Raw genomic sequence first — 144,179 nt, 5'->3', positions numbered from 1 at the left:
GACGTAAAAGAACACAAAAGAATATAGATAGTCTGGAGAGTTGGGCGGAGAAGTGGCAGATGGAGTTCCACAAAACAAATGTGAGGTGATGCATTTTAGGAATTCTAATTCGAGAGCAAACTATACTACAAACGCAAGAGCCTTGGGAAAAGTTGCTGATCAGAAAGGTCTGGGAGCTAAGGTCCATTGTACACTGGAGATGGCTGTACAGGTGGATAGACTGGTCAAGAATGCACATGGTATGCTTGCCTTCACCGGACGGGGGACTGAGTGTAAGAGCTGGCAGATCATGTTAAAATTGTACAACACATTGGTTCAGCTGCATTTAGATTACTGCATATAGTTTTGGTCTACACGCTTTGGAGAGTGTGCAGAGAAAGTTTACAAGGATCTTATCTGGTCTGGAAGGTACTCGCTTTGAAGAGAGGTTGAGTAGGTAAGATCGTTTTCATGAGAAAAAAGCAGGGAACCCGATTGAGATCTTCAAAATCATGAACGTGAGGACAGGGTAAATAGGGATTCTTTCCCAGGGTGAGGGATTCATGGTGAGAGGTGAACAGTTTTAGGTGGATATATACAGCAAGTACTTTATACAGAGATTAGATTCCCTACAGTGTGGAAACAGACCTTTCTGCCCAACCAGTCCACACCAACCCTCCAAAGAAGAACCCACAAAGACCCATTTCCCTCTGTCTAATGCACCTAACACTACGGGCAATTTAGCATGGCCAATTCACCCGACCTTCAGTCCATATCTTTGGATTGTGGGAGGAAACTGTAGCACCTGGAGGAAACCCACGCAGACACGGGGGCAATGTGCAAACTGCACACAGACAGTCGCCTGAGGCTGCAATCGAACCTACGGCCCTGGTGCTGTGAGGCAGCAGTGGTAACCACTGAGCCACCGTGCCGACCACATGCTTAAGAATTAGGCAATAGATATAGATATATGCAGGATTTGGATTGGGTAAGAGTTGGATGGCTGAAGGGCCTCTTGCTGTGCTGTAAGTTTTCTTTGTTCTTTGTTCCATTTACCTGGGGGGGCACGGGCAGGGTGAGGCATGGTGAGTGTGGTTTTATACCCAGGCGATGTCACGGGAAGTGTGTGGGTATTTACTGACCTTCTCATGGAGTGAGAAGAGTTTCTTGAAGAAGGGCTTATGCCCGAAACGTCGATTCCCCTGTTCGCTGGATGATGCCTGACCTGCTGCGCTTTTCCAGCAACACATTTTCAGCTTCTCAGTGAGTGTGATGGTATTTACAGTGGGATCCCGGCGAATGTGTCAGTACTTACTGGGGCTACTGGGGAGTGTCAGTATTTAAGAGGGGTCTCAGTAAGTGTGTCGTTATTGACAGTGGGGAACTGGGGAGTGTGTCAGTATTTACAGGCAGTATCCAGGAAGTGTGTTGCTATTTACAGAGCTTCACTGGGAGTGTTTTGGTGTTGGTGAGGGGGTGGGGGACGGGGACACTGGCATTGACAGGCTCGGTCCCAGGGAGTGTTTCGGTATTTACAAGGGGCCCTTGGGGAGTGTGTCACCGTTTACGTGGGTTCTCGAGGACTGTGTCGATATTTACAGAGGGTTACAAGGAGTGTCTCGGTAATTACTGGTGGGGTCCCAGGGTGTTGGTGCACAATTACTGGAAGGTTACGGGGAGTATATCAATTTTTACAGTGGGGATCCCTGGGAATGTGTCAGCATTTATAAAAGGATTCCGGGGAGGGTGTCACTATTCCAGGCTGCTCCCACAGAGTGTGTCAGAACTAACAAGGGTTCCCAAGGAGCATGTCAGCATTTGCACGGGAGTTTGGGCTTTGTGTAAGTATGTAGTTGGGGAGGGGGGTGATCTGTGGAGTATGCCAGTATTTACAGTGGGAGTCCCTGGCACTGTGTCGGTATTTACAGTGGGGATCCCGGGAGTGTGTCAGCATATGGAGGGAACCGTCCAGGGAAAGTGTCAGCATGTACAGCGAAGACCAGGGAGTGTATTATTACTTACAATGAGATCCTGGGAAGTTTATCAGCATTTACATGGATGTCAGGGTCAGAATTGACAGTGGGTTCCCGGGGACTGTGTCTGCTTTCACAGAGGGTGTCCCGGAGAGTGTATTTTCAGTTGGGTCACTGAGTGTTTGTTGGTATTTATATGGGGGAACGTGGCAGTGTGTCAGTATTTACATTAGGTCCCCCAGGGTGTATCAGTATTTACAGGAGAGGGCCGGGAGTGTGTTGGTCTTTACAGGGAGGTTCTGGGATCTGTATTGGAGTTTACAGGGGAGTTCTGGGGCACGTGTGTGTACTTACAGAACAGTCGTGCGGAGCGTGTTGGTAACTATAGGGTAGACATGGGGATTGTGTCAATATTTGAAGGGGATGGTCTCAGGGAGTGTTTCGCTATTTACATGGGTGTCCCTGGGATTTACAGGGGAGAAGTCGGCAAGTGTCTGTGTTTTAACTTGGGGCTCCTTGTGAGTGTGTTGTTATTTTCAGGGAGGTCCCGGGGAGTATATCATTATTTAAAGGCATGTTCCCAGGTGTATATCTGTATTTACAAAGGAATGCCAGGGAGTGCATCAGTATTTCCAGGGAGTTCCCAGGGAGTGTGTCGTTATTTACAGGGGGTTCCTGCAGAGTATGTCGTTATTTATTTGGAGGGGAGTGTCCCGGGGCAGGCGTCAGTATTTCCAGGGGTCCTGTGGAGTGCATCAGTATCTATGGGGTAGTCCTGGAGAGTGTGTCTGTATTTACATGGGTGGTCCAGGGGACTGTGTCTGTATTTACATGGGTGGTCCAGGGGACTGTGTCTGCATTTCAGCATTGTCCTGGCAATGGGTCAATATTTGCAGTTGTATGTTGGGGAGTGTACCGTATTTACAGGTGTGTCCTGTTGAGTGTGTTTTTATGTACAGTTGTGATCGCAGGGACTGTGTCAGTATTTACATGTGTGTCCCGGTGATTTATCAGTATTTGCAGATGTGTCTGACGGAGTGAATTGGTATTTTCAGGGGGGGGTCCTGGGAAATGTTTCTGCTTTTCCAAGGGGGCCCCAGTGAGTGTGTCAATATTATCAGGCAGGTCCCAGGAATTGTGTGTATTTAGAGCAAGGTACTGAGGAGTGTGTCAGTGTTTTCAGGGAGTCCAGGCAAGGTGTCAACATTTTCAGTGTGGTCTCGGAAAGTGTGTCAGTATTTACAAGGGGACTCGAGGGAGTGTGTCAGCATTAACTGGGGTGTTCAGGCAGGATGTCAGCATTAACTGTGGTCCCGGAGAGTGTGCCAGTATTTATAGGAATGTCCGGGGGTGTGTGTCAGTAATTACAGGAGGTGCCCTGGTGAGTGAGTTAGTATTTAAAGCTGGGTCCCTGGGAAATGAGGGAGACAAGGGGAATGTATCGGTATTTATAGAATATTCCAGAGATTGTGTTTGTATTTGCAGCAGTGGTCCCAGGGACTGTGTTGGACTTCACAGCGAGCTTGTCAAATTTTGCAGGGCTGTCCTGGGGAGCGTGAAGGTATTTACTGTATGGATCCGTGGATTGTTTTGATTTTAAAGGAGGGTCGCATGAAGTGTGTCAGTACTTACGGGTGGATCCCGTGGATTCTAACAGTTATTACTGGGATGATGTCGGGGAGTTTCACGGTATTTGCGAAGAGTCCTGAGGAATGTGCGGTGTTTGGTGGGCCCATAGGGAGTTTGCTGATATTTACAGCGGGGTCCTGGTGAGTGTGTCAGTTTGATTTGTAGTGTTCTGGGGAGCATGCCATTATTTCCAGAGGAGGCACAAGGATGTATGCCAGTAATTACAGGGAAGTCCCAGAGAGTGTGACACTATTTACAAGGGTCCAGGAAGTGTGTCAATATTTGCAAGAGTCCCGGGGAACATGTCGATATTTCCAGGTGTCATGTGGAGTGTGTCGGTAATCACAAGAGGGGCCCGGGTAGTGTGTCAGTGTTTACAGGGCGATCCTTAACAGTGTGTCTGTATTCACAGGGGTGTTCTGAGGAGTGTGTCATTATTTATTGGGTAGTCCTGATGAAAGTGTCAGTATTAATAGCTGGAATGCGGGGATTGTGTCAGTGTTCACAGGGGTGTTCCGAGGAGTGTGACATTATTTATAGGGCAGTCCTGATGGATGTGTAAATATTCACAAAAGTTAGGTGGGAGATGTGTCGATATTTACCGGGGGTTTCCATGGAGTATGTTGGTATTCACACGGGTGTTCCAGGGCTGCGTTGATAATTTCCCAGCAGTTCAAAAGGTAGAGAATCTGCATTTATGGGGTGTCCCAGGGAGTGTGACTGCATTTAAAGGGGCGGTACTAGGGAATGTGTTGGTAGTTACATTGGTTCCGGGGTGTGTGTCAGTATCTACAGGGGTGTCCAGGTAGGGTGTCATTATTTACATTGGGGTCCTGGGGAGTGTGTCGGTATTTATGGTGTGTCGCAGATACTGTATAAGTATTTACAGCAGAAATCCAGGTATTGTGTTGGGATTTAGAGGGGAGATGCCAGGACTTGACTCAATATTTACCGGGGGTCCCAGGGGCTGTGCCAGTATTAATGCAAGTCATGGGTTTGTGTTTGTATTTACACTGTTGTCCTAGGGAGATTGTTGGTATTTACAGGGGTTGCCAGGGAGTGTGTCAACTTTTATTTGGGTGCCCTGGGAGTTTTTCAGAATTTACCGAGGGGCTCTAAAAAGTGTAAATACATTCACAGGATGACTCCCGGGGACTGTATCTGCATTTTAATAAGACCACTGGGGAATGTGTCAGTATTCACAGGGGAGTCGTGTGTTTTGGCATTTACACAGGTTGTCCCGGGAGTGTGTCTGCATTCACAGAGGGATCCTGTGTCCGTGGTCTGAGGGTAGGTACTAAGGTATGCGTCGGTATTTACAAGACGCCCCGGGGAATGGGTAATATGATACAGGCATGGTCCTGGGCAGTGTGTCAATATTTACAGGGGTGTCCAGGAAGTTTGTTAATATTCACAGTGATGTCCTGGGGACTGTGTGTGTTGTTATTTACAGGATGTGTGTTGGCATTTACAGGGGTGTTCCCGGACAACTGTCTGCATTTATTAGGGGTTTCTGTGGCATGCGTCAGAACTTTCAGGGATGTTCCAGTGAGTGTGTCAGCATTTGAACGGTGGGGAAAGTGTCAAGATTTAAAGGGGACATCCCGTGCATTGTGTCGTAATTCTAAGACAGATGGCAGGAAGTGTGTCAATATTTTCAGGGGTATTTTGGGGATTGTGTCGGGGTCCCGGGGAGCGTGTCAGTATTTACGTTGGGTGTCCAGTGAGTGTGGCATTATTTACTTGGGAGGTGGTGTCGGGTCCCTGGCAATTTGTCGGAAATGATGGGGTTTACGGGGAATGTGTTGCTATTTACAGGGGGAGCCTTGGGGTGTGTGGCGGTATTTAAATGGGGTACCCAGGGAACTCGGTACTTAGATGGCGTCCTGGACAGAATGTCAGTATTCACAGGGAGCGTCACGGGAAGTGTGTCAATATTTACTGGGGTGTCCAGGAAATTGTGTCAGAATTTGCAAGTGTGTTCAGGGAGTGTGTCAGTATTGACAGGAGTTCCACCTGGTGTGTGTCAGTATTTGCAGGAGGTGTCCCGGGGAGTGTGTTAATATTTACTGGTTGTTCCCGCGAAATGTGTCAGTATTTAGAGGGGATCCTGAGGGATGCACCAGTTTTCAAAGTCGGGATGTGAGGAGTGTGTCGGTATTTACATAGATAGTCACAGGGATTCCTGACAGTGTGTCCATACTGTTAACTATGTCAGCATTTATAGGAATACAGGCGACTGTGTTATTACATATTCGGGAGAGGAGTGGGTGCGGGACTGTGTCAGAATTTGCAAGTGGGTCCTGTTGAGTCTGTTGGTATTTAGACGGAGGACCCGGCAACTGTGTCTGTATTCACAGGGAATCCCGGGGAGTGTGTTGGCATTTACAAGGGTTATAGTTGTCATCTACATGGACTTTAGCAAGGCTTTTGATAAGGTTCCCCGTGGTAAGTCAAAGGAGAAAATGAAGTCACATCGTGAGCAGGATTTTCTAGCCCGGTGGATAAAGAACTGGTGGAGCAACAGGAGACAGAGTATGGTCGTTGATGGGAGTTTCTCAAAATGGAGAAAGCTGACCAGTGGTGTTCCACAGGGTTCAGTTCTGAAGCCACAATTGCTTGTAATATATATAAATGATCTGGAAGAGGGCATTTTTGGTCTGATCAGTAAGTTCGCAGTTGACACGAAGATCGGTGGAGTAGCAAAAAGCATAGGGGACGTTACAGAACACAAGAGAATATAGATAGACTAGAGAGTTGGGCGGAGAATAGGCAGATGGTGTTCCACATAACAAATGTGAGGTGATGCATTTTAGGAATTCTAATTCGAGAGCAAACTATACTACAAACGCTAGAGCCTTGGTAAAGTTGCTGATCAGAAAGGTCTGGGAGCTAAGGTCCATTGTACACTGGAAATGGCTGTACAGTTGGATAGACTGGTGAATAATGCACATGGTATGCTTGCCTTCGCCGGACGGGGGATTGAGTGTAAGAGCTGGCAGATCATGTTAAAATTGTACAACACGTTGGTTCGGCTGCATTTAGAGTACTGCATATAGTTTTGGTCGACACATTACCAAAAGGATCTACACGCTTTGGAGAGTGTGCAGAGAAAGTTTACAAGGATCTTATCTGGTCTGGAAGATACCCGCTATGAAGGGAAGTTGAGTAGGTTAGATTGTTTTCATTAGAAAACAGCAGATTTGTGGGGAAGCCGATTGAGAGCTTCAAAATAATGAACCTGAGGACAGGGTAAATATAGATACTTTCCCAGGGTGAGGGATGCAAGGTGAGAGGTGAATAGTTTTAGGTGGATATATACGGCAAATACATTTTACAGAGATTAGATTCCCTACAGTGTGGAAACAGGCCCTTCTGCCCAACCAGTCCACACCGACCCTCCAAAGAATAACCCAAAAGACCCATTTCCCTCTGTCTAATGCACCTAACACTACAGGCAATTTAGCATGGCCAATTCACCTGACCATCAGTCCACATCTTTGGACTGTGGGAGGAAACTGTAGCTCCCAGAGGAAACCCACGCAGACACGGGGGCAATGTGCAAACTGCACACAGACAGTCGCCTGAGGCTGGAATCGAACCTACGGCCCTGGTGCTGTGAGGCAGCAGTGGTAGCCACTTAGCCACCGTGCCGCCCACATGCTTAAGAATTGGGCAATAAATATAGATATATGCAGGATTTGGATTGGGTCAGAGTTGGATGGCTGAAGGGCCTGTTGCTGTGCTGTAAGTTTTCTTTGTTCTTTGTTCCATTTACCTGGGGGGGGCACTGGCAGGGTGAGGCATCGTGAGTGTGGTTTTATATCCAGGGGATGTCACGGGAAGTGTGTGGGTATCTGCTGACCTTCTCAGGGAGTGTGATGGTATTCACAGTGGGATCCTGGAGAATGTGTCAGTACTTACAGGGGGCTACTGGGGAGTATCAGTATTTAGATAGGGGTCTCTGTGTGTCGTTATTGACAGTAGGGCATTGGGGAGTGTGTCAGTATTTACAGGCAGTATCCAGGAAGTGTGTCACTATTTACAGAGCTTCCCTGGGAGTGTTTAGTGTTTGCGGGGACGGGGGGCGGGGACAGTGGCATTGACAGGCTAGGTCCCAGGGAGTGTTTCGGTATTTACAAGGGGCCCTTAGAATGTGTGTCACCGTTTACGTGAGTTCTCGACGACTGTGTCGATATTTACAGTGGGTTACAAGGAGTGTCTCGGTATTTACTGGTGGGGTCCCAGGGAGTTGGTGCATAATTACGGGGAAGGTTTCGGGGAGTATATCAAGTTTTAATGTGGGGGTCCCTGGGAATGTGTCAGCATTTATAAAGGGTTTCCAGGGAGGGTGTCACTCTTCCAGGCTGCTCCCACAGAGTGTGTCAAAACTAACAAGGGTTCCCAAGGAGCATGTCAGCATTTGGACGGGGGTTTGGGCTGTGTGTAAGGATTTAGTTGGGGAGGGGATGTGACCTGGGGAGTATGCCAGTATTTACAGTGGGATTCCCTGTCACTGTGTCAGTAGTTACAGCGGGGATCCCGGGTGTGTGTCAGCATATTTAGGGGGTCCCGGTTGTGTGTCAGGATATAAGTTGGGTGTGGTACTAGGGAATGTGGGCTGAAAATGTGTTGCTGGAACAGCCCTGCAGGTCAGGCAGCACCCAGGGAACAGGAGAATCGACGTTTCGGGCATAAGCCCTTCTTCAGAAATGCTCCTGCCCCACCGAACTCATCTCTACAAGGATGCCTTCCTACTAGGGAGTGTGTTGTTAATTACAGGGGGGTTCCGGGGACTGTATCTGCATTTACAGCAGAGGTTCTACGGATTTGTCTGTATTTACAGGAGAGATCCAAGCGAGTGTGTCAGTATTTGTAGTGGGGTCTCTCGGGGGAGGTGTCAGTACTTACAAGAGGGATCAGGGCAGTGTGTCTCTATTTCCAGGCAGTCCTGGCGAGTGCGTACGTGTGAGCAGGTTGGATCCCGGGAGTGTGTCGGTATTTACCGGGAGTGGTTTCCGGGGTAGTGCTTTAGAATTTCGAGGAGTGTGTTGTTATTTAGAGGGGTTTCCCATGGCGTGTGCCCGCATGTGGAGGCCAAGTCTCTGGATACTTTAAAAAAAAGAGTTGGACAGAGTTCTCAAGGCTAGTGGATTCAAGGGTTATGGGCATAAGGCAGGAACAGGCTACTGATTGAGGATGATCAGCCATGATCATAATGAATGGTGGCGCTGGCTCAAAGTACAGAATGACCTACTCCTGCACCTACTGTCTATCATATTATATATACAGGTTGGATCCCAAGGAGTGTGTCGATATTTACAGGAGGGGGCTTCCAGCAAATGTGTTGGCCTTTAGAAGGGGATACTGGAGAATGTGTCGGAATGTACAAGTGGGTCCCAAGGACTGTGTTGCTATTTACAGGTTGGTGACACAGAGTATATTAATATTTAGAAGGGTGTCCAAGGGATTCTGTCGGTAATTACACAAGGTGTTCTGCAGAGTGCGTTGGTATTTACTGGGGGCTGGGTCCCACGGGGAGCGCCAGTATTGCAGGGGTTTCAAGAGGAATTTGTCAGTATTTTCAACGAGGGAACGGAGCATGTGTTGGTAATTACAGGGGACAGTGTGTGCATTCACAACAGAGATTCCGTGGATTATGTTGGTAGTTACGGGCAAGGGTCACGTGGAGTGTGTCAATAGATACAGGGGGTCCTGGGGAGTGTGTCACCATTTGCAGCGGTCATTTGGGGGAATGAATCAGTATTTGTAGGTGGGTTCTGGGGTATGTGTTGGTATTTAGCGGGAGTCACAGGAAGAGTGTCTGCATTTACAGTATGGTCCCAAGGAGTCTGTTGGTATTTTCTGTGGGTCTCGGGGCATGTGACTGTTTTTACAGGGGAGGTTCCAGGGGAGTGTGACTGTATTTACTGGTGGTGTCCCGGGAGTTTGTCCATATTTGTATGTGGGGGCATGGAGTATGTCGGTTTTTACAGTGGCTGCTCGTGAGTTTGTGTCAGTATTTACAGGGGATCCCAGTGGCGTGACAGTATTTACGAGGTGTCATGGGAGTGTATCGGTATTTAGATGGGCTACGAGGGAGTGTGTTAGTATTTACAGGGTGTCCAGAGGATGTGTCAGCACTGACAGGGTGTCTTGCAGAGTATGCCTCTATTTAAAGTGGGGGCTCCTGGAATGGGTGACAATATTGCAGGGGGAACAAAGGAATTGCGTTGGTAGTTACAAGGGGCTCCAGTGGACTGCGTCTGTATTTGGATACATTCCCTGGGAGTGTGGCTGTATGTACCAGAGGGGTTCCTGGGGATTGCGTCGGTACTTAAATGGAGGTCCTGGGAGTTGTGTCGGTATATACAAAGTGGGTCACAGGGAGTGTGTCAGTATTTACAGACGGTCCCGGAGAGTATGCCGGTATTTACTGGAGAGAGGTGCCAGGGAGAGTGTCAGTATTTACAGGGAGTCCCACAGAATGTGTCATCATTTACAGGGTGTCTCAGGGATTGTGTTGTTATTTAATGGGTGGTCCCACGGGGTGTGTCTGTATTTACAGGCTGTGTCCCAGGGAGATTTTCAGCGGGACTGGCTGAGTGTGTGGATATTTACAAGGTGTTCCCGGGAACTATGTCAGTAGTTACAGGGGCGTCCCAGGGAATGTGTTCGCAATTAAAGGTTGTGTCCTGGGGAGTCTGCCTGTATTTACAGGGAGTCTCAGGGAGTGTTTCAGTATTTAGAGAGGTCTCCTGGGGAGTGTGTCAATACTAACATTGGGATGCAGAAAGCGTGTTAGTATTTACGGTGTGGACCTAGTGAATGTGTCGTTATTTACAAGTGGGTCACGAGGAGTGTGTCAGTAATCAAAGGCGTTTTGCAAGATGTGTGTCAGTATTTACAAACGGCGTCCCGAGGAGTGTATCTGTATTTAAATGGCAGGCGCCAGAGAGTCTATCGGTATTCCATGGAGAATCCATGGAATGCGTCAGTGATTTTTTTCTTCTGGAAAGTGCCAGGAGTGTGTCTGTATTTATAGGGGAGGTACCAAGGAGTGTGTCGGTATTACAGGGGCAACCCAGGGAATATGTCAGCAATTGTTAGGAGGCATTGAGTTTGTCTGTGTTTGCAGGGTTCTGGGGAGTATGTCTGTATTTACAGATGGGTTCCAGTGAGTCTGTCGGCATTTGCAGTGGGCTCTCTGCGAGTGTGTCGTCATTTACAATTGGTTCCCAGGGAGTGTATTGTTATTTACGATGGGCAGTTCCGGGAAGTGTGTTGGTATTTACAGAGTGTGTCGGTATTTACAGAGTGTGTCCTGGAGAGTCTGTCAGTATTGAAAAGGGGGACACAGAGTGTGGGCCCGTACTTGCAGGGAGGGTCCCAGTTGAGTGTCAGTAACTACAAGGTGTCATGGCAAGAGTGACCGTATTTTCAGGTGCTGGGAGCGAGGGTCCCAGGGAGCCTGTCTGTTTAAAAGTGGGGGTCCCGGGGATTATGTTGGTATTTACAGGAGGTTACCAATGTGTGGGTCTATATTCAGAAGGGGGCACCATTGAGTGTGTCAGCATTTATACGGGTCCCAGGGAGTGTGTCGGTACTTACAGTTGCATCCCCAGGGAGTGTGTCCCTAATTAGAGTTGGAGCCCCGGGGACTGTGTCCGTATTTAAATGTGGGGTCCTGGGGACTATGTCAGTGTTCGCAGGAGGTTTCTGGGGAGTGTTTCAGTTCTCACAGGGATTGTCCATGCAGTGTTAATTTTCTTATAACAGGTGTATCCCGGGGTGTTTGGTGGTATTTATGGCGGGTCCCGTGGAGTGTGTCAGCACTTGCAGGTCTCAGGGTGTGTGTCGGTATTTAGAAGGGGTTCCCAGGGAGTGTGTCGTTATTGACAGGGAGTGTACCTCAAAGAATGTCCCTACTTACAGGCTGAGTCACGGGGATGATGTGTTGGTATTTACAAGGGGTTCCCGCTGTTAGAAACAGGAGCGGAGCGGTCACATTGTTGGAGTTTTCAATAGTCCTCCGCAGAGTTCCAAGGAGGTAGAAGAGAGGATTGGCAAAATTATTCTGGGTCGGAGTGAAAGGAAAAAGGTGGTCATTATGGGGGACTTTAACATTGACTGAAAATGCTATACCTCCAGAATAATGGACTGTTCAGTTTTTTGTCCAATGTGTACAGGAGAGTTTCTGACACAGAATGTCATCGAAGGGCCAAAAAGAGGGGAGGCCACATTGAATCTGGTGCTTGGTAATGAACCAGGCCAGATGTTTGATTTAGTTGTCGGTGAACACTTTGGAGAGAGTGACCATAATTCAGTTGCGTTCAGTTTAGCAATGGACAGGGATACGTACATGCCACAGGCTAAGTGTTATCGATGGGGCAAGGGCAATTATAATGCGATAAGGCCAGAATTAGGACGCATAGAATGTGCTAGCAAAATGCATGGGATGCAGACAATAGAAATGTGGAGCTGGTTGAAGGAACGGATATTGCATGTCCTTGATAGTTATGTCCCTGTCAGGCAAGGAGGAAGTGATAAGGTAAGGAAACCATGGTTTCCTGCAGAAATTACATTTATTGTTAAGCAGAAGAAGGAGGTTTATGTGTTGATGAGGCAAGATGGTTCAGATGAGGCGATGGAGAGTTACAGGTCAGCTGGTAAGGATTTAAAGAGAGAGTGAAGAAGAGCTAAGGGAGGACACAAGCAGACTTTAGCAAATAGAATAAATGAGAACACTAAAGTTTTCTACAGGTATGTGAAGAGGAAAAGGATGAGTAGGATATGAATAGGGCCAGTCAGAGACAGAAGTGGGAAGTTGAGAGTAGACACTGTGGAGATCGGAGAGATGCTAAACGAACATTTCTTATCGGGTTTCATTTCGGTAAAGGAGAATATTGCAGAGGAGAAGAAAGAGATACGAGATGTTAGACTAGAAAGGATCGAAGTTAGTTACGAACTTCCATTATCATTTCAAGAAGGAGTGAAAGTAGACAAGTCCCCTGGGCCAGATGGGATTCATCTGAGGATTCTCTAGGAAGCTAGGGACGAGATAACAGAGGCGTTGGCATTGATATTAGAGTCGTCGTTGTCTACAGGTTTAGTACCAGAGGATTGGAGAATTGCAAATGTTGTGCCATTGCTAAAGAAGAGCAGTAGAGATGCCCCAGGCAATTACAGACCAGAAAGCCTTACTTCTGATGTAGGGAAGGTTTTGGAAAAGAGTATAAGAGATAAGATTTATCATAATCTAGCAAGCAATAATTTTATATCGGATTTTTAACATGGTTTTGTCAAGGGCAGGTCGTGTCTCACAACCTCACTGAGATTTTTTTCAGAGAGTAACCAAACATGCAGATGAAGGTAGGGCAGTTGACGTGGTATACATAGACTTCAGTAAGGCCGTTGATAATATTCCACATGTTGAGAATATGCACAAGCATGGGATTGAAAGTGATTTAACAGTTTCGATTAGAATCTGGCTTTCTGAAAACAAGCAGCGAGTGGTGTTTGATGGAAAATATACAGCCTGGAGGCTGTTTACTGGTGGAGTGCCACAAGGATCTGTTTTTGGACCACTGCTGTTTGTCATTTTTATAAATTACTTAGGGGCAGGCGTAAGTGGATGGATCAGTAAATTTGCAGATGACACAAAGATCGTTGGAGTAGTGGACAGTTTGGAAGCACGTTACAGGTTGTGGGGGACTTGGATAAGCTGCAGATTTGGGTGAAAGGTGGAAAATGGCGTTCAATCCAGCTAAATGTGAGGTGATGCTCTTTTGGAAGAACAACACGAAAGCTGACTTCTGGGTATATGGAAACATTATTGGTGATGTGGATGTGCAGAGGGATCTTGGTGTCCATGTACATTGATCCCTGAAAGTTGCCACCCAGGTGTTTAGTGCTGTTAAGAAGACATTCGGTGTGTTTGATTTCATTGGTAGAGAAATTGAGTTCCAGAGCCACAATATCATGCTGCAAATATACAATACACTCGTGCGGCCACACTTGGAATACTGTTCACAGTTCTGGTCCCCATATTTCGGGAAGGATGTGGAAGGATTGGAAAAGATGCAGACCAGGTTTACCAGGATGTTGCCTGGTCTGGAGGGAAGGTCTTATGAGGAAAGCTTGAGTGACTTGGATCTGTTCTCATTGGAAAGACAAAGGCTTAGAGTGGATTTGGTAGCGACATAAAGGATGATCAGAGTATGAGATATCGTAAACAGTGGAAGTCGTTTGCTTAGGATGATGACGTCAGCTTGTATGAGGGACATAAGTACAAATTGAGGGATGATAGATTCAAGACAGATGTCAGAGGCAGGTTCTTTACTGAGAGAGTTGTAAGCTTGGCTTACATGTCAGCCAATGTAATTAACTTAGCCACATCAGGGAGATTGAAACATTCATTGGATAAGCACATGGATGATGATGGGTTAGTGTAGGGGACGAGTTCAGAGTAGTTCAAAGGTCGGCAGAACATCGAGGGCTGAAGGGCCTGTACTGCACTGCATTGTTCTCTGGTCTACGTTCTATCTTGTCAGTATTTGCAGAGAGTGCTGGTGAGTGTGTTGGTAGTTATGGCGTTGCCCCAAAGATGTGTGTCGGTATTTTCGTGTGTGGGGAACGGGGCAGAACGTCGGTATTTCTAGAGGGCCACAGGGAGTATGTCAACATTTGCAAGGTGTCTTGGGGACTGTTTTGGTATTGAGAGGGTGACCCGATGGAATGTGTCTGTATTTTCAGGCTGGGTGTAAAGGAGTGTTTTGGTATTTACAGGGTTGTTCCCAGAGAGCCTGTCCTCATTTACATGTGAGTCCTGGGGTGTGTAATGGAATTTACAGCGGATGCCCTATGCAGTGTGTTCATATTTACATGGGGGTCCCACGGAGAGTGTTAGCATTTGCATGGTAGCCCATGGAGTGTGCCAGCATTTACCGGAAGTTTGGGATATACGTCAGCATTTGATTTGGGGCGTTCCCGAGGAGTGTGTTGGTCGTTACAAGTGCGTCCCGGGAGGTCTCGGTAGTCACTGGGAGAGCCTGGGTAATGTGTCGGCATTTCTGGGTGTCCTGGGGAGACTGTCAGTATTTACATCGGTGTTACAAGAAATGTATTGATGTTCACAGGAGGATCGCATGCATTGATTCGAAATTTACAAGGGACTCCCGGGACTGTTTCCGTATTTATAAGTGGTTCCCTTTGTGTTGGTGAACCCTTTGAATCCGCTCCTACTCTGCTCATTAGCAACTGCATCTCAACACACGCTCAAGCTGTTTCCCTGGGAGCCCAACCCAACTCTCGTCCAGTATCAACGACCTGCTAACCCATCCTCCCTGTTTTCTAGAAACGGCCTCTGAACCAATCACCACACTGTTCCCATGGTAATGTCCTGCAATACCGTTTCCGTTCTGTGCTGCTTCAACGGCCTCGGAACCCTTCACCGCTCCGTTCGCCTGGCAACAGTCTGTGACCCCATCCACCCTGTTTCCCTAGCTACATCCTGTGACCTTATTCCAACTGTTGCTCCCAATCATTGGCCTGTTAGCCTATCCACATTATGTTCACCCAGCAATGACCTGTGACATATCCCTACTCTGTTCTCCTTCCCACAGTCTGTGAGCTCATCCCAACTCTTTTCTCCTAGCAACTGCTTATCAAACCATTCCCAATCTATTCCCCGAGAAATGGTCACTGAAATACTCCCCACTTGTTCCCATAGTAACGCCCTTTGCCCCCATTTCCACACTCTTCTCCTCGCAACGTCCTTTGGACACATGCCCGCTCTGTTCCCTTATCAACAGCATGTGACCCTATCCCAGCGCTGCTTCCCTTGCAGCAAGCCATGACCCCTTACGCACTCTGTTCCCCGATAACGGCCTGTTAGCTCATTTACGCACTGTTCTTTTTTGGAAATCTCTTGTGATCCCATCCCAAATCTGTTCCCCTCGCCACAGCCTACGAACCTATGCCCAAACTTTTCACCAGGTAATGGCGTTTGATATCATCCCCACTCTTTTCTCCCAACAACGTCCCGTGCTCATCCCAACTCTGCTCGCTTAGCAACGTCCTGTGATTCCATAAAGTCCCTGTTCCCCTACCCTGTCACCCCCTCCCTACGCAGTTTTTTTAGAAACGACCTGTAAACCCACATGCACACTATTTCCCTAACTGCTGCTTGGGACCCCATTTCTCTTCTCTTGTCAAAGTAAGGGCCTGTGAACCCATTTCCATTCTCTTCTTCTATCAACTGCCTGTCAACCGATCAATGCAGCATTGTCCTGGCAACGTTCTGTGAATATATCACAATTATGTTCCCTTTGCAACATTCCCTGAAACCATCCTCACGCTGCTCTCCAAGCAAAGGCCTGTGAACCAATCACTGTTCTCTTCCCCACGGAACAGCCTGTGATACAATCCGCACCCTGTTTTCCTGGCAACAGCCTGTGAAACAGTTCCCAATATCTTTCCCTGGCAACGGCCTGAAAAACCATCTGTACTCTGTTCTCCGAGCAATTGCTGTGACCCCATCTAGACTCTGTTCTCCCAGCAAAGTCCTGTGAACCCATCCTTACTGTGCTGGTCTCGTAATGGCTTGTGACACCATCCCCAATCTGTTCACCAAGGAAATACATGTGATCACGTGCCGACTGTGTTCTCTGAGCAACGACCTGCGAACTCATTCCCTCTCTGTTCTCCCAGCAACGGCCTCAGAACTCATTCCTACCCTTTCCCCAAAGCAACACCCTTTAAAACCGTTCACATTACGTTCCGCTGGTGACGTCCTGTCAACGCATCCTCACTCTGTTCTCCCAGCAACGGCCTTTGAACCCATTCCCACTCTATTCTCCTAACGACAGCCAGTGAGCCAATTGCCACTGTTTCCCCAACAACAGGCTGTCAATCCTACTGTGTTTCCCTAGCTACAGCCTGTGAACTAATTCCCACTCTGTACCCATAGAAACTGCCTGTGAACCGATCCCCAATCTGTTCCACTGGCAACGGCCTGTGAACCAATCCCGACACTGTTCTACTATAAAGAAAATCGTGAGCCCATTTACACACTTTTCTCCGAAAAACAGCCTGTGAACGCAAACGGAGCGTGTTTCCCTAGCGACTGCAATTAAATCCATTAACAGTCTACTCACCACGGACTGAGACCCCGTCCCCTCAGTGTTAGGTTAGCAATGGCCTGTGAACTCATGTCATCTCTGTTCTCCAGTTAACGTCCTGAGAAAAAATTCGCAAACTGTACTCCCAACAATTGCCTGTGAACCCAATGCTACTCAGTTCAGCTCGCAACGGCTGTGAACTCATCCACACTCCATTATCCAGCACCAGTCTCTGAGACCATCTTCAATCTGTTCTGCGAACAGATGCCTGTGAACCCTTTACTATAATGTTCATCTTGTAGCGGACATTAAGTTCATCTATACTCTGATACCCTAGCAACGGTAATAAAACCCCTCCCCACTTTTTTTTTAACCAAACGTCCATTGAAACCATTCCCCTCTGTGCTCCACACAAATGCCTGCGAACCCATTGCACTTCTGCTACCCAAGCAACATCCGGTGAATCCATCTCCAGTCTGTTTCCCCAGCAATAGCCGTTGAACCAATCTCCAGTATTGTTCCATAGCATAATCTTTGAACCCATTCGCATTCTCTTCTCTTAGCAACGGCCTGTAAACACATTGCCACATAGTTCCTATGGCAGTGGCCGCTGATTTCACTCATAGAGTCATAGAGTCATAGAAATGCACAGCATGGAAACAGACCTTTCGCTCCAACCTGTCCAGCCGACCAGATATCCCTACCCAATTTCGTCCCACCTGCCAGCACCCGGCCCATACCGTTCCAAACCCTTCCTATTCATATATCCATCCAAATGCCTCTTAAATGTCGCAATTGCATCAGCCTCCACACACTTCCTCTGGCAGCTCATTTCATACATGTACCACTCTTTGGTCTCTTTTATATCTTTCCCCTCTCAACCTAAACCTATGCCCTCTAGTTCTGGACTCCCCGATACCAGGGAGAAGACTTTGTGTATTTATCCTATCCATGCCCCTCATAATTTTGTAAACCTCTATAAGGTCACCTCACAGCCTCCGACGCTCCAGGGAAAACAGCCCCAGCCAATTCAACATCTCCCTATAGCTCAAATCCTCCAACCCTGGCAACATCCTTGTAAATCTTTTCTGAACCCTTTCAAGTTTCACGGCATCTTTCCAATACGAAGGAGACTATAATTGCACGCAATACTCCAACCGTGGCCTAACTATTGTCCTTTACAGCCGCAACATGACCTCCCAACACTTGTACTCAATACTCTGACCAACAAAGGAAAGCAAATCAAACGTCTTCTTCACTATCCTATCTATCTGCGACTCCACTTACAAGGAAATATGAACCTGCACTCCAAGGTCTCTTTGTTCAGCAACACTCCCTAGGACCTTATCATTAAGCGTATAAGTCCTGCTAAGATTTGCTTTCCCAAAATGCAGCACCTTGCATTTATCTGAATTAACCTCCATCTGCCACTTCTCAGCCCATTGGCCCATCTGGTCCAGATCCTGTTGTAATCTGAGGTAACCCTTTTCGCTGTCCACTACACCTCCAATTTTGGTGTCATCTGCAAACTTACTAACTGTACCTCAAATGCTCGGATCCAAATCATTTGTGTAAATGACAATAAGTATAGGATCCATCACCGATCCTTGTGGCACTCCACTGGTCACAGGCTTCCAGTCTGAAAAACAACCCTCCACCACCACCCTCTGTGTTTTACCTTTGAGCCAGTTCTGTATCCAAATGGCGAGTTCTCCTTTTATTCCATGAGATCTAACCTTGAGAATCAGTCTCCCATAGGGAACCTTGTCGAACGCCTCATTGATGTCCATATAGATCACATCTACTGCTCTGCCCTCATCAATCTTCTTTGTTACTTCTTCGAATAACACAATTACGTTTGTGAGACATGATTTCCCACGTACAAAGCCATGTTGATTATCGCTAATCAGTCCTTGCCTTTCCAAATACTTGTACATCCTGTCCCTCAGGATTCCCTCCGACAACTTGCCCACCAACCTCCAGTCCTCCGGCACCTCACTTGTGATTATCAATGATACAAATATCTCAGCAAGAGGCCCAGCAATCACTTCTCTAGCTTCCCACAGAGTTCTCGGTTACACCTGATCAGGTCATGGGGATTTATCCCCCTTTAACGGTTTCAAGATACCCAGCACTTCCTCCTCTGTAATCCGGACGTTTTGCAAGATGTAACCATCTATTTCCCTACAGTTTATGTCTTCCATATCCTTTGCCACATTAAATACTGATGCAAAATATTCATTTAGTATCTCCCCCATTTTCTGTGGCTCCACACAAAGGCCCCCTTGCTGGTCTTTGAGGGGCCCTATTCTCTCCCTCATTACCCTTTTGTCCTTAATATATTTGTAAAAACCCTTTGGATTTTCCTTAATTCTATTTGCCTACGATATCTCATGCCCCCTTTTTGCCCTTCTGATTTCCCTCTTAAGTATACTCCTACTTCCTTTATACTCTTCTAAGGATTCACTCGATCTATCCTGTCTATACTTGACATAAGCTTCCTTCTTTTTCTTAACCACACCCTCAGTTTCAATTCGTCATCCATCATTCCCTATACCTACCAGCCTTTCCTTTCACCATGACAGGAATATACTTTATCTGAATTCTTGTTATCTCATTTCTGAAGGCTTCCCATTTTCCAGCCATCACTTTATCTGCAAACATCTGACTCCGATCAGCTTTCGAAAGTTCTTGCCTAAAACCGTCAAAATTGGCCTTTCTCCAATTTAGAACTTCAACTTTTAGAACTTGTCTATCCTTTTCCATCGCGATTTTATAAGGAATAGAATTATGGTCGGTGGTCCCAATGTGTTCGTCCACTGACACCTCAGGCACTTACCCTGCCTTCTTTCCCAAGTGTCGGTCAAGATTTGCACCTTCTCTAGTTGGTACATCCACACACTAAAGCAGAAAAATGTCTTGTACGCACTTACAACTTCCTCTCCAACTAAACCTTTAACACTATGGCAGTCCCAGTCGATGTTTGGAAAGTTAAAATCCCCTACCATAACTACCCTATTATTCTTACAGATGGCTGAGACCTCCTTACAATTTTGTTTCTCAATTTCCCTCTGACTATTAGGGGGTCTATATACAACCCCTATAAGGTGATCATCCTTTCTTATTTCTCAGTTCCACCCAAATAACTTCCCTGGATGTATTTCCGGGAATATCCTCACTAAACACAGCTGTAATGCTATCCCTTATCAAAAATGCCACTCTCCTTCCTCTCTTGCCTCCCTTTCTATCCTTCCTGTAGCATTTGTATCCTGGATCATTAAGCTGCCAGTCCTGCCCTTCCCTGAGCCATGCTTCCGTAATTCCTATGATATCCCAGTTCCATGTCCCTAACCATGCCCTGAGTTCATCTGCCTTCCCTGTTAGACACCTTGCATCGAAATAAATGCAGTTTAACTTATTAGTCCTACCTTGTCCCTGCCTACCCTGACTGTTTGATTCAATGTCTGTTCTCAACTGTACCAGTCTCAGATTGATCTCTTTCCTCACGATCTCCCTGGGTCCCACAACCCCCACGCACCCCCATCCCCTCCCCCAACAGTTTAAATCCTGCTAGGCAGTTCTAGAAAATTTCCCTATCAGTATATTAGTGGGCGGCACGGTGGCACAGTGGTTAGCACTGCTGTCTCACAGCGCCTGAGACCCGGGTTCAATTCCCGCCTCAGGCGACTGACTGTGTGGAGTTTGCACGTTCTCCCCGTGTCTGCGTGGGTTTCCTCCGGGTGCTCCGGTTTCCTCCCACAGTCCAAAAGATGTGCAGGGTCAGGTGAATTGGCCATGCTAAATTGCCCGTAGTGTTAGGTAAGGGGTAAATGTAGGGGTATGGGTGGGTTTCGCTTCGGCGGGTCGGTGCGGACTTGTTGGGCCGAAGGGCCTGTTTCCACACTGTAATCTAATCTAATCTAATCTAATTAATCCCCTTCCAATTTAGGTGCAATCCGTCCTTCTTGTCCAGGTCACTTCTAACCCAAAAGAGGTTCCAATGTTCCAAAAACGTGAATCTTTCTCCTTTAGACCAGTTCCTCAGCCATGCATTCATCTGCTCTATCCTCCTATTCCTGCCCTCGCTAGCTCGTAGCGCTGGGAGTAATCCAGATATTACTGCCCTTGCAGACCTCCTTTTTAATTTTCTGCCTAGCTTCTGTAATCTCCCAGCTATGCTGTTGTCCGTCCAACAGCCTGTGTCCCATCACCACACTGTCATGCTAGAAACGTCCTGTGAAACTGTCCATTCGATGTTCTCCGAGCAACGTATTTTTAAACCATTCCTGCTCTCTGCCCCAAACTGCACCATGTGACCCAATCTCTACACTGTTTCAAAGAATAAAGAATACGGCAAATTACACGACAGGAGCAGGCCCTTCGACCCTCCAGGCCTCCGATGATCCAAATCCTCTATAGAAGCTGTCAGCTGTTTTCCAAGGATTTGTATGCTCTGCTCCCAACCCATTCATCTATCTGTCGAGATATATCTTAAATGACGCCACCGTGCCCGTTTCTATGACCTCCACTGGCAACGCATTCCGGGTTCCCACCACGTTCTGCACAAAGAACGTTCCACGCATATTTCCTAAAAACATTTCCCCTCTCACTTTGAACTCGTGAACACGATTAATGGAGTTCCCCATTCTGTGTAAAATCATTTTACTATCCACCCTGTCTATACCTCTCAAGATATCGTTGACTTCAATCTCGACTCCACTCAACTTTCGTCTTTCTAATAAAAATAATCGCAATCTACTCAACCCGTCTTCCTCGCTCGTGCTCTCCATACCAACAATATCCTGGTGGAACTCCTCAGCCCCTTGCCAAAGCGTCCGTAACGTTTGATAATGCGGCGTCTAGAACTCTATGCAGTATTCAAAACGTGGCCGAAATAAAGTCCAAAGAACTGAAATATGATCCACCAACTTTTGTACTCAATACCCCGATAAGGTATGCCATATATCTCCATGGCCACTTCATCAACCTGCATTGCCAACTTCAGGGTACAAGGGACCTGAAAGCCCAGATCTCTCCGAACAACAAATTGTCTCAGGGCTTTTCCATTTATCATGCATTTCGCTTTCGAATTAGATTTTCCAGAAGGCAACACCTCGCATTGGCCTATATTGAACTCCTTCTCAAACCTCTCTGGCCAAATCTCCAATCTATCTATATTCTGCTGCGTTCTCTGACAGTCCACTTCACTCTCTGCTGATTATTTTAGTGTCATCTGCAAACGTGCTAATCATATCACCTATACCTTTCTCCAGATCATTTATGCATATCACAAACAACAATGGTCTCAGAATGGATCCCAGTGGAACAACACTGGCCACAGTTATCCATTTTGAAAAACTGCCTTCCACGACTACTCTGACTACTGCTGTCCAGGAAGACAGTAGACCATGGACTCCATGCAACTTCAATTTCTCCATCGTCCTACTACAGAGACCCGTATCAAACGCCTTACTGAAGTGCATGCATATGACGTCTACAACCCTTCCCTCTTCAATTAACTTCGTTACCTCCTCAAAGTATACTGTTAATTTGGAAAGACATGACCTTCCCTGCAAAAAACCATGCTGCCTGTCACTGATAATCCGATCTTCTTCCCAATGATAGCACATTCTATCCCTCACTATCTTCTCCAGCAGCATCCCTACCACTGACACCAGGCTCACCACTCTATACTTACCTGAATTATCCTTGCAACACTTCTTAAGCAAGGGGAAATGTTAACAACTCTCCAGCCCTCTGGTATATCACCTGTGTTGAAGGGTGCTGGAAAGACAACTGTGAAGGCCCCAGATATTTTTGCTCTAGCCTCCCTCAGTAGCCTGGGCTGGATCCCAGCAGGACTGGGGAATCATCCACCTTAATGTCTTTTAAAATACCCAATACCTCTCCTCCCCACTCATGCCAACTTGCGCGAAAGGAATCAAACAGAGATTCCTTTCAGAGAATCAAACTCAACAACCATCCTGTCCCTCTCCTCGGTGAATACCGTGGCAAAGCACTCAATAAGAATCTCACCGATTTTCTCTCATTCCATTCAGAACATCGCTCCTTTGTCCTTCAGTGTGCCAAACCTTTCTCTAGTTTCCCTCTTGCTCCTTATACACGAATAAAAGGTTTTGGGATTTTTCGTAACCCTGGTTTCTAAAGATATTGAATGACCCCTTTTTAGCCGTCTTCAGTCCTCGTTGCAGATTAGTCCTAATTCCCGATATGCTTCCAAAGCGTCGTCTGTTTTCCTTCACCTGGACCTCATATATGCTTCATTTTGCCTCTTAGCTGCTGTCACAATTTCACCTGTCATCGACGACCTGTCATCTTGCAATTTCAATCCCTCACTTTCATAGCGAAGTGCCTGTCCTGGACTCCAATCAATGTCTCTTTTAAAGTCTTCCAAATATTAAATGTGGATTTACCTTCAAACAACTGCACCCAATCCATTATTTCTAGCTCCTGCCGAATTTTGCTATAGATGGTCTTCCCACAATTTAGCACTCTTCCTTTCGGACCACTCTCGTCTTTGTCCGTAAGTATTCTAAAACCTAGGGGAAATTATTCATAATGCCCAAAGTAATCCCCTACCGAAACTTCAAACAACTGGCTGGGCTCATTCTACAGACCATGTCCAATATGACCCTTCCCGTGTTGGACTATTTACATACTGTTTGATAAAATCTTCCTGGATGCTCCTTACGAATTCTCCTAAGTCTAAACTTCTAACTCTAAGTGAATCCCAGTTGGGAAAATCAAACTCTCCCATTACGACCATCTTGTTGCTCCTATATCTTTCCTTAATCTGTTTACATATTTGTACCTCTATCTCATGCTCACTGTTGGGAGGCCTGTCGTAAAACCCCAGCATTGTTACTGTACCCTTCCTATTTCTCTGTTCTGCTCATACTGCCTCACTGCTCGAGTTCTCGCTGATGCTCTCCTTCAGCTCAGTTGTGATATCCATTCTGAATAGTAAAGGAACTCCTCAAACCTTCTTACGTCTCTCTCTATCACATCTGAGACAGCTATATCGTGTGCTACGTCGTTGCCAATCTTGCCCATTCCTCAATCATGACGCATTAACAACAATAACATCATACTCCCAGGTTCTAATCCAAGACTTACCGACTACACTGCTCGTATGAAAGCAAAATCACCTCAGATCACCTGTCACATCACATTAGTCATCTGCTCCCGACCTACTCTTCCCCTCCGTCACATGGACTTTATTACCTAGTTCCTTACAGGCTTTCCTTACAACCTCCTTACTGTCAACAAACCTCCTGATTTTGTTCTCATTCCGCTGAAACATTAGGTTAAATCATTCCCAACAGTGTTAACAAAAGCGCCCCCAAAGGAACTGCTCCAGTCCGGCCTGGGCGTACACCATCCAATTTGTAATTGTTTCACCTCCCCAAAACAAGTACCAATATCCCAAAAATCTGAACCCCTTCCTAATTTATCTTTTCACAAGCCACGCATTCATCCTGACTATTTTCGCATTTCTTACGGCTTGGAACGACTTACCAGGGGAAAGCAGTGGGGCACAGAGCTCTGGCAGAGAGTCTGTCCCTGATGCCCAGAAGGGAAGGGGAAAGAGGAACAGAGCAGTAGTCATTGGGGACTCCATAGTTACGGGGAACAGATAGGAGGTGCTGTGGGGACGAGAGAAACTCACGGTTGGTGTATTGCCTCCCAAGGTGCCAGGTTTCGTGATGTATCTGATCGTGTTTTTGAGATCCTTAAGGGGGAATGGGAGCAGCCCCAAGTCGTGATCTACATAAGCACCAACGACATAGGTAGGAAGAGAGATGGGAATTTAAGGTAGAAATTCAGGGAGCTAGGATGGAAGCTCAGAGCCAGGACGAACAGAGTTTTTGTCTCTGGTTTGTTGCTAATGCCACGTGCTAGTGAGGTGAGGAATAGGGAGAGAGAGGAGTTGAACACGTGGCTACAGGGATGGTGCAGGAGAGAGGGTTTTGGACTCTTGGATAATTCGGGTTCTTTCTGGGGTAGGTGAGGCTTCTACAAGCAGGATGGTCTTCATCTGAACCAGAGGTGTACCAATATCCTGGGGTGGGGAGGGGAATTCGCTAAGGCTATTGGGGTGGGTTTAAACTTACCCAGCAGAGGGATGGGAACCAAACGTGTAGTTCGAGTATAGAAAAGGTTGAGAGTAGGGAGGTCCGACATCAAGGTTCAGGGACAAAAAATGGCACCAGCAAGCAAGACGTTGGTTTGAAGGGTGTCTACGGCAACGCCAGGAGCATCCGGAATAAGCTGGGTGAACTTGAAGCATGGGTTGGTACTTGGGACTTCGATGCTGTTGCCATTTTGGAGATATGGATGGAGCAGGGACAGTAATGGTTGTTGCAGGTTCCAGGATTTGGATGTTTCAGTAAGAACAGTGAAGATGATAAAACAGGGGGAGGTGTGACATTGTTGGTCAAGGAAAATGTTACAGTTGCAGAAAGGATGTTTGGGGACTCGTCAACTGAGGTAGTATAGGCTGAAGTTCGAAACAGCAAAGGAGCGGAGACCTAGTTGGGAGTTTTACATAGGCCTCCGAATAGCCCCAGAGTTGTAGAGGAAAGGATAGTAGAGATGATTCTCAATAGGAGTAAGAGAGACAGGGTAGTTGTCATGGGGGACATCAACTTTCCAAATATTGACTGGAAGCACTATAGTACGAGTATTATAGATGGGTCAGTTTTTGTCCAGTGTGTGCAGGAGGGCTTCCTGACACAGTATGTAGACAGGTCAACAAGGGGCGAAGCCACATTAGATTTGGTACTGGGTAATGAGCCCGGCCAGGTGTTAGACTACGAAGTAGGTGAGCACTTTGGTGATAGCGATCACAAATCTGTTATGTTTACTTTAGTAATAGAAAGGGATAGGTGTCTACCACTATGCAAGAGTAACAACTGGGGCGAAGGCTGTTGGTTAAGTGTTGGAAAAAGTGATAAGAGATGGGATTTATAATCATCTCGTAAATAATAATTTGATTAGGGATAGTCACCATGGTTTTGTGAAGGGTAGGTCGTGCCTCACAAACCTCATTGAGTTCTTTGAGAAGGTGACCAAACAGGTAGATGAGAGTAAACTGATTGATGTCGTGTATATGGATTTCAGCAAGGAGTTCGATAGGGTTCCCAACAGTAGGCTGTTGTACAAAATGCGGAGGAATGGGATTGTGGGAGATATAGCAGTTTGGCTCAGTAATTGGCTTGCTGACAGAAGACAGAGGGTGGCGGTTGATTGGAAATGCTCATCCTGGAGTCCAGTTACCAGTGATGTACCGCAAGCATCGGTGTTGGGACCACTGCAGTTCGTCATTTTTATAAACGACCTGGATGAGGGCGTAGAAGGGTGGGTTAGTAAGATTGCAGACGGCACTAAGGTCGGTGGAGTTGAGGATAGTGACGAAGGATGTTGTAGGTTACAGAGAGACATGGATGAGCTACAGAGCTAGGCTGAGAGGTGGAAAATGGAGTTTAATGGGGACAAGTGCGAGGTGATTCACTTTGGTCGGAAAAACTGGAATGCAAAGTACTGGGCAAATGGTAAGATTCTTGGTAGTGTAGATGAGTAGAGACATCTCGGTGTCCATGTGTACAGATCCTTGAAAGTTGTCACCCAGGTTGACAGGGTTGCTTAGAAGACATACAATGTTTTAGCTTTTATTAATAGAGGGATCGAGTTCCGGAACTATGTGGTTATGCTGCAGCTGTACAAACTCTGGTGCTTCTGCACTTGGAGTATTGTGTACAGTTCTGGTCACTGCATTATAAGAAGGATGTGGAAGCTTTGGAAAGGGTGCAGAGGAGATTTAATAGGATGTTGCCTGGTATGAAGAGAAGGTCTCATGAGAAAAGGCTGAGGGACTTGAGGCTGTTTTCGTAGGAGAGAAGACGTTTGAGAGGTGACTTAATGGAGACATATAAAATAATCAGAGGGTTAGGTAGGGAGGAAAGGGAGAGCCTTTTTCCAAGTATGGTGACGGCGAGCACGAAGGGGCATAGCTTTGAATTGGGGGGTGATAGATATCGGAGAGATGCCAGAGGTAGTATCTTTACTCAGAGAGTAAAAAGGGTATGGAATGCTTTGCCTGCAATAGAAGTAGATTCGCCAACTTTAAGTGCATTTAAGTCGTCATTAGACAAGCATATGGACGTACTTGTAGGTTTGATGGGCTTCACATAGATATGACAGGTCGGCGGAAGATCGAGGGCCGAAGGGCCTGTACTATTCTATATTCTATTCTGAGGAGCACAGCTCGTGTGCCCATCCTGACACTTTTCTGCAAGCAACAACCTGTGGCCAAATATCCACACTGTATTCCTAACAATGGCCTGTTAACCCATCTCCAATCCATTCCCGTACCAACGGCCCATGAACCCATTCCCAATCTGTTCCCTGGGCATCGGCCGATGACTCCACACCCAACCCCTCTTCCTTGCATCGGCCTGTTAACATATATCAACTTTCTTTTCCTGGTATTACCTGAAAACCCATGCCCACACTTTTTCCACAGCAACGGCCCGCTAACCCATTCCCACTCTTGTCCACTCGCAATAGCCTGTCAACCCATCCACGCGTTGGTCTCATAAGAAAAGCCTGTTGATCAGTCCTGATGCTGTTCCGCAAGCTGTGCTCTACGAAGCAATTCCCACTGTGTTCCCATAACATCTGTCTGTGATCCAAATGCCTCCTCTGCATTCATAGCAACAGTCTGTGAAACTATCCCACTCGGTTCTTCCAGCAACGGCATGTTAACCCGGGAGGGGATTCACGTTCACAAGGAGAAGGTGCCAGCAATTCTTGGAAGTATGGAAAAGATAAGTCCCATAGGTCGGATGAGATGTGTCCTCGGATGCTTTGCGAAGACAGGGAGGGAATTGCAGAGCTTCTGGCTTTCATATTTATGTCGTCATTGTCTACATGAATTGTGCCAGAAGACTGGAGAATAGTAAAAGTTGTCTCCTTGTTCAAGATTGCGAGTAGAGACCACCCCATAAAAAAGGACAAAGAGCCTTAATTCAGTTGTGGTTAAAGGTTATAAGAGATAAGAAATATAGTTAACTAGATATGAATAAGTTGATTAGGGATAGTCAATGTGGTTTTGTGAAAGGTTGGTCGTGCCTCACAAAGCTTATTGAGTTCTTTGAGAAGGTGAACAAATAGGTGGATGAGGGAAAAGCAGTTGATGTGGTGTGTATGGAATTCAAAGAGTGTGTTTGGGAGAGTACCCCACTGTAGGCTATTGCACAAGATACGGAGGCATGGGATTGGGGGGTAATTTAACGGTTTGGATTAGACTTTGGCAAGCTGAAAGAAGGCAGAGGGCGTTGGTTGATAGGTAGTATTAATCCTGGAGTTCAATTACTCGTGGTGTACTGGAAGAGTCTGTTTTGTATCCACTGCTGCTTGCTACTTTTATAAAAGAACTGGATGAGGGCATAGAAGAAAGGGTCAATGAATTTGAGGAAAATACAAAGGTCATGGATTTGTTGATAGTGACGAAGGATGTTGTCGGTTACCGGGAGACACAGATAATGTGCAGACCAGGGCTGAGATTTGGCAAATGGAGTGTAATGCGGAAAAGTGCGAAGGGACTCACTTTGGAAGGAAAAACGGGAATAAAAATCGCTGGACTAAAAGAAAGATAACAATTGTACGAAGAGCCAGCCTTCAATAATCAAGGAAATAATGAAAGGGATCCAATTAAACGTCCAGGTTTACAAAGAAGCCAAGAGTAATGGGAAACAGGAAGATGGGAAAAATTAAAAAATAACCATAAAGCAAGTAACAAGGAAAGGAAAGCTAGATTATAAATGTAAAACAGCACAGAATATAAACAGGTGAAGGAAAACTGTTCTTTTTATAAATATTTGAAACTGAAAATGGTTACTGAAGTGTATGTAAGTGCCGTGCAGGATGACAAAGGTGAAATGATACTGGATCATAATGAAACGGCCGAAGCGTTGAATAACTGCTTCGTGTCAGTATTCACGGTGGAATATATGCATAACTTGCCAAAGAATAACTTTAAGGACACGATGGGCGGTGAGGACTTTAATTCAATTTTTTATCATTAAAGATTTTAGTATTGAACAAACATGAGATTCTAAATATGGCTACGTTTCCTGATCCTGATGTAATACATTCCAGGGTGCTGAAAGAAATGGTAAAATTTACAGTAGATGTGTTAGTGATAATTTAGCAAATTCACTGGACTGCTGGCAGGACCTGTCACACTGGAAGACGCCGAATGTCACGCCAATGTCTGAAAAAAAAGTGTAGACAAAAAAGAGGTAACTGTATGCCAGTTACCTTAACATCTGTAGTCGGGAAAATGCTGAAGGATATCATGAAAGAAGAAACAGTGAGACATCTAGTGTAAAGGGTTCCATTCAGACAGACGCAACATGGATTCAGGAAAGGAGGCTTATGATTGTAAAACTTACTGGAATTCTTTGAGGATGAAGCAAGCACGACAGATGGAGAGGAACAGTTGGATGTTATACACTTGGATTTGCAGAAGGCCGTCAATAAGGTTGAGAGTGTAGTGCTGCAGGTCAGGCTGCATCTGAGAAGGAGGACATTCGACGTGTCGGGCATAAGCTCTTCATCATTTTAAATAAAATTTTCAAATACATAGATAACGTAGAGGAAGCCAAGTTTTTTCCATCGATGGATGAGACTTGGACTAAGGGACATGCCCACAAGAATAGGGGGAGCAGGTTTAGACAGATATGAGGAGGACCCGCTTTCCTCAGAGAGTTAAGAAACTACGGAATCGTGTGTTGCTATGATGTAGTAGAGGCACCTTCATGAAATATATTCAAGACAGAGTTTCAGTTATATTGCATGATCGGGCAATTAAGGATTATGGGGATTATGCAGGTACGAGGAACTCCGACGATGGATAAATCAGCCATATTCTTAATGAATGGCAGAACAGGCTCGACGGGCTAATAGGCCTACTCTTGCTAGCATTACTATGAATCTATGAAGCTAATTAACTATGAATTAAACAAGAAGGGAATAAGAGAAGAAAACGTAAGGCAACAAAAACGTAAGAGTATAAGAAAATGAGATCTTAAGAGACTTAGAAAATAAGAGAATGGAAATGAAAAGGAGATTGCGAACATAAGAAAAGAAGAACAGAAAAGAATGAGCATGTAAGAGAATAAGAACGTAAGATAACAATAGATTAGAATAAGTGAATGAATGCTTAAGAGATAATCAACATCAGAGAATTTGAAGGGAGATGAGCCAGAGAATGAGAATATAAAATTGTAAGAAAAAAAGAGAATAGCAGAATATCAACATGAGACAAGAGAATAGGAGCAGAATAAAATTACACCATGACAGTGTAAAAAGAGAAGAGAGTAAGAACACCAAGACATCAGTGTTCGATAAGAGATTGAAAACGTGAGAATAAAATAACAAAACAGAATAAGAACATAAGAGAATAAGCACATAAGAACAATGTAGAATAAGAACACGAGAGGAGAAGAACTTAAGAAAAAATAGAATAAGAACAAAAGACAATAAAAAATATAAGAGGTTAAGACCTGAGACAACAATGGACATAAGGTAATAAGAATACACGAGAATAAGAATATTATGAATAAGAACATAAGAGAATGAGAAATAAAAAAAGAAAAATGAATAAGAAAATGAGGGAATCGGGACAAAAGAATGAAAAAGCATAAGGGAATAAGAACATAAATGATTAAGAATTCAAAAGAATCAGAATATAATCATTTACTATTGGGGTACCGCAAGGGTCAGTGTTGGGTCGTAGATGTCCTAGATGAGGGCGTAGTAGGGTGGGTTAGTAAGTTCGCAGACGGCACTTAAGGTCGGTCGAGTTGTGGATAGTGAAGAAGGATGTTGTAGGTTACAGAGAGACATAGATAAGCTGCAGAGCTGTGCTGAGATGTGGCAAATGGAGTTTAAGGCGGACAAGTGTGAGGTGATTCACTTTGGTCGGAGTAACCGGAATGCAAAGTACTGGGATAATAGTGAGATTCTTGGTAGTGTAGAAGAGCAGAGAGATCTCGGTGTCCAGGTACACAGATCCTTGAAAGTTGCCACCCAGGTTGGCAGTCTTGTTAAGAAGTCTGTCAGTGTATTAGCGTTTATTAATAGCGGGATCGTGTTCCGGAACCATGAGGTTATGCTACAGCTGTACAAAACTCTGGTGCGGCTGCACTTGGAGTATTGTGTACAGTTCTGGTCATCACATTTTAAAAAAGATGCGGAAGCTTTGTAAAAGGTGCAGAGGAGATTTATTCGGATGTTGCCTGGTATGGAGGGGAGATATTACGAGGAAAGGCTGAGAGACTTGAGGCTGTTTTCGTTGGAGAGAAGAAGGTTGAGAGGTGAATTAACAGAGACATATAAGATAATCAGAGGGTTCGATAGGGTGGACAGGGAGAACCTTTTTTCCAAATATAGTGATGGCACGCACGAGGGGGCATGCTGTAAATTGAGGGGTGATCGGTATAGGACAGATGCCAGAGGTAGTTTCTTTACTTAGAGAGTAGTAAGGGTATGGAATGCTTTGCCTGCAACGGTAGTAGATTCGCCAACTCTAAGTGCATTTAAGTCGTCATTGGACAATCACATCGACGTACATGGAATAGTGTAGTTTAGATGGGCTTCAGATTGGTATGACTGGTTGGCGCAACATCGAGGGTTCTATGTTCTATGTTCTATAAGAGAACATAAGAGAATAACAACATGAGAGATTAGGAACAGTATGAATGACAGAAGAAGAGCATAATTGAAATAGAACCGAAGAGATCAACTCTGTAAAACAGATGGGAAATACAATCGAATAAGAGAAAAAAAAAGTGCAATCGAAAATGACAACAACAGCGAATAAGAACTGTCATGAATGGGAGATTATGAACATAAGAGAATAGGAACAAAAGAAAAAAAAAACAACAAGAGAATGAGAAAATTATTAATTACAGCACAAGAGATCAAGAATATCATGGAATTTGAATACAAGAGAATAAGAACATAAGAGCTTAAGGGCAGACAATAATGAGAGAGTAAGATCATAACAGAATCAGAACATAATAATGTAGGGCAGCAAGAAAATAATAGATAAAAGAGAAAACAATAAAAAAATATGACAACAGCGGCACACTTGAATGCAAACACACATGAAAAGTAGATTCTGAATATGTGAATAGGATCATGATTGAATAAGAAAATACGATCAGAAACCAAGAAAAAAAAACGAGGATGTGAATATAAGACAATAAGGTCATAACTGAATAAGAGGAGAAGGGAACATGGGAATGAAAGGATAAGAACATGAGAGAATAAGATTGTAAGAACATAAGACAGTACGAATCTAATAGAATAACACATGAATAAGAAAATAAATTACATGTAAAACAGCATAAGGAAATAATAATACAGGCCAAGAAGAGCATAAGGAAATAAGAACATAAGAGAATGAGAGAACAAAAGAATAGAAATATTTGGATTAAGAGCATGCGATTACAATAGAGTAGATCAGAAGAGGGTAAGAACAGAGACGAATGAGAAAATAAATAATTAAGAGAATAAGAAAGCAGAGAATCATAGAACATGATAATGAGCACATAAAAACTAAGTACATAAGAGGAGAATAAAACAAGAACGTAAATTAATAATAACATAATAGAATGAGAACATAACGATAAAACAGAATGAGAGCATAACAACATAAGTATACAAGACGATAACAACACAAGAAATGAAGAGCAGACTGAATAAAAACAGAGGAGAATTGGATCAAAAGATCGAAATCGCTGAAAATACTAAGAACATAAGTCCATAAGAACATAAGACCAAAAGAATATAAGAGAAGTACCCAACAGAACATCAACATAAAAGAATAATAACATCAGGTACTCAGTAAAAATATGAATGACAGAATAAGAACATAACAAATTATGAAGAGAAGAAGGTAAGAGACAATAACGTAAGACACAAGTATAGAAGAGAATAATAAAGGAGGAGATTAAAAACAACAGGCTTAAGAAAAGAATAAGGTCGTGGAAGAGTAATCAAGAAGGGAATACGCGAATAGCAACAATACAAAATCTTAGTAAAAACAGAAGAGAATAAGCAATTAAGATAATCAAAACATAAGAGCAGAAGACTAGGGGAAAGACGAAACCAGAGTGTGGAAGCCATTTTCTTGGCTATGGTTTTCCTCTCAGTTAGGGAATTTATTTTGCTGACGTGCCCCTCAACAAGCAGAACAATCGTTCTTGGCATGTCGCTGTGTGCGTCTGTCTCGCAGGATCCCGGGCATAGCTTAGTTCCTCTCTCACTAGGAGATAATGTCAATGTGCAGCTTCTCTGTTCAAGGCTCCTCGGTTTGCCTGCTCAATGTTTCCCCACTGTAATGTATTGGGATGGTATGTAACTTCGTTACTCGAACATGCTTAGCTCCATGCATTAGTTTATGGTTTATTGACAATGCTTGTGGATATCTGTCCAACATGTGTAACGGATCTCTGTAAACAGTATTTTACCTGATAAATTTCATTCCGGTTCTCAGTTGTTTATAGGTAGCACCAGATAGGGCTGATGCTGATAGCTACCCCCTGTTTCAGTAACTCCTGAGATCATCCTGACAGTTTGTAAGTAACGGTCAGCCTGTGTCTTAACCTGGTTTTTGGTTCTTGTATAGACTTGTAACTTTTTGCTGTACTTCGGAGTCCTACTGAGCCACGCTTATGACAGAGGCTCTTCCCATGATTCAGTGTGGAATAAAATTATTGATGCTCGAAATCTGCCCCTCGAGATTTTTTCAACAACTGGCACTTTCGCCTTCATTACAGGATCTTGCATTAGTGCCTTCAATAACTTGAATTGATGTTTGAGATAGTGTGAGTATTGTGTGGAGCTAATCAAAATGCTAAAAAAGATTAAGGGAATGATTCTGACCTGAGCCTGCATGCTGAGCCCCTGAGGCAAGAGAAAATAATGAAATTATCAGATTAAATTAGTACATTTGTTTAAGGATTTAATCCTGACCTGAGCCTGCAGGCTGATCCCCTGAGACAAGACAGAAAATGGGCAAAGAGTGTCTCTAAATTTCGAAATTTGCAAACTCCTGGTCTAAGGCTGAAGGCTCATTCCTTGAGGCACAATGGAAGATGGGCAGACGTAAAATCTAGGATTGAAAACATTGCTTTTTGCCAAGCTTGGGGAAGCCTTGAGGAATTGACCAGTGTTTTGTCATGTTGTTTTGTTTGTTGTTTGTCTTTGTTTGTGTATTCTTTGCTTGCCTGCAGGTGACTGCTCTGCGTCTGGGACCTCCGAGGTGAGGAAGGGATCGAATCACTCGACAAGCGCGGCCTCGGCTCCGAGACAATGTCGTGCAGGCGGAACGCCGTCCGTTTGCCCGCTCTGAGGAGACACTGAAATGCCACGGTAAACAGACGAAGTGCAGCATGTAAGGTCGGCAATTGCGTTGTTGAGTTTAATGAAGTGGCTAAGAGCTATCAGCCCTGTGGAAAGACAATCGAGGTCAGAGTGCAGGGAACACTTTCGGAAACCCTCCCACCATACCAGCACCCGAATCCCCTATGTTCCACACAATTACCGTCCCAGACGGGATTGCGGCTGTTATCGCTTCACAAACGAACAGGAGAGATGGCCAGGGACAGAAAGCTGGCGAAATACTGTTACAGTTCAAGATACTTGGCCAGAAACTCCTCGTGTAAGTAGTCCACAGGGCCCTAGTGTCCGGACAGGCGATAATAGTGCAAGCATTTTATAATTTACAGAGATTGGTAATAAAAGATACATGCTTGTCCTAGGATTAAGAGAGATGAAACCCAACTTGACCAGCCTTGGACACGCTCCGAAGTCCTTAGCATGATTCAAAACGCACTGATCTGCTCCATTAATCAACAATTGTTTTTCAATTGGCGAGTACAAATCTGCAGTAATTATAGTTGGGTGCCTCAGGATTTCAAAACATTAATGAATGTACTCGAGGCGACATATTTGACGATCATTAAAGACTCCGTTATACTTCCCCCGGCCATGGATTAAAGCAGAAGCACAGTCAATGTGGCGTGAAAATATTGTTGGAATTGAAACTCACTAACTTTGACTGTCCTGAAATGTGAATGTTTCATTCCCCTTACGAGAAAGGGAGGAACAGATGCTTTAAAAAAAAAACCAGAATAGGATGGAAATTACCAGAGAGGGAAAGATGCCGTCTCAGCCCTGAGTCACTGAAGCTTGCAGAAAGGTTAACATTTTGTGGTTTGTTTTGAATGAACGTTTGCTTGTTGGTGATTGACTGTTTATGATTTGCTCCCGAGAGCTCGAGGTCTGAGAAAGTGCTTCTCAGAGATCATGTCTGCAGTACTGCCAATTTCTAAATCGTCTAAGAATTTCTGTTCGCAAATGGGGTGAACAGTGATCATCTATTGAGATGGCAAGAATAAGATCATGCCACGATCCAAATTGCACGTAAAATAGAATATGTCCAACAACCTCGCGATGCATGCAACCCGTGTGCCAATACTGAAGAGGTTGATTGAGACTACCTACTCATTGGAGATGGAACCAAACTCAGATTTCGGCCCAGCATCCACTGTTGAGCAACCCATTCCAGACAGGACCCTGGAAAACGGAACAGCGGGCCCAAGTACAACACCTTTGGGACTGGGATTAAGCCAGCTAAAACCCCAGGGCAAATGGCGGGCCCTTACTTTTACTTTGAAAATGTGGCCACTGAGGAGCGAAGAGTCCTTGTGGCTAAATTGGTGCTAACGCCAGGACCAACATGCTTGCATCCTAACCAAAGGAAAATTTGCCAAACTGCTGACTGACTCTCGTTGAGTTTGGTGTGTCCCACCATTACGGAGTCTTATTGAAGCATCCTGCCTATTTTAACTGATCATGAGCGTAGATGCGCACACTTGGGCAAGGGGCGGGGGGGGGAGGGGGGAGTTCTCGAATCACTCCCTTGCGTGTTTGGCCGTATAACTTGTCTGCAAATTGATATTGTAGAATTATATCTAGTACATTGTTGCAAAACTTGTCTATTAATAACAAATATGTTTAGTTGATGAATGGGAACCTTTCAACTTCTGATACTACTTCCACAGCAGTTGTGAACAATTAAGAAATATCTGCACAAGTTAATCCAAACTCTTCAAAGTTTACATTCACAGATACACCCAGTCGAAGCCTTAGGGCCGGGGAAATTTGGAGCAGAGGCGGCAAAGCGAGCTATCTGCACATTAGTTAAAATCAAAGCAATATTCGAGTGGTTGCACAAAAGTCCTTACAAGACAATACCGCCTCAAAGGGAGCCCATGCTCCCGGTGGGACTTGTGGAGTTGTGTGGGCTCATCGTTCTGGTTCTACAGCAGCGCCCTCGAAAATGGATTTATTCTCCTTGTTTTTTTACTTCTCACGGTTCTTGATCGCTCCATTAAGCAGGGTTGTGGATGCTTTGTTTCTCTGCTGCTGCCCTCCGTCCCATTATAAAGTCAGCTGATCAGTATCCCTCTCGTTGCCAAAGGCACTGAGCCCCAGACTCCAGACCCAACAGCGCTGATGCTCTTATTCTGAGGACTATCTGCCCGATATTGAGCCTCCCTGTCCAGACAATCTCCTGGCTGTGATTACATTCTACCTTTTACTGAAGCTCCTGACCTGTTTAACCGATTATGAAAAGAAAAAAAAAGTATTTGTGGAAACTATTTTGCTGTTAATGGCTTCCCTACCGGTGAAGCAACCAGTTCGCTGAAATGCCACTCGCCCCGCAGAAAGTTAGTCCTTGGCATGAAGCTTTATGTTGCTGTCTCACAGCCTCTCAGACATAGCTTAGTTCCTCTCTCACTAGAAGGTAATGCTGAAGTGTAGCGTTTCTGTTCAAGGCGCCTTGGTCGCCTGCTTAATGTTTTCCCATTGTGATGTATTACTCGACCATGTAGCTCAGTTGCTCAAGTGGTCAAAACCCCACCAATTAGTTTGCAATGTTCCTCTAATAAAGAACATCTGTCCTAACTTTGCTATTGATTTTTGTAAACAGAAGTGTAGTTGGTAACGTTCATTCCTGTCCACTTCTGGAATGCATAACATCAATTAGAGCTCACTCCGAGAGCTTGGCCCTGATTTGGGACCACCTCGTAACCATCCTGCCACTATTTATCTAACGATCAGCCTGTAGCTCCGCCAGAGCTTTTATAACATGTAACCCTTTAGCTTGCTGCTGTACTTCGGTGCCCTACCGAGCCACGGTTAGGACGGAGAGGCTTCCCATGATGCATCGTGTAATAAACTGGTTAAGGCTTGAGGTCTGCCTCTCGAGATTTCCTTCAACAGAAAGGGACAAAGCATAACTGATGAAACGATAAACCAGTCAGTTTGTCATCGCAGTTAGAACACTGATGGCGGACCTAACACGGGAAAAGGGACATATATAGTTCGGGAAAACTAAAATAATTCCAGACAGTTAACATGGCATTGCGAAAGGCAGTTCATGGGCGGCACGGTGACACAGTGGTTAGCACAGTGCCTCACAGTGCCAAAGGCCCGCGTTCGATTCCCGCCTCAGGCATCTGTCTGTGTGGAGTTTGCATATTCTCCGTGTGTCTGCGTGGGTTTCCTCTGGGTGCTCCAGTTTCCTGCCCCTGTCCAAAAATGTGCAGGTTCAGTAAATTGGCCTTGCTAAATTGCCCGTAGTGGTAGGTGTAGGGGAATGGGTCTGGGTGGGTTGCTCTTCGCGGGGTTGGTGTGGACTTGTTGAGCCAAAGGGCCTGTTGCCACACTGTAAGTACTGTCTGAAAAATTTGGTTCATTTCATTGACGAGGTGACCCAAGCAGCAAATCACGATCATGCTATGTATGCTGTATATTTGGACTTCCACAAATGTTTTGAGACGGTTGTTCATGGCAGGTTAATTAAGAAAGGAGGAAAGATTACGATTGGTATGTCTTTAGCAGCATGGAGTCGATGTTGGCGAAAGGAAATGAAACAGGTGATAGCGACAGCAGGTTATTTCTCACATTGGGGATGAGGTGAAAATGGTGTTCGCATACAAACTGCATTGGGACCTTGCTTTGCTCTGAATTGGAGTTGCTTATTGATGTCAAAACTTCCACATTTAAAAGATGATACTAAGTCAGGGAGTGTTGTGAATTGTGAGGATGATGCTGAGTGACTAAAGACGGACATTGAAAATTTGTTCAAACGAGCAGTTGCCTGGCAGATGGAATTCAATGCAAAGAAAGGTGAGGTACTGCATTTTGGTGTCAGAAGCATAGAAAGACAAAGTAGGCTCAAATGACACCTTTGAGGTTCGTCCAGGAGTGGACAGGAAGGGGATTCATTCCATATAACTTTCTTAAGGTGCACAGTTAATTTCAAATATTCGTTAAGAAGACTTGCAGGATCCTTGAATTTGTAAACAGGGATATAAAGTATAAAAACAAGGAAACGATGCTACATTGCTATAAATCATTGGTGAAACGACGTTTGGAGTATCGTTTTCAATTATGGCGCCCAGTTTAAGGGGAGATGCTGAGGCCCTAGAGAGAGTACGAAGGAGGTTTCGTACAATCATACCAGAAATGGATGTGTTTAGAGACAAGAAAACAATCGGAGACACTGGTTTTGTTTTCCTTGAAGCCGGGATGACAAAGAGGTGATGTTAATGCGTTAATTAAATTATGTAAATTTTAACCATGTAAAAAAAACATTGTTTCGACTAATTAATATGTCAGTGACGTGTGGTCGTAACTTCAATATTGTGAGCAAGACAGCGATGAGTGAGATGAAGAAACACGTCTTTTCACAGAGAAATGTTTTGAGTTGGAATGCATCACCTGGGAGAGTATTGCAGGCAGGTTACATAGAATGTTTCGTAAGAGATTTGAATATATGTTTGAAAGGGATGGGGTTAGGGGACGACCGAGACAGGGCTGGTCAGTGGTACTATCTGAGGAGCTCTTTCTGGAGTCGATGCAGACGGATCACATGGTGCCCTTCTGTACTGTAAAACTCTCTGGTTATATTATTCTTTGCCCTTCAGTTCCTCGACTGTGAGTTTGATCCATTTTTTAATAATGCACACCAACAAAAGCAATAAACTTCTCTTGGCCCAACCAACCCAACTGTGCTTCATCATACTTTATATTAACTTATCTGGAATTGTGTTACTGGAAAAAGTTCTGCTCTCAGGCACCTTCTACGGAGTAACAACATTCGGGGAATTCTAGGGGTTTCGAGAATGGAAACGTTGAAGGGATATATAAGTGGAACATTCTTCACACAGATGGTGGTGGATGCCTGGAATGCATTGCCAGTGGAGGTGGTGGGACGAAAATAAGAGCGGTCTGCGAAATTTACCTGGACAGACACATGAATGGTCATGTACTAAGGAAATAGATGCTTAGTAAATACACAGCAGGTTTAGAGAGAGTGTTTGGATCCATGCAGGCTTGCAGGGCCAAAGGGACGGTTCCTGTGCTGTAAGACTCTTTGTTCTTTGTCTTTTGAGCGCAGAATTCAGAATTGATTGCACTTAGGAAAGGTATACATGTTAGAGAAGGTCTGGGGGCGGGGTGCAGCTGTAAACGGTAGGTGGAAGTGTGCTCAGAGAGTGCGACGTGTGTAAAGACAATCCTCACAGAATGAATAGTTCGTAATTGGGATTGACGTGGTCTGACAGCGCAATGCAGTTTTCATAGCTGTCCGCGCAACAACGAATTCTCTTTGTAACATGAACAGTTCATAAACCCATACAGGATGGCAAAAGTACAGTAAACATTACCTGTTCCAAGTATAACAAATCAAATAGAATTACAATAATTTATTACCCAATTGTACATGTTAGTGTACAGCTTCACTTCATCAAGGATAGAGACGATCTATCGAATCTTAATGAGATCGCAATTAAATATCTATGCCTTTAAATTTAGTCCCTGTAAGAGAAATGACCAAATCATAATTCCAAACAAGTTTACGTTTCAGTGCAGTGAATTGTGAAATAATGCATTTTCGTAGAAGCAGCACTGAGAAGCAACACAGATTCAATACAGGTGTAACACTGGGGGGACTAGAGCAACAGAAAGCCCCCTGGGTTCACATATATAATTCTCTGAAGTTGACCCTATAGCTTAAAGAATAGTTAAGAAGTCGTTTTGGATCCTTGTATTTATCAGTAGAGATAAAATACTTAAAACGAAGAAGTGCTGCTTCACCTCTAATAACCATTTGTCAAAACCAGGACACTGGCTCAGTTCCTGGTACCTTAATGAAAGGAGAATATCAACTAACTGGACAGAGAACAAGGGATATTTTCTACAATGACGCCAGAAATGAAAATATCCGTTGAGAGGGAAAGTTAGAAAGGTGTATTCCGCTTGGAACAGAGAAAATTAAAAGATGACCTTATTTGACATTTCAAAGTTACAGACAACCTTTACAGAGTAAGGAAGGACATTGTGTTTCCACAAGACGGTGTATCAGAAAAAAAAGGAGTAAAAATATCAAGACTGTAAACAAGAGAGCCAGACGTGAGGTGAAGAGAGAGTTCTTTACTCACACAGTTATTCGTATTTGGAGTGTGTTGTCCAGGAAAGTGGTTAAGACAGATTGCATATGAAGTTTCAGAAGAGAATTGGATACATGTTGGAAAGTGACAACTTCAGAGGGCTCCGGAAATCGGCCTGGAGAATCGGCTTTGCTGATTCGCTCTTTTGAGAGCCACTTTATTCACATTGTGCTTAATAGCCTTCTTCTGATCTGCGAAGTTTTATCATTGTAAGTTATTTTAATTTTTATTGTGGTGCAGATCTAAACATAATCTCGACATTTTTCAATTACAAATGGTGTCAAACGTGTCTTCTTTTGCATTATATTTGTCCGTGGAACTGGTATAAATTTATTCGTCTTTTGCATGAAATGGCGCATTTTTTTGACTCTCCCCACATAACATGTAACAATTGCTTTAATCCTACTGTTCCAGCCGATCATCTAACTGTCTAGATTACTTGAGATTATCTATTTGTCATTACAAAACATTTGACAGACAATTGATTATTTTTTCTAAAGTTAAGCAGGACTTTCAATAAAACACCATGCAAAGAATCACTCAGAATTATTGATAAAAGCACAGAAAAAATGACTGGTTTCAGTGGTGACAATTTCCGAGCAAATATCGTGTGAAGGAGCTGTGGAGATCGTTTCCCATCCTATTTTGAAATATTAACGTCATGACGCCTTATTTACATTTGAGACAGTACTCACCGATCGAGGCTTTCCATCAAATTTCACCATATTCGAAGTTTTCAGATCCTTCTACACAGATTTGCTGCACTATATACTTTGCCTACTTGAATTTGCCTAGTTTGGACGCACTACATCCTAATTTAAGAGATTGAACACACACAGATTCACTCTGCAGGATATGGGACACGACTAGCATTTCTTCCTTCTCACTTTTTGCTGTTTAAATCCAACAGTGTGCATGCTGGAAGGACATGTCAGCCACATCTTTTATCTCCTCTCGGAACTTGCTCTGACAGATTACGTATATGTTGCAGGCACTGACCAACTGAAACATATTAACCGTCTCTTGACATTAAAATCCAGGCCAGAGAAGTCGCCTTCACCTGTAACCCGCACGTAGAGAAAATGCACGAGATAGCTTCCTCACAAGAGAAGGAATCTGGTGGTGACTGTGAAGAGCAAGACTACGGACTTCTTGCGATTGGCATCTCCAAATCACCACGATTATCGGCACCACGGAGCCTCCTGCATGCTCTGCTGGCTGCTAACACGTGTCTTACTGTCAAGTTGATCAGAAGCAGCATGAGCAACAATGGCAGAAAATGTGTGGTTCAGTCAGTCATAGACCTGCCAGGTTGACGAGGTATATAAGATCACTCGAACGTCACAAAACCAGCTCCCTCCATTCACAGAGTACAAAGGTTGATAGATGAAGCAGAAAGGGACGTTCTTGATACAACTAAAGACACACATGACTCCAATCAACAACGATGCCCTTTTCTCCTTGCAGTATCTGGCAACAAACTCTGGGAATAAACGGCTCCAAAGGGGTCGAAGGGGAAGGCTACAGTTAAAACTAAAAACCAAAACGCAATGCTCCAAAAATAGTGGAATAATGTTTACAGAGTCCCAGTGATTTTAATTTCTATTTCAACGTTCAACTGCATTTTATCGTAGAATGCAACCATATAAATTGCCACGTGCTCACACTAACATAAAATTGAAGAATGCTCAATAGATATAAGAACATGCTAAAAAAAAACAAAGTTTTGTCAGATACTTTATTTTCCAGGGACACCAATAACAATGAGAATGGGGTGGCAAATGGCAAAGATTAGTCCATTCGCTGTGCCATTCATTGTCTGTCAAAAAGTCGAAGTACTCCCGAAGCTCAGGGTGACCTATTGAACACAGCGACAAGGAATTTAATCTATCAGAAGGCAGTGGAATTGTGGAATGTATTACAGCAGAAGGTTGTCAAGGCGAGCTAGTTTAGTATGATCATGGAAGCAGTTAAAATTGCAGGTGATATTCCAACAGGTTTATTGGGAAGCAATAGCTTTCGTATCGCTTCCCCTTCTTTAGTTAGCTGACAGCTACCTGATGAAGGAGTAGCGCTACGAACGTGAGTGATTCTAAATACATCTTTTGGATAATACCCTAGTGATGTGTGATTTTTCACTTTGTGCACCATAGTCAAACACTGGGACTTCCTCATCATGGAAACATAAAAAGGCGAGATATGTCAGCCCTGTGAGCCTTCAATGTGATCATAGCGAGTTGGACATTCCTCACCTCCACTTTCCAGCTCATTCCCCACAACCCTCTATTCCCGGGGATATCAAGAGTCTGTCCCACCCTTAAATGTCTACAAGAACTCTACGCCCGTATCTCATTGGCGAGGACTTCCAATGTCTCACAAACCTTGAGACAAAGCATTTCTCCTCATCTCAGCCTTTGTTCAGTGTGCGTTCTTACTGAGACTGTGCCCTCTGATCATAGATTCATCCATAAAGGGAAACATTCTTTCAAAATCAATGCTTCGGCCATAAAATTTCTTCACGACCCATTGAAGGGTTATGCCCAAAACGTCGACACTCTTGCTCCTCAGATGCTGCCTGATCTGCTGTGCCTTTTCTAGGGCGATTGTTTATCTACTCTAACTCTCTATTATCTGCAGTCCTCACTATCCTGTTGTGTTTGAGAGAGATGAGGATAGGCAGACTGTGAGAGAGACAAAGTGAAGTGCACACTGGGAAGTACCGCTCTCCTTGGAGCACTCCATCAAATTGTTAACTTACATTCACCGTCAGGGAAATAAATGTTTAAATAGAACCATTCAATACCTCTATACAGCAGAAAATGCTTTGTTGCAATGATGCGTTTCTGAAGTGTTTTCAATCCTGTCCTCTAATGACAGAGTCTGATAAATACAAGACCACTGGTGCGATTACATTATCTCTCCCACCTTTAGCAGCGAAGGTCATAATTTTCAGTCTATTAACTAACTTTGCTGTCTAATTTCAGTTTGAGTTGCTAGAATGGTGGCGGTGTGAGACTGGTGGAAAGTGCTGAGGCCTTCGGCCAGCAAGTTAAAGTCGTATAAAAATGATAGGTTCACAGCTTCAGTCCGCACTGGTGGTTCCTATTCTTCAGGAAGTTGGCTTCTCTTCATGCTGACCAAACTACTGTTCGCATTTATTTCAAAATATTGCATGTTGATTACAAATAAAACGTGTTTTTATAGAGTGCCAGCCACCCTTCAAAGCCAAACCAAAGCCTTTCAGTTTCATTGTGACACTTTGCGAATTGAAGACTCTTGAGGAGATTTGAAAGTCCATTCCTGCACACTGAGATAACTCAGACAGAGATCTGTCGATGACCAATTCACCTGTGTTCGTTAATGATGGCTGAAAGATTAATATCGGGTTGCAGGACACTAGGGTTAACTTCTCTTCTTCTCACTGTCCTTCTAATTGTGATAATTTAATATCAACGGTTATTTTGTATACCGGTATATTATCTCTGAAACGACATTTTGCGCAGTGGAAATCCTTTGAAAAATATCAAATATCTGAAATCCGATGGAATGCATTCCCGTATTAGCGTCGTCCTGCTGCATGGAATGTTATGTTATTCGCATGCCTAACACAATATTTCAAAAAACAAACACTTTTATGTCTTGGTGATCATAAATGTGGGTAGTGATGTCCAGGAGGGCAGAAGAAATTGTTAAGGATGTAGAATGATCGAATCCCAACGGCGCATTGAGTCCGCATCAAACCTCCAAACAGCAACCCAGCCAGATTTTTTCCCAAGTTGTCCCTCTAACTCTGCATTTCCCATGGCTAAAAAATCCTTATTTGGGTATCCTAGAATACTACAGGAAAGTTAGCAACCACGCAATCCACCCGACCTATATGTCTTTGGACTGGACAACGAAAGCGTAGCATCTGATGGAAACCCACGCAGACTCGAGAAGGATGTGCAAACTCCACAGAGCCCGTGGATTGAATTGAACCCAGGTCTGTAGCGCAGTGAGCTGCAGTGCTACACCCTGATCCACCATGCCCATGACTTTAAAAATTCACTAAAAATAATGCAACATCCCTACCATCACGGGAGAATCTCTTGGTAAATGCCCTCTAATTTGGAGAAGAAGCATCTGTTAAATATCCAACCACTTGGTGCATCTATGCCAATCACAACTGAAGAATGATTACTTTCATAGGTCGGAGGATGTGAGAACTGAACATCAGATAGAATCATCGCAGCACTTGCCCAACCAAAGATAGAGATTGCAAATCCAAAATTGAACGATTGAATCCATTCGGGACCCACAAGACTGCAGTGAATGAAATTCATCTTCAATTCCCAATGAATCCCCTATTTGACAGTGGAACTAAGTGGGCTAAATGGGGTCATGAGATCATGAGGTCATTAGCGAGCAGGGTTCAGAAAAATCCCAAAGCATTGTAATCATATATAAAGAGAAAGAAGGCAACTTAAGAGAGTTTTGGCCCGGTAAAGGACAAAGGAGTAAATATATGCGTGAATTGCAGTTAATTAGGTGAGATTCTTAATGCGTCCTTTGCATCAGTATTCACCAAGGAGAGGGATAATGCAGGTATTGATGTTAGGGAACGAACTTTGATTACGCTAGGTCAGGTCGGCATAAGGCGGGAGGACGTGTTAGGTATTCTCAATGCCATTAAGGTGGATGAGTACACAGATCTCATCCTGGCTACTGACGGAAGCGAGAAAGGAAATAGTTGGGGTTTCACAGATATTCTTGTGGCATCAATGAACATGGGGGAGGTCGCAGAACACTTGTAAATTCCCCTTGTTGAAGAAGGTTAGCAGGCATATCTCAGGTAATTAAAAAGCATGTGAGCCTGACCTAAGTGGTAGGGAAGCTACTGTACAGGATAAAGAGGGATAGGATATTTACACATTTGGAAGAAAATGGACTTGTCAGTGATAGGTAGCATGGTGTTGCGCATAGAAGGTCATATCGTACAAAATCTAATCGTGTCTTTGAAGAGGTGACAAAGGTATTTGATGAGGGAATGGATAGCGATGCCATACATGGACTTCAGTTCGATGTTTGGTAAAGTTTCCACATGATACGCTGATGAAGAAGGTTAAGTTACAAGGGGTCCAGGGAGATCCAGCTGGACGGATAGAGAACTGGTGAGGCAACAGGAGACAGAGAGGAATAGTGGAAGGGAGCTTCTCAAAATAGAGACCAGTGACCAGTAGTGTCCTACAGGGTTCCGTGTTCGGACCACTGTTGCTTATGAGAGACATAAATGATTTGGAGGAAGGTGTAGGTTGCCTTCTTAGCCAGTCTGCAGATAACACCAAGATTAATGGAGTAACAGATAGTGAAGGAGTCTGTCAGAGAATGCAGAAGAATATAGATGTATTGCAGAGCTGGGCAGAGAAATGGCAAATGGAGTTCGGTCCATGCAAATGTGAAGTGATGCATTGTGGAAGATCCAACGCTAAATGGAAATGCCTTCGTGAAAATTGAAGAACGGACAGATCTGTGTATTCAGAATCATTGTCCCCTCAAGCTGGCAACGCACGGAATTGGAGAGGTAAAGAAGGCATACGGTATGTTTCCCTTCATTGGACGGCGCACTGAGTACAAGAGATGGAACGTCATGCTATAGTTGTACAATACTTTGGTTCGGCCACATTTGGAATACTGTACACAGTTCTGGTCTCCATATTGCCAAAAAGGTGTGGATGCTTTGGAGAGGGTGCATAGACCGTGAACCAGATTGTTCCTGGTATGCAGGGTGCTAGGTATGAGGAGGTGTTGCATAGATTAACAATATTTTCATTGGTAAGGAGGAGGTAGGGGGCAACCCGATTGTGGCCCACAAAACCACGAGATGTGTTGACGGCGTGAATAACAATGAACATTTCTGCAGAAGGAAGGACTCAATTACGAGTGGTCACGGGATCAAAGTGTGAGAAAAAAGATTAGCTGAGGTATGGCTGAAACCTTTTTCATGTAGAGGGTGGTAGGTGCCTGGGATCCGTTGCCAGCCGAGATGTTAGGGACAGGAACGATAGAGCCATTTAGGATATACTTAAACAGCTACATGAATGGGCAAGGAGCAAAGGGATGCAGATCCTTATTAAAAAAGGCAGCAGGTTTAGATAGTGGATCTGAATCGTCACAAGCTTGGAGGGCCAAAGGACAAGTTCCTGTGCTTATTCTTTGTTCTTCGAACAATAGGGTTTAGCCAGACGTATCATTGGGAGTAGAGATTGGATATTTAGAACATATTATTAGAAATTTTGTGAATAAACCATCGTGTGCAAAAGTATACATATACACATGCTTCTTTCTGATCGAGGTTTGGAATGCTGATCTGTCAGACTTTGCTCCTGCTTTTCCCCTAAATCTCTTTCAGTGAAGATGCCGAGTTTCGGGTTCAGCTTCACAATAACAACATAATAATATTGTAACTCTGACCTTGGTCGGGGTGTGGGAAATCACCCTTCAACACCACTCCAACATTGGAGAAAGTGATGACTGACCTCAACTGAACCCAACTGGCATGTCCTGATGGAATTCTACAATCCTTCAAACCAAAGTTAATTCAAAACCTGCCTCTCTTAGTTTAATTTGTTCTGTGCTCTGGCATCATCCAGATTTAGTGGAGTCACTTCCACAGATCCCCAACACTTTTAGACAAGGATATTTCTCCACAGGTCTGGCATAAGTATGTTTTCCCATATTCAGCTCCGCCTCATAGATGGCTGAATCTTTATTAATGGCGTCAGAAAACCTTTTTTGACTAAGGGTGTCTCAGTGAACTCCAGTGATGACCCAGATACCTGAGTGTCTGAATCGAACTTCTGTTCCTACCAATCTCCACCCCACACGTTTCACCCAAATCCGGAGAGCTCCAATGAATTCTGGGGACTGAAGATCTCACTATCGCCGAGGCAGGGAAACTGGAAACAGCGCATCTGGTAAGCGTTATGGGAATCTGCATTTGTGAGAGGAGTGTTTACATAGGAACTCATTCAGCTTTGTGATTCGAGGATATATACAGCATCCCTGTTTGTTCTTTGGATAGAACTAAACCAAAAAAAGGCAGTTCCTGGAATCCAAGGTCATCATGCAGGAGTTTGGAGGAATACAGCAAACCTGGCATCATCACGAGGTGAAGAAGTCAATTTTCGAGTGCAAGCCTACTTCAAAAATTGTTACACCCAAAACGGTGACTTCGCAACTTCCTGATGCTGCCTGGTTTGTTCATTTGAACATTCCGTACAATTTCCCAAGAGCCAAGTGGCTCTTCGTTCCACTTACTCGGTATTCATAACACAAAAAATGACAAATAGGAAAAGCTGGAAGTCAGGAACCACTCTGGTCCTCCAGCCAATCAGAACTGCACCATTGTCTGAGTGCCGACGTTGAACAATGAGCTTATGTAGCTGCTCCTTTTTTCGATGCAGAGCTGTTGCTGCTGCTGCTGTCTGAATGCAGATGGAGTTTCACCGAGACGGAACCTTCCTTTAGATGCCAGCACATCACTGGCAGCACAATCCTGTCTTTTATGTTTCTCTCCATTTCCTTGTTTATAAAATTCTGTGGTTAAGTAATTAACTTGTAGAACCTGAAGGAAAAGGAAGTAAACACAGGAAGGGGGCAGAGACTGTCAAGAACAAGACGTGATGAATATTGATCTGTCCATCAGAAACTTCAGGAGAATGTGTTTGGTATACATTAGGGGCAGTAAACTGAGAGTGGTAGGAGAGATTTTACAGGATGTTGGAGAAAGAGACGCTCTCTGATTAACTTCCCACAAGGTATTTTACTCTCTCCCTTCTCCTGTTTAAAAGAACATTGCTTTTGATTCTTTTTTCCAAATTCCCAAAAAAGCAAAAGCTTAAAAAAACTGTAATTAATACTTAAAGAAATAGAATAAATCAAATGCAGCAAGTAAGAGCCTCAAAGCAAATGAGCAACTCTTGCAAACACGATTCTCTCCTATCCCCCATGCAACTCCGTCATTCCCGTAGAGACCACACTGTGTTCTGTGTGAATGAAGCGTCTGCCTATTTTTAAACATCTATAAACATAGTGAAATGCACAATATGGAGGAACTGTGAAAATCCCGGTAGGGATTATATTTCCTGTCAACACGGGTATTTCATCAACATAGTCGTAACAGGGAGAAACTATTCTCCTGCTCAGGACATAAAAAGGAATTCCCTGATTTGCTTGCACTCTGGAAAAAATCAGAGTGCTGCTACTGGTGAGAGGGGACTCATCTACTCTGAGTGTACGAAAAGAATCAGTGCATATTTTACCCTATTGAGACACCAGTGCTTTCATACTGGGGAGAGTTCAACTTCCTGCTTGCATTATGTAAAGCTGTCAAATCAGCTAGCTTGTCTGCCGATGCACCAGAGATTTCACACTGGGCTGTGGCCACTTACTTGCTGAGATTGTGGAAGGGAATTCACTCAATCAACAACCCTGCAGACGCACGAGTGAATTCATACTGGGGAGAGGCTATTCATCTCGTCTCAGTGTGCACAAGGATTCACTCAGCAATCAAAACTCCGTAAAGATAAGCAAATTCACAAATATAAGCAGGGGTTGCTGCTGCTATGTATGAACAACATTCATGATTTTTCAAAGTATATTCTAAGGTCTCAACCATAACCATGCAGAAATGCAAAGGCAGCAGTTACATCAGTATTTGCAAACTCCCCTCCATGTCGCGCACCAGCCACTAGTGGGACTATATTGGCTGTTCCTTTACCATCAGTGTGTCAAAATCCTGTGAACCACTTTCACCCTAAAACTAAATGCAAATAACTTCTGCAATGAAAGTTCACATTTCAAGACTCAGGCATGTCTGAAGGAAAGTCGCTGTTGATACTTTTCAGGATGAGATTTTCAGAAGCACAATATACTGACTGCAACAGAGAATGCAGGAGCAGAATCAGGCCATCCATCCCACCTTGACTGCTCCTCCATTCAGTATGCTTACGGCTGATCCTGTACTTTACACGTACTTCAGCTTTCTTGTCATATCCAGCGAAACCTTTAATTTCCAAAGTGTTGTCACTCTCTTTCCTGAATATATTGAGTGACGACCTACACACCTTTCTGTTGGAGACAATTTCTCAGTATGGAAACCAAAATGGTTCAAAATGGTCTGGCTCATAGCCTGAGACTGTGACTTTTGTTTCGAGACTCACAGACCAGGGGAAACATGCTCCATGTCCAGCCCTGTCAGAATTGGAGGCGTTTCGTTCATATCCTCCACCGCTCCACTCATTCTTCTTATTATACCTCCAGGTGGACCAACCTCTCCTCATGGCACAGCACTTTCATTCCTGATATCAGCCAGGCGAACCTCCGCTGCACTCCCAACCAAAGCCTAGTTCACAGTTCCAGACCAAGTGAGGATTTGGTCTTGAGTGTAGACAGTTGTTAGAGTGGCAATTATAACATTGAAACACGACGATATTGAGTGTACATTCATATCTCAACATATCATCTACTTTGCTCTCTACATCGTGTGAGGCATATTTAAAATATGGCAGCGGAATAAACTGTGGTGAAATGTGATTAATGTCTGCAAAAAGAATATAAAAAAGAAAATGCTCTTATTTGAAATGGTGAGAAAATACTAAACATTATTATCCAGACGGTTTGTACTATCAGAAATGTAAATTGATGGTAGAGCAAACAATGTGGAGGACAAACAATATGATGTTGTTATCTACATTGTATCAGGAGCATGTGTAAGTAACGTGAATCTTTCTCGTTCCATCTTGCTCTTTCACTGAAGATACGAATGTGTCTTTCGAGTTTCTCCATCGCACAATCGCTCTGTGAGATTCTACACACACAAGCCCACAAACACGCACGCACAGAACCACACATGCACTCTCCAACACAGAGACAGACGTATTGAGAAAGAACAATCACTGAATGGCATAAACACATTTACACATGCGCATAAACACACACAGATATGGACTGTCAATATGTCAGCCACGCATACGCATACACGCACGAACTCTCATACAAGTACCCTCAATTTCACACATACACAAGCAGACACACACACGTGGAATCTTAAACAGTCACCAACATACACAGTTGCCCTACCTTGGGCACTGTTTCTCAAGTACTTGTAGCACTCTCTTAATTACATATACTCAGTGAAAAACTCCCTTACACTCACAAACACCCGTAATTCTTCACACAAACAGACGCGCTCTTACACATGTCCATTCTCACACAAGCACACGGAATCTCGAACACACATATCTGCTCCAATATATGCACATTCACGCATTCACACACAATTAAACTTTTAATATCATATCTCTTATGGTCTTTATTCTGTCAATCTACATTTGCTCTGTCCTCTTCAAAATATACGGCATTTATTCTCAGTTTTCTCAGCTGTAACATACAGGGTTGAAGTTAAATGTTTTCCTAAAATGTCCTCACCCAAAACACCGATAAGAGGTTGAGGAAGGATTTAGATGCACAGTAAATTGCCTCGACGGTATTCCTGTCAAATCCTTTCAGAAACGAATAGCATGAGAAGCCCTTTCCAAGATGATATATTCAGGTCTGTGAAGCTCAGCAGAATCCGAGCAGAGGTATTGCACTACACGAAATTAACCAGTCTCAATTACATACTTCTTTCAATAACTCGATCTTGAACTCTCGATTCAGTCACAACGGATCAAAATATCGAAAAAAAAGTGGAACAAGTGCGGCCGCTTAAAATCAGTAGCAAAAGCAGAAAGTGCTGGGAAAGCTCAGTAGGTTTGGCAGAATCTGTGAAGAAAAATCAAGTTAATACTAACCTTTCTTCTTTCTGAGCAATGATCACTGGACCAGAAACATTACCTCTGATTTCTTTTCGCAGACGCTGTCAGAGCTGCTGAGCTTTTCCAGCAACTTCTGTTTTTGTTCGGGTTAATATCTCATTGATTATCATTCTCAAAAAGAACTGAAATCTTCCACAAATTCCTGTTATGTTGTTAATTTCTCTCTGTTCTGTTCTGATTCTCCTTTAGGTTCCTGCTTCTGACCATCCGCACGTACTAATATACTATACCCATGGGTTGTGTCCTCTTTCCAAAGACAACATGTGATTCCAGTCTGGCATGTGATACAGGACCCTCACAATGTAAGGAAGAGATGAGATCTGAGCCACATCTGTGTTAAATCTGATCTCTAGGCAAAGTTTAATGATTTTTTTAAACTGAATCCTTTCCATTTGTTTTTTCTCCTTTGAAAAATTCAGGGATCCTGTCAACAGAGTGGACGAAAGAGATATATCATTTCGCCATTATCCTGTGTGTATCCACAAGGAAGGAACAATCCTGATTTCGAGTTAGAGGAAGACTCCCCCAGACCATCCTAATTTAATGCTCCCAGGGCAGGTGCAGCATGGTGCGACAACTAAAATAAAATAACACATGTACATTTTTCTCATCCAAAGAATCTTGGCCACAGATTTGAAATCCCATGTCCATACTGCCCTATGCCTGCATTAAATTCTCTGAATTTTTCCAGAGCTTTTCAGCTCAGTAAGCAGTAACAGCTATCTCTCTTTTTCTCTCTAATTAACGTTATCTCGCTTTCCTTTGTCCCAAAATTACCACTGTTCTCTCTCTCTCCGTCTCTCCCTCTCTCTTTCAGTCTCTGTCTCTGTCTTTGTTTGTCTGTCTGTCTCTCTCCCACTCTCTCTCTGACTCACTCTGTCTCCCTCTCTCTCTCTGTCTCTCGATAACTCTCTCTTTGTCTGGGACTCTGTCTCCCTTGCCAACCTATGCTGTTCTGTTTGAGAGTATATTATAACATTATAATGTTAAAGCATGTTGCGTGCTGACTATAATAGTGTCTTCTATATTCTGGAGTGTTTTTGCATTACTTCAGTGTGGAGAAGTAAACAGGTGGTGAGATGGTACGGGTGGTTCAATGGGTATCAATGATTCAGACAAAGGAAGCAAGTGTGATATTCCCCATGTTCGCAGATATGATCATGTGGGTTGGACTGAAGGCTGTGGGAGCAATCAAAGAGGCTGTAAACAGATACAGACAGCTTCATGATGTGCGCAATTAATTGGCAAATGGAATATAATGTGTTGAAGTGTCTCGTGCATCAGAGATGTGTGAACTGACTCAGCAACATACTAAAATCCCATTCCCTGCTCTTTCAGATCCAGTGAGCCTTTGCCCTTTCGGGATGGCACTTATATGACTGGATAGTATCACATTGTAATGTGAAGATATTGAGAGGAAAAGTCCTTCTCATTCCCTCGTTTCACTCCCTTAATCTCACGCTCACTCACTCGCTTGAATGCCCACTCTTCCGTTGTCACTGTGCACTCTCTCACTCTCACGTTTACTCCCCATTTTTACACTCACTTTTTCACTCTCATAATCACTCTCGAAAAGTCAGAGTCACACACACTCCCTCGTGGCCACTCTGACACTCTTACAGTCATAGTCACTCCCTCCAAATCACAGTTACACTCACTCACCCACAGACCCACTCGCTCTCTCACAGCCAATTGACACTCGTACAGATACATTTCCTAATTCAGTGTCAATCACTCCCACACTTTTAAGCTCTCCCTGTCACGTTCACACTCTCGTGGTTTATGCTCACTTCTTCGTTCTTACTCTCACTCCCCCATATTCACTTTCACTCACTCAGTGTCAAAATACGTCACTTTCACAATGATTACCTCAATTCACTCTTACTCCCTCACTCTCACTGTCACGCTGTCACACTGAATCTCCTCGGTGTCACTCTCCCTCGCTCTTCTATTGAATTGTATTCAAACCTACAGTCTACCGATTTCTCAGCAACAAATAGAGGTGTTGCACGAAACTCAATTTAACCGAACAATCGAATAGAATGCGTCCACAAAAGCGAGCCACTCTCCCCGACATCAAAGACAGCTCCAAATATCTACCAGAATTCTCAGTCCGCTTGGCATCATGGTCGCCCTAAAACAGCAGTTAATGGACGTTAAAGACCCTTTACAGACAACGAGCAAAGCTAATGTCATTTACAAAATACCTTGCAAGAAGTGTAATAAACACTACGTTGGACAAACAGGCAGAAAACTAGCCACCATTACACATGAACATCAAGTCGCAAAAGAAAGACATAACCCTCTCTCAGTAGTATACTTACATATGGAAGATGAAGGACATCACTAGGAATGGGACAACATACTCATCCTCGGACTAGCCAAACAGACTCATGCACAACATTTGCTGGAAGCATCGTATTCCAGCCGGAACTCTGTCAACAAACACATTAACTTGGACGCCATTTAGCACCCTCTTAGAAAATGAGAGAAAATAGCAGCATCACGGGCAATGATATGAGGACAGGAAATGATACCACCAATCTGAGGAATCCCAAAAACATAAATCGAAAGCGACTCAGTAACACCAGTGCTTCACCGGAGACACGCTGATGATGTTACCTAGGATGGTGAGCAAATGTCGGCACATACAATTTCCAGCTCTGTGAGAAAACTTTCATCTAAGTGGTAGCAACTGAAGCCAGTAAGTAGCTAAATAATGAAGTCAGCGTGACTGAGCGACGAGTAGGCAGGGAGCTGACAATGAGCAGAAAGGAATGTTTGTCTGATATGCTTTTGTTTTAATGCAAGAAGTGTAGCTGGTAAGGCAGAAGAACTTAATTTGTGGATTAGTACCTGTATGTATGATGTTATAGGCATTACTGGGACTGGATTGCGGGAACGGAATGATGGGCAACAAAATGTTCCAGAATATCGATGCTTCAGGCTGGACAGAGAGGAAGCTAAAAGGAGTGGAGGAGTTGCATTACTGATCAAGGAATATATCACAGCTGTGCTGAACGACGGCACTACGGAAGACTTGAGCAGTGAGGCAATATGGACAGAGCTCAGAAATAGGAAGTGTGTGGGTCCGACAAGCTTCCCAAAAGCAAAAGTGAGATGGAGGTATAAATATGTAAACAAATCATGGAAAGCTGCAGGAGTAACAGGGCAATGGCGACAGGAGGTTTTAATTTTCCGAACATTATATGGGTTTCACTTCGTGTTAGAAGAAGTTTGAAGCAGAATTTGTGACGACCATCCAGGAGGGCTTTCTCGAGCAGTATGTCAGTAATCCAATTCGATACTGGGTCCATACTGAATCTGGCGTTGGGAATTGACCCCGGCCAGGTGGTTGAAGCTTCAGTCGGCGATTATATTTGGAATAATGACAACAGTTCCATAAGCTATAGTATACTCATAGAGAAAGACGAGAGTGGTCCTAAAGGAAGAGTGCAAAATTGAGGGAATTTCAATTGTACCAAAATTAGGTAGTGCTGGCGAATGTAGATTGAGAGCACCTGTTTGAAAGTAAATCCACATTCATTACGTGGGAGGCTTTTAAAGAGAGTTTGATTAGACTATATGAGATATATGTTCCTGTGAAATTAAGGGATGGCAATGTCAAGATTAGGGAACCATGAATGACAGAAGAAATTGTGAGACGAGCTAAAAGTAAAAATGACACACACATAAGGACCAGGCGGCTGAAGGCAGGAAAAGCTTTTCAAGAATATGGGGAATGTTATACCAATCTAAAAGGGGGAATTAAGAGACTGAAGATGGGTCTTGAGACATCAGGAGCAAACAAGGTTAAGGAAAGTCCCAAATCATTTTGCTCACATCTAAGGGTACGCAGAGTAAAGGTTGGCCCACTCAAGGACAAAGGAGGAAAGTGATGCGTGGAGTCAGACAAACTGGGTGAGATTCGGAATGAATACTTTGAATCGGTATTCAGCGAAGAGAGGGATATGACGTATGTTAAAGTTAGGGATAGATCTTTGATTAATCAAGGTCAAGTCGTCATGAGGAGGGGGGAGGTGTTCGGTGTTCTACAAGAAATTCAGGTGGATAAGTCTGGATGGGATCTATCCCACGTTACTGACGGAAGCAAGAAAGGAAATTGCTGGGCCGTTAACAGATACCTTTGCACGATCATTGAACACAGGTCTAGAAAATTGCTAATGTGGTCCCCTTGAATTAGGAAGGTTAGCAGAGATAATCCATCTAATTACAGATCTGTAAGCCTGCCGCTAATGTTAGGGAAGCTATTGGAGAGGAAACTGAGGATGAGGAGTAATTAACATTTGGAAGGAAATGGTTTTATCAGTGAGAGGCAAGGTGGTTTTGTGTAGGGAAGGTCATATCTCAAAAACCTAATATAATATGAGGAGGTGACAAAATTGATTGATGAAGGATCGAATATCAGTGTCACATAAATTGACTTTTGTGAGGCGTTGTATAAGGATCTCCATGGTACATTGGTGGAGAAGTTAAATTCGCATGAGGTACAGATTGTTCCAGATAAATGGATAGAAAAAAATGGCTGGGCAACAGGAGACAGAAAGTAGTCGTGGAAAGGAGTTTCTTCAAATAAATTACTGTGACCATTGGTTTTCCACAGGGATCCGTGCTGGAACCGCTGTTTTTACGATATACATAAATGATTTTTAGGAATGTGTAGATTACCTGATTTGAAAGTTTGCAGATGATGCCAATATTAGTAGAGTAGCAGATTGGGAAGCGGACTGTCAGATAACACAGTAGAGTATGTAGAGATTGGAGAATTAGGCAGTGGAATAGCAGATGGACTTCAATGCGGGCAAATGTGAGGTGACACAGTAAATGGACAAGTCCTGCGGAAAATTGAGGAACAGAGGGATCTGCGTGTTCACCTCCACTATTCCCTGAACGTGGGAACAAAGTCAGTAGAGTGGTCAGTAAGACAGAAGGCAAGGTTTCCTGCTTCGTCCGGGGTTTTGAGTATAAGAGTTGGCAGGTCTCGTCGCAGTTGTATTAGATTTTGGTTTAGCAATATTTTGAACATCAACTAACAACACAATAACATAACACTCTTTCATTTGTATCCTTACCTACAGATAAGGAAGGACATCACTTGGAGTGGGACAACACATCCATCCTCGGACAAGACAAACAGAGCCATGCACGAAAATTCCTAGACACATAGCAATGCAACCGTGACTCTATCAGCAAACACATTGACTTGGGCCCCATTTACTACCCACTAAGAAAAAGAACAGGAAATGGCATCACCATAAGAAAAGATGTCACAACTCAAATAAACCCAAGCATATAAATAGAAAGCAGGTATCACAAGCAGTGCTTCGTCTGTCGGCTCACTGATGATGTTACCTAGTTTGGTGTCGAAACGTCAGAAAATGAAGCTTCCAGCTCAGCGAGCAACCCGACATCCAGAACCTCAATCTGAGCATCAAATCTTCTTAAAACTCGCGAAGAGAGTAAATAACTACCAATTATTTACAGCTCCTTCCTCGAACATAACTTTTACTTTCCCTTCTAAAATATTGTCCAATGAACACCCGCTTAAGACTTACTGAAAAATCAAAATTTCGATACCAGCCAGCGGTCAAATTCTCTACATCTTCCTCTGTAAAGTTGATTTCCACGGTCGATTTTGATGTTATTTACCTCGTACAAACTTCTTCTCTTGACAGGTACATTTGAGAGACTTCTGACTAGCAGCCTAGATTTGTTCGACTTTTGGCAATTCTCCCTCAGCTGTTCATTATTTTCCCCACTATTATAACCCCAAGCCTCGGATTGTGACATTCGCTTTTAATATTGTCAATATACTCAATTCAAACTTGATTGGATTTTGGTATTTTGGGGGGTATAATTTCAATTTATTGGTCTAATTCAAGTTTATCTTAATCTCCAGGCAACCTGCTACCCAAACTGCCGGACCACATGTTACATTGTATATTATTCAGAACACTTGGTGCTGTCCTGTAATTCTGTGAGCTTTTGATTCTCTTAAATGTACAGGACACCCATATTTCATAAGACAGGTATGATCACATGACCAGAGCAGAAATAGGGGAACCGTTAAATTTTCACTCATCTTTCTCCCAGTGCAAATATATTTGCCACTGTAAGGAGAGGCATTGCTTGAACAACCGACTCTCTGGCATTCAAGTTAAAACTCAATCTAATTCGGCTACTGGCAAAAAAGCTCCCTCTCTGTCGCCTTCAAGCTCTCTGTCTGCTCCTTCCTTCAAAATCCAGCAGCTGTTCGATTTTACATTAGAATTGACACTCATTTACGCCCTCATCATCGTTTTACGCACATGGACTTCATATCTTGATTTCGTGGTCCTGGTGTTGGACGGGGTTGTAGAAAGTTATAAATGACACACCAGGTTATAGTTCAGCAGGTTTATTTGGAAACACTCGCTTACGAAGCACTGCTCTTTCATCACGTGGTTGTGTCTATAACCACCTGATGCAAGAGCAGCATTCCAAAAGCTAACACTTCATCTCAGTTACTTCATCTATCAAAGGAACCATGTAGCAATACATGCAAAATATTGTCATTCCTGAAGAGAGTGAACCAACCAGCCTGTGTGGCGGCTGTGAGGAAGCAGGGTGTGCAATGTACGCAAAGTGAAACCCAGACAGCCTGTACTTTCTCCAGGTATCTGCCCACAGCCCCTGTAGCCATCACCCCTTTCTACGCTTCTGCAGCAAACATACGGCAGCTACATGAGGGAACCTTTCAGGTTTAACCTGAATGGCAGTGAGTCAATACCTCATCAGAGCGAATATTGTCCAAAAATCTAATTTTGCTGTTAAGCATCAGGCCTAAAGTTCGATGGCTTAAGAGATAAGCTCACGTTTGGTGAAAGCATGGTAATGTTTACGTTCAGCTTCTCATGATATTTTCCGGTTCTAATTAGCATTCACAATGATATAAATGGGTTAAGGGGAAGAGTTGGGGATTGAGCTATGGCCAAATTTAATCAAACATTTAACATCGATTTAAAATTGCCAGTTAGATAAACTTAAACATTTGAGCTCTCGAAATAGTTGTGCGAGTTCCTAGATTTTAGAATTTGGATAAAATAAGAAATAGATTTGTTTTTTTGGCTTAGTTTTAATAATCAAATTTAACATTAGATTTATAAACAGGATTTCAAATTGTTATTAAGCTGATTTGCGGATCAACTCTGATTTTCAGTTACAGTTAGAATATTGGTTTAATTTACTTCGGGTTTTAGTCAAGGATTGATTTACACTTTCACAAGAACATGCAACTCTTTTTCAAGGTAGGTATAGTGTTCAGCATGTAACTGAAGTGATTCTTTACATGACATACTCGTTGCGTAACTTGAGTTGTTACATTTGATTGTAATGAAGGACACCATTCTTTCATGCAGCATGAAGTGTCCAGCGACGATTTATGAAAGACTGGGATGCTAACGAAACCATGGTGACTGGAGACAACAATCTATCATGAACTTTTAAAATTTGAGGATACTGAATTGTTGAGTAGGAAGCTGTGCGGAACGTTGACAAAATATTACTCCAGGTAAGATTCATTCAATGCATTTGGAAAAAGAAACAAGTAAATTGAAGGGAGTGCTGGACACACACTTTGATATTCACCAGAAGTAGGGTAGATGCCAGAAGTCTGAAAAATAGGAACTGCCTTGGTCAATAAAGTTTGCTACTGTTAGACCAAAAATTACAGGCCGGATAGGCTACCAATCTTTAGAAATGTCCACAAATTATCATGCATGATTGTTAGTAACATGGAAAATGGGACTTTCATTAGAAAGTTATAGCATGGATTTCCAAAATGAAATGCGTATCTTCAAAGTTAATGGAGTTTTCAGAAGAGGTAAGAGACGGGTTAGGTACGTGTTGACAAGTTGACAATCATGTTCTGGTGGATTTCTACACTTCTTTGTCATGAATTTACCTCGGAATTTGTGATGCATTGGATGGTAATGACCTAAAGACACTGGGATATGTTTCCAGGCTGCTGTCAGTTGTCACGTTTCTTTATCAGACGAAGCAGTGACTTGAACGGATATTGCACTGCACTCTTGAGTTGCCCTCTGAACTTAGACTGTGTCGCTCCATAAATAAATGTATTCGTGCAACAACTCAGATTGCGCAGCATGAATCCAATTCTCTGGAACATGAATTCAGAATTGTTATAATCCCTTTTATTTGCTCCTGCAATATTATAATATAAGAAATCTATAACATGCAACAACCACAGAAGAATGAAGCTGCTTGATATGCTGAAGAGTAAAATCACAGACCTCCTCCTACTCTCTATTTCTGCATCATTACAGATATTTACAATGTTCTGACGTCTGAGTCTCTTACGGATTTGACTGCTTACTAAAATATGTCTAATTGTCAGAGCGTTCAGCAACAAAATTAAAACGAATGAGAACAATGGCGTTGAAATCATGTCAACATAATCCAAGAAATTCCATCCGGGATTAGTGTAATAACTTGGCTTTACATAACAGAACCATGGCACACTGTTAATTACATATGCAGGTTCTGTACAAAGTACTGAGGTATGTTTTTCAAACAGAAGAAAACACTGGTTGTTGCGAGAACAACAACGGCGTTCTCTTAGTACAATATTTTGCCCTCAGACATTGACAACAAATGGCCACAAATCGATCAAAGGTGAAATTAACGGTGAACCATACTGAACATTCCGTGGCAGCCCGACGCAGAGCATGGATAACACTACATACAGGTGTGATCAGAAAGAAGCTTGTTGGGAAATAATTATACGTTATCCGCGACAGTATGACCTCTGCAACAAGGAATAGAAGATCCGCCATTGACATAGCCAGCAGATAGCGACTGGTAGAAGCAGAAAGGCCGCATTTCCCATGAGTCAGGATCAATAACGCCACTACGTTAACTGTAAGGGAGAAAGAGAAACAAGAGAAATATCTGATAAGTCATTCAGTGTCGCAACTATGCAGCATCAACACTTGGCGTTGGTTAATCAGAACGTAGATACTTAAAAAAAAAATCTGGTGAAGAAGATACCAGCAGCAATCATGAATCAACCAAATACATGAAAACAATTTCAAATGGTCAATTCATAATGTACCAGACTCAGTCGTTGAAAGCTGAACTACTCATGGTTAGGGATATTTTTGACGATAGCCTCAGAGCTTGAAGAAACGGCAGTTCACATTTAATTGTATAATTGATAATAATTTCTAAACACTAGCAATGAAGTAATTGCAGTTTATTTGGACTTTCGTAAACCTCATGAGTTACAACAAAATTATGCAAAAGAAGAGATAAGATAGAAATGGACTAATAGCTGATACGAAAGCAAAACGTACTTAAATGATATTAAATGTATCTGAACAGCTTGACAGAAGAAACGAAGTTCTGCTCTGCAAGGAATTGCGACAAGTCCTTTGCAATTTCCATAAACAGTAAGAAAATGAAACGCAAAGCCACATTATCAAAATAGACACATATTACAAAAAAACTTTAAACAATTCTTTGAACAGACAGAAAATGAAATAAACTGTCTGCATTGCCAACGAATTTCCACAAGGAGAGGATAAAAGCATTCACATTTGAACATAAGATATTCCGTTAAATTGTACTTTGATCCGAAGATGTACGTTTCAACTTATCCCTTGGAAGTTATAGAGATGTGAATTAGTATCAGGAGCATTGCATTTAGGTTGCACAGGCTTCTCTCTCATTCATTCAGTGTTTGACTGATATAATTGTAACTCAAAGCCACCATCCTGCCTCCGCGTGCTTAACTAGAATTTATCCACAACGACCTTAAAAATAGTTAAGGAATCAGGTTTCACCATATCTTCAGAAAGTGAAATCCAGATATTCACGGCTGAAGAGGTTTAAAATGCATTTTTCTTTAAGTAGTTTAAAACCTGATTTTTAAAACCATATCACTCGTTTCTGGATGCATCTATAAGTGAAAACACTCTTTTCCTCTTTACTCTTTTAAACTGCCTTCAGGGTAGTACATGTTTCAATGACAACACCTTAATGTCGTAAATCAGTTAGATGGTATCTTACTGCAATAAACAGAAGCTTAGCGTGAAAGTGGTTTAAAAGGAAAATTCCACTAATATAAGGCAGTATCCTGATAAATCAAATTGACTGTATTCATTATATTTACTCGTTCCTTGAAGAAGTTCAAAAATGCGTCCAGTACTCCTTCTGTAGTGTCATCAATGCACTGTATTATTGTAAATGTCAACATGATAAAATATGAATCAATATACGATTTGTACGTACACTGGATATCACGCTGGATATCAAGTTCCCCTTTTCCAAGTGCCAATATATGATTTAAATACTTCAGAACACATGGCAATTTTGCCAATATGCATGATTTTCAGACCGAGGTTGACATAAATCACCAGCCAACTTTCTCTTGCGAATGGGAAGCATGTTTTTAAATAGGGTATCCTGGGCCATACCTTGCCAAGGAATGCAGGTTCATTTCGAAGCTGATGCGACTGTCTGTATGAAATTTACATGTGTTCCCATGGGTGTCTGGTTTCCTCTCTCTTTTCAAAGAAAACTCGGTGGATTGGCCACATTAAATTGCCTCCTATTGTATTGTAAATGTGGATTTAGCTATAAGAATGCTGCAGGAACCACTTTGAGCAGTCAGTGAACAGCATAGCCTCAATCTCTACTGTAGGCATTCTATGCATTGGCTGTTAGTTACAGGTCAACGAATGCACACAGTCATTATATAAAATAATAAATTAACACTGAAACCACGAAATAATGACTTGCCTATTTACAAATGTATTCACAACAGTTTAGAAATAGGTTATCGACGGTAAGTTCTGTTCAGTTGCTGTTGTTCTCTCATTCTGTTCTTGAGATGTCCCTTATGACTCTTTTGATGGCCAGCGTGTTTATACAGCTCTGTTTCCATAAATAGTTCCACTGCTTGGTAAGATAAACACGGTGGAAGGAGGACTTATAAAATGTCACAACCTCATCAGTTAAAAGTTAGAGATTACAGCAATCATTGCACTAAATACTAATCTATTTTCTACAGATTTCTAGTGAATTTCGGAAGTGGAAATTAAAAATGTCATCTCTGAGCTGGTGAGAAACTGAATGCTTCTTTTCTTTGCGATCTCTTCACAGCTCCATGCTGACCAATTACATTTGAATCGATTACAACTTCAGTGACAAGCAAAAGTGGTTCCACATTTTATAAGTTGTTCTTCATCCAGAAACAATGGATTCTTATTTCGAGTAAAAGCTGTATCTCTATTGCCCCTCACATACAAATCATCTGCAAATCAACACTTTTAAATCACAATCTCTGAAGGGGTGAGCTTTATACATGGGAAGTAACAAACCTTGTAGCCATTGCAGAATTTTCCAAACACTAGTTTGAACAAATATTACCTTGTCTCTTTCGACCATACATTTCAAACACACAAATTATTATAAACAGACACGACCCATGCATTTATATCCGAACATTATTCCCAAATCACACGTTGTACTCAGACCTGAACATTTTGCAACTCATGTCCCAGGACACTAAGATAATGTGTTGCTCTTTATATTCTTCTTGCTAAACTTGACAATCGCAGCTTTCATGCGTTGTACTCCATTTCTGTAACTTTGCCTACGCATTTCACCTACCTCCCAATGCCCTCTTCACATGATCTACTTTCAGTCGACAGCATATTTGACGACTATATTATTGGTCTGTTCATATCTTCATTTTTGTACAAGTTATAAACAGTTAGGATCCTTCTTCCTGTAACAAATCACTCATTGCGTCTTGCTACAACGAATAATACACGATTATCTCAGACATTTGTTCCTATAGCCTACCAAGCATCTGCCCATGACAAATATGAGTACCTATCAGATGAGTGTTCAATTTAGGTGATACATTATGACGCCACACCTGATCAAATCCCTTCTGGAAATCAATGTCCATATTCCTATTCCCTTTTGCCACAACGTAAATGAACGTCACAAAAAAAATCCCTCCTATAGATCGAGTCCGGCATTCAAACAATGTGGTCAAGGACCCTTCAGTCCAACCAATCCATGCCGACGATAGTCCCAAACTAAATTACTCCGACCTGCCTGTGCTTCGCCGTATGTGTTCAAACATTTGCTGTTAGTCTACTGATTTAAATGGTCAAACAAATTTTTAAATGTCAGAAGATCCTGTCAGCTGGTGTTGAGTCAACCGCACTTTGACATCCAATTTTGTGTCACCCTTTTGCAACGGCCATGTACAATCAATATCTTCTAAGAAAATGGGATCTTTACATAAAAGTGAACATGGGAACCGATTTCGCACGTACTTTCTACTTTGCACTCTTGAATTGGTGTTTGAGATTTTTTTTCAGTTCAGCTATCTCTTCCTGTACTGCTTTATGTTTGTTTCTTCGATTGAATTTCTATCTCTTACATGGAAGACGGAACAAAACTAACAATTTACTTCATATGCCTTTTTCATACTTTCCAACATTAACTCTCGATTCTCACATTATAACGAGTCAACGATCATCTTGCTAATGTTTTTCTTCTCTGAACTATTTAAAAAGTAAAATCTCTTATTATCTGCTTATATAATACCGTCTATCTTCTACACGCAGTTATCGTTGGTTCTTTTTTGGTCTTTTTTCATGCATTTTTTTTTCTAATCCTCTGACCGGCCATCAGTTTTTGTACTATTACCTGGAATTTTCTGATTTTTCCTCACGCGTTTTCCTACTATGGCTAATTATGGATAACAGGTCTATCAGTTGGATGGACGGCAGGAGTACACTCGTGGTGACAGTAAGATTACAGTCATGAAAGAACAGTCGTGGGAAGTTGCACATGAAGTCTGAAGAGATAGAAGAAGTGCCAAATGAATATTTTTGTCAGGATTCACACGGAAAAAAAACGATGCTGTCAAGGAGAGAAATGTGATCCACGTTATTAGACTGGTTATGATCGATGTTCAGAAGGACAGTGTGTTTGCAATTCTGGAAAGTGTGAAAATAGATATGTCCCCTGGGCAGGATAGGATTTTGGATAGGATTCTCTGCGAAGCTTGGAAAGAGATCGCAGAGCCTTTGTCTTTGATGTTTATATCGTCATTGTCTAAAACAATAGTGCTAGAACACTGGAGAAAAACACATATTGTCCTCTTGTTCAAGAAGCGAAGAAGAGGACATCCTGGAAAATAAAAATCCGTGACCGTTACTTCTGTTGTGTGCAAATTATTGGAAAGGATTATAAGAGGTAGAATTTATAATAATCTAGAAAGTAATAATTTAATTTGGGATAGTCAATGGCTTTGTGAATGGTAGCTTGCGCCTGACAAACTTTATTGGGTTATTTGAGAAAGTGACCAAACAAATGAATGACGAGAAGCAGTTCATGCTGTGTATATAGATTTCAGTGAAGAATTCGGTGAGGTTCCCCACTGTCAGCTTTTGCAGAAAATACAGAGACATGCCATTGAAGGTGTTTGGATCGGAAATTGTGTACCTGAAAGAAGAGAGAGAGTGGTGATTGATGGGAAATATTCATCTTCCCGTTCACTTACTCGTGGTGTACCACAAGGATCAGTTTTGGGGCTATTGCTGTTTGTCTTTCTTTTAAATAAATGACCTGTATGAGGGCGGAGAAGGGTAGTTTGTAAATTCGTGAATGATGCTGAAATCTTGGAGTTGTGAACAGTGCAGAAGGATTTTTAGGATTGCTGCGGGACATAGATAAGCTGCAGAGCTGGGTTGAGAAGTGGTAAATCGAAATAAATGCGGAAATGTGAGAGATAATTCACTTTGGAACAAGTAAACGGAGTAAAAAGTGTTGGGCTAATGGTTTGATTCTTGATCGTGTGGACATGCATCGATCTCTGGAAATCGCCACCCAGGCTGATAAGATCGTTAAGAAGGCATGCGGTGTGCTAGTGTTTATTCGTGGACGGATTGAATATTGAAGTCATGAGGTCACGTACAGCTGTACAAAACTTTGGTGCAGCCCAATTATGTGTATTGCATACAGTTTAGTCGCCATCTTACAGGAAGGATGTGGAGGCATTGGAAAGGGTGGAGATGAAAATTTGCAGGATGTTGCTTGGTATGGAGGTAAGGACTTATGAGGAAATGCTGAGGGACCTGAAGCTGTCTTCGTTGGAGAGAAGATTTCGAGGTGATGCAATACAGACATCCAAGATAATCAGAGGATTAGATAGGGTAGACAATGTGAGCATTTTTCCTCGTATGTTGATGGATAGCACGGGGTTGGGGGGCATAGCTAGAACAAAGAACAGGGATCAAAGAACATGACAGCACAGGAAAAGGTACTTCAGCCCTCTAAGCCTGCGCTGATCCAAACCATCTCTCAAAACCTGTCACCTATTTTGTGAGGATCTACTCTTTGCTCCCTGCACATTCATGTAACTTTCGAGATACATATTAAATAATGCTTACTTTCCCGCCCCTACAAACTACGCTGTCAACGTATTCCATACATCCACCTCCCTCTGCGTGAAGAACTTTCAGCATATATCTCCCCAAGCTTCCCCCTCTCAGTTGGAGCTCGTGAAGCCCAGTAATTCAGTTTTCCACTCTAGAAAGATACGTTTCTTGCTATACAACCTGTCTACCTCTTATGATTTTGTAGGCCTCAATGAGGTACCTCCTGAACCCCCTAGTTACCAATGAAAATAATCCTCTACCCAAACTATCTTGATAACTAGTACCCTCCATACGAGGCAAAATCGTGGTCAAACTTCACTCCACCCTTTCCAATGAATTCTCATCCTTTTGGTAATATGGCGACCCATTTTGTACGTAGTATTGCAAACGTGGCCGAACCAACGTCGTGTGGAACTGTTACATGACCTGCCAAATTTTGTATTCGATATCCCGCCCAATGGAGGAAAACATGCCGTATGCCTTTTGACCTCTCCTGACTTGCGATGCCACATTCAGGGAACAATGGGTCTCAACACCCAAATCTCTCTGTATGTCAATTTTCCCCTGTAATTCTCCAGATACTGTATAGTTCACTGCAGATTTGCATTTTCCATAATGTATAACCTCGCCCTTATTGGATTGAACTCGATCAGCCAATTCTTTTCCCAACACTCCAATCTACCAATTAAATGAAAGTTTTTAATTGGGTGGTGGTAGATATAGGATAGATGTCAGAGACGGCTTATTTACTCAGAGGTATGGAATGCCCTGCCTGTAACAGTAGTGGACTCACCAGACTTAATGGAATTTGAATGGTCATTACACAAACATATGAGTTATAATTGAATATTACAGTTTAGATGGGATTTAGATTGATTTCACAGGTCGGTGCAACATCGAGGGCAGACAGTTTTATACTGCGCTGTAATGTCCTATGATCTATGTGCTATGTTTGTTTGTTTGTTGGACTTAATGACTACGGTTTTCCATTTACTGGACAGATATTCTGCCTGGACTGACGGGGGATGTACTTGAAAAACTTGCAGTTATCTCATCACAGCACATTTTGCAGCAGCAGCACACTCTAAAATAATCTTGTGCAGTGGTACTATCCCAACTCTAGCGGACCCATGTTCAAGTCGAAATTGTTCCTGAAGTGTTCGATAAATTTGACAAGGAGCTGAGTAGTAAATATCCACCTCACTGTAAAGACACTGCTAAAGAAATCGAATTTTCGACTAGATTGGTGCTCCACGCCTTGCAAAAACATGTTAGGACATGCATTAGGTATTTTACCAGAAAGTAAGTTAAAAACAATTGGTCAGGGAAAATTAGACTGCTAAACACATAGTGTAATTCCATTGTAACTGTATAATCGACTCGATACATAGATCGCACAGCCGCAAATATACTTCCCTCAGACAACGTATAACTCCCAGACATGAAAAGGCTTTCTTTCCTCTCCGCCAGACCCAGACTGGCCCTCTTGCACCGCACAGTGCGCAATCACTTATCATCTCGCGCTGGACCTGGCCAAATCTGCTCTGGTGCATCTATGCACAAGTGGAAATGGGCGAACTCGCTCTCAGATCATATGGTGACACATTCATGAAAGAACACACTACCTTGTTGATTACCAGTTAATACAGAGTCAATAAGCTACTTTTAGTGCGGCGAAAACTACAAAAACAAAGAAGGAATGCATTTCACTTTCTATATTTACAAGAGAAAAACAGAAATGCTAAACCCTCTTCAATGCTTATAATCTAAAAAACACAGACGCAGCTACTATGACTGGGAGAGATTAAAGATTAATGGTGAATTAGAACTAATTATTTAATTCCAGTTCGTAACCTACATTCAATAAAATGCTTCAGTGACAGATGCTCCACCTCAAATATGCAATTTACTCAGTGCACTTTTGGAGAGAGTGATTTTCCTTTCAAATATGCCATTTACGTTAGCTAACTCGCACATGTTAGTGATATATACTGGACAGAACATCACTGCCACTGATAATTCTCCCAATATCGAATAGGTATTCGGAATTTCAAGGAATTAAGTTGCTTGATAGTTCAGACGGACCGTGAGCTGAAAATGTATATTCATTGTTGGTGTCAAATATTCATATACTAAAAGGAATTCACGTCATTTCATCCGGAAAACAATGTCATTGATTGGGACACATATAAATGTACATAGTAAAACCAGACAACCAGGAGCCAGCTCGCAGACAACCTTTCAGAAATTTGATTGATTATGATCCACTTACCAGGTCCGCCAAAAACAGCTATGGTAGTGTAATATATTTCCAAGACATTGTCGATTGGATAATGCATTTCTATTACAAGGGATTTTATGTTTTGAAGCAGAAAATCACACTGTGTTAAACTCTGAATCCGTTAACATGCAGTTGGATCTCGACAATAACGTTGAGGTTACATCATGAAGTATTAAGAAGAACACGCCTGTCAATTTCCTGTAGGGATATAACATAATAGTAAAGAGCTGCAGCTGCAGAACTCTGATCACAACAATTAATTATGTGATTCTTTTAATTGTAATTTACCACCTGGCGTGTTATTCATTCAGAATCAACAGTTTTAACTATGTATCTCATGCTGCTTCAGGGCTTGCCAAATTAGAGTATGGACATTCACTAATCAAAATGAAAATGTTGAAGTTTCTAGTTTATTGCTACTCTTCGTCAGCACGATATTTTTTTTAATGGCCAGAATGACGTGAATCTTTGAATATTCACGGAATGCCTAAGATAGTGAAAATAAGTCTGAAATTTAATGAGTCACTATTCATGGAATGTGACTTACTTTACATTGAACATAAGGAACAAGGAAATGGGACAACTTTGAAAGGATTGTGCTTGACTCTGAGGATGGAGTGAGCCAAGTGATCAAATGTTTTGCTCAGGAATGTTTTTTCTACAAAGATACGTGCCTCATTGCAACTGGCAAGAAGCCACGTTGGAAGGTTTTGTTGAGAACGGAATAGAAATAAATGCAATTTAGAATGACAGTGGGAACAGAAAAAATACACAATATAAAGTACCAGTGATGAAGTGTGTGAAATCTAATTACAACACATCAGGAATGGAGCCTTGCTGCTTAAATGGTTAAAACGTAGCACGGGAAAATTCGCAGGTGGACTTCACGTTAGTTCAGAAATAGGAATAGCGAACATAAATGTATACCCGCTGAACTGGATCGGTTAAAGGTATAAATTAAGACATATAAATAAAGCTATTGTTATGACGGTCAGACAATACATTTCAAATTCCAACATGACGAAACAAATTACAGATCAGAAGTGAAAATCAAATAAGGGAATATTAACTGGATTATGGTAAATGACTGGAACATTTTAACTGGTTCGAATGCGATTATGCCCCTTTTTCATTAAGGGCATCCTTGCTTTGCAGTGCACCAGACGTTGACTTTACAATGCCCGATAGTGACGCAGCAAATCATTCCTAACATTGCTTTCCTCAGCCTTTTATTTATACAGAGCAGGTTTGTCAGAAACAACACTGGTCAGTTTAGTTTCTCCATTACTTGCTACCGCTAATACTAACGTTTTGCGCTTACTGTATCTAGAGACAAAAGCCTCTCAGTAAGACTATTTTCTCAAATCTTTCTCCATTGAAATCGTTCCTGTTTTTTCTATTGTCCCTTCTAAAATGGATAACTTCCAAAAACCCCAGTTATACATTTGCTTTCTGTCGAACACTTGCTCAATATTATCCCTCGTTCCATTTAAACTCTGCCAAGTTTTTGACAAACTTTTGAACGACTGTATATGTGTATTATATCCTCTAACTCTAATTCATCAGTCTCCTTAGCCAAACAACTTATAACTAGCTGACGGTCTCACATTAATCTTTAATCCATTTCAATATTTTCAGCTTTCCAACCTGAAAATATCGATTGAACGTGACTCCAGGATTCTTGATCGTTAACCAGAGCGTCTCAGTTCTGGCATAACAGCTTAGAAGTGTTGAATGACATTCTCTGGACAATGTAATGGACACTAACGGCTGCATGACTCATCCTGCGTCTGAATAAATTGTTGAATACGCCGAATTATCTCCTCCTGCCTCATTTTAATGGTATTGAAAGGCAGAATGGTGTGCTCCAGTTTTATGTAATGGTTAACTTCGTATACGTTGGAATATTTAATATGTTGAGCCTTCAAAGCTCTATTGGTAGTTATTCGCAGATGCGTCCTTATTGCTATCTGAAATGGAACAGTCAATGCTGTACATGGTGTACTTAATTTTCCACATTGGGAAACATCCTGTCAGCATTTACCGTTACAAGTTTCTGCAGTGTCAGTTTTGTCTGAATAAGATTGCCACTTATTCTTCTCAATTACAGTGAGTTTAAACTCAAAGTGCTCAACGTTTCCACGCAGAGTATCACCTCAATCCGAGGAATCAGTTGAGTCAATCTTAGCTGAACTACTTCAAATTTCGTTTTATTCTTTCTCAGGTACCAGACAAAATCCTGCCCCAAAGTCCTCTGTATGTCATCACAGTAAGACCGGGTACATCGTATTAGCGCTTCCTCCCCTCACAGTTAACTCCTTGCAGTAAATGCACAAGGTCAGATAAGATAACGAGAAATGCTTTTTTAAAAAAAAGTCTGTATACGCAATTCAATCTGCAGATGTTTTGACTACATTTTTAAAATCTCTAGTCGAGTAGTGAATCTTTGGAGATCTCCTCCCCAGAGAGACATGGTGGCAGCATCATTGAATATTTTGAAGCACAGAGAGGTAGATGTATAAATAACATCATATGTAATGGCGACTGAGGTGCGAGCGTGTAGGTTTGGGCATAATTAAAACTGCCAGGATCATTTTGAATCGTGTAACCCATGGGAGGGGCTAAATGGTCTTTGATGTACCTTTATGCATGTTCCTATGTTTGTAACAAACCATTTCTTTTCTGATCCTTGTAATATATGGGACCGTGAACCTTGTTTACTTTTTTTGCCAAGTATCGTTCCCTGCTTCTGAATTTTCTGGAACATTATCCAGGACGTTCTATAACTGCCCTACTCTGTAACATTTCATGAGCAACATTATGTGGAATCTTCTATTGTGCATAATCACTCGATAAATCTGCCCTGACATTTTCCAGAACTTTCGATAACAAACTTTTTTGTAGAACCATCCAAATAAAAACAAATAAATCCTGGCATATTCCATAAATAATTTAAAAGTGTGGATGCCATGTAATTGGAAAGAAGAAAGACACAAGACAACAGGTTTATTCCATCGAGAAAGAGAATATGCTATGAATACGATAACATAATGAAATGGATGAATACATATTTTCACTTTTAATTTTTTTCTTATGGAAAGGATTGACCACAAACTAGACTAACAGACAGAAAAGTCAGACCTCAATTTGTCATTAAGGAACGAGCCGAAATTCTTTCAGGAATGCGAAGTTTCTATTTTTCTATTAACAACAGTGATAAGATGACATCCGTCAAGATATCCTTGAGGGGGAGGGTGTTGCATGATGTGTTTAGAGTTTGCTTCGTTATTCAATCAAAGGATGGGGGCATCGCTGGTCGAGACATTTGTTATTGATCGCCGTTAATGATCCAATAGCTCACTAGCATGGACATGGGTCCAGAATCGCATGTCGGCAATCGGGTCGCCCCAGAATTTACCCAAGGTCTCCAGGCTAATTGTCAATGCACATCAGGGTTGTAGACAAAGTGGGTCCGATTGACCTACTGCATTCGGGTTTTCACTCAAGGTTTTGGAGGGGCTGCCTCATAAAATGTTGTTTTGCAGAAGAGGAGCTGATAATGTTTAGGTGAACACATGAGCAGAGATTCACGACTTGCTTATAATGGAAAACAGAAAGGATAGATCCTTTTGTTTTTTTTTCGGATGGCCTGGGTGCAACACATTTGGGTCTAGGAGCCTTACCACGCTTCCTCATGATCATTTTGTCTTACTGGAAAAGAAAAACAAACCCATTTGGCGCAATCAAACTGTTTGTCTTTTTTTTTGTCTGAATTAGACCTTTTAGTGCCACTGTGATAACACTGGTCTGCAGGAGAAACAAGATGGAAACCTATCTAAAAGGCACCCTATCGTCATATATCCCAATCAGTCAATATGAAAGTGTTGACGAAGAAGGAATGGTGAAGAAGATTTGTGATTTGTGGATCATAGAGAAGATAGGTTCTCTTCCAAATATTTGCAATGTTAAATCTAAGGGATTGGTTTTCCCTTAGTAGGAGAATCTTGAACTAAGGCTCAGACACCTATTTTGAGGATTCAGAAATATGGGCTGAGACGCTGAATAATTCCTTCCCTAAGGCTGTTGTTTCTGTTTGAGAATTGTGAACACGGAGAAATTGTATGTAATTTTGTTGTAGCTTTGTTGGAGGGTTGACATGAAGTAAAATGTGAATGAAACTGACTTGCAATACTAATTAAGCATCGTTCATGATAAATTCATTTTTAGAACGCAGAAGCCACAGGTTCAAATGTGGAAAAACGTAAATCCGACAAGAACCTAATGGAGTATCAACCAGAAACATTTTTGATCTTATCAGATTAAGTTAATTTAAGGATACCTATAAATGATGACACCAGTGAACACTTCCCTCTCTACTTCAATTTTCCAACAAGGAAGAATTCCGGCTCCTTAGCCCCGAACTCGTAAATCTGTCCGCTTTCATTTTCAACTCTTCGACCTCTGGTTATTTTTTCCCGAAACGCCAGAAGTATCTTTTAAGAAATCGTACCTAGTGCAGTTGAGAGTTAGAACGCGGCGCGGAACAGCTGAGACCCGGTTCGATGTTGTTTGTCGGTCAGGAGTGGCGCAGAGCAAAGCATGCTGTAAGAATGGAGCGGAGTTGGGACACTTGTTCGGCTGCTTCTTGCGTGGGTGATCAGTGGAAAGGAAACATTTTTCTTCGGTGCGTTGTACCGAATCTGGCGTCATGACAAGCAACATTGTAAACATTTCATTGTATTTCTGTACATGTCTCAATAGATAATTTTCTCTTACATTCTAATCTGTTATGTGTAACTATGAGATTGTTTGGAATGGTTGTACGATGTTAATACAGTAGTCCGGTGTTACAACCTGGATGTTCGAATGTTTCTACTAAAACTAAAGCACCTGGAAAAGCTAAGCTCCCCTCATAATCTGCTAGAAAATGTGAATTATTGAAAGGAAAACCGTGATTTCCACTGTTGCAAAAAAAAACTTTTTTTTCCTAATTCTAACACTGAACACAACACAGGAAATATGAAGAATTCCGTGCCCCGTTTTTAATCAAATTTGACCCCAACTATATTGGAATGCTATTCCAATAACTCCATTATTAAATATTTCATCTCTTAAAGTCTGTACAGTGTCTTATTCTTCTTTCCTATCTTCCAAATCTGCTGTCCTCGCCGTGATCACCTTTTCTGACTTTTTTGCTGTTTGACAGGAAAAAGGATCTTGATAGATAGCGCCTTCCAGGAGATTTCTTTGATAGCGTTTAGAGGCCGTTTCAGATGGTGAATACGGTCATATTTGATTGGCAGTCAGCGCTGAAGAATTTTCAAAATTCCCATCCTTCACTGACCTCCAAAGTCTGATTCGCTCATTGGTCTGATATAGCCAATAAAACCAAACTCATCTTCAGTTTGGGATTTGGAATCCTAGCATAATTGAGTTTGGGATTTCGAATCCTAGCTAGTTGGTGAAATTCAAACTCAGTTGCTGTAACATCACAACACAACCCCAATCTGATTTGTGTGTAATCAATTCTCCGCTCTCCCTGTCTCTCTCAGCCAGTCAAAGACTCTCACCTCAGAAAATGATCCATTTCTACTTAATAACACAATTGAGTTCCAACTGGATGGCATCCTCCAAGTTAGAATTTCCATTCAGTTTCACGGCATTGTGAGGATGAGAAGTTTGTTGATTCTGAAAATTTCGTCATGTAAGATATTATTTTTCACGTACCTGACCGAACTGTGCAGAGGCATCAAACGTTTTGTTCATGGTACAGTGTAGTATTTTCCAAACGCAATGCACATACTGTGCAATCATATTTACCCTGAATAATGATGCAACTGTTGGCCTAATGCATCCAGCTGGAGGTTGAAACAGCGCACAGTACTTGGAGACAACACCAGCCAGAATCAAATCTACCTGAAATGTAAGAATTTAAAAATTACTTAAACAAGGGATATGATACATCCCTTAAAAACTGTCCGGCTCCTTAGCGTTCTGACAGTGAACAAGCGTGGATCTGCTTTTTGGCCATCATGTCAAATGGGTGCAGCAGGACATGTTGTTGCTAATTGTCACTCGAAGGAATTTCGCGTTCTCCATCTCAGCAACATTTATGCAGACAGGGTTAATCCATTAACTGCATTACATACAATTAATGATCAGCTCTATCGCTTTTCTGGCATTGATGGAGAGACTGTTGTCATGACAGAGCGCTGCCAAACACTCGATCTCGATCCTGGACTGCTTTGCATCGTTGTTTGATTTCCGACCTGCAGCAGTGGTGTCACCAACATGTAAATGGAGTTGATGCGTATTTTGGCCGCACAATCCTGTGCATAAGGAACATTGCCAGGTTTTGAGTATGCAGCCTTGCGGGACAGTGTTCTGTTTAGGATTATCATGGAGGAGATGTTGTCACCTGCACTGTGACTGTGTTCACTTTGCCAGGAAGTTAATAATCCATTCGTCGAGGGAAGAGAAAAGACCAAAATCCCAAAGTTTCTGAATGAGTTTGTTTGGAATTTTATAATTGAAGGTAGAGCTGTAGTCAATAAGTAGGAGGAGAAAGTGAGGTCTGCAGATGCTGGAGATCAGAGCTGGAAATGTGTTGCTGGAAAAGCGCAGCAGGTCAGGCAGCATCCAGGGAACAGGAGAATCGACGTTTCGGGCATAAGCCCTTCTTCAGGAATGGGGAAAGTTTGTCCAGCTGGCTAAGATAAAAGGTAGGGAGGAGGGACTTGGGAGAGGGGCGTCGGAAATGTGATAGGTGGAAAGAGGTCAAGGTGAGGGTGATTGGCCAGACTGGGGTGGGGGCGGAGAGGTCGGGAAGAAGGTCTCAGGTTAGGAAGGCGGTGCTGAATTTGATGGATTTGACTGAGACAGGGTGGGGGAGGGGAAATGCGGAAACTAGTGAAATCCGAGTTCATCCCTTGTGGTTGGAGGGTTCCTAGCCGGAAGATGAGGCGTTCTTCCTCCAACCGTCGTTTTGTTGTGGTCTGACGATGGAGGAGTCCAAAGACCTGCATATCCTTGGTGGAGTGGGAGGGGGAATTGAAATGTTCCTTGGTGGAGTGGGAGGGGGAATACCTCTGGGACACCCGGACCAACCAACCCAACCACCCTGTAGCTCAACATTTCAATTCCCCCTCCCACTCCACCAAGGATATGGAGGTCTTTGGACTCCTCCATCGTCAGACCACAACAAAGCGACGGTTGGAGGAAGAACGCCTCATCTTCCGGCTAGGAACCCTCCAACCACAAGGGATGAACTCGGATTTCACCAGTTTCCTCATTTCCCCTCCCCCCACCCTGTCTCAGTCAAATCCATCAAATTCAGCACCGCCTTCCTAACCTGAGACCTTCTTCCCGACCTCTCCGCCCCCACCCCAGTCTGACGTATCACCCTCACCTTGACCTCTTTCCACCTATCACATTTCCGACGCCCCTCTCCCAAGTCCCTCCTCCCTACCTTTTATCTTAGCCTGCTGGACAAACTTTACCCATTCCTGAAGAAGGGCATTTGCCCGAAACGTCGATTCTCCTGTTCCCTGGATGCTGCCTGACCTGCTGCGCTTTTCCAGCAACACATTTCCAGTCAATAAGTAGGAGCCTACCTTAAGGATCCTTCTTGTCCAGTTATCCCATTGATCAGTACAGGACTAAGGAGATGGCACCTTCAATGGATCTGTTGCACAGACAGGAGAACTACAAGAATCAAGACAATTGGGAAGTTTAAGTGACCTATCACAAAGGTTTTGAAGAATTTCATAATTCAGAATGGCAGAGCCACTGTTTGGTGATCAATGAGGTACGCTGCATGAATTTTCTTCAGCACTTCGATAATTGTATGCTTCTTTAAGGATCTGGTACCTTCAGTAAAGAGAGGTTTAAAATGTCTCTGACACATTTTAAACCTCTCTGCTTCTGAGTTAACATACTTACAATTTTCTAAGACGCTCGTGAAAGCGGCAATATGGAATGGGTTTTACCCCTTGTTAGAAATTCCAAAACTAGCAGTCACAGTGTAAAAGGAAAGCAGTGCCAATGGAATCATAAATGAGAAAATATTTTATACTCTGAGAGGGTAATGATTCTTTCGAATTTTCTTTCTCCAAAAGGCAGTTGATAAGGAATGTTTAAATATATTTGAGGGAGATGCAATCCAATTATTAATTTTCAAGAGGAATACAGAGTTAACGTGAAAGTCAAATCAATCATGGTATGGTCCGCAGGCAGAGCAGGCTTGTTGGGCGGAATCGCCTCCTCTTGAATATTACTTGTACATTGGGCGGTAGTCTGCATGCTTTGCGATCGAATCGACGGTCCGGAAGGATTCAATCTGTCTATTAACCTTGCTGTCCATTCCTCAGAATAATCTGCTGAGAGAAAGCTGCAATAAAGGACATTTATCGTCGGGGACACAATGCATTGTAAGGTAATCCTCAACACTGTTAACCCCGTCGGTTTGAATAACTGAGCATTCTGTTGCCAAAATCTTCTTTCCTGGCCAACACGACAGGGCAAATTTGAAATAAGAAAAAAATCCTGCTCCAGAAGTGAGTGCATCTGATTGGTTTCTGGGCAACAGTCGTGACCTTGAGCGTCGTGAGGGTTTCTATGGCAATTTTGTTGGCCCTTCTCGAAGTCACGTCAGCACAGCATCAGTTCTTGTTCCCATGCTGTCGATGGGGAAATGTGAAGCCGTTTAGTTTGAAAGGAAGTACAACACAGCAGTATTACTTAAATTGAGAAAGAGTGCGGGAAGTGACAACATCGGGGATGGGGTTGGATGTGGTAGACTTGTGCGCAAAACACACAAATATGGTAGGAATCAGAAAGCCAAAGAGTGTTGGTCCTCATTTCACGAGTCATGACGTATACGATGAGAGGTTTGTTCTTCTTCTCGAAATGTAAAAGGTGCTGCTTAGCCAACATCTTATTTCTGCACAGGTGTTATTTCAATGGGTCATTTCAGAGAAGGTTCATTAGGATGATCCCTGGTGTGCGGGGATTGGCTTATGACCAATGGCTAAAGAGTTTGGGTGTCTCTTCGCTGGAGTCCAGAGAAATGAGAGTCGATATCATTGAAATATTTTAAGGGGCTTCAGCTGGTGAATGCTGAGAAGCTGTTTCCCTTCATGGCAAAAATAGGACCAGACGTCAGAGTCTTAGAGTAAAGGAGCGCCATTTGAAAGCTGAGATGAAGCGTAATTTCTTCTCTCGGAGATTTAGTGTCTTTGGAACTTATGGCCACAGAGAATTTTGTTCTGGTGTATCTTTAACGCTGACATAATTTTGACGAATTGAAGAATCAAGACATCAGGGTAAGTTCAGTGAGGTGAATGTGAGTCAGTGTCATGTGAAAGTCAAAGCAAGTTGGACGACAGAGTGTCCATTCATCTATATTTTGGCATTATTGTTCTTCTATATTGAAGCAACGTTTTTCTATCTTCATCTAATACGTCATAACATTTTTCATTCGAACCATCTTTTGGATTATTTAATTCATTTATTCTCCCATGATCACTATTATTGCAGTACTGCAGATATAATTGTACTTCGATAAACTGTGATATTTATGTTACGCCCCTTTCTGCCGTGGTTGTCCTTCTTGTCTGTTGTGCAATAATAGTTTTACTGAGCAGTGATTGAAATGTGCAAATGGCATTGTGGATCCATTAATTTTGCAACCGTCTGTCAGCTCTGGGAATTTATTCTCTTACTTTTGCGGGTACTAGCCTCCATCCATGTCGGTGTGTTACGCCTGTAATCCTCGCTATTCGACATTATTCTTGAGTAGTCATTGACCACATATTCACAGAATTTAAAACCATGCAGTCGAACTATGTAATCTAGAATATTTGTTTCATTTCAAACATTATGTTTAAATAATTGGCCGAATCATGTGCTGACTTTAGGGTAGCTTCTCTTAGAGTTTTTTTGCTCCATTTCAAAAATGCTTTGGGTCATAAATCTGGCCTGACATGTCTCATTGCTCAGCCAAGGCCATATGTTCCTGATGTCTCATTTCATTCTCTTCAATAACAGCAGAAAGAGTTATAATATCCCATCTGTTCTGCTGACATTTCCAGCAAGAAACACAGATGAACCTTCCATTCCGATATGATCACTGCTCTGTATCTTGACAATACCTCTTCTATCACGTGCACAAGTTTTAACACAATAGCTTGAACACTGAAGACAACTTTTACCCTAAAACGGAACTGTGTTATACAGGAACACATTAATTATGAGCCGGAGTAAGCCATTGAGCCTTGGAGACGTGATGCAGTGCAACTTGTAAATGGCAGATACAGTGAATGTTACTTGTTTTATTTGGGTTAAAATCGTATGGATGAATTTATTCTGAATTGTTTTCTCCATTAATCCAGGAGTGTCCGGTAATTATCAGGGAAACGTCATCTCTGTCAACCACACATTGACCAGAAAATTCGTGCATGTCAAAGCTGGGCGAGAAATTCACACTAACCAGCCTAGATACAACTTTCCCAAAATGAAGCTGAGCTCCTGTGGTTTATACTATGATGCAAATTCAACAAAACAATAAGACACATTACAGAGGTAGGAATTTTTACTTCATTTTTATTTATCTGCTCCATGCTCGATTAATGGAATGGAAATAACTGGATACAGCAAATAACCTAAGCATTGAGTCAATCTCTTGCAAACTTCATGGATCCACAATGCCCTTTGCACATCTCAATCACTGCTCAGTAAAACTATTATTATTCTGAGCAGAAACTATTAGTTAATTGTTTGTTTTCCTCACAGCTAATGTCGTGACAATTATGATATTTCCTCAGAAAGTTTGTGGTCTCGCCCAATGCGTCAGTCACTCCCTTATGGTCATGGCAATGGCACATCTGCTTGTTAAAATCGTTAAACTCACAATGCGGCAAATTCCGTTTGTTTATTATGAAGGACATACTTTCTGAGAAGGCACTTCAGTGTGTGATATCGACGCTATCCTGATTTATGCAGCCACTCTCTGTACTGTCTGGTTCACTATCACTTTCAACTTTGATCGATTTGTGGCATTTGTTGCCTCATTCTTAAAATTAAGTATTGCAACATGAAAACAACGATTGTAGTTCTGAGAACAGTAACTGGACTGAGCTGCCGAAAAAGCATTTCCGACATTTATGCTTCAAGGTCAGTATTACAGGAGGAAAGGACCCTGATTTTCTTGGCAGAAACGATGCGTCAGTTTATCTCCAGTTTGGAGAGCAATTTATATATATCTATATCCTGACATTTTAGACCCGGGACTTGCCTATATTCTCGTTCTGCTTCTCATTGTGTTAACGATCTGACACATAATAGTGAGAACAAAGTCCGAAAGCAACCCACGTGCAGAGCAATAAGAAGAGCACCGGGGAACCATTGATGATGAATCAAAGGAATTCCGTTATTTTGTAGTTTCTTGTTTCAGGGAATTATTTACTTCTATGGTCGGCATCAGCAATGCATTCCGTAAATTCTAGAATGAAGCCTTTTGGATATCACTCTCAAAATCTAACTATTTATGTAATGGAAATGAGTAACATGCTGCAAAAGCTCAGTTGCTTCCCAAACACTGTGATTTGTGTTGTGCGGCATCCTAAATTCAGAGACTAGTTGAAGATGAGATTCGATTCGATTCGATTCGATTCGATTAGATTAGATTAGATTAGATTAGATTAGATTACTGACAGTGTGGAAACAGACCCTTAGGCCCAACAAACCCAGCCCGACCCATTCCTCTCTCCACCTAACACTATGGGCAATTTAGCATGGCCACTTCACCTAGCCTACACACCTTTGGACTGTGGGAGGAAATCGGAGTACCCGAATGTAGTGAAATCTTCATTTACTCAGAGTATTAAATATTTTAGACATTTAGACTGACTGAGGAACAACGCCATCAGCAGTCAAAGCTGCATCGGTTCTGTGTGATCCACACTTGCTGTGTCCAGTCCTGGACACATTTGAAGCAAGCTTGTGTATTCAGCGCTTTTAGTGGGTGATTTTTACTCTAATCTGATAGTCTGTACAGGTGCACTATTTTGTGTCTGTTTTACATGCCTTTCAGCACAAGATAGATAGATAGAGGGAGATGTGCAGTCACAGATGTGCTACTCAAGAGTGATCAGAACATAATGAAATGCCATCCAGGTTGAGGATGATAAACATGAAAATCAACCTGGCCCTTATACCTAGATACAATAAATCTAAACACGTGAAATCACAGTTGGTGATGGTAGATTGCAAAGAAAAATCAACATTTGAAATGCAAGCATGGTAACTAAGCAGCAGGAGACTTTTAAAGACACATTTAGTAACTCTCAAAAAGGATAGATTTCAGTCAAACACACTTGAGTGAGAAGGGTGTTCCATTCGTTAAAGTGAATGCAATTGATTCATCCTGTGAAGCTGACTTGCAATGATCGGGACTTCTTTTAAAATCAGCTTCAGATGATTTTTTCAGAAAAGGGATCAAGTGGAAAGAAACTTTGCATTACCAAGAAGTGTTTCGGACAGACGATAGTAAGAACAGCCAGAAGAGACATAAAGTGATGGCAGCAATGAAAGTAAATATTCATCCCTGTGGGAATGGAACTCGCAAATGAGCAATGACAAAGTATCAAATGATATGGATATTGAACAAACAGTTTGCATATCTTTTTCTCCATGCAGGCATTCAAAATGTTCAAAATACCAGAAAATGCGGCAAAAAAATCAGGAGGAGGTAGAAAGAATTGAGAACTATCTGCGCACCATTTGTGAAATGCATGTATTGTACTGCATTATAATGAGGGACATGCAATGCAAGAATATTGGGGAAAGCAGGAGGGCAAAGATATTCTTGAACAATCAGTTATGTCACAATGGCCCGATTGCCTTCCATCTGTTCTATAGCAATTCTGTGATTCTATCAGGAAGACAAAGCGGTCTAAAGTGTATTAGTTACCGATTTATGAAACTTTGCACTGCAGAATAGTTAAAGATTTGATAGCTAAAGTCGTGAAATATTATCTATGATTTTGCTAAATTCGTTTGTTGTAGCGAAGTCCCAGTGAATCAGAGACCCGGACGATCAGATGGCATTCATCTTCCAATAGGATAATTTAGGGCAGATTAGATTGGGAAGCTGGGCGAGCATCCAGGTCCGGGTTCTGGATGTAAGCAGGAAATGTCTCAAGTTCCAATTTCTGGAAGCCTAGGTTTTGTACATGGACTGGAGGAGAGGAATACTATTGATTTATCGTGAGGCTGAAGGAATCGTTGATAGTACATACAAGAATGTGGGCACACTGCAGGACAAAATACCGCAGGCAGCAAGAGTATGCTTAGTACCCACTCAGATTACGGTCACTCGAAAGGCAATGCAGGAATCCCTTGTCTCCATTCCCTTTCTAACCAGTCTTAGCATTTGGATACTACTTAGGGCAATGGCCTCTAGGGAGAAAGCATCAATAAACAGATGTGAGACACGTTAATTGCTCTGCTAAACGGGGGAGAGCAGAACCTGTGGAAATACAGTCATAATTCAGTTATAAGAAGAGCATATAGGCATTTCTGTGACAACAATCAAGACTCCAGGTTGTATTATGACAGAGGTGTAAGGATCAACGCCTAAAGGACCTTCTGGATAGGGAGGATGAATAGGCAGTGGTCATGGTATACATTCATAGCAATGACTTTCATGCAAAGCAAATGTGGCAAGTATTAAATGAAAACAATTTGCTGTTAGGAAACAAGCTAAAACGTCGAATTGAAAATTGGTGATTTCAGTATTGACAGAATTGCAACGTTCTAGTCAGAGAGGAAATAACAAGATATACTAACGAACACGTGAGAAAAAGAGATGGTGTGAGGGGGAGGTTTCCAGAATTGACCAGATTTTGGAGTTCAAGTGGAGGTGGGACCAGCAGAAACTGGATTGGTTCCACTTGATCAGAACCAAGACTGATGACCATAGGGGGCAATGAGTTCGAGGGGCTAAGGAGGGCATAAATAATTTGGCAGATAGGTGGGAACTATGGAAACAAGCAAAAGACAGAAAGGGGGTAATAGTGGAGCAATAGGCAGAGCACTGATGGCTCATAATGTAACACGGACAATGTCAAAAATTATGCGAAGAGGACACGTGAAAGGCAAGCCTGATTACTCTGCACCTGAAGACAGGGTGCATTCAATATAAAATGAATGCGATAATCACGCAAATAATTGCAAATGCAATTGATAATATTGGTCTCAGAGACAAGGCTGCTGGGGACCAGGGATGAGAAATGAGTATCCCAGCCTATTAAGTATTTGGGAAAGACACCCAAGAAGGCAAAGGTGTTGGAGTTGAGTTATTGGTTAAAGAAGAGTAAAACTTAATATTGAAGAAAGACATGAGCTCGGACAATGAAGAAACTATGTGTGAGAATTGAGGAACATGCAGAGGTTAAAAAGTTTATGGGTTGGAGTATAGACCACCGAAGTGTAGTAGTGTTATTTGGTAAAATCATTGAATCGGAAATTAGGCGTTTCTTCCATTAAAGGAATACCTATTCGGATGGGTGACATTAATCTGCACATACATTGCTCAAATAAAATTTGTCACATTTGAGTATATTGTCTGGTTTACTGGAACAATATATTGATGAAACAACTGGAGGGCAATCCACGTTAACGTGCACATAATTCAACGAAAAAAGAATAATTCTGAGAGAACGCTGAGGGATGGGTTCTCATAAGAAAAAAAAATCGTTGAGCCTGAAAGTGAGTAGTTGATTCTGAGATGAGGATCCAGAATCTAAAGAAGGGAAACTGTGATGATTTGTGATTTGAGTTAATATTTAAGCGATTGCTGGACATGCACATGTATAGCAGGGAGTTGAAGGGTTTTTGGTTTAAGTGATTATATTTTACATTAAGAATAAAACTTGGCACAACATCGTGGGACGAAGGGCTGTGCTATGCTCTATTAACCAATAATGTCACCTTGTCTCATCTTTAAAATATTTATCAGTTATCCTTCAATTCGAAACATTGTAGTCATAAGCAAAGTACATTAGTTTTTTTTCCAAAGCATTTTCTCTTAACATGCTGATGCTCACTTCTACAAACTGATGTTAGATTTCCTGCGTTCTTAATCTCTTGTTCTGTTATTCCCTTGCTCCACCTTTGCTGATTTCTCAACAGTTCCTAACACTGAGGGTTTCAGCATGTCCTAACAATATGGAAACCTCCTTTTTGCACAGAATGCTGTCTATAAATTCACTTCTATGACATGATTTCGTCCCTATTTTCCTTGCACTCGTGTTCCACATAGGAACATATCAGTTTTGTTTTTCACCTATTTAATCTTTGAATGTTTGTCATTGCCTATCCTGGGCCATTCCATTCATTTCCCAATTATTGAGATTATTATGCAACTGTCCAGCAAAGGGGGCGGGGTGGTGAGCAAATGGGATGAACAAATGAGAAGTTTTCAAAGAATTGCCAAAGTAATTGGCTCTGCTTCTGTTAGGAATTCATGCTTCTGGGTCGACAGTATTGCCATTCTCACAGATTTTACAAAATAACAGGAACGTCTCAAGACACATAGATGATCTTGACATTGTCAAACTCGCACCATAAGGATACCAAGTGGACATCTCTTTACATATTGAGAAATTTGATGGAGGGGAGCAAATGGGGAAATTAGCTTTCGATACATTGCTGAGCCGTAAGAAGAACACACAGAGGCAGTTGAGTACAATGTTGCTCTCTTTAACCACAAAGGAGTTACTTGCATTTTCGGTTGTTCACAAAAGATCCACGAGGTTCATTTCATGGACAAAATGACGTTCAAAAGAGAATCCAAGGTGGAGGACGGGATTTCCTCGAATTCCAGGAGCAGCAATTACTGTTTTATATGCTGTTACATTGTTTTGGAACTTTGGGAAAAAAAGTCAAAACAACAGCACTTTAATAGGGAAAAGAGACGACAAAGGAAACACATGGTGAGGACAGTGCAGGAGAGAGAGGGAGAGAGAACCTGCACAGTTACCGCCTTTACTGTTTAAATTCGTGTATCGCTGGACATCGGAGTGCATCTGGGAAAACTAGCAAACACTGAAATTCACATCTAAACTTGGAGGAACTATTGGGCGAGGGTCACAGCACAGAATCAGATAAGTTAATTGTTATTTTAAGTCTGTCCAAGAGAATGTCTGCAGTATTGAGTATAGTGGATTCTTTCTTGATTAGGTGTTTTTGGAGATAAGTCTCTTGATTAAACTTAAAATATAAGCCATAGCTATTAATTTAAACTGGGGCAGTGCTTGTAGAGGAATAAGACTTTGTTATTTTCTGGGTCTGTCGTTGTGAAGGAGCAAAAATGGCCTTTTCAGTGATATGTACTTCTTGTCAGATGTGGGAATTTAAAGATAGTTTAAGGGTTACTGCGGATTATATCTGCCATAAATGATGTTGGATGCGAATCTAATCAGATCGAATGGATCGTTTGGAGAGACAGATAGAAGCAATGGGTAATTTGCAACAGCAACAGTATGTGATGGATGGCAGTTATATGAACGGGTGAAGTCTCAGAGAAAGGGTTACAAAGAAGGGTTAACTCCAGGAAGGATGAGAGAGATCGGCACCTAGGACAGGAATCTTTTGTGAATATACCCATTTCAAACAGGTATGCTGTTTTGGAAAATGTAGGAGGTGATTGATTCTCAGGGGAACGTAGTAAGAACAGCCAAGTTTCTGGTATTGAAACTGGCTCGAATTCAACGAGGGGTACGTCGGCTTCCAAGAGATCAATTGTGTTGGGGATTCTGTAGTCAGAGATACAGACAGATGGTTCTGTGGCCAGCAGACAAAAAAAACAGAATGTTGTGTTGTTTCCCTGGTGCCAGGATCAAGGATGTCTCAGAGAGGGTGCAGAATGTTCTCACCGGGGAAAGGCCCAGCAGGAGGTCATTGTCCAATGAGAACCAATGACATCGGAATGGAAAGGGTTGAGACTCTGAATGGAGATTACAGAGAGTTAGGCAGAAATTTAAAAAGGAGGTCATCAAGGGTAGAAATATTTCTGGATTCACATTTCTGGATCATTGGAATCTCCTTTGGGTTAGAAGTGACCTGTACAAGATGAACGGATTGCATCTACATTGGAAGGGGACTAATATAACGGCGGGGAATATGCTAGAACTGCATGGGACGATTTATACTAGAAAGGTGAGAGGGGGTGGGACCCAGGGAGATAGTGAGGAAAGAGGTCAATCCGAGACGGGTACTGCTGAGAATAGAAGTGAGTCAAACAGTCAGGGCAGGCAGGGACAAGGTAGCACTAATAAATTAAACTGCATTTATTTCAATGCAAGGTGCCTAACAGGGAAGGCAGATGAACTCAGGGTATGGTTAGGAACATGGGACTGGGATATCATAGCAATTATGGAAACATGGCTCAGGGATGGGCAGGACTGGCAGCTTAATGCTCCAGGATACAAATGCTACTGGAATGTAAGAAAGGGAGACAAGTGAGGAGAGGGAGTGGCATTTTTCTTAAGTGATAGCATTACAGCTGTGCTGCAAGAGGATATTACCGGAAATACATCCAGGGAAGTTATTTGGGTGGAACTGAGAAATAAGAAAGGGATCATCGCCTAATTGGAATTGTATAATAGACCCCCCCAATAGTCAGAGGGAAATTCAAAAACAAACTTGTAAAAAGATCTGAGCTATCTGTAAGAATAATAGGGTAGTTATGGTGGGGGATTTTAACTTTTAAAAAATCGACTGGGACTGCCATAATGTTAAAGGTTTATTGGAGAGGAAGTTCTTACATCTCTATGACTCTAATTGGAAAAAAATGAAAAGTGATCTGAATGAAATAGAAAATATCAATAAATGGTTTGAAAGTATGGGCGCTGTGTCTTTTTTACTCATTGCGGGAGAAGCTACAAATCGGGGATCAGTATCCCAATTAATGTTCACCATTCAACAGTCAAAAGAAAATGGGCTGTCCTTCTTTGAGGCGGGCGTCAGGCTGTAGAATTGTTGGTCCAGAGGTTAGTGGAAACTTTAATGTTAGATGTACTGTGTGCTGAGACAGAGCTTCATTGACAAGAGTCCGGGTTTTATGAAGGGTTATTCTGGACATAGTGTCGAGGCTACAAACAGGTCGATCACCATGTCATCAAACATCAAGAGGTTGATCCATTGATGTGCTCCAATTCCTTTTATTCATCTGTTGTCTGCCCTATGTAAAAGTTCCCACTGCCTCGCCCTATCCGTCTCTTTCTTTATAGGGCACTGCCACGTAAATCGGTCTGTTTCTTGCTTCTCGACTTCCCTCTTTTACACTCTTAAATGTGTAGAAGATATTTTTCTGATTCAGTATGTGGATGTACCTACTAAAGTAGGCGCAAAACTTGACCTACCCTTGGGAAATAAGGCAGGGCAGGTGACTGAGGTGCCAGTGGGGGAGCACTTTGAGGCCAGCGACCATAATTCTATTCGTTTTAAAATAGTGATGGAAAAGGATAGACCAACTAAAAGTTGAAGTTATAAATTGGAGATAGGCCAATTTTGACGGTACCAGGCAAGAAATTTCGAAAGCTAATTCGAGGCAGATTTTCCCAGGTAAGGGGACGGCTGGAAAATGGGAAGCCTTCAGAAATGCAATAATAAGAATTCAGATAAAGGATGTTCCTGTCATGGTGAAAGGGAAGGCTGGTAGGTATAGGGAATGCTGGATGTCTAAAGAAATTGAGGATTTGGTTCACAACAAGAAGGAAGCATATGTCAGGTATAGACAGGATCGATCTAGAGATTTCTTAGAAGAGTATAAAGGAAGTAGGAGTATACTTAAGAGGGAAATCAGGAGGGCAAAACTGAGACATGAGATAGTTCTGGCAAATAGAATTAAGGAGAATCCAAAGGGGTTTTACAAATATATTAAGAGCAAATGGGTAATTAGGGAAAGAAGAGGACCCCTCAAAGATCAGCAAGGCGGCCTTTGTGTGGAGCCATAGAAAATGAGGGAGATACTAAATGAATATTTTGCATCAGTATTTACTGTGGAAAAGGATATGGAAAATATCGACTGTAGGGAAATAGACAGTGACATCTTGCAAACTGTCCAGATTATAGAGGAGGAAGTACTGGATGTGTTGAAACGGTTAAAAGTGGATAAATCACCAGGACGAGATCAGGTGTAACCGAGAACTCTGTGGGAAGCTGGAGAAGTGATTGCTGGACCTCTTTCTGAGATATTTGTATCATCGATAGCCACAGTTGAGGTGCCAGAAGACTGGAGGTTGGCAAGCATTGTGCCACTGTTTCAGGAGGGCGGTCAAGACAAGGCAGGGAACTATAGACCGGTGAGCCTGACCTCTGTGGTGGGCAAGTTGTTGGAGGGAATCCTCAGGGACAGGATGCACATGTATTTAGAAAGGCAAGGCCTGAGTAAGGATAGTCAACATGGCTTTGTGCGTGGGAAATCATGTCTCACAAACTTGATTGAGTATTTTGAAGAAGTAACAAAGAGGATTGATGAGGGCAGAGCAATAGATGTGATTGATGTGGACTTCATTAAGGCGTTCGACATGCTCCCCATGGGAGATTGATTAGCAAGTTTAGATCTCATGGAATACAGGGAAAACTAGCCATTTGGATACAGATCTGGCTCAAAGGTTGAAGACAGAGGGTGGTGTGGAGGGTTGTTTTTCAGACTGGAGGCCTGTGACCAGTGGAGTGCCACAAGGATCGGTGCTGGGCCCTCTATTATTTGTCATTTACATAAACGATTTGGATGCGAGCATAAGAGGTCCAGTTAGTAAGCTTGCAGATGACACCAAAATTGGAAGTGATATGGGAAGAAGGTTACCTCAGATTACAACTGGATCTGGACCAGATAGGCCAATGGGCTGAGAAGTGGCAGATGAAGTTGAATTTACATAAATGCTAGGTACTGCAATTTTGGAAAGCAAATCTTAGCAGGACTTACACACTTAATGGCAAGGTCGTAGGGAGTGTTGCTGAACAAAGAGAACTTGGAGTGCAGGCTCATAGCTCCTTGAAAGTGGAGTCGCAGGTAGATTGGATACTGAAGAAGCCATTTTGTATGCTTTCCTTTATTAGTCAGAGTATGGAGTACAGGAGTTGGGTGGTCATGTTGCGGCTATACAGGACATTGTTTAGACCACTGTTGAAATATTGCGTGCAATTCTGTTCTCCGTCCTACCAGAATGATGTTGAGAAACCTCAAAGGGTTCAGAAAAGAGTTACAAGGATGTTGCCAGGTTTGGAGGCTTTGAGCTAGAGGGAGAGGCGGAACAGGCTGGTGTTGTTTTCCCTGGAGCGTCAGAGGCTGAGGGATGAACTTATAGTGGTTTACAAAGTTATGAGTGGCATGAATAGGCGAAATAGGGGTCCTTTCCCTGGGCTCGGGAATCCACAACTAGAGGGCATAGGTTTATGGTTTAGGGTGAGAGGGGAAAGATATGAAAGAGACCTAAGGGGCAACTTTTTCACGCAGAGGGTGGTACGTAGATGGAATGAGCTGCCAGAGGATGTGGTGGAGGCTGGTATAATTGCAAAATTTATGAGGCATTTTGATGGATATATGAATCGGAAGGGTTTGGAGGGATATGGGCCAGGTGCTAGCAGGTGGGACTAGATTGGACTGGGGTATCTGGTCGGCATGAACCATGCTGTACATCTCTATGACTCTATGACTCTAATTGGAAAAAATGAAAAATTGATCTGAATGAAATAAAAAATATCAATAAAGGGTTTAAAAGTATGGACGCTGTGTCTTTTTTACTCTTTGCGGGAGAAGCTACAAATCGGGGATCAGTATCCCAATTAATGTTCACCATTCAACAGTCAAAAGGAAATGGGCAGTCCTTCTTTGAGGCGGTCGTCAGGCTGTAGAATTGTTTGTCCAGAGGTTAGTGGAAACTTTAATGTTAGATGTACTGTGTGCTGAGACAGAGCTTCATTGACAAGAGTCCGAGTTTTATGAAGGGTTATTCTGGACATAGTGTCGAGGCTACAAACAGGCCGATCACCATGTCATCAAACATCAAGAGGTAGATCCATTGATGTGCTCCAATTCCTTTTATTCATCTGTTGTCTACTCTATGTAAAAGTTCCCACTGCCTCGTCCTGTCCGTCTCTTTCTTGAAAGGCCACTGCCACGTAAAGCGGTCTGTTCCTTGCTTTTCGACTTCCCTCTTTACTTTCCCTCTTGTGATCATATTAACTTCTGTTCCCCATGCTTTCAGAGTGCTGCAATCCTTTGCCACCAAGGTACCGTCAAGGTCCACTAGCAGACATGAAGATGGTCACATATTGCAAATCCGTCAGCAAAAGCTGAATACCGAGGGGAATACAGCGAGTTAACAAGAGTTGTCCAGGGAGTCGATATAAGAAAGTGCAACTTGCCTGAACCCGAAAGAAACATACTCCCACTTCTGATTTGGAACCCGAGACGTAAAATGGTAAGCCGTGCAAGTTGAGGGTAATTCCAACTTCTGCAGCACTCAGATGACAAGATATTGATTGCCTTTTGTGGGCATCTCACACATTCCGAGAGGAAACGCGACCGACAGTTCACAGTAAAGGCTCCATTTCCCATTGTTTATGACCTCGCAGTGTTGGATTTGTCACTCATGCTCTTTGGTTTGGTGGACGTCGATAATTTCAGTCCGAATGAGGAGTAGACGAGAAACGATGCTATTATTGTGTTAAAAATCATACACCACCAGGCGATAGTCCAACAGGTTTATTTGGAAGCACTAGCTTTTGGAGATCTGCTCAGTTATCAGGCGGTTTTGGAGCATAAGGTCTTAAGACACATAATTTACAGCAAAAGTTTACGATGTGATGAAAATGAAATGAAATATTGAAAAATACCTGGATTGTTTGTTCAGTCTCTCATCATTTAGATTGAACATGTCCGTTTCTGTTGTTTCACATGTAAATCACAGAACATTTAAAAGTTACATTCCCAAGTGAAATTTAACAATTGGTGTCAGGCCTATCTAGATAATGCATTGAAGGTATGAGCTGCCCTGTGTGAAACTGTCTGTGCCACAAAGGTCATACTAATTCTAATCTAAAAACAATACAGAATTTTACATGGATTCATGCAGTTTTTTAGCAAAGTGAAATGTAATTCTGCATGAACAAATTCACCCTACAAACTTATATGTGCATGTGAGCATTGGGTGTTTTGTGGGTGGTAGTCGGGTATGATGAGTGTCTGTGAGAGAGTATGTGTGTGAGTGTAAAGGGGTATAAGTATGAGAGAGGTACAACTATGAGTGTGGGACTATGTGTGAGAGAGTGTAAAGGAGTATAAGTCTGTGACAGTGTGCATATGTGAGCGGGGGAGTGTATGTGTGAGCGTATGAGAGAGGGTCTGCGTGAGCCTATGTGTCCCGAGGAGAGTGTGTGTGTCTGTAGGAGCGTGTGTAGGAGTGCCTATGTCTGTCTGTGTGTCTGCGTCTGCCAGTGTCTGTGTGTATAGTGCATCTTGAAACCCATTGGACAAGGGGATCCCCAGCTTCTGTCACGATAGTACAGATTCCTTTTCAGAAACTCAGCACCCAGGGGCCAGTCAAAACAGATTCTTCCTCGTCACAATGGACGTTTCAGCACTCATATCAGCAGCCCCCACGATGACAAAATCGCATATACAGCTTCAGTACTCAACACCAACCACGGAAATGAAATATGGAAAAAGATCTGGATTGTTTGTTAAGTCTCTCATCACCGTAATACAACTCAACCGCTTTCTCCTCGCCCATAAACGTTTCACGTTTCACAACCAGTTCTTCATCCAGAGACACTGTGTTTGCTCCCAATGTGCCAACATTTTCATGCACAAGTCCGAACAAGAACTATTCTCTACACACGATCTCCAACCAACGCTATACACCAGGCACATTGGCGACATTTTCTTCCTCTACACCCATGGCGAGGAGTCACTGACACAACTACACAGTGATATCAACGAGCTTCCACCCACTATTAAACTCATTATGGACAACTCTCTACTATCCGACTCATTCTTGGACACATGTATCTCCATCGAGGATGGGAATCTCAGCCCCTCCTCTAACGCAAACCCACAGATAACCTGAAGATGTTATATTTCTCCATATTTCACTGGAAACATGTTAAAACAGCCATCCCCTATGGATAAGCCCTACACATGAATAGGATCTGTTCAGATCTGGAGGAACGTGACGGGTACCTGGAAGTACTCAAGAATACCGTCAAAAGAACGGGCTATGATGCTGAACTCATCGACCGCCAGTTCTGATGTGCCACAGCGACAAAACTTAATGACCCCCCTCAGGAGACAGACACGAGCTCCAACCAACAGGGTACACTTCGTTGTCAAGTACTTGCGATGAGCCAAAAAAACTCAGCATGTACCACATTTTCATTGATGATGCACACGTCGCCAAGACAATTCCCACACCTCCAATTTTCACCTTCAAATAACTACCAAACTTCAAATACATCATTGTTTATTGCAAACTGTCCGGCATTTAGGACAACACTCGACAACATTGTCACGGTGAATGTGGCAAGATGTGTCAGAGTATCATTGTGATACCACTATGACGTGTGGGGGACCTCCCACCATGAACATGGCATGTACTCATGTGACTCAGCATAAGTTGTCTCTCTCATACACTGCGGGCAAGGATGCCCTTTGACATGGTACATTGTTGAGGCCAATCATCGTCATGGCAACGGATGAGTGGACACTGCACAACAATCAAAAGACACGACTGTTCCCTCCCAGTCACAGAAAACTTCAGCTGTCCAAGATATTCGACCTTGTACCTTCGGGGGACCGTCTTCCAAGGCGGAATTTGGGACTGGCAACAATGAAAAGTGGCCGAGCAAAGGCAGCTGACCAAGTTCGGTAACAATGTGGATGGCCTCAACCGGGACCTTGGATTCATGTCACGCGACAGGTGACCCCCATTGCGCTATACACATACACAAACAGGTGCACATACACAGACAGACAGAGACACACCGACAGTCATACACACAGGCACTCTCTTACATGGACACACACGTTCACTCCGACAGATACACAGACTCTCCCACAGAGCCATACAATCTCGGAAACACTCTCTCATACGCTGACACATACACATCTACACGAACACATGCACCCTTTCACAGGTTTATACCCATTTTCACTCCCAATCACACACATACACACACTCTCTCACAGACACACATAACCACCGGCCCCCGACATGCACACATGCACACATGCATATATAAGTTTGTGGGGTCAATTTGTGCATGGAGAATTGCATCTTACTTTGCTCAAAAACTGCATGAATCCATGTAAGATTCTGTTAATACATTTTCAATATTAGATTCAATCGGACCATCTTGTCACAGACAGTCTTGCACAATGCAGCTCACATCTTAAATGCATTATCTGGATCAACATGACACCAATTGTTAAAGTTCACTTGAGAATATAAGTTTTAAATGTTCTGCGATTTAAAAATGAAACAACTGAAACAAACATGCTGATTTTAAAAGATGAGAGACTTAACAAACAATCCATGTCTTTTCGAATATTTTATTTCAGTTACATCACACAACAAACATTTGTTATACATTCTGTCGTTTGATCATATACTCCATAAGCAGCTGACGAAGGAGCATTAGTGCTTCCAAATAAACCTGTTGGTGTATGACCTAGTGTTGTGTGGTTTTTTAACTTTGTGCACCCTGGTCCAACACCGGCATCTCTAACCATGCTTTTATATACCCAGATGTCGACGAAGATTAAGACAATGCCCCGAACATGATGAGAGGTTTCACCTCAAGGGAGTAGTTCTGTCAGGGTGAAGTCATATCAAGAGATCAGTTATTGCAGGTCTAATTGTGTCAGGAGCATCATTATACAAGGGTTGTTGATGTGTTAGGGACTCGTCCTGTCAGAGACATCATCAAGTTCGGGGTAGCAGTGTCAGAGGGGAAGCTGTATCGGAGTGCTTGCCATGCCATGGACCGTCATCTCAGGGTGCAGTCGAGTCCGGGATATTCAAGTTGGGGTGGTTAGTCCTGTCATGGGAAGTTTTTTTCGGAGTAGGCGTGGCAGTGGTCAGTGCTGTCTGGGGTGAGTCATAATAATTTGTAGAGGCTGGTCGTTTCAGTAGATAATTGGTTCGCAAGGATAATCATTTCAAAAGTTAAGCATGTTGTGGTAGTTACATCAGGACATAGTCATGTCGTAAAAATAGTGTTGGAGGTAGACATGTTGAGGTGTTCATCAAGTGAGCAATAGTCATTTTGGAAAACAGTCACCTCAGAGCATAATCACATCAGGGCTACTTAGTATGCGTTAGATGTGTTGGGGTATTCCGGTCTGTGGGCATTCATGTATTGGGAAGTCTTGCCAGGGAACACTTATTGTGCGTAGCTATAATATGGGCAGTCATGTAATGAGGTTCTGGGATAGCTGAATTGACACATCTGTCAGGGATTGTGGTGTCAGGGGATAATTCGATCAGGTTTAAATGAACTGGGAGAAAGTGAGCACTGAAGATGCTGGCGATCAGATTTGAGAATGAGGTGCTGGAAAAGCACAACTGGTCATTTAGCATTTGAGGAGCAGGAGAATCGATGTTTTGGTCATAAGCCATTCATCCGGGGTGCCATTCCTGATGAAGGGCTTATGCACGAAATGTCGATTCTTCGGCTCCTCGGATGCTTCCAGACCTTCTGTGATTATCCAACAGCAAACTCTCAAAAACGATAATCGGTTCTGGAGATGTCAGGTCACAGTGCAGTCTTCTCTGGAGGTAGCTATATCAAGGTCAGCTATATATATATAGGTAGCTATATATTGGGTCGCGAGCGTTTTAGTCAGTGGACAACTCTGTCAGGGGCAGATAAGTGAGAAGGGTATTTTATCGGTGTCCAGAAATGTCAGTGTGGGGCAGTAAAGTTGGCAGTTAGCTGTATCAGGGGGCAGCCATGTGAGACAGTAGTCATGCTGGGGATTACTCTTCACTGGGAAAGTGGTGAATGAGTGCAGTCTTATCATTGGGTAATCAATTGGGAAGTTAGTCATGTCAGGGAATTGACATGTTGAACGATGATCATATTAGGCTTCGCTGATTCATGGTAGTCTTCTTCGAGGAGCAGTTGTCTCAGGTCAATCATTATATGGAGTAGCATTGTCGGGGTTTATCATGTGTGCAGTAATCATATTGCAGCGTTGTCACATCAGGAAATATCTGTGATGCAGTGGCAGTATTTTGGGCTCGTCTTGTTTGGGCGGTTGTCACGTCAGGTGGAGTCGTGTCAAGGGGCATTCATGTTGGGGTAGTCGATTTCGGGTGTAGCCACGCCGGAGAATGGAGGGTAGTCGGCAAGTCGGTGAATCATTCAGTTAGATTCATTGAAGAGCGCCAGGTAGACAGATCGGGGATGAGGCGTTCAGTTATTCCTGTGTGGATGATATTTGACTCAGGTCAAAGAATGGAATTTCCCATAACCGGCTTCTGCAAGGCGATTTAATAGTTGTACAAATTGGAATATATGAATGAAAACATCTTTTGTCATATTTCTTCCTCTCCTGTTCTGATAGAATTACAGACCCAAACTGAAGTGTTCTCTGTCCCTGTACCCAGGCTAACATTGTAACTTTTACTTTATTTGTCCCTCTTCAGTCTAACATCCGACAAGCATTAGTTCACAAGTCACTGCATTTTATCTGCAGCAGGCTGTCAGATGATGATCTACAAAGTATGTGGCATGATTTAATTATCAAAATGCAGTCAAATGATTTCCATAATGCCAGTCCGTTCGTCATTTTTGCTTTGTTCGCTGCAGCCATTTCATGTTAGCACAGCAATAACATCGACTTTCTAAATTAGCAAAGTTAAGAAAGAAGCGACACTTGGGAGTCTACCTATAATGAAGTGCAGCGCAGATTCATCAGGTGGTACGTTGGACAGGACGTTGTCAAAGGCGGTGGAGTGAAATAACACAGGTTATGTCCCTAGAATTCAGAAAATCTGACATGGTTGATGTTTTTAAGAGAAAAATGGAACCTGTAGGGATACAATAACAGAAAAGCTGTTCAGCGAACCCATTCTCTACCTTTCACAGCGGGATGAAACTGTTCTTCTCCTTTTTGTCTTTCACCATTAACAATCGCTTTGCATTTTGCCCTTCTCCTCTACATCAATCACAGCTCGTTCTCAGAATTTGCGTGAAGTAATGTATAAAGATATTTTCGAACATCTTTATGAATGAAATAAGTCGCACTGGATTCACACATTAACTCTGTATTGTCTCTCCACAGAAGCTGCCGAATCTGCTGACCTTCAAGAAAAGGTGATGTTGTTTGCACCATAATTCTAGCACTCAATATTTCAGTGAAAAAGAAACAAATGTTGCTCGAGATCTCGGACGTTAATTGTATCTGACTTTGTTTTTAGAACATATGAGTTCAGAAAGCCTATCCGAGCGGGCAAATTAAGCTGCAATATCAAAATGTGGAAGTGGAATTAATGGTAAAGGAAGAACTGGCAAAGAAAGATCCGCTTATGCGTGAGGAATTGCAGACCAGCTGAGGATGAATGTAGGGTAGAACATGAAGCATGAAACATAGAACAATACGGCACAGTACTGAGCATTCGGCCAATGATATTGTGCCGAGCAATTATCTTTTCAGAAGATTACGCTAAACTCCCCAGTCCTCTGCTTATTGCTGTGCATGTGTTTGCTCAACAGTCACTGAAATGTCCCTAATGTCTCTGACTCTATGAGCAACGATGGAAGCGTATTCCAACCATCAAATATTTTCTTTTACCCTGACATCTCCCCTATACCCTCCAACAATTACCTTATAATTATGAAACCTCCTAAAAACCATTTCGACGTTGGGAACAATTCTCTGGCTATTCTCTTGTTACCTTGTCCACCTCTCCTAAGACACCTCTCTTCGTTCTTCTCTTCAGTGTGAATAGACCTAGCTCTGTCAGCCCTCCAATCCTGGACTCATCCCGATAAATCTGCTCTGCACACTGTGCATAGCATCCACATCCTTCTTTTCAGGAGGAAACCAATACTGGAGTCAATATTTCAGGTGGGTCTCACAAGGAATTTATAGAGCTGCAGCAAAACCTTACGGCCTTTCAATTTAATCCCGTGTTACTTAAAGCCAAAACACCATACGAACTCCTATCACACATATCAACTTGGTGGGAAAATTAGAGGGATCTATGTACATAAACCACAATATCCCGCTGATCCTCCACACTGCCAAGAATCCTCTCTTTACTCATGTATTCAGCATTGAAATTCGACCTTCCAAAATGAATCGTATTTATCCCGGTTGAACTCCATCTGCCACTTCTCAGCCCAGCTTTGCATGCTGTCAATTACATGTCTTAGCCTTCAAACGCCCACGATATATCTACACCACCACCGAACTTTGAGTCATCAGCAAACCTACGAACCCAACCTTACAATTGCCATTTATTTATTTAAAAAAAAACTACAAAGAGAAACTGCCGAAGGACAGTTCCCCGTCGGAGACCACTCGTCACCAAACTCCAAGCAGAATACTTTGCATCCACTACCATTCGCTGATCTATTATGGCCAGCCAATTATGAATCCAAACAACCAAATTACCCTTTATACCATAACTCCTAATTTTCTGTATGAGCGTGCCATGGTGAACCTTCTCAAATGCCTTAGCGAAATCCATATACATTACAGCCACTGCTCAACCTACATCAACTTGTCTCGTCACAGCCTCAAAGAAACCAATAATGCTTGTAACGCACGACCTGACCATAAAAAAGCCACGCTAACTATCTATAGTCGATTTATTTAGCTTTTTAAACCAAATATTCATAAATCCTAATACGCAGAATACTGTCTTGTACGTTACTAACCACAGACTGACTGGTCCGAAATCCCCACGGATTTCCAAATTTGCTTTCATGAACAGAAGAACTTCCACCTCCCTCCAATCATCCGGTCATGCTGTCGTGGAAAGTGTGGATGCCAAAAACATCGCTTAAGGCGCAGCAATCTTTTTTTTACTCCAGCAGTAACCTTGGATATACTTCGTCCGGCACTTGGGACTCAAACATCTTGATGGTTCTCAGAATTGCCAACACATCCACTTTCTTAACCACAATCTGTTCAAGGAGCAAGTGAGGTCTGCAGATGCTGGAGACCAGAGCTGAACATGTGTTGCTGGAACAGCGCAGCAGGTCAGGTAGCATCCAGGGAACAGGAGAATCGACGTTTCGGGCATAAGCCCTTCTTCCTGAAGAAGGGCTTATGCCCGAAACATCGATTCTCCTGTTCCCTGGATGCTGCCTCACAATCTGTTCAAGCCCATTAACCTGATCCGCGATGTACTTACTATCAACAAGATCCCTCTCTCCAGGGAATACTGAAACAAAGCAAAAAAAATAATTGCCTCCCAAAGCTTTTCAGATTCTGGCCTCAGATTCTCCTGATCAGTGTCTTTTTGTTCACACCGATATAGAACGCCTTTCGGTTTTCCCTAATCCTTCACGCCAAAGCTTTTCATGACCTCTCATAGCTCTACTCAGTCTATTTTTGAGTTATTTCATAGCTACCCGGAAATCCTCTAATTCTGTGACAGATACATGCTTCTTAAACCTTCAGTAAGTTTTCTTCTTCCTCATGACAAGAAGCTCCTCTTCTGTTGTCACGACATAATCCTTCTCCTTATCATTCGTTGCCTGTCTCGGTGGGACATAATATCCAACATTCACAACAAGGGCTTCTTAAAAAGCCTCCACATTTCTGTTACGCATTTCCCGAAGTAGAATTGTTCCCAATTTATAAGCTACAGTTCCTGTCTCATAGCAGGATAACATCCTCTACCTCAATTAAACTCCTTTCCATGCAGTCTGTTCTTATCACTCTCCATGACTATGCTAAAGATAAGGCAGTTGTGGTCAATCTCACGGAAATGCTCTCGCAGTGAGAGATATGACACCCGGCCTGGTTCTATGACTAACACCAAATCCAATAACGTCTCCCCACCCCCAACCCCTCCAACTATTCACCCGACATACACATTGAGTCAGGAATACTTCCTGGACACAGCTGAGAAAATCGGCTCATTCAGCACCATCAGAACTCATGAGGTTTTTATTAGGGAAGTCATCCATACCAATAACGCTGTTACATCTGCTCCTTTCAATGATCTGATGTCCAGTCTGTTCGTCTATCTCTCTGCTGTTGCTGTAGAGTTTGTAGAAAACACCAAATAAATTGACTGCTCCTTTCCTGCTAATGGTTTCCACCCATACTGACAAAGTCGACAAAACCTTTTCAACAACCTCATTTTCGACAGCCGTGAATCACTCTCTAAATACCAATCCTACTCCGCCGCTTTTACACCCCTCACTGTTGTTTTTAAAAGATTCAAACCCTGGAACATCCAGAAAGCAGTCTTGTATCCGCTCTGACCACGTCATCGTATTTGCAAGCATTTATCCATGCTCTAAGTTCATCAGACTTATTTCTGACTCCTTGCATTGAAACAGATGCACTTTATCCCATACATTTGCCTTTCACTATGTGTACTCCTTACAGACTCTCTGCATTCTCATTCTGCCAGTTCAACCACAGCCCTCTCTTCTGATTTGTAGCTCTGGTGCAAATCTCCCTGCCAAACTGGTTCAAACTGTCCCGAAGTGTTCGAGCCAATCTCTCGCCCAGTACATTGGTCCCCGTCCAGTTTAAATGCAATCCGTCCTTCATGTACAAGTCCCTCTTTCCCCAGAAGGTACCCTAAAGATCGCCGTATCTATGATTTGAATTTAAATAATTAAATTTACAGATGCCACAAAATTACCGATGTAGTGGACAGTAAAAAATGTTATCTCAACGATATATTGTTCAGTTGAAACGTTGGGTTGAGCAATGGCACATGAGGTTTAAGTTGGATAAGTGTGAGGTGTTGAATTTTGCTGAAGCAAATCAGGAAAACTTATAAAATAAATGGTAGGGCCCTGTGGTGTCTTGCCGAGCAAAGTGACCTTTGGTACATGTTCATAATTCCTTAAAGGTGGAGTCACAGGTAGACAAATTACTGAAGAAACCATTTAGTGCGCTTGTCTTTATTGATCTGTGTAATAAGTTCTGAAATTGGAATTTCATGTTGTGAATATACAGCACATTGGTAAGGCCGCTTTTAGAATACAGCGTTTTATTTGGTCTCCCTGCTAAAAGAAAGATGTTGGCAAACTTAAAAGGATGACGAAAAGATTCGTAAAGTATTGCCAGAGTTTGAAGATTTGAGATGTAAGAAGAAGCTGAATAGGCTGGGTCTATTCTCCTGGGAGCTTTGGAAGCAGAACAAAGTATTTTAAATCATGCAGAAGCATTTGTATGCCCAGTGTCGTGGAATCGAAAACCAGTGGACATAAATTTAAGATGAGGCGAAATATTTAAAGGGAACTGAGGGCAGCTTTTTCACGCATGGTGTGGAGGAAGTGGTAGAGACCACAAACGCAACATTTAAAAGTCATCTGGATGTGCATGTGACTAGAAAGGACTTCGGTGAACTGGGCTACATGCAAATGAGGCGAGGTTGATTTCAGATATCTCGACAGAATGGATGATTTCGTGGAGGCTCAGCCCCCTTTCCACGTTTCTGCTGGTGCACAGTAAGATCCAACACATAGTGAAACATGCCTCCAATCCTGTCCTGTTCTTTTGCATGAAACAAGAGTGAAGTGGAGAGCCCAGGGAGAGACGGACCTCTAGACGCTCAAAGAATAATTTGAAATATCTGAAAACAATTTCTCTGATCGAACAAACGTTATCCCCATTCCACACTGAGTGCATTCGCCAGCGACCCCACAGGCGTAGAGCTGGAGACAACAAATTCATTTGTTCAGTTCAGCCACTGACACAATACAGGAAGGGCTCTGACCTCGTGCCCTGGCAGATACAATGAGCCATTCATTAATACAGAGGCTGATCTCGACTTCAATATCAGTGTGGAGGATCGCACCCACCAGTTCATGCACCATTTTCAAGAATGAGCGCCGTCCCTGGACTAAACCTCCAAAGTTAGAGACCAGACAATTATGTGAATTTGAGCACATTTGTCTCGTTTGCCTCTTTACAGCTCGACTCTGCCCTGATCGTACCCACATTCGCATTTTCTCACTCTCTGTTGCTCTCTCATCTGTAGCTCTGACCTTCTCCCTCTATGCTTTCTGGTGCGTTTCCCTTCGCTCTGCCTTTGTCCCTCTATGTCTATCTCTCATTGTCTCGTTCGCTGTCTTTGTTTACTTTTCTCTCTCTCACTGCCTATCTATCTCTCTCTTTCGTTATGTTAGTCGCTTATTCTCTCTCTCTCTCTCTTACACACACACACACACACACACACACATACACACACACACACACATATTCTCCAGCCTCTCCTCCCCTCTCTTAGGTATAGTCTTCACTCAGGGAAAAGACTCTGTTCCTGACCTTTCATGATTTCAAATTAACGGGATTTTCATAATGAATACTTTGGAGAGAAAGCTGTGGATGTGATGTGACGTCAGACAAGGCAATGGGCCACTTTCTGGGATTTGAATAGTGACAAAGCTTTATTATTAGATTCCTTACAGTGTGGAAACAGGCCGTTCGGATAACAAGTCCACATCAACCCTCCGAAGAGCAACCAACCCAGACACTTTCCCTTACACCTAACATTACGGGCAGTTTAGGATGGCCAATTCACCTGCCTGCACATGGAGGAAACCCACATAGACATGGGGGGAATGTGCAAACCCCACACAGATGGTTGCCTGAGGCGAAAATTGAACCCGGGTCTCTGGCACTGTGAGGCAACAGTGCTAATCACTGCGCCACCGTGCCGCGAATTATGTGGGGATGTGCTCTTTTGCCCAAAGGGCCTTTTTTCTGGGCTATAGATCTTGCAGATTTTCAAGACATTGTGTGCGCTGATTTGAGTGGACCGACAGAAATTGTATTGCTTGTTAATGGAAGAAGAACGAGTAGGTGCAGATTTGAACTAACCTTCATCAATGCAGATATGAAGTGAGGAATGTTTTTTGTTTCCGCGCTGCATCGACTTAGGGTACAGAATGCATTCCTGGTAGTGTAATGGAGAAAGGATGAATGATAGCTTTCGAGATATTATTGTAAACTAAAAAAAAGCTTTAAACGTTGACATGAATTGTCACAGATTTATCACTTCAAACATCTTAGGTCTGAGTGCCTGCGGCAGTGGTTGAGAATTCCAAACACTTTCATGGATGTAATAATTCAGATTTCAAGATGTGAATGTAGTTTCCCATCCCCCCGCCCCCCACCCGGCTCTATTTGTATTTTTTTCTTCCTGTTGTGTTTATTTTTAAGTTCTGTTTTTGTGACAAAGAATGTGCCAGAGAACGGCGACCTTGTACACGTTTCACTGCATTCATGATCCCTTTGCTTTAGTACACGTGACAATGAAGTTTCTCAAGTTTCCACTCATGCCAGAGGAACTTTTTTTAAGTTCTCACCCAAACTTTGCAGTGAGATTACTGTTCCGGAAAGAATTCCTGACCTTATTCTTCCTGTCGTAAAAAGCAAAATCCCTCACAGGAGGAAACAAAATGCATCAGTTCTGAAACCCGAGATCCAAATACCTTATGTACCTTTCTCACACATTCGGGGATTCACTAGTACTCGGCGCAATACGTCAGCCACACGAGAAGTAAGAAGCCCGATGGAAATATAGCATATTGCATTAGCAGTGCTTTCCGAGAATTTCCCTTCTCGTGAGTTCAGACGAGAGGCAAACCAGAGGTGATTCAGAGCGTTTCTCCAAGTGAAATACTCTGAATTGCTTCGAAGAGATCGAAGAGAGTTAATGTAATATTGAAGAGGCAGTCGAGTATTTTGTGACAGAGAAGGAGGAAGCGATGGGTAGAGGGTTTCAGAGAGAGAGAGATTGTCAGAAACAGAAGTCGAGATTAGTGGAATAGATGAGAGGAAGAACAGATGAGAAAATTTAAAAGATGAAAACCAATAACTGAGGGAGGCAATTTGACATGGTCAGTGAGTGCCCTGAGGGTGAATAATGAACCAGTGAAGCAGTCTTATTTCTTTACGATGAACTGAACAGAAAGTATCATGGAAATCAATTCCGGTCAGGCAGCATCCGTGAAGAGAGATCAATCTGATGCTTTGACTCTAGCGGACTATTTCATGCAGAACCCTGATAGAAGGTGATCAAGACTCGACAAGTCAGTTTGCTGTCGCTCCACCTTAGCTGCCTGACCAGCTGGGAATTGCAGCATTTTTGGTTTTCCAGTACAGATTTCAGAATGTATAGGAATGTGCTTCATAACCCTTTCATTTACCTGCCTCCATCATACTTTTAGATAATGCAGTCCACCCCTAACAACACATTGGATAAATGGATGTCTTTCTTCATGTCAGCTTTTTTTGTGTTGCAAATAAATTTCGAACTGTTCCAGCGTGTTCAGGTTCCTTTTACGAGTCGGAGCATCTTCTCATTATCTGCTTTGCCCAGCCTGATCACAATTTTGAAAATTTCCATCAGATCTCCCCCTCAGTTTTCTTCTATCCAAGGCGAACACTCCCAACTTGTTCATTCTGTGCTCAGAACTTAAGTTCATCCTCCCAGAAACTGATCTTGTAAATCCCTTCTGCATTCTCTCAAATGCGTTCACATATTTCCAATAATACAACACATACAAGTGCGTACATTATTCTAACTGCTACGGAACAGGTATCCTGTACAAGTTTAACATAATTTCCTTCCTCTTGGCGTCTGTCACCCATTAAAAAAAGAAAAAGAAGCTGTATGTTTTCTAAGTTCCTCTGTACTCTTATCCTCACACTTTCGATTAAGTCTCAGTTTCTCTTGTCTCCTTTTGTTCCAATGTTCAAAGTCTGAGATAGTGTTCATATCAGCATTTTTAATACTCACTCTGTCTTTGTCTCACAGACAATTCCTACATACCTCCATTATCTCCCTCTTCCCTCACTTTCTCGTTCAGTTCCAAAGCGTCAAGGGGAAGCTGAAAATGTGTTCAGTTTCTCTAGTAGAAGATAACCAAGTTCCAGCTTTCGTCTCTGTTTCTGAATTTTCTAAGAAACTGATCGTGACTTTTTTTAGTCTATTTCAGCTGACATCGTGTCAGTATCCACTCTGAAAATTTCCTTCAGGTGTTTCATATCTTCGATTTACGTTCGCTCGAGTGTTTCTCACGGTCAAAAATGCTTGAGTTTCTGCTAATGCAGCAGTGACTGAAATGATGAATTGAGTTATACAGTCATAAAGCATGTTATCGGACTGTTCAGTCCAACTCGACAGCGCCAACAATTAACGGAATATGAACTCATGCCATTTGGCAGAAGCTGACTAAAATACCTCGGAAGTTCTTAATCATGAAAGGATCTAAATGTTTGTGAAATAGTGCAACTGTAACCGAATCCAGCACTTCCTCTGGAAACTAATTCTGCACATGCACCGATCACTGTTAGAAAAAGTTGCCCCTCTAGTCTCTTTGAAATAATTGCCCTCTCATCGTCTCTGGACTCACATCGTCTGGAAATATGGCCTTAGCTATTCATTGAATTGATGCCTCGCGTGATTTTATAAATGTCCATAAGATCAACCCACAGTCTCCGCTGTTGTGAAACATGTTATAACCTCTTAAGATTAGAAAACCATGGAGCGCAGGAACAGGCCCTTCAGCCCTCCAAGCCTGCACGAATATTTATTCTTTGCACTTCTGTACTAAAACTGATTTCACTTTTAGGATCTGTATCACTCCATTTCCTTCTAAAAGAGTATTCTTCCGGGTGATTCATGAATGTTGATGTCAGTTCCACCACCTCCTCTCGCAAGACGGTCGAGGAATTCACCAGCCTTTATGTGAAACACTTGCCTCGCAAATCTCTTTTCACAATCCTCCCCGCAATTTGAACCTGTGTCCCCGAGTAATTGAATTCTCCACCCAGGGAAAACAGATACATTCTTTCCAGTTGATCTACACCACTCATAAAATTATGAACTTCTGTCACGTCGCCCCTCAACTTTCTGCATTCATGTGTAAACAAAACCAATCTATTCATCTTACTAACAGAATTATGGAGTCATAGACTCATACAACACAGAAGTAGACGCGTTGCTCTAACCAGTTCATGCTGACCGTAATCCTAAACTAAATTAGTCCCACCGACCTCTCCTTGCCCAATACCCTCCAAACCTTTCCGAATCCTGTCGCTATTCAAATCTCTTTTGGAAGTTATAATTATACCGACATCGACCACTTGTCGGGAATTCGTTCCACATGTGAAACACCATCTGTGTAAAAAAGTCGCCTCGCTTGCCTTTTTAAAAATCGTTCTCCCCTCATCATAAATTTGTTGCTCATAGTCTTGAATTCCCTGATCCGAGGGACAACCTAATTACCACAAACTCTGTCCATAACTGTCAATATTGCATCAGCTTCTTTCACATCGATTCTCAACCTCCAGTACTCTGGTCATAAAAGTACTCGTCTCTCCAGCTTTCCTTTCTAACACAAACATTTCATACATAGCAACAAGCTGCTAAATGTCTTCAGAACACTCTCCAATTCAATAATATCCTTCCTGTAACGGGGTGATCAGATCTGAACACAGTATTCCAAAAGACGCCTCATCAACATCCTGGACAACCTGAACCTAACTTCCTAAGTCCTAATTAAATCTCCCAGAACAGGCAGCACTCTGGTAAACATTTTCTATACCCTGTCGAAAGCATCAATATCCGTGTGTTAGCGTGGTGATCAGAACGCTGCACAATATTCTAAGTGTGATCTAACAGAATTTCTATATATTGGAAGCATAAGTTGCTTATCCTTATATGACCTGCCCCCTTCAATGATAATTCGAGCTCTCCAATTGGAAGAACATCCCTTTCAATTTTACTGACAATCTCAAGTTTAACAGAATCCTTCTGCTCGAAGGGCTAGTGGAATTTCAAGCAGAATTCTGAAAGTGGGCTCATCACCGTCCTCTGCAGCAGCAATATGATGTCTCAACTCCGATACTCACTGTCAAATGTCTTTGCACCACGCACGTCTGTATGCTGCTCATGTGAATGCTGTGTCTTATCTCTAAATATGCATGATAAACACAGGAATAATAAGATATTGTACATTATACATCATCGCCTTGGAAAATTCGGTGGCACGACAGGTATTTAATTAGCACGGATGCTTCACAGCGACCGGGATTCAGTTGAATTCCAGGCTTGGCTGTCTGTCTGTATGGAGATTGCAGGTTCTCCCTGTGTCCGCGTTGGTTTACGCTTGGCAACCCGGTTTCCACCCACAGTCAACAAATGTGCAGGTTACGTCGATTTGCCAGGGAAAATGTGGGCTTCGTTGAAAAACGGTGGTTTGCTCTTTAGAGGACCGATAGAGACTCAGTAGGATGAGTGATATCTAGCTGGATTTCGGGATCCTACAATTGGCATTCATGATAAGAGGATTGGAGTTCAGAGGGAAATATGCCTTAATTAAGTTAAGCGACATGGTAAGACATCAACTGGAGTATTGTGCAATGAATTGCTCTGCCCACCTTCGAAAGAACATCAGTTCCAATACTGCAGTGTGGTCGCGTTCACTTGGATGAAAGCAGGAATGGTAGCACTGTCCCAGAAGGAGATGTTGATTCGACTTATTCTCTGGAGTTCAGGAAACACCGTGAGTGGGATCTGATTGAAACGGATAAAATTCAAAAGATGAATATGCTTGATGAAAAAAGAATCTTTCCTCCATCAGGAGAGTCTCGAACCAGGGAACAGACTCTCTGTACATGTTAGACAACTTCGAAATGTGATGAGGAGACGTGTCCTTACGTCACGAAGCTATGCAACTCAGTTTGAGCAAAAGTATTGGAGACTGAGTCTCGGAACATATTCAGGGAATCGTCGAGGTCGACAGAACAGGAAAATGCCCTTTGCAAATTCGAGTGTGTTCCAGTGAAAAACAATCAGCTAATTGTCCAAATTCTATTATCCAGCACATGCCTCATAACCATGTGCGACTTGACATCGCAAGCACACATGTGGTTACTACTTGAAATTAATGAATGTTTCCGCCTCTCCCAACCTAACAGGCAGTGAGCTCTGGACATCCACCACACATTGTTTGAAAAACAGTTGCATTCAATTCCATCTGCTCCTAAACATCCATGCCTCCGGTCATTGACCCCTTCAGCACAGTAGAATAATCTGTCCTGCCAAACGTATATGTTTTCCTACAGTTTTAAACATATACAATTATGCCTGTCCCTTAACCCCTTCCAAAACCTGCAGCCCCCAGATTTCGTAGAGTCATCAGGATCAGCCTTCCTGTGATTTGAGCCTGTGCTGCTGGAACATTAGCCTAATTTTCTGAGCCCACTCCTTCACATGAGCATGAATTTGAGCCGTTTCATGAGTATAGCCCATTCGGCCTCAGAGATTTCGCGGTATGGGAGGCAAACTGAGTGTGGGGCATAGCCAGCGGATAGTGCTTTAGTGGAGCTCCGGTGTAGCTGGTGGGGTAGAGGGGAAGGGGTGATAGCATGTGGTCGGTGTGGGTTGGATGTGGTGAGAAGGTGGGCTCTGTTTGGGAGCGAAGGAAGATTGGGAGATGAGTGGGTTTTGTGTTTCAATCAAATCCAACTCTTATTTTTCTGTACTCTGGAGAATAAGTCAACTTAACATCTCCTTACGGGACAATAAGTGCTGCTTTCCCTAAACAGCGAAATTACGTTGTACAATGTCCTATAGCATGCATGAAAATCATCTCCCAGCTTTACACTCGGAAATAAAATGTCAGTCAATTGCAGTACCATGGCATCACAGCAACATCGGAAGTAAGAAAAGGACCAGATTATTCTGCCCGAAATTCAACTACAATGGATAGGCAGGAGACGTGAAGAACACAGCCAGGTAGCATCGCGAGGTAGAGAAAACGCCATTTCGTTTGAAACCCTTCTTCAGTGCTGGGGTGTATGTCAGTGGAGCTGCTCTTAAAAGTTCTAGAGAGAGCAGGATGGTCAGGTGGGGATAGATGAAGACAGGTATAATGTACGACGTGCTGGTTCAATGGGAGACATCAATCCGCCTCCACTGTGGATGCCTCCAACAAGACGAACCCTGTATTCTGTCGACAAAAATATTCGGACAGGCTTCCACCTCCCTTAAGCTTCCACTTCCAATTCTGGCTTGTGTCACTCTGCAAGCATGTCTCGGACTACATTCGCAAGTGTTACCCGGGTTCCTACTGCTGATCTGCAGCCAGTCATCACAGCAGCTCGCCCTCCTCACCCAATAAACCCCACAATGCATCTGACCCCTCCACCTCTCCCTCGTTTCCTCTTCATCCTGCATCACTTCCCAGACCAACGATCAACTAACCCATTCACTTCCCAATTTCCTTTCTCTCCCACATGAGGTCACTCTCACACCACATTCAGACCTCACCCACCCTGTGTTCTCAACCTTTCCCCTCTATTATATCAGCTACCATGGAGCTCCCCTAAAACCCCACTCCCTGGCTATGCCACACCATCATGTCTCCTCAGACCTCAAATTCTCTGAGGCTGAATGGTCTGCCGTCAGCAAAGGGCTCAAATTTGAACTCCTCTGCTCCCACCTCCACGAAACCAATATACGCCACGTTATGGAACGTTATTTCTGCAATCTCAAGGCCCTCAATTTGACAAAAGCTCCAACCTACCTCTGAAAACTCCTGCACCCAACTCCAACCTTCCTCTTCCACTTGGTCACCACATGAATTTCTTGCACGCGCATAAACTACTTCATTGCAAACTGCTGATGTGATATCAGCCGCCTCAAATTCTCCATCCCCGTCACCCATCTTAACCTCACACCCTCGGAAGGTGCAGCAGTTCACTCGCTCTGCAACACCAATCAGTTAATCATCTAACCCGCTTATAAATGCTAGAGGATTTCCATGTTGCACCACGTCTTCCCTCCCCCTTTGCCGTGTCCCTACACCGATCCATCAGGCCAAAATGATTTCACTCTCCATACATACCCTCATTGCCTCGGTGACGACACTTCCTCTGCTGCCAAAGCATATCATCCCGCAGCTCCGTATTTCGTGGCTCTGCCAGCTCCCCAAAGTCCAGAAGTTCAACGACCCTGGCCAACGCATCGTCTCAGCATCCTCCTGCCCCGCCGAATGTCTACCTCGACTCCTTCCTCTTCCTATTGTTTCAGGCACTTCCCAAGTGATATGAACGACACCCTCCATCTCTTCAGTAACTTCCAATTTCCCGGCCTTCGGCACCTTATCTTCACTATGGATGTCCAAAGGAATGGCCTCCAGGCCCCTCCATATCTTAGTCTCCAATAGACCAATCCAGTTCCCCTTACACCTCCACAGGCTCTGTGCTTCAACTCTTCCACTATGACATCAGTGAATGCATCAGTGCTGCATCCGGTACCCAGGCTCAACTGGAACAGTTTATCAACCTCATCCACAAATTTATCCCCGCCCTCAAATTTACTTGCTTCTTCTTGGACGCTTGCCTCCCTTTCTTGACCTCATAATTTCCAGGTCATGTGACTGTCTTCCGTCGGAATTTTTCCACAAACTGACAGACTCCCATAACTATCTGGAATATAACTCCTTAACCCAATGTCCTACAAAAACTCCATCCCATTCTCCCAAATCCTCCACTACCGCCACATCTATTCGAACAAGATGTTCCACTTATGAGCATTCCAGGTGTCCATGTATTTTGAAAAACGTATTTTTCCTCCCGCCGTCATCCAGAGAGCCCTGCGACGCACTATCTTCATTCCCCGTTCTTCTGCTCTGAAACCACTCTCAACAGAGTAAAGACAGAATCCCCTTGAACTCACCTACCACCCCATCAGTCTCTGCATCCAACGAATATTTCGGGTGTAGGTTTGATCGCTGAGCTGTACGTTTGATATCCAGACGTTTCATTACCTTGCTGGGTAATATCATCAGTGGCGACCTCCAAGTCAAGCGAAGCAGTTGTAACCTGCTTTCTATTTATGCCTTTCTCCTGGGGTTTGTGGTGATGTCATTTCCTGTTCGTTTTCTGAGCGGTTGATAGATGACATCTAGACCTACGTGTTTGTTTGTGGCGTTGTGGTTGGAGTGCCAGGCCTCTAGGAATTCTCTTGCATGTCTTTGCTTAGCCTGAACCAGGATAGACGTGTTGTCTCTACCTCCAACCCCCCAAACCTCCTGCTACCTGTCAATGCAACGAGAAAGTTACGAAACCTGTAGGTACAGCAAGCCCTCAACCTCCATCCCTGGCCTGAAACAGTCTTTCGAGGTCTTAGAGGCTTAACTGAATCTCTTTCAACCTAGTTAACTGCATCAGATGCTTCCGATATGGTCTTCTCTGCATCGAAGAAAACCATCGTAACCTTAGGGAACAGTTCATTGAACATCGCATCCAGGTCTGCAGGGACGAATGTACCTCCCAGTGGCTATCCTTTTCAATTCTCCCACACATGCCCATTTCGACATGATCATTGTTGTCCTCCTCCACTGCAAAAACTAACTACAGTGTAAGTTGGAGTAACAACAGCTCATCTTCTTCCTGGGAAGCCTACAGCCAGGAGTATTCAACGTTGAGTTCTCCAATTTCCAACAGCCCCCACTCTCCAAGTCCCTAATCCCATCACTGCACCTCCCCATTACTTCCACTGCTCCCTGCCACCAACCAGATTCATTCGTCCCATTGACTAACGAGGTCGAAACCTCTGCCTGTCTTCACTTGTCCCACCTTCAGCACTCTGCCCTCACCACCTCCATTATCTGCATTTCTCCCCCAAACTCACAGCCAGTCCGAGAGAAATATTACAGCTGAAACGTCGACTTCTCCACGTTGTGATGCTCTATGGCTTTCTGTTTTCTTCCAACATCCCTCCTGTCTTGTTTGTCCCTGAAACAGATATTTCACTCACCTATCGCACTCCTCAAGGATTTCCTTACTGGTTAATGCATTTAATGGTGCATCAAAATGTTTGAAATCTGTATTTGCTTGTTCAGTCTGGTTCAGCAGCCGCTCACCAATTTGTGCAGCTCCCTCTTTAGATTATGAAAAGTTTCAACATGTTCCGTTGACACAACAATAGCTTTTTTTTCCCCTTTCTGTCCGACATCTTTACCAGATAGCTAACTGACTGAACTGTTTTCCCAATTTGATAGGAGCCACTTAACGTTGTGTTGAAGGATTCTTCTACCGCTCGTAGCAATACTAACACGTCATCCCCATGAGAAAACGTCAGAATTTCAGAGATTGTAACGGCTACCTGCTTCGTTCTATGCTGTGCCCTATTCAGATGCTGTTTAGCTAAATAACGTACACGGTTTAATTTCTACCTCACCTACTATTCTTAATCCAAGTCTGTATCGAATGTATCACTGACTTCTCTCTTCATCTTCGTATTGTTAGCTGGAAGTTCTTGACTAATTACCAAATTCCGAATTTCAAATTCTCTCTGCCTTTGTCTTTCTTTTTCTTTTCTCCACCTTCGCTCAGCAACGAACCTTCTCTCATTTCCTTTTTCCTCCCCTCTCGTTCTTCTCTCTTTTTCTCTCTCCATTTCTGGATCTGCTAACTCAATTTCCTTAAATTTTAATTTATGTTTTTACTACCTCGACTGCACGTTTCTGTTTCTTGGACATACCGAAGTGCTTGACTATCTTACTTACAATTTCAGCTTTACTTTTGTCCTTGGTAGAAGCCAATTCAATTCGCTTTGCTACTTCTAACAGTATTGTCTTTTATATGTGCTTCTAAATATTAGTGACAAATTTGGGAATCGTGTTCAAACCCCTGAATCTCTTTACTAATTTTAAGACTCGTTTCTATCAAATTTAAGGTAAACAACAAGAAGTAACGAAAATTAAATGAAAACGTCTCACCTGCATTAGGACAGTAATCGGTAAGTTTTTAAATATGATGGGATCTTTCGTACCCTAAATCTGTTCAAATCTCACAAATCTCAGTCTGGGTCTGTCTAAACCAATCCAAGTCACGCACCTAAACCCACAAACAATTAGGATACGGCGTTGAAACGTTCTGCTAATTCAGTCAAACACCTAGAAAAACTCACCTCGCCTTGCACTCTGTTAAATTATGCGTGTCAGAGAACTCCCAAACGCCACTATTTAAATAAAATAAATAATTTCTTATTTAATTCTTAAAGTGAACATTAAACAACATCTATTTAGAACTTCTAAACCTTGTCTCTAACTCCATAACAATGTTTTGGACTGTCTCACTATCCACTTGTATTAAAACTGCATCAACTTTATTTCAAAACCACACAGCTGCTGTTGTCTCCGGTGCCTGTCTTCATCGAGCTGTGGATCTCGTTGGGTCGCCTTCGGCATTTTGATGCAAACATGCTTCAAAAGAAAAAAGTAACTTTGATAGAGTATTTTGCCGGAAGTGAATCTGATGACAGAAGCTTGTCTCTCTCTGGTAACTCTCAAAATCTCTGCTTCTTTCTCGACCAAACATGAGATGCTTACACTGGTTCAATGTTGGGAAAACATCAAGCTCAAATCGATAGGGTTTTAAATACGTGGGCCGAACGTTAAACTAATTGATAACATTCGAACGCTTCTCAATGCAACTACGAAAATTTTGATATTTGTTACGCAGCCAATTCTCGAGTACTCAATCATGAGATTGCCAGTCAGTCACATGACAGGTGCAGCTGACTTGAGACCAACATTGAAATATTTCCCTGCAAATAAGTGTTGGATACCGTTTACAAACAAGCATTCTGTCATTCTGTTATCTGCTGCTACATTGCTGAAGCACCGAAGTGAAATCACAAAATCTGGCATGGTATGGCTCATGAGTAAATTTGCTTGATGAATTTGATTAAAGGAATATTTCAGCACATTCTTCAGCTGCTGTCTAAACTTAATCTGGATAACTGCATAAATCACAAAGTTAAAAATCACACAACACCAGATTATATTCCAACAGATTTATTGGATGCACACTAGCTTTCGGAGCGACGCTCCTTCATCAGGTGATTGTGGAGGGCTCGATCGTAACACAGAATTTATAGCAAAAATTTGCAGTGTGATGTAACTGAAATTATACATTGAAGAATTGATTGTCTGTTAAACCTTTCATCTGTAAGAATACAGTGATAGTTTCACTTCTTGCATGAGTAAATTACAAAACCCTTTTTTTAAAAGTTACATTCTCGGGTTAGCTGTTAACAATGGTGATAGCTAGACAATATGTTGAAGGCGTTAGCCCCCTGTATTCTCTGTATATGACCTGATGTTTAGATTGATTCCAATCTAAAAAGTGAGATAACAAAGTTTTACATAAATTCATGCAGTTTTTGAGCTCAGACTTCTACATGAATGTATGTGGTTTTTGAGCAAAGTGCAATGTAACTCTGAAAGTACCAAAAAAACTCACCACACAAAATACATGTGTGCATGTGGGTCTTTGTCTGTCTGTGAGTGTGTCTGTCTGGGGTGGGGGTTGTGAGTGTGAGAAAGTGTGTGTGTGCGTGTAGTGAGTGCAGAGTGTCTTAAGTCTGTGAGGGGGTGCATGTGTGGGTGTCTGTGTGTCTAAAGAAGTGAAACTATCACTGTATTCTAACAGATGAAGGGTTTAACAGACAATCAATTCTTCAATACATAATTTCAGTTACATCACACTGCAAATTTTTGCTATAAATTCTGTGTTACGATCGAACCCTCCACAATCACCTGATGAAGGAGCGTCGCTCCGAAAACTAGTGAGCTTCCAATTAAACCTGTTGGACTATAACCTGGTGTTGTGTGATTTTTAACTTTGTACACCCGAGTCCAACACCGGCATCTCCGAATCATACATAAACACGATGTTTATGCAACCATTGAGGAGTTACAGCGTGAAGCCCAATTCCTGCAGAGTCATTTACATACACTGATTTAAACGCAATAATATTATATTCGGAACCTTATGGAAGACACCACTAAATTTGACCATACAGGATGAAGTTGGCCGAGATCACAAACAGGAAGATGATGGATATTTTTCGATTTTGCATTTCTATGTCATTCTGAGTGTCCCCACTGGCGTGAACCTGGAGTCAGCTGCGGGTTCTGCTGGTCACTAAAATGTACCAGACGGTGAAATCATTGAGCAGCACTATCAGGACAAGTGAAAGAGTCGGTACTAGAATGCTGTGGAGGAACTCCATTGCGAGCCAGAAAGGCGAGGAATAAACATTATATGTTACGTAACATAAACAGCGGACAGTCACCAGCCAATACTGATCTGAGAACATAAAATGCCAGAAAACTTTCTTCAAACAGCTCAGCACATTTATTGTGCTCAGAAACACAGCCTCTGTTTTTTTTCACAGTAATATTTACTTTTCAGCTTCTGGATATATATGGCAACGCATCTATCAAAGGTGAAAGTGACAGTGAACCTAACAGAGCAGTCTGTGGCTGTCTCAAGCGGAATTGCGTGGATATTACACAAGTCTATGGAATACAGGAATGAAAATTCTACCGATCAGAAACGGGCATCCGTCTCAATATCAGAGTGAGGGAAATGACCATATCGTCCAAAGCTGACATGGACCCAGGTAACGCCCGACACATGGAGACAATCCACAATTTAAATAAATCATGATGGAAATGGTCACTACGTTAATCGTGAGGAAGGAAAACAGATGATGCATCCACGTGTTGGCAAAGTTAACAGGTTGATTGAGGATAGTGGGAACTTTCAAATGTCTCACTCATTGCATCCAGACTTATATTGAAGTAATTGGACGTGAAATAACAAATAAATAAATCTGAATTATTGAGGAGATTGTGACGTAAAACAAAATAACTTTTTTTCAACAAACACAGGGACACAAGAATAGATGGTTTCTAACACATTCGCACATACCTGATGACTCGAAAGCAGACTTCCTCAAATTGGGAAATGTGAGGATTGCAAAGGTTGGAGATCCGAATCGAGAGTGTGGTGTTCGAAACGCACGGTAGGTCAGGCAGCTTCCGAGGAGCAGGAGAGTACCCGTTTTGGGTATAAACTCGTCATCAGGATGGCTTCATCTTACTGATGAAGAGTTTATGCCCGAAACGTCGATTCTTCTGTTTCCTGGATGCTACCTGACCTGCTGTGCTTTTCCATTGCAAGACTCTCGGCACTTCCTCACAGTTCTTAGCATAAAGGGCGACGGCATTGCTGTCCGAAAGCTATATCTCCCAGTCCCCTGAAGACAAACCCTGGACGGAAACGTCTGGGAGTTGGACTAAGTTGTCATATATCCTCTCATGTGAAGAAAAGTATACAGGGAACATGTATTCACTCATTTGTCTGCCTAATGGAATTGCAAAATATCACCGACTTGTCATTGGAACGGGATCATTTCACTCGGGAAATTAACTTTTGATCAATTAACTTACCTCTGGCTGTTGACAAATGGTATCCATTGTAGAATGTTCCAGAAAAAATCGGTTACACAGTATTCTGGCGAATATGGGTCACAAAATGTTCTAGAGAATACTCTTGAAAGAATATTCAAATGAAACCCAGTTACAAAATGTTCTGTGGAATGTCGGTAATGGAATGCATTGGGAAATGTCATTATGTGGACGTGGTGATTTTGGGCAGGGGTGGACGATGTTAAATCTACTCCACCAGGTTTATTTTCAATTACAAGCTTTGACCCAAAATCTAGTATTTGGAAATAAATCAGTTTTAACATACCCAGTTGGTATGAAATATTTATCTTGAATAATTTCGTTTACCGAAATGTCCAGAGAATGTCAGTGAGAGAGTGTAATGGAGTCATAAAGATCCACATCCAAAAGGCCCTTCTGTCCATCATGTCTTGACAGATCCATTCTCCCTTCCAAACGTCTACTCAGTTGGCACTTTGCACAAGAAACAATAACATTAGTCCAATACTTTGATTATCTGATGGAAGATCCTCTGTTACGATCATGGATATTTCATCCTACATTCCATCCCACCTCTTCTAATTTTTGTGCAATACTCTCAAATGTAAAATATTCTCTAAATTCAGCTCTCAACATCGATCACTCTGTCGCCATGTCTGTCTAATGCATGACATCATACACATTTAACTCAATGTGTGTATTGAATTCATCAATCTTTTTTAGAGCTTACAAGACATTCTGATAGAGTCCCTCTGATTCAGCTTTTTAAGCCATGATTCCCTGCTTCTTTGTTGCCTTTACTCCTCATTATGCTGGGACAAGAACCTTCCTGAGATTGTCACACTCACAGAATGAGACCTAATGGATATTGTTTGTGAAAGACCATCATCAGCCCTGGCTCTAACCTGTCCTACCAGCAGGAATGACTATCAAAGCGGGCGTAACAGTGATATCCAGTCACGACAGAGGTTGCCTTGCAATTTGTCAACAATGATCACAGAACCGAGACATCTGCTGACAAAATTTCAAACGTATTCGAGGAAATCGCCTGATGATGGACAACTATTGCTCTCCACGCCACCCTTCAGTGATAACTCCCTTCTCTGCGATGTTGAAAAGAAATCAGAACAAGCACTAAGGGCGACAAAGCTACAAAACGTATCCTGGTTGTGGTATTTCAATGTCCATCACTATTATGAAGGTGTAAGTACGTACTGCACGTTTAAGAGAGAAAGGAAACTAGCCAGTACTGACGGAAAGCAAAGAGAGGGCTGAATAAGGAGACATGCAACACTTGGTGGAAACAAATACCTGGACATGCGTTGTCATGGAACGAAAACAAATTCAAATTCGGCTGATCAGTTCACATTTTTTACAAGATACCAAAATCGAATAGATTTTCAATTTAGTGTTTTGATGACATCAAACCAATAAAACGATCCGATGTTTTGATGTACAAAGCCAGACATTTTGAACAGTTGGGGGGGGGGGGTCTTCCAAGAAAACCAAAATGTATAGACGCTAGCCAAATAGCTCTCTAAATGGCACCTGCCCATAAGAAAAATTGTGAGCAGAAGTTGGAAGAAGAGACTACCCAGGAAAACCCAGAGGAAATTCCACAGAGGAAAATCGAGAAAGCTGACTGGTTTTGAAACATGATTTTTATTTTGTAACTCTTAATCAGGTTTTCTTTTTATCGGACCAACATTGTTGTGTGTGAGAGAAAAGGTAGGTTTCAGAGAAAGAGCTATTAATAATGGTTTTAATATTCTCTGTCTGCCTTACAGAATAAAATTCCTTTTTTATGGAAATAGTGAAATCTGGGATAGTTCTTTGCCTCTCGAAATTTAACAGATTATGGCGTGAGGTGAGCTTCTCTGTCTGTTGTGTTTAATATAGCAGAGTGATTTACAAGGTGCCGTAAGAGTCACCAAAAGATTCTCCACAGGCCCATCACTGACTGAAAAGTACGAGACCTCAAATACGCAGCTTCCTGTTTGTGGGAAGTGCTGCGTGTAACAAGCAGAGCGAAACATTCACACCAAAATACTTGTCACAGATATATTTGTCCTTCACAATACCTGTATGAACGCACAGCACACAGGTCAGTTTTATGTTAACTGTTCAGCTCCTATTGAAGTTGCTGTCTCCTAGGTTATTCTTTAAATAACTTGAACAGAATTAAACTCAAGTGACACAATGATGCGGGCTGGCTCCTCAGCTATTTCCAACTTACTTCATAAGTTTCGATAAATGCAACAAATATATTCTAACTCAATACGGCAGTGACAATATGATGGACATCCTCAAGTTATCAAGAGGAGGGACACAATCCAGAAATTGATACGCAATTGTCAACAATTTGTCAGTAATAAAGGAGAATGGCTAGCTCTGAAAGTGTGAATCTTTCAGGAAGTATAAAAGGCTGTATAAATACATAAACGAAGAGTGATTACAGGACTTTGTGATACAATATGTACGCTGATCGTGCACTCTGACTAATTCACACATCAGAAATGTTGCTCCCTGTCTCTGATGGTCTACTCCCTATGCTTACAGCCGTCCCATTGATATCAGTGTATGCAAGATATTTTGGAACATGTCAAATAGAAAATCGAACAGTTGAACACAGTAAAGCTCTTCAGCCCTTGATCCTGCACCAACATTTATCCTACTCCGAGACTGAACTACTCTACATATCTTCATTTTACCATCTTCTGTGTGGATATCCAAAAATTATTCCAATGCCTAAAACGTATCTGACCCTCCCACGATTGCTGGCAATTCATCACATGCATGCACAACTTGCTGACTTCACCCCAAAACGTCCACCAATCACCATTAAATGTTGCCCCCTTGTGATTGACATTTCTGTCCTGTGGATATAAAAGTTTCAGCCTTTTCACAGTATCTATGCCTCTCATCATCGTGTGTACCTCGGTCAAGTCACTCTCATTCTTCTTCACTTTAACAAGAAAATCCAGAGGTCCATGAATATTTCTTCATAGGACATGCCCTCTATTCGAAACATTTCCTGGTAATCTCCTCTGGACCATCTCTGAAGCTTTCACATCTTTCCTATAGTGAGGAGAACAGAACTGAATGCAATATGCCAAGTGTGACCGACCCAGTACATGAAACAGCTGCAGCAACAACTCACGGCGCTGAATCCCAATCCCACCGCAAACGATAACACAACACACGACTTGTTGCATACCCTATCAACTTCCTTGATATCTTTGAGGCATCCATGCACGTGAACAATATGCACACTCTGTTCCTCCACGTTGGCAAGAATCCTGCCATTCATCCTGTGTTTTGCATTCAATTTCGACGTTCGAAAATGAATCATTTCATAGTTTACCACGTTGAAATCTATCTGTGATTTATCAGCCAAGGGCTCCATTCTGACAATGTTGTGTTGCAACCGACAACAACCTTCCACACTTCACGAACCTTCAGCCATAAGAAAACTTTCTAAACAGCCCTTCTACTTAATCATTCAAGTCGTTTGTGAAAATCACAAACAGTAGAATTCCCAGAACAGATCCCTGCAGACCACCAGTGTTCACCGAGCTCCAGGCTAAATAGTTTTCATCTACTACCACCATCTGTCTTCTATGGGCAGCCGATTCTGTATCTAGTTGAGTAAGTTTCCGTATGTCCTACGCCTCCTTAATTTCTGAATGAGTATCCAGTGAGAAACCTTATGAAACGCCTTATTAAAATCCACATACGCTGTATCCACTGCTCTAACTGAATCAGTGCGTTTTCTTACATCCTTAAAGAATTCGTTAATGTTTGTAAGTTATGACCTGCCTCTCAAAAAGCCAATTGCTTGCTATCTCTATTCAAGCTATGCGTTTTAAAATCATCACAAATCCTGTCTGTCTGAATCTTTTCCAATGATTTGCCCACCACTGATGTAAGACTGAATTGTCTGTAATAACCAGACTTATCCCACCTGCAGTTCTTGAACAAGAGAATAACTTTGACTGACCTCTAGTCATCAGGTACTTCTGTAACGGATAGTGACGATGAACAGTTCATCACCAAACGCGCAGCAATCTCTTCCCTCGCTTCTCACAGTAAGCTTGGGTATAGCTCGTGTGGGAGAAAATGAAGGGTTTATGTCCAAAACGTAGTTTTTCCGGCTTTTCGGAAACTGTCTGACCTGATGTACTCTTCCATCACCAGAATCTATATCCCGTCTGGCCCAGGGACTTACTTGCCTTCACTGCATTTGAACTTTCTATCGCGTTGTCCTTCTCAACATAAACCTGTGTCAGCATATCAGCTATTTCACGCTGCCTCACAAATGGCAAGATCCCTCTCAGTAGTGAACACTGAAGCAAAGTATTCAGTAAAGACCTACTCTACTCCCTCCAACTGCAAGCGCAAGTTCCTACCACGGTCACTGATCGGCCTACGCACACTCTGACCTTCCGCTTGCTCGCCACATAAGTGCATAACGCATTGGGGTATTTCATTAACCGACATGCAAAAGCTTTTCCATGATCCGTTGTAGCTCTCCAAAGACCAGTCTTCAGTTCCGTTCTGGTTACCACGTAAACTTCCCGAGTCTGATCCTTGATTCTTCAAACTAAATAATCATCCTTCGTCCTGTTGACTCGATACTCCAAATCACTTTTCATCCAGGGCTCCTTCCCAGAACATTCCCGACTGGCGTCAGTGGTACAACCCTTTCCACGTGCTCCCTTTCCAATCTCCACATTTACCAGTTCTTCTATGATAGTATTGTACTTCCTGACACCCCAAAACCATCTGTTCCTATCTATCTCCATGATTTAAGTAAGGTTTGGTGAGTTGTGATCACTACCACCGAAATATTCTCCCACCGAGACATCTAATACCTGACTTGCTTCGTTGCTTTGCACCGAACAAAATATGTTCTACACTCTCATCAGCTCATCTACAGATTGGGTCAGGACTCTTTCCGACACACAGCTGAAAATATCTGTTGCATCCAAACTATTTGTACTGAGAAGGTCTCAATCAACATTAGAAAGTTGAAGTCACTCATGACAGCAACTCTGTTACTTCGCCCCCTTTTCTAAATCTGCCTTTCCATCAGCTCCTCTGTGTGCCTGTTGTTGTTTGGGGTCTATGGAAAAGTCACATTAAGTGACTGCTCCTTTCTTGTTTCTGACATCCACCCAAAGTGACTCAGTAGACAAACACTCATCGATGACTTCCCTTTCTGCAGCTATGGGGCAGATTAGCAATGCCAGTTCCCCACCTGTTTTATATCCCTCACTTTTCCAATTGAAACATCAAAACCCCGGAAGAAATAACAGACGTTCCTGCCCTTGTGATATCCAAGCAAAATCGCGCTGATCCATGCTCTCCGTTCATCACTCTTATTTCTAATACTCCTACCTTAAAATAGATACAGTTCAACCCATCACATTAACTGCGACTTTGCCCTATCCACTGTCTATCTTTCCTGACTGGCTGTCTGCTCGCTATATCTGTCTGTTCACCAGATACCCTATCCTCTGATCTGTACCTTTGATTACAATCTCTGTTCCAAACTCATTTAAACTCTCCAGTAGAGCTCAAGCACTTGTCCCGCACAGGATATTGTTGCTCCTCTAGTTCAAATGCAACCCGTCCTCCTTATACATATGCCACCTTCCTGTAAATGTATCCGAATGATCCACATTTCTCAAGCCCTCCCTCCTACACTAGTTGCACACAGTCTCGATGCCTAGCCTCATTAGCTGGTGGCACGGTTACCGTCATTATATTCTGATATTATTCGCCTTGCCTTTTAGCTTCCAATGAAGTCTGCATATTGACATTTCAGGTATTCATTTCATTTCTTACCTATTTCAGTGGTATCAGTAAACCACGTCTTCTATCTGCACAACGCAACCTCCCAGGCCGTAAGAATCCTGTGGACGTCAAATGAGTCATTCCTGACCTTAACCCACAGGAGGCAACATACCAGCCGGGAGTCCCATTTGCGAATCTCCTGTCTTTTCCTCTAACCTTTGAATATCCTCTCATTGTCGCTCAGCACTGTCCTCTCTTACCTCCTGAGCAACAGAGCCAGTCTCTATGTCAGACACTTGCCTGCTGTGGCCTTCCCTGGAAGGTCGATCAGAAACAGCATCCAAAGCGCCATACATTTTATTGACTAGAATGGCCGCAGCAGATCCCTTCACTGACTGCCTATCCTTTTTTCCACTTTACACATGTCACACCGCTGCCTTTATCCCGTGCTTTAGATGAGCGTACCTCCTGATAACAAGTCTCTACCACGTCATCAGCCTCCCGAAAAATTTAAAATTAATCCAACTCTGGTTCCAGTTCCCTAATGCAGTCTGTGATGAGCGCGAGTTGGGTGCACTTCTGGCAGGTGAAGTCGGGAGGGACACTAGTATTCAACCTTACCTCCCACATCGTGCCATAAGTCCATTCAACAGCATGAGTTTCTATCCACTTTGTTAAAAATTGACGCAGATAAGAAAACACTTACATTCCTTCAGTGGCTAAACCAGAAACACGACATGGATACTGTCTCCCATTCTTTCTCATTCGCAAATGAGAAAAACGTTCCCAGTGGATTGTTAGAAATGTATGAATGCACTTGCCGAGTTATCTCCGTGATCGTTTACGTTCCTGTTCAGAGTTCTCTCAGCTGATTCACGAGGCAAATATTATATATTGAAACTTATGTTCCTTACTAACCTATCGCTCACCTTCTCACGACTCTTTATCAGATCGACCAATGGGCTGAGGAGTGGAGTTGGAGTTTAACTTAGATAAATGGCAAGGGTTGCATGTTGTGAAAGCAAATCTTAGCAGTACTTAAATACTTAATGGCAAGATCTTAGCGAGTGTTGCTGAACAAAGAGTCCTTGGAGTGCAGTTTCATAGCAGCTTGAATGTAGAGTCACAGGACATGGAAGAAGGAGGTTAGTGTGCTATCCTTGATTGGTAAGAGTGCTGAGTATAGGAGTTACGAGGTTATGTTGCGGCTGTACATGACATTAGTTAGGCCACGTTTGGACTATTGCGTGCAATTCTGTTTTCCCTCCAATCAGAAGGATGTTGAGAAACGTGAAAGGGTTCAGAGAAGATTTACAAGGATGTTGCCAGAGTTGGAGGATTTGAGCTAACGGGGCAGGCTGAACAGGCTGGGGCTATTTTCCCTGGCTGAGGGGTGACCTTACAGAGGTTTATAAAATCATGAGGAGAATGTATAGGTTAAATAGATAAAGTCCATTCCCAGGGGTTGGAGATTCCAGAACTGGAGAGCATAGGTTTAGGGTGGAAGGGGAAAGATATAAAAGGGACCGAAGGGGAACTTTTTCATGCACATGGTGGTGCATGTACGGAAAGAGCTACCAGATGACATGGTGGAGGTTGGTACAATGGCAACATTTAAAAGGCATGTGAATGGGTATTTGAATAGCAAGTGTTGAGAGGAATATGGGCCAACTGCTGGCAAATGGAACAAGATTCCGTTGGGATTTTTGGTCGGAGCGGACGAGTTGGACCGAACGGTCTGTTTCAATGCTGTACATCTGTTTCTGTGACTCCCGCTGCTGAAATGGAGGCAGTTAATTCACGATGACATTCACTGGCGGTGTGGAGTTTTGCTGACGAAGATATTCTAAACCGTGTATCAAGGAGATGGTCTTCTTTTCCCGAGATGTCACCTTTCTTAATCATGGACACTAGAAGATAATGGGGATGGTTGTTCATTTCTGAAAAAGAGACTTTGACTGCTGCCACCTGATGTAATTTGCATGGTCATCTGACGAAGGAGCAGCGCTCCATATGTTTATAATTTCAAATAAACCTAATGGTTATAAGCTGCTCTCTGAGTTTGTTCACATTCCAAGATTAATGGAGTGAGAATTTGGAGGGTCCAATCACAAGCATGAGAGTAGAATATAAAATTGCAAGATCAGCTGAAATATTTAGGAATAATAAATTTCAATTCACTTCATGTAAAACCGCAGGCAATTTCTTTTAATTACCTCACACAATGTAGGCTTCACTGACTGCACAATGTTTCATTGCCCATGCCAAGTTGTCCAGACAGGAGCTCAGAGTGAAATACATTGCTGTGGATCTTGAGTAATACGTCGGCATGGCTTTGTGCAGGGCAGGTCATGCCCTACATCCCTGACTTATTTTTTTGCAGATGTGAGGAAGGTAATGGAAGAGGGTGGAATACTGAATGTTGTTTACATGGGTTTTATTCAGACTTTTGATGAGGTCACTCATGCTAAGTCCACCCAGAAGGTTAAGATGCATGGCATTTATAACACTTGTCTGCCTGGGCTCAGAATTGGGTTTCCGAAACTAAGACAGAGGTTCCTGGTGAAAGGGTATTTTTCAGGGTGGATCCATGACGAGTGGGGTTATTTTGTGTTTGTGCGTGTCTATGTGTTTGTGTACTTCAAGAACGCCATTCATCATGGACTCCAGCCTGAAAAAGACCCTTCGACAACGAACTTCTTGTATTAGGAAACTAATTTTGATTCCCGATGGACACATTTTGTGGATGTTCTATGTTCTCAGCCAGATCAGGTAAGATGGCAGTTTCCCTCTCTAATAAACATGAGTGAATCAGAGATTTGCTGATGAAAGTCAAAAATTGTTTCATGGCTATAGTTGTCTTGGAATTTAATAAAAGCCTGGAATTAAAATTCCAAAATATGTTGTGGCATGATTGAAGGTCCCCAGAACAAGAGCTGTTTTTTTTTGGGTGATTTACACACTTTCACTCGTATCCTTACATAGAGACGAAGAAAAAAACAACATTTGAATGGGACAACATATCCATCCGAGGACAATCCAAACGGGGACATGCACGAGAATTCCTTGAAGCATGGCATTCCAAGTAGAAGTCTCTCAATAAAGACATCGACTTGGACCACTTTGACCGCGGTCTGTGAAAAAGAAGCAGAAGCAACATCATCACCCAAAGTAAACTCAGCAGATAAATAGAAAGTGGTGCTTCACCGGAAGCCTAATGATGACCTCACCTAGTTTTGTGATGAAACGTCTGAAAACAATACTTCCACCTCAGTGAGCAAAATTAGGTCCAGAACGTCAACCTGATCTACAGATTTTTTTTTCAAAACTCGCTAACTCAGTAAACTGTCCAGATGGGAGGCTGCACAGACCAATTCCAAGTTCAAGGCCCAAAACAAGATAACAAGCACCTTCTGCATGTGACAAGGTCTAAGCAACATGACACGATACAAAAAGAAGCAGAAGAAATTAATGGGCAAAGACACATCTCTCGCTGACGCGTTGAATGTTTTCTCTGTTCGTTTTGAGGAGAATGCTCGCAGTGCATTGTCACTTCCCAGCACAGCCCATTTGTTGCTGTGCCCGCTGGCAAAGCTGGAGATATCAGATCATTCTTGCTGGGAATCAATCTAAGGAAAGCGACGGGCACAGACAGAGTCCCCGGCCAACCACTCAGATCATGTCCGAAAAATTTGGTGGAGACATCTTCAAATTCTCTCGGCTCCACGCAGAAGTCCGCACCTCCTTCAAGAAGGCGATCATTGCCTCAGTAACAAAGAAAGCACATTCAATGTGCGTTAATGTCTACTGCTCATTGGCTCTGACATTCATCTCATGAAGTGTTTTGAGAGACTGATCATAGTTCACATCAAATCCATTCTCTCAGCCTGTCTCGAACCCCTTTTTTTCCTACTGAAGTGGCAAGTCAGCGGTTTTCCTCGACCTGCCTTCAACGCTCGAATTTCTGGACAATAAGACACGTACGTCAGAAAACTGTTCGTTCATTACATTACTGTCCGCCTTCAACGTGTTAACACCGCCAGACTTATCTCAAAACTCCAAGAATTAGATATCAGCCCTGGCGACTGTTGCGGAATCCTCAGCTTTCTGAACCACAGACTCCAATCAGTGCAGCGAGAATTTGTGCAACTCCTCCAGGTTAACATTCAACTCTGAAGCCCCATAGGAATCTGTGCTCAGATCCCGACTCTACTCCCTGTACACACACGACAGTGAAGGCAAATTCAAACGAATGCGCTTCAATTTTGCTGACAATACATCATGGTGTGGACGAATATAGAATAATTTTGAATCAAAATAAATAAACAAGGTAGAGAGCTGGGTGACGTCGCGCAATGAGAACAACTGTTTCGCAATTATGACAAAACAAAATTGCCTATCATTGACGACAGAAAGAATGGAGCAAAACACATTCCCAACGACATCAACGGAGCTGATGTTAAAAGGGTGGAGAGAGGTTTTTCCCAGGACTGAACATAACCAACAATCTAATCAGCACTTCCAACGTTGACACCAGGGTCAAAAAAGCACTAGAATGTCTCTTCTTCCTCGGTTGATTCACAGGACATTGAGCATGTCCATCAATAATGAAACAACGTTTCACAAGTACCATAGAAAATATACTATCCAGATGTATAAAAGCTTGGTACGGTAACTGTCCTGCCCAGGAACGTCATTATCCACAGAAGAATCTGTGCACAACCCAGATCATCACAGAAGACAACATTCCATCCATGGACTCCATTGACAGCGCTTGACGCCGAGGAAAGGCTGTCATATGTAATGAAACACCCATCAAACCAGGGCAATGATCTCCTCCAACTTCCTCCATTAGCCGGAATATAAAGATGTCTGAACAGATGCACCAGCAGGTTCAGGAACATCGTCTGCCCTGCAATTATAAGATGGATGATTGGGTTATCTCACTTTAAATAACATGGATCTTGTTAAAATGGATCTTCCACCACATGCCATGCGCATTGTAATCTGTATGCCTCGCGCTGTCAAAGTTTTGTTTATGCCCTATGATCAATATTGTTTGCTTAACATTATTTGCCTGAACTGCTCTGAGTCAAATAGTTTCACAGTACTTAAGTAAACGTAAACATTACAAAATTCAAATCAAGTCAGTGCATTGTTTGACAAACCCAGGCGAGATATTTGTCCAGTGGGGGAGCTGTGAAACCAAACCAGTGCATTGACCAAAAGCCCAAACAATGTATTTGTCCAATATGGAGAGCTGTGCAGACCACATCAGTGCATTGCTCGGGAAGAATGTGTTCAATCGCTGCCCAGCGTACTGGTACTTGCAGAGCATGCTGCAGGTGACACGATGTGCAAATCCCATTGATTTACATTCCCTGTCTGCATTGTGACCGTACAAGGGCTGTAATGGACGTGAAAAATCTCCGTCAGAGAGAGAGATGTCAGGAGAATCAGTTTAAATAACAAAATATGGGCTTGGTTTGGGAAATAGGCAGTGGCGGAGAGGTGGCAATGAGCGACAGTGTCATGGAAGAATGCATTCACATGCTGAAATGAATGTATGTTTCTAACACTCGTAATGAACACTTACCGAGAGAGAAAAAATGACTGTCCACTCATCCAAACTCCCTTTTCTCTTAACTATTCACACCATGACCAAAATTCTTCAGACAAAATGCTGTTCCAATAAGACATTAAAATAGACGAAATAATCCGGACAACACACCTGCTTTGCTTTAGCCTCTGTCTTCAGTTTTCATGCTGATCTCCCTGGGTTGTCTTCTTTCGTTTCACTGTGAATGGGCATAACATGAAAAGATACTTGAATGCGAACATGAATGGAATGTTAATTACAAGGTGATTACCAGGAACTATCAGTATCCAAAGGGATCTTTCTCACACACTGTCTCTCTCATGCACACACTTTCTCTCAAAGACACACTTCAATCTTTCTCTCCACACACAGTCTCACCGTCTTTCACGCAGACTACCTTTCACACACACGCTGTCTCACACGCACGCACTATCTCTCTCTCACACGCACACACTCTCCCATATACACACACTCCCGCACACACACCATCCCACGCACAGACTTTCCCACACAAACTCCTGTGCAGCCACCCTCCCGCACAGCCACCCTCTCACGAGGCTACCCTCCCACGCAGCTCCTCTCCCATGCAAACTCTCTCCCATGTATCGCTTTCCCGCGCAGCCTCTTTCATGCGTAGCCTCTCTTATGCCCAGCCTTTCCCCTGCACTTTTCTTAAATTCACACAAAAACAAAGTTTCAATTTCAAACCATCTACAAACCGTTTCGATTCGGAAAAGGGAGATCAGTTTTTCTAGAGCTCAATACATTATTTTCACACCAACCAACGCAAGATGTGAGTGGGACTGAAATTAGCGAGTTTTCATTTGAAGAGTTTATGAGAATGAATATTAATCCATTCCACAGATGGAATTTACCTAATTATATGCATCTGTTTGCATGACTGAGCATTTGTTAATTTCATCAGTGATCATGAGTGTGTTATGCAAATCACTTCGTCACTCACAATAGCCGAGGGAGATAACATTTCTCCCCATCTTTCTCAACCATATGTCATCATCAAGCTGGAAAACATCTGATTGACACACGTTGTGCTCAATATTCAACTCAGGAGATGCCATTTATTACTCACAGGCTCTGTATTTGTATGTGCGTTTTCTCTGTGCATCTCGGTCTATGTATGCCTGTCTGTGTATTCCTGTATTTGTCTAACTCAGCTGTATTTTATGTGTCTTTGTCGAAATGTGTGTATTAGTGTGTTTTCCTTTGTGTGAATCATTGCATCTGCCTCTCTCTGAGCAGTGGGCACCCTGTTCTTTCGTGGTGAATCTTATGAACTAGGATCAATCCCTTCTGCCTCTTTCTTTGTTCCTAAAAGTCTTGTGTTTAAAGTGATATAATGGTAATTCTGATGCGTGTTTCCATTTGTGTGTCCGTACCTCTATGTGTGTTTGTGTATCTTTACTTGTTTTTTAATGGAACAGACCGGAGGGACGTTTCAATGACTGAGTTATAGCGCCCGGGACCGGGGTTCACTTCGTCGACGAGAAAGTTTTATCTTTTGTGCAACGATCTATAGTCCGAGTGTAGCTGTTTAGTGGATGTTCGCTGTATCTGGGAAGTTGGATTATAGTCGTCTCCTCCACTTTTTCGGTAACATCCTCAGTACTGCAGAGCCTCCTGTGAAGTGCTGCTTTCCTGTGGTGGTTTGAATTGATTTGTTTTCATTCCAGGTTCTTCCAGTTGTTCGTTGCAATAGTCAGGGCATTGGATCTCGATCAATGTATCTGAAGTTGCAATCTCGGGATGAGTTTCGTGCTTTTGGAAATTCTCTGACTGCCCCCTGTTTGGCTTGTCCTATGAGCGTTGTGTTGTTCCAGTCAAAATTGTGGTCTTTGTCACCAGTGCATGGTCAGTCGGTACAGATGGCCGTTGGTTTAGTGGATACTCCACAAAGTTTTCACCAAGAACGGATATCTCCTCAACTTCATTCACAGATACCAAATAGATAAACACCGCAACGAGGACAAAATACGACCCAAAACACTAACCACTCCACTTGTAGAAAATGAAGTCTCAGAACTGCCAGATAGACTCCACTGATCACTTGGATTCATGACAGCACATAAACCAACAGCCACGCTCAGACAACAACAACTGGTGTCCAAATTTTCCCTGCTCCTTGTCAATCCTGAAGCTGCTCCAGGTGCTTTTGGAGCTCCCTGTACTGGGACCTCACGCGCCTCTGTACCATCAGATAAAGACTTTGCACTCCGTGGTTGCATCACTGAACCACATCCATGTAATCATTCCCATCCCCATTTCCAGTTGAATCTTCGGGGCTGCACCACACACTTCCACTGATAACAGAACAAAAGGCACCAAATCCCATCATGTGCAGGACAGACAAGTGTACAATAATCCATGCAAGGCTTGCACCATACACTATATAGGATAAATATGCAGACAACTAGCGATCCGCATCCAGGAGCACCAATTAGACACGAAATGCCATGGCCAGATGTTCCTTGGAGCTATATTCAGGGCACTGAGTGTCTCTAATTCCGGGGCTGTGAACTGGGATTATGGCCGTCTGCAGCAGTTGTTACTTTCTTATGTGGTGTAAGTGGCGAAGCAACCGATGTAAAACTCAATTGCTGAGTTAGAAATACGTAAATCGAATAGGCTAGCCGAGAAAACCACTTCTGATGCAATTCTGGTGCTGTTCCTGCATGCACCCCTGCACTGTACTCAGTTTGATGTTCGAGTCCGCTCAATCTGTGCTTCTCTGATTCGATTGGAGGCAATACGCTGTGCTGTGGCTGTAGTAATCTGCGTTCGAAACCCAATCCAACCCGTGACGATTGATGCTGTTTTGTTTTGTTTTCTCTTTACATATGCAGCAGTAACACAGTAAAGGATCAATTAACATTGCAACAAAATGGATGTGAAATGGCGAGGCTATGGTGAAATGTGTACAATTATTGAACATTAGCTTTAGTCAGGAGATAAGCATCATTTGGATAAAGATGAGGAGCAGTGGAGGAATAATTTACTAGGCCGTGTGATTTACAAGCTCAGCAACCGTAAACACAATGTAAAATTGTACATGCAGGAACAGAACATCGTGTGCGAGAGTCAAAGGATGGCAATAATACTGCCTGACTTTCATTTCTTCTCTCCCTCTGCTGACTCCACTGTAAATAAAGTTTAAAAAACCGGAACAACACGAGACATATCTTTGGTTTGATTAATTTAGGACCTCCTTAGTTTCAGTCTTTACCTCGGGAACCATCTCTTTCATTGCGAGCTTTACAAAAGGATTATTCTTCTTGCCAGAAAAATCAATTTGTCACTAATCTTTGTGTGTTCCATGCACAAGAACACTCATAATCCTCTGCACCGCACTTTTTTTGATAGTTCCTTTCAATTTTAATAACAGTATGCCTTGTGATTCTTCCTAACAAAATGAATAACCTCATATTCCCGACATGACACGACACCTGCCTAGCATTTGCACACTTAGTAAATCAACCTGTATCTCTTTGCAGATTCCACTGTCCTCATGACAACATGACCTCCCACCTACTCTGTATCGTCAGAAAAGTTTGACACATTTCAATCTGCCACTTCCTGCACATTATTACCTCAGTGAAATCGCATTGAAGCTCGATGACTGACCATTCTGGACCTTCAATAATAATATCTTTCCACCTTGGAAAATATGTATTTATCCCGATTCTGTATCTTCCATTAAATAAATAGGCACTGGTTAACCACGCTCTTTTCTCGCCACACCATGAACTCTGCTCTTGTGCAATTAATTTTATATGGTCCGTTATTGAATGCCCACCAAAAATTCAAATGGATTTCGTCTGCGGTCTCTCTTGATCAACTTTGCTTGTAGTATTAGCAAAGAACTCTGGAAAGATTGTCAAGTGTGATTTCCCTCCTAGCAAACGATGGTGACTCAGTTTAAATGCCATCATCGTTTGTAAACGGTCTACTTTTGTTTTGTTTTCTTCGCAATGGTGTCTAGCATTTCCTAAAGGACAGAAAAGATATTGGATCAAAGGGAAAGCCCATCACATCAGCTACATCTTCAAATGAGATAATGGCTGGTTTGCTCGATCCTCAGTTCCACGTTTTTGCCATGTCACTGTGGCCGTTCATTTTCCCAAGTGATGAAATTCTTATCTTTCTCATTCCTGATTATCCCCAGACTGGACAACACTGTGTTGTAATGAATTCCACAGATTTGGTTTCCTCGGAAGAACAGCATATCCTCCTCATCTGCGTCTTAAAGAAGCACCCCTCCCCCTGAGATCAAGCTCTACTTATTCGACATGAATGTTGTTTTTTTTTATTTAAATATCTTATTTCCCATTCCTCTGGTAATTGAGTCTGGTCAGTAGCAAAGCAGCATCAACCAGCTCGGATCTCTCCCCCTTCATTAAAAGAAGCCTCAGAAAATCTCCGTTAAAACTACTGTGCTCCTAAAACAACCTTCCCAGTCTCAGGAATCTCTCCACAAATTGTGATTTACTCATTCCTGGACATGGTGAAAGGCGAAACTTGATGAAGAGATTTGTCAGTGAAGAAAATATCGTCAATTGACAGATGGAAAAATGTTATGGAAGCAAAACCAAAAAACGCAGCCTCCACCCTTGGGAATCTTCAGAAAGTCTTTCAAAAGCCGAATCAGAGGAGAATGAAGGGTGAACTGTCGACTGAGAAGAGACAGTCAAGGTACCTTCCCATTTTTAAAGAGGCTGGGACCTTGACTTAAATATTCTAGAGACATGAAATGACCTGAGATATTGAACGGATACATGTTCCTGTATATCGAGAATTCAAATCTCACCTCGGCTCCAGGATAATGACAGAACTCGGGATTGGGAGCTTGTTTCCACTGACATGAAGTTGTTTGCAGAAGGTGGGGTTAGACTGTCCCAAAGTGTTGGAAAAAAGTGAGTCAAATGCCATGTCGTTTCAAATAAAGTAATCAGGAGAGGAGAGCTTGAGCAATTTACTGTTGTTTTCTTTATTCATAGCCAAGGGAAATACCGCTTTATTCGAAAATGTCCGATATATTCCAATGAAATACAGAACGTTTCAAGTTATATAGTAAAACACAAGCCAACCTCCCATTATTTTCACAACCTCACGGCAATCGTAACGTCCACATACCTTGTCCGGATTTGCATATCTTAATGTCTGCAAAACTGAATATTACTTTATACTGCAGATTCAGCTCAGCTAGAACAGCCAAGAAGGGCCAGAAAGAAACAGTACATCATTCTATGAAGCAGAACTCTCTAATGGCCTGAGGAGTGGCGACAGACTGAAGCTGCAAGGTTAGGCAATCAAAACAGAGCTCCTCAGCCAGAGGAATATCAGTTTGCTAGCAGGCTACATTTTCCTTGAAAAATGCTTAGCTTAACAAAACAAAAACATCCATCGAGTTTTGTGTCCATTTTGGTCAAATTCCCACACACTATGTCTCCACAACGAATGCCCCAGGCTTTACTTTGATAAAGTAAAACTGATTGGGGCAATAATCATTCCAGTAGGGACTGGCTGAAGCTTGAATTCACTAAAAGCTTGCTTTAGGGGATCGTGCAAGTGCTATTTAATGAGACTCTATCGTGCAGTGGGTCGGTGTGTTTGTTTGTTAACAGCGAGTTTCGTTGCTTGGAGCCACCCAGAGACGGCGCTGCCACTGCTTTCGCTAAATTTGTTTTCTATCCTATGCAATTCCCGGTTTTTGCATGGGTCAGGAAAATGTTCCCCAAGCACAAAACGTATCCAGAACCACAAAAGAGTTTCTGCATTATTTTAAAGGCCAATAGAATATATTGAGCATGTTGAAATCTGAAACAAAAAAAACAAGATTGCTGGGAAACTCGGCAGGTTTGGCGGTGCCTGCGGGAGAAAATGGAGTTCTGATAAAGTTCTGCAGAATTTCTGAAACTCGTCTCTGATTGTGTTTCCATGGAGGCTGCCAGACTTACTGAGATTTTCCAGCAATCTCTGCTTTTGTTTTGAGCTGAATGTCCATTCCATCTATCAGGATTTAATAGCCAGACTGACAATGTATCGACATTCATTCCTTTCGAAAGCAGTGATCCAAAGAGAAAAAAACCTGGAATGGCGTAGATTTTCTGTGGTTCTGTAGTCGTGGTCGAGTGTTTAAGGCGACTGACTCCCAATCCATGGAGGTGTCTTAACGCAGGTTCGATATCCGGCCGACTACAGATGAGGACAAGAAAAAGAGGGTTTTTATTTCCCATCATCTCGTTTGGAATTCGAATCACGGTAGAAGGAAGCACTTCATACAGCCCACAAATGGTGCAAATCACCAGCGCACTCACCAAACCGCTCAGATGCACACTAGCATTGCCAACTTCGTTTGAAACTATCGGGAGATGAGAACAATGCAAACTTGGTCAACTCAAACTGCATTGTCTGTGCTGGAGGACTCTGTGACGAGCTTCGTTTGTGAAGTGACAGAGCGACTTTTGTACAATGTAACTGAGCCAGGAATGTGTAGAACCGACTCTGCCTGATCTGTCTGTCAGACATGGTATCTATTCAGATTGGCGAAACTAGCACCGAGCACATTCCTGGAGTCAGTCCCTTGGAGAAGTGGAAAGATAAAATCCTGTTGTCTCCTTACCAGCCGAGTGAAAGCCTATGGTTCTCAGTGCTCTGTCTTACAATTCCTGTCCCTGCTCTCCGAGTAAAGATTGGCTTCACAATCTACCGTTGTCTGCATGAAACAGCTCGTTGTCCTCGGAGCTGGACGGTTAGAGGGAGCTGGAGGTCAGACAGCGACAGAAACATAAAGAGAGTCTACAAGAAAATGATCACAGTTGCCGTGTGTCAATTGTGTTTGGTGAGGAATATCTGCCTGACCCTGTCCTGTCACATTCCCAGGAGCTGTAGGGATTGTGTCGATCGGTTTTGGGGAATTAAAGGTTTCACATTACCAGCGTGTGGGAATCTATCAGCCCACTGTCCACTTCGTATCCCAGCTCACTACAACAATTCCCATTGTCTGGAGAAGTGGCTTGTGTTCCAAATAAAGCTGCCTTTTGTTGGAGAAATTTGTAAATCAAGCACATGGAATGTATATAGTCCTGAGGCCTCTGTTCCTCTTGGGGTATGTGTCAGTGTGTCTCCCTTTGTTGGTGAAAATGTGGATGGGTTAATCAAGTGGTTTTCAACTCAGTGTGACCATGTCAAACTTCAGTCTCATTGTTGTGTCATTTCGGATCCTCATTGACATTTGCGATGAAAAAAAAATGGAACATGTGACGAGAATAGATGGACGTCTGATGAACTGCACTGCACGATGGGCACGCTGTTACAATGGAAAGAGGGAGAAACCGATCTGCAGTGGAAATGATCAGAGATAAAAGTGCAAAATCAATGTCTTTGAGAAAAGAAAAGGTCCCCCAGCCTGGGGTGGTGATGTGGCTAGGATTTCCGGCGTTCACCACTGTGGCTCAGGTTCGATCCCCAGGTTGCCAATGGGAGTTTTCCATTTATTGATTATCGTGATAACGACATTCCTGAAGCAGGAAAAGAAGTATCGAGCTAAGAAGTGATCAAATTATTGTCCGAAACATGATTCAGGTGAACATAAAACAAAGAACTGCAGATGTTGGAAATCTAAAACAAAAACGAGGAATGAACGAGTAACTCAGTACGCCAGATAGTATCTGTGGAGAGAAACCGAGTTAATGTTTCAGATCGATAGAACCAGGTTAGTTATGTATCTCTGTGTTATAATGCCAGGGAAACGATTAGCTTTATGTGTGCATTTAGCCTATGCATTAAAATTTATTATTTCCTGACAACCTTTACCTTTACAAATTTAAATGATTTCATTGGCTGCATCCGTTGTTCTGAGCTGGTGAAAGGCTGTGCTTAAATGATTACATTTTTCTTTTTCCTTTCTGTCAGTTAGCAGCCATATCGAAGGGAGAATTGCGTCTTTCAGTTTCTATCTCAATATGAATCTTCATTTGGCTCTCTTTATCGGTATGTATTCACCTTACCTTCTTCCCACCATCAGGATAAATAAACGCAATTAAACTACAACTATAGGAGAACAAAATGTCTATATTTTGTATTGTAAATAGACAGTGACTGCAGAGAGTGAGGGCGATCATCTGTAGGTGTCTGTGTCATTACCACAATATTCTGCGGACATTCTGCAGTTTCTCTTGCCTCACATCATTATTCCTAACAAACTGGGAATGAAGGAGGGAGAATGAAAGAGGAAGAGAAGTGTCAGTGCATGTGGCACAGGGGAGAGAACCTTCCAGTTGAATTAATCATTAGAAAGAAGGAACGTTCTCTGCTGGAGCTAAACCAGGAACCAGAAGTGGGATCACCCAATCATAACACGCTGAAACACAAAGAGGGCGGGGAATTACTTGATCAGCAAACCGAGTTTTACGAGAAGGTGAAGCAAAGACTCTTCGATACAACCAGTCGGCACAACGGTGATTTAAACCCTGGGCCTTCTGTTTATTGTACAGGCACTTTACTCAACAAAGTCATGGCGCCATGCAACAACCAGGTTTACTTATCCACACGTGCAGTTTCTTACCCATTTGATCACAGTAATTCGGAAATGCGTTGTCTAAATTAATGTTGCTCGGTCAGAATTGCAATCAATATTGCTCTTGCAAAAATAAACATTTTTTCATGGCTTAACCTGCCCCACAGAAAATATAGAAAAAAGATGATATACGCTTGTATCGGCTTCAAACTGTTACTTTACTCTTTTAAACAGACTGGATAACGAAGATGTGTTCATTCTGTCGGGGCCTAATAACCACTTAAATACATATAGAAGGAGCCTCACATCAAGACGAACCGAGTCATTGTGGTGAATTGACCAGGAGTGGTGTGTGATTCAATGCAAACATTGGGGCAGTAAAGGCTGAAACATTAGCACCACCTCAGGGCCTTGCACCACCAGCGCCACCCTCACTTCCGGCCTCATGCCTCCCAGTCGTTCATGCCTTTCACTTTTACTTCCTTCCGCTGCTCCAATTCTCACTTTATTCCCGACTGATTGCCGGTGTCCGAGTAGAGCCCGCAACTTTTAGAAACGCATTCCTGGGATTTAGATTTCACTCATTAAGATAAGATTCGCTGCCCATTACTAATTATCCCAGAGATGGAGATATGATTTCCTCTCTTGAAAACTTGAACTCCTGGGTATGCAGGTACAGCCATGAGGCCGTGAGGGAGGGAGATCCAGGATTTACACCGACTGACACTGAAGCAACAGCGAGATATTTACAACTCAGAAAGGTGAGATGACTGGATTGGGATTTGCAGTTGTGGTTTTCCCCTGTATCTTCTGCTGCTGTCCTTCTAGACGATTGCTAACGATCACTGGACTGATTCCAGCAGGATGCGGGTGTGTTTTCTGTGTGTAACCAGAAACTCGTTTTCATTCAGACAATTCACAGGAAGAGAAATAACTCTTCATTTCCTGATGGTAAATTGTATCCAGGTCTGGGCGATGCAAACTCGGGCTCCTAAGCAGCAAAGCCCCCAAGTGATGCTGGTAGAAACCCTTGCCACCTGACTGAGCCACATTCTTGTGCCTTTCCTTTGCATCATGACCACATTATGGCAGCAATGCTTCTCTCTCCAAATTTCGAAACAGTTAATTTTAGCGCACTGGGTTTTAGTGTGAACGAAGCAGAGCTGTGATAACCTGGTGTTGTTCAGCAGTTGCACAGCAGGAATGTACGAACAGGTTGATGCTTGGTTACTTAACTGGGATTCGTTTTGAGGAGGTGGGTTCGCTGTGAAGGAGCGGCATGTACAAATGCATCGTTCAACTCGTCTGATTCTAGATCCCAGTCGAGGAATGAGCAGGGAGTTCTCGGTCAATTTGTTCTGAGTCTTGAGTGGATAAGCCAATGACTCGACTCAAAGTATGAATGTACTTTTCACTGGAGTGGATCATGAAATCGCGCAATGAGTGTGTTGAAAACTTTGGAACCTTCCAGCAGAGGCGCAAGCGACCTTGATGTAGACACCTGAGGACAAACATGTTTGCCATTGAAAGGTACTGCTTCACAAAGTGGATCTTCGAAGTGTAGTAGTGGTAGGTAATTGCCCTTGTTCGTTGTTCACGTTGTGAATGATGTTTCCCCCGATATCCATGTTTACATTTCATATCAACAAGTTTCACACTCCTCGCTGAGCATTGGGCCAGTGGCTTAATAGATAACACGTCAGATCTCCGATAACGTTTCAATCCTACCTAGCTCGAGTGCAATGTCCTGCTTTGACCACCCTACCTGTTGTTTGTCAGGACCTGCAGAGTTTGGATCAATGGATATTCGAAGTTACATATTTGTCTATTGTGCATTTCAAATCCCAGTTCAGCACAATGGCTGTCATTGTCTTATTTTCCACTGAAAGCTGCCTTTTATGGGACAAACTTGCATGTGGACGCGGAGTACGGAAGTGATATAATTCTGATAGCACTGTATCTCTCAGGGTATATGTGTCCATCTTACACTGCGTATGAAAATGAGGATGAATTCCTCAAGCGGGTCACAACACAGTGCATGCATGACAAACTTCAGCCGAGTTGTTGTGACACTTTAGATCACAGGGAGAATATCATTAAGATTTACACTGTAAAGATCAGGACACATAAGGTTCTGTCTAGAACATCTGTCTAGAATAGATGGAGGATGAGCTGCATGCACGATGGGTTGAATGGTCGTCTTCCACTCTGGAAAAAGTAGACGACAATTTCTGCAGTGAATCTGATTGTCACCTTCCCTTGTAATCTAGTGTATCCTATTCAGCGCTCTCACCGCCACAGCAAGGGTTGTATTCCCGGTCAGGGAATGGGAGTTTTGTTCAGCAAACCTATCTTTGTACCAGTATTTCTGACTGATCTTCCGAAGCAAACGTTATTAAGGTTAACGTAAAACAAAGAGCTGCAGACGTTGGAAATCTGAACTAAAAACAAGAATCGATAGAGAATTTACTGGCACTATCTGTGAAGAGAGACAGAATAAATATTTCAGATGATCGAACCAGGTTAATTATACATTTCTATATTATCAAATCGGTAATTATCAGTTTTAGCTGTCGAATCAGGAAATTATCAAAATCTCTCATGAACTTACAACAGTCAACGTTACAAATTCAAAATGACTTTATTATCTGCAAATGCTGCTTCCTTTGTTTGGGCTGTTGAAAAGTTGTGCTTCAATGGTTACATCTTTTTTTTTTTTGCTTTCCGTCAGTGAACATTAATGTCAAATGGTGTGTCTAACTCAATATCTGTCTCTACTTTTTTCTATGTCTCCGTTTATCCAACTTAGACTCTTTGACATTCCCTACACTCTGCCTGTCGACATCGTCATGTGCCATTTCTATTCTGTCAAAAATCTGACATTTGTAGATAGTTTGCGAGTGGAGCTGTTGAGAGGCTTTCTGCCTCATTGCTGAAATGTCTAGAAATGGTCTCACATTCTCCGGATAATGTGTCTGTCACTTCGGCCTGAGATAAGGAGACATCTTTGCCTCAAAATATTATGACTCATTCGAAGTCAAAATACAATTCATAATCTTACAGAAAAAACGCAATCACAAAACTATCCTAGTCCAATGATATATTCACTCTTGGTGAAAAATGAATGATCTGCGTCAGCAGATAATGCATGTGACCAGATTGTGGTGTCTGTGGCTTTAATATAACATTACCCAGCATGTTTGCAGTATCTCCTACTTCACATCGTTATTCCCACCAAACTGAGTATGAAGGAAGGAGAATGAAGGAGGAGGACAGCAAAAGTGCTAGCGAAGCAAAGATTAAGCATCTCCAGTTTGAATGAATTGTTGGGAAGAAACAATATTCACTTCTGGAACTAATCCAGAGATGACCAAAGCAGGATGACCAAATAATAACAGGCTGAACACGACACTTGCGAGGGAAATTGGGTCTCACAAATTTGAGATTTTTGATGAAGCAAACGAAAAGTTTGTTAAGGTCAAAACAGTCAACATTATTATCTTGGACTTCATAAAAAAATCAATGACAAGATTCTACATGGTAGACTAATGAATAAAGTTAGATCACATGGAATTCACGATGAGTTTGACAGTTTGAATGCAAAATTCACTTCGTGAACGGAGATGAGACTGGTGGTGGAGGATTGCTTTTTTGGACTGGACGCCTGTGATCACCAGTATTCCAAAGGGATCCTTGCTGTATTGCATGTTTGTATTTTACATCAGTAATTTAGATGACAATATAAAAGGTATGTTTGAAAATGATACCAAACTTGGTGGTATAGTGGGTAGTGAAGTAGGTTATGCAAATAGATATAAGGTATGCTTACGAAGTTTGCAAATGTGATTCAATATGTGGTATAATGGATAGTGAAGGTGGTTATCAAATAACAAAGTAAAAGAAGGCTTAGTTAGTCAGATTGCATCTTCGACCAAATTTATGGTACAGTGGATAGTGAAGGTAGTTAGCTAAGATTACAAAGAGATGCTGAGCAAAGAGACATTGGAGGGCAGGTTCATAGTTCATTGAACGAAAAGTCGCTGGCAGACAGTATATGAAGAACGCATTTGTTATATTTTCCATTATTGATCAGAACGTTGAATTTTGAAGTTGGAAGATCATGTGCGACTGTACAAGACATTCATTAGGCCACGTTTGGAAAATTGCATGGAATTGTGGTCTCGTTCCTATCGGAAGAACGTTGTTAAACTTGAAGCGTTCTGAAATGATTTTCATGGATATTGCTAGATTTGGAGGATTTGAGCTATATGTGGAGGTGGAAGAGACTAAGGTTGTTTTGCTGAGAGCGTCCGAGGCTGAGAAGTAACTTTATAAATGTTTATAAAATCATGACGGGCATGGATAGAGTAAACATGTAACATCTTTTCCCTTAGGTGGTGGAATCCTGCACTATTAACATTACGTTTATGGTGAAAGGGGAAATACTTAAAAGAGACCTAAGGAACAACTATATCACACAGAGCGTGTTGCATTATGGAATGGGCTGCCAGAGGAAGAGGTGGAAGCTTCTGGTGTTGAAGTAAACACACCTCAAACCAGCTTAATCTCTGCCAGAACACTCCTGTGGCCGTGAAATTCTGTCCATGCCCTCCCTCCTCTCAAACTCCTGTGCACTGGAACTGCACGTCAGTTTCCCTGACGACATCTCAGTGACAGAGTTGCACACGGTGTCATGTTCCCATCAATATCAGTCACCAAAGCACACACAACGGTCTCCCAACAGCACATACTCATCAGGGAGCATGGAATGATTTAACCAAATGACCTTTGTTTTCAGGCCACTCACACCAAAATGAGATAAACAAAGGGTGAAGTGCTAAATTTAAAAAAAGCCAAATAAAACGCAACCAAGAATAGTGGCTCCTGTCAAGGACATTTTTCAACGAAGAAGTTGATGCTCTCTGACTTAAACCACAGCCCGGGCAAAACCATGTTTGGGTCTTAAACCCTGCACTGACCAAACATGAAACATCTAAAGAGAATGTAGCTCCTGGCGCCGCTCTCGATGTAACCCTCTACCAGCGGAATGTTGGTCATGATGATGCCCTTCCCTATAATCCTTGCTCACTGCAATAATGCTCCGTGCGCTGCCCTCACCATTTACCCTTGCTCACCGGAATGAAGCTCGTGGCTCTGCCCTCCCTTTTAACTGTCACTCACTGGAATATACCTCTTGGTGCTGCTTTCCCCATTAGCCTTCACTGACCAGAATATAGGTCCTGGTGCTGTCCTCCCCTTTCACACTCACTCACCGGAATAGAACAACTGGCGCTGCCCACGACTTTAACGATTAGGTAAAAACAAGGACTGCAGATGCTGGAATCGAGAGCCTAGATTAGAGTGGTGCTGGAAAAGCACAGCAGTTCAGGCAGCACTTACTGACCGGAGCATAGATCATCACACTGCCCACCCCTTCAACTCTCACTCATTGAAATAGAGCTACTGGCACTGGCCTCCCCTCTAACCCTTACTTGCTGGAATATAGCTCCTGTCGCTGCCATCTCCTTCAGACCACACTCACCGGAAAATAGTGCCTGGCGCTGACGTCCACTTTAAACCTCATTCACCCGAATATAGTTCCTGACGCTGCCCTCTCCTTCATCTCTCACTCACCAGAATACAGCTACTCGCACAGCCCTTCCCTCTTAACCTCACTCACCAGAGTATTATTCCTCGTGCTGACCTCCCTTTTAATTATCGATCACCGCCTGGGGCTGGGAGAGAGCAGCACATCATTCCAGTTCACTGGAGGTACGCAGGCTCACAATCCCCATTAATTGTTCGCATGCTCCAGTACCCGCCACTCCCGCCTGATGACGTTTCAGACCAGTCGGAAGCAAGAAGCAGGAATGAAGGACCGAACTGGAGCTGCTCGTCCTCCTCCAAGCGACACTGAGAGACGGAGTTGGCAGATCGAGCTTGAGCCGCTGATCGTCCAAACAATCAGGAAGATAGAGGCGTGGTCTGAGTCGTGACCAATCAGGAAATGGGTTTGTGACTGAGCCCCACCGATGGCGACTTTAATATTTTTGAAATGTTTGGTGTTGCTAAAACTTGTTTGTTGGTGAATATCGATTTCAAATTGTTGAATGCCTCCTGGCATGGTTCTGTCCACCGAAACGTTATGATCTTCTTCAGAAAATCTGTTAGTGGTGCCAGTACGCTGCTGAAGTTTGGAACAAACATCCGACAGAATTCGCTGAGTCCTAAAAATCTAAGCACCTCTTTCTTCGAGGTTGGTCATGGAAATTTATCGATAGCCATCGATATGTTTTCCCAGGGAAGGGGGTCAACATTCCATGACCGATGTTATGTTCCAAGATCATCACCTCCATTTTCACGAATTACGTTTTATTTAAGTTTATCACCAGTTTTGTGTCTCGTATTCATTCAACGAGCTCTGCCAACTGTGCCCAGTGATCTTTCCAGAACTTACTAAAGATCACTACATTGTCCAAATAGACTGCACACATTGATATCCTAACCAAAACTCTCTTCATGCGTCTTTGGAATGTGGCAGCAGCGTTCTTCATTCCAAAGGGCATCACTTTAAACTAATGTCGCCAATTTGGCGTTACAAACGGGGAAATTTATTTTGCCGTCTCTACGAAAGGTACTTGCCAGTAACCACGCATTAAGTCCAATTTTAGTAGTGTAACCGGCTTGTCAGATCCTCTCCGTACAGTCCTTCAACGTCGGAATTGGATATGAGTTCGATTTTGTCATGGTGTTGACCTTCCAATAATCCATACAGACTCGTTGGGTCTCCTCAGTTTGGGAACTAAGACGATCAGCAAACTCCACACACTCTGGCTTGCTTTAATGATGCTTTCATCGTGCAAGCCCTCTACCTCCATCTGGACCTGTCTGTCTTTGAAAGCATTAACGTAAAAACAATGACTGCAGATGCTGGAAACCAGATTCTGGATCAATGGTGCTGGAAGTGCACAGCAGTTCAGGCAGCATCCGAGGAGCTGAAGCTCCTCGGATGCTACCTGAACTGCTGTGCTCTTCCAGCACTATTGATCCAGAATTTGAAAGCATTAAGCCGATAGGGGTATTGTTTTATGCGAACAGTATTCCCTACATCTACTTCATGTGCAATAACAATAGTCCTCCTCATCTTATTCTTACATAGTTCCTTATACTGTAGTAACGACTCTTTCAACACCGTTCTATGCTCCTGAGACAGATGGTTTTGTAATCTATCCCACTCCTCAAAGACTTCTTCATTTTGAATCTATTCCGAGATACCTCAACATCCATATCATCTGGATTGATTCCTCATTCTGTGGGCAGTAACTATCACTTGTTTCTCCAGTTCTGTCTCTCTACTGTATGTTTTCAACGTCTTCCCATCACATACTTGATACCCGTTTTTCATTGATAGCATCTTTACTATATAATTCACCTGGCTCAATTTTTTCTCAATTTGGTAGGGACTACTAAATATGGCTTTGAAGATATCTGCTATCATTGGAAACAGTACTATCAATTTATCCCCTGAGGAAAATTCCAAGGCTCAGAAGTTTTAATCTTCCACCTGCTTCAATCTACACTAAGCCCTCTTTAGCTGCTGTATAGCTAACTTTCCGACTAAGTTTCATCTCTACATTACGTCAGATACATAATAGAATTCTGAGATCTTCGACTTTGGTCCTATCAATTTTTCTTTAATTTCAAAGTGTCTCTCACTTCATGATCGACTATTAACACAAAGAGAGTGAACTGAGTAGATTAGTTTGTGACATCTCTTCTGGCAAACAATACGAATCAGATACTTTTATCCCAATCATTCGGGCAATCCTAACAGTATGATCTTGACATGGTCTTCAAGGTCTGATGTCATCTTTCTAAATCTTCCTGGGATTCAGTATTATAACACTGAATTTAACGTTCACTACACCTAAGCTATCCATAACGTTCTTAAACAGTCTTATATTAAAATTTGACCCTTCGTCTGTCTGAATCTCCCTGGGCAGCCGATATCATGTGATCAAAGCTGCTAACTGCTCTACTTCCGTTTTTCGTTAATAATCTGCATTGAATTGCTTCTGGAAATCTGGTAGACACATCCATTACGGTTAACAAGAACTAGTTCCGACTTATAGTTATTTGGAGGGGACCTACACAATCAAATATCAGCCACGTGAAAGTTTCTTCAAATGTGGTCATTGGAAATAGATGTGCTGGTTTCATTATCGCCTGTGGCCTACCTGTTATTTGGCAAGTAAGACTCGTATGATTTAAGTTGACCACATCGTTGTGCGTTCCTGGCCAACAAAATGTTTTGTACCTTAGCCTGAGTCTTTCACAACTTTCGGTGATAGTTCAGATGTTACGCATAATCCTCTCTGTGTTTCAGCCACCTGCAACACAATCTAATGCACTATGGCACATTTCTCTTCTCGCGAACCTGCCGTGGTTTCCATTTCCGTCTGAGGATTCTATCTTTTGAATAAAAAACCCTCCGGTACATTCTCTGCCTCCGTGTCAGTTAATGCATCCGCATGTGTATTTCTTATAGTCTTGTCTTGCTGTGGCAAGTCTCTTAGCCTTTCAAGATTAAACACTTCTGTCGGATCCTTTGCCTGCTCAGGTTTTATTTTCCTGCACCATTAAGTCAATCAAGGTATCTGCTCAGTGGATCACAACACCTTCATTTTTCTCTTTATTTTTCAATTCCTGCTGTGACTTCCGATAGTGGGATTTGGTTACTACATAATCTGGGACAATATCAGGATATTCCTGTTTTAACGCCTCAGTTGCTTGGTCTTCTTTGGGCTTCTCCACAACAAGATGTGCCACTCCCGTCTTTAGTCCTGCCAAATTATTCCCATGAACAAACTGGAAATTATGTTCTTTCAATCACTGCCACTTCAACAGTCTTAACGAGGCACTCTATACTGATTTTACATAAGGGAAAGAAAATTTTCTGTCCATCCGTCCACAAATTACCACACTGTCATGTAAAAATCAGAAAGAGTGCGTATTCGATCATCACTTATTATCAGTGACTTATTATCCTGTATCTCTCAAAACTTTAACTTGTTGTCTTTCTCCCCCTGTACTTCGTAAGTAACCTTTATCCAAGGAAACGAATAATTTGTAGACATCCCGTACTAACTTCATCCACATTCCCAGCCTAGAATGTGCGTTCTCCTGCAGCTCTTCTTTGGGTCACCTTTACTGCCTTCACCATTGCTTAGCTTATTTTACCACATATTTTCCCACAGCGCCTTTCTTTACCAAACAGCACTATGTCTTTATGAACCCCACTTTCTGGCAGTGAAAACACCTTTTCCCAGTACCCTTCTAAAATCAACAGCACTGTAAATTTCTGTGTCGGACTCCATTACTGTGAAAGCATTCGAGGCGTTTCACCTTTTGTCCACCCCCTTGGCTTTTTTTTAAATCCTGTGAGAACATTTTACCAGTTATCTCCCCTCGGGGTTTCGTGCTGTATGATCTCCATTTCTCCCAATTTCTGTTCCACCGAGGACGAAATTATAGACGGAAGCTTCTCTTATGCAGGAACATGCATTCAACCGCTCATTCTGCTGCGCCTCTTACTTCCTGAGCATTGTGTTGCTCCATATGAATTCTTACCATCGCTGGAAGTGAGATTTTAACTGCTCCAGCAGAATAATCTGTCTGAGACGCACAAAGCATCCACCCATTAATCAAAATGGAGATGTTTAGTTTATTCAAACTCAAGATGAGTCTGGCCTGGCTCTTTCGT

This window comes from Chiloscyllium plagiosum, unplaced genomic scaffold, assembly GCF_037043375.1.
Source record: "Chiloscyllium plagiosum isolate Xiang-an unplaced genomic scaffold, Cpla_swu_hap1 HiC_scaffold_37, whole genome shotgun sequence".
Taxonomy (NCBI): Eukaryota; Metazoa; Chordata; class Chondrichthyes; order Orectolobiformes; family Hemiscylliidae; genus Chiloscyllium; species Chiloscyllium plagiosum.
Note: the sequence above shows the minus strand (reverse complement) of the source record.